At 35.7% G+C, this 122,609-nt stretch overlaps 6 protein-coding genes across 9 annotated transcripts; 2 read left to right on the forward strand and 4 right to left on the reverse strand.

Annotated features, from left to right (window-relative positions):
- Nucleotides 1–10,768: 10,768 nt before the first annotated feature.
- Nucleotides 10,769–26,856, reverse strand: LOC120636584 (sperm-associated antigen 17-like). Of its 2 annotated transcripts, XM_039908127.1 has the most exons (7): nt 22,497–26,856; nt 22,245–22,404; nt 21,577–21,755; nt 20,746–20,937; nt 19,636–19,760; nt 17,915–18,062; nt 10,769–11,014 (listed from the first exon to the last, which is right to left on the reverse strand). In XM_039908127.1, the coding sequence occupies exons 1-7, from the start codon at nt 26,825–26,827 to the stop codon at nt 10,867–10,869; spliced, it is 5,283 nt and encodes a 1,760-aa protein (XP_039764061.1). In that variant the 5' UTR covers nt 26,828–26,856; the 3' UTR covers nt 10,769–10,866. The 2 variants fall into 2 exon arrangements, with proteins under 2 accessions (XP_039764061.1, XP_039764062.1); XM_039908128.1 differs by lacking the exons at nt 10,769–11,014; nt 17,915–18,062; nt 19,636–19,760; nt 21,577–21,755 and having other exon boundaries at nt 20,783–20,937.
- Nucleotides 26,857–27,965: 1,109 nt separating this feature from the next.
- LOC120636628 (lysophospholipase-like protein 1) lies at nt 27,966–31,055 on the reverse strand. The gene is made up of 4 exons (XM_039908188.1): nt 30,812–31,055; nt 29,151–29,417; nt 28,506–28,646; nt 27,966–28,287 (listed from the first exon to the last, which is right to left on the reverse strand). Exons 1-4 carry the CDS (start codon nt 30,891–30,893, stop codon nt 28,091–28,093), a joined length of 687 nt encoding a protein of 228 aa, XP_039764122.1. The 5' UTR covers nt 30,894–31,055; the 3' UTR covers nt 27,966–28,090.
- A 2,507-nt stretch (nt 31,056–33,562) lies between these two features.
- LOC120636627 lies at nt 33,563–35,437 on the reverse strand. Its single transcript, XM_039908187.1, has one exon. The coding sequence runs from the start codon at nt 35,389–35,391 to the stop codon at nt 33,565–33,567; it is 1,827 nt and encodes a 608-aa protein (XP_039764121.1). The 5' UTR covers nt 35,392–35,437; the 3' UTR covers nt 33,563–33,564.
- Nucleotides 35,438–37,180: 1,743 nt separating this feature from the next.
- On the forward strand, nt 37,181–39,294 carry LOC120636469. Of its 3 annotated transcripts, none has more exons than XM_039907963.1 (3): nt 37,181–37,211; nt 38,178–38,394; nt 38,932–39,294. In XM_039907963.1, the coding sequence occupies exons 1-3, from the start codon at nt 37,209–37,211 to the stop codon at nt 39,168–39,170; spliced, it is 459 nt and encodes a 152-aa protein (XP_039763897.1). In that variant the 5' UTR covers nt 37,181–37,208; the 3' UTR covers nt 39,171–39,294. The 3 variants fall into 3 exon arrangements, with proteins under 3 accessions (XP_039763897.1, XP_039763898.1, XP_039763896.1); XM_039907964.1 differs by lacking the exon at nt 37,181–37,211 and adding an exon at nt 37,227–37,246 and having other exon boundaries at nt 38,227–38,394; XM_039907962.1 differs by lacking the exon at nt 37,181–37,211 and adding an exon at nt 37,648–37,688.
- A 2,924-nt stretch (nt 39,295–42,218) lies between these two features.
- On the reverse strand, nt 42,219–86,697 carry LOC120636031. Its single transcript, XM_039907276.1, has 13 exons — nt 86,539–86,697; nt 82,007–82,069; nt 73,871–74,703; nt 73,555–73,671; nt 73,422–73,483; nt 66,795–66,904; nt 61,503–61,628; nt 57,668–57,925; nt 55,462–55,571; nt 53,002–53,119; nt 50,853–50,956; nt 49,586–49,859; nt 42,219–48,481 (listed from the first exon to the last, which is right to left on the reverse strand). Exons 1-13 carry the CDS (start codon nt 86,587–86,589, stop codon nt 48,338–48,340), a joined length of 2,370 nt encoding a protein of 789 aa, XP_039763210.1. The 5' UTR covers nt 86,590–86,697; the 3' UTR covers nt 42,219–48,337.
- Nucleotides 86,698–94,101: 7,404 nt separating this feature from the next.
- LOC120636592 (circadian locomoter output cycles protein kaput) lies at nt 94,102–121,302 on the forward strand. The gene is made up of 14 exons (XM_039908138.1): nt 94,102–94,178; nt 94,346–94,411; nt 97,216–97,364; nt 98,127–98,308; nt 98,642–98,759; nt 102,193–102,288; nt 105,259–105,319; nt 105,594–105,832; nt 106,303–106,450; nt 106,957–107,134; nt 108,739–108,930; nt 110,099–110,263; nt 113,135–113,260; nt 119,020–121,302. Exons 2-14 carry the CDS (start codon nt 94,374–94,376, stop codon nt 121,300–121,302), a joined length of 3,975 nt encoding a protein of 1,324 aa, XP_039764072.1. The 5' UTR covers nt 94,102–94,178; nt 94,346–94,373.
- Nucleotides 121,303–122,609: the final 1,307 nt, after the last annotated feature.

Here is a 122,609-nt window from a genome sequence, read left to right on the forward strand (position 1 = left end):
GTAAGTTATAATAAAACTAAATTGTGTTTGTGTGTTTTATATAAATATAGAAACCAATTAGATATAAGTAGGTACGTACCTACCTAACTAATAAAAAATCTTATTTGAATAAACGTTATGCCCAGGCCCTTTATGGTTTATACGTAAGTCTGTACATAATTAGTAAATAAAACATTTAATACTGTTGTAAACTAAGTAGGAAGAATTAATAATACACATTGTTCTTAGTTTGTAAACAAATGTATTGACAGATGTTAAATTAGAGAGAGATAGATAAGTAACTACAATTAATTTGTGTATGAACAAAAAATTGTTAGGTTCTAAATTCTAATAAGAATTTAATCTGCTAAGCAGCTGTTAAGAATAGGAATATTTTAAATACAACAAAAAAATTGTGGATTTCAATGACTGCTTCATAAAATAAATATACAAAATATAATCTCAATATCGTTATTTTGAGGCTGACAGATTCGAGAGATATACTGAACGAAAGGTCCAACAATGCTCTTTTATAATTATGCATTCAAATCAGAAATTCTTTGACTGCACAGAAAAATTCAGTATAAGAGTAGCCGAGTTTGCCGAGCTAGCAGATACTCAGGGCGTATAAATACCAGTACCAAATGATGATCAATTTATATGGGTAGTTCTACTCACGGTGGAATTAAATTGGCACATTAAGTGACTCTCCATTTTTTGTAACTAATTTGTATAAAAAGTGTCCAGAGACCGAGAATTCACTACAATATGTCCAAAATTTAACGGGCCAGACAGAATTATGGTAAGTATCGATTTTATAGCGGTTTTTCTATTTTCGATGGACAGGGAAGTGGAAACATGTACAGGGTAGTGAAATTATACTGAAAGTTGCATATACAGTTACAATATTTTCCTGTTTATGTAATTATTCTCCTTCTCTTTTACTTCTTTGTTTCTTTAACGTCTTTTAATTGCTAATTTTCGCTTGAGCAATCTAGGTGACTGCGTTGCAAGTGGATTTTAAACTTGGAGTGCGCGAGGAGACTGAATGGATGGTGACTGCAAAACGCGTATGAATTCGTCACACTTACTTTACGCTGTATAAGCTTTCATAAACTCTTCAGAAGCCTTTTAAGAGCATATTCTTGTAGTGTTTAAATGATCTGGATCCTTCAATATACTTCCTAAATAAGAATTTTTTAGGGCCTGTCATTTCGTTAATTGATGGTTTTTATTACTCCCAAAGCTTTTCCCTTTAAATATTTTGTGTATCTTTTTCTTTGTAAACGGTTAATCTTATCGGAGCGTTATTTATTCTGGCATAGCGTTTTCTTTCATTTTTAAGTTAAAAATTAATTTCTAAAATTTCTTCCTTACATTGAGGGTTTTTCTTTAATTTAGTAATGACGAATTGAGTAAAAAAGGGTTTTCTTCAATACCAAACAAAGAATTGTATATCTTGTAGATCTAAATTACTCAAAATAACTTCAATCCAAAAACCTATAATATCGTGTATTGGATACACTAAAACTGTTGCACTAATTTATGTACCAAACATTACAAACCAGTGTAATCCAAAGACATGCAATAAAACTGTATCGAATTTGATTCCAAATATAAATAAAATAATAATTCTTTCTTTTTAAATTGTGCTGCATTTTTATGAACATAAATTAAATTTTCAAATATGTACTGACTATGCACCGTCGTTATATTAACTTCTTTGAATTTTTCCCTTTACGAATCTCTCGGGCCCAGTTTATGGTATATGCAATATCAGCAGCAATACTCCGTAATAAAATACCGAACGACATGATGTTGTAAAAGTAACGAAAGTACACAAGCTTAGCAGTTTATCTTTCATATGACGCATCTTTTGAATCGCATATACTACAGAGCTAAGTGTGTTAAATAACTTATTTATATCTGGACCTCATTGAAGTTTAACATCTTACAATAGCTTTTACTTATTTAACATTGGGTAATGTGAATTGAATACTCTTAGTTTTTTTTCCTGTTAAGAGCTAGATTATTAGGCACAAACCATTGTACTACTTCAGCAATACATTTATTTACATCGTCTAGATTTATTTCACGTTGTTTAATTTTGAAGTTCAGTGATGTATCAGCAAACAAAACTATAGCGTGATTGTCTTTAGCAATGTAAGGAAGATCATTAATATAAATGAGAAAAAGAAAAGGTCCTTTTCACAAATGATACTTTAGACCGCTTTCCGTTCACGTTAACTTTTTGAACTCTATCACTTATATAGGAAATCATTAAATTTAGATCTATACCCCGAATTCCGTAGTGGTGTAATTTTCTGATTAACTTCTCATGTTGAACGCAATCAAAAGCCTTGGACAAGTCACAGAAGACGCAAAGTGCTACACGTCACTTGGCTTCAAATGTATTAACTCCACACCGGCGGCGTTTGTTGGGCGACCCCATGTAACCCCATGACCAAATTGCTTAGAGTGCAATAAATTGTTCTTATTAAATTTGTTATCTAATTAATTTATAAAAATTAATTGAATTAATATTTTATACCTAAAATGATTCATAAACATATTTCTATTTTTTTTTAAATACATTGGTCTTGTGGCTAGTTTTGTAGAGAGTACCAATTGTACTTATTTTATTAGCTATTATTATCTGTATCGATAGATACTAATAATATAAAGGGGAAATATTTGTTTGTTTATTTGTAATCCGGTCCTTTCCTTATCTTATCGTTATCTATATCTTTTATAAAATCAAATAAGCTATATTAACGCACTTAAGGTCGTAAATAATTAAAAATTAGTGATTTTCAATTATCATTTTTATAGTGGATTTTCAGTCAAAAAATATTAATCCTTATAAAGAACTGATAGTTTATTATCAAGACGATCATAAGTAGATGAACTCTTTGCCTGCATGTCATTTGATCGCATAGGAGATATAAAAAATAATGTTACGTGAGGGGTCTAGTAGTGTAAGGCAAGGCCTTAAGTTATAGCGGATGAAACTGAGGGGGACAGCTAGGATTTATCTAAAAAGCGAAGTCCACAACTGGGGCCATTGTAGTTAAGCACGTTTATAAAAAATAAACAGGTCGCTAGGTAGGTAGATAACGGTAGTTTGCCTTTGTCCTTACCTCCGTGCTCCTCGTACAAGTTAAAAGTTATGATTATGACGCACGATATGCAAGCATTGACCATAGGTCAGGGCTCAGGGTCATTAGACCTTACGTCTGACGACACGACCAACGGTCATAACAAACTTGGAATTTCATTATTGTTAGAGGAAGGAAACAAACCTTACAAACGTTGGTAAGCTAACTTCTTATTGTACCTATGTTTAATTAAAAATATAAAATTATGATTGCTTTTTATTCGAGGTACTTAGATGTATAACAATAAAATAACTTTTAAAGCTACATATCTACATCAAATAGGTATAGATATCGACAAAATGAATAAATGTACAAACATTATTTTCCTACACAATAAGGTACGTAAGTGTAGGTATTCTTTAGTATTTTCATACTACATATATCTACTCATTATCATAATCATATCATATTTAATAATAATAATGATATATATTAATAAGATCATTTCTAACTGATCCAGACACAATTCAAAAGCTGGAATTGTATTCATATGCAGAATAATTCCAGTTTAAATAAACAACGTTGTACCCCAATTCAGGTAGGAAGGTAGGTATTCAAACATTACAAGGCGTACCGCGTAACATCCTAGTTCAATGACACGGTGACTGAACTGAATATCATCCCGGTGACCGAACTGCTGGCGCCATCTCTTATCATAACGAAAAAACATGATCAATTTACGAGTAAGCTACTCACGTGAAAACGTAGTCTGAGTTAGACAAATTTCCACACTGCAATTATAAACGTCACATGCACACACAATAATTTGAGACATTTGGTTATAAACAATCGGGAACGCGAATTGCGACAACACAATCCATAACAAGGGCCCGGTACGGACTGTTCGGGACTCTGGTATCGAGATTCACGATCCCTTTCGTGCCTAGGGCCTACTTACGGGCGGCTCCGACATTGGCCGCGGGGCGCACCAATCGCGTGGCTAGGCTCTCTCTGCCGCCACTGGCTCTGGTTAGCTGCGGAAAAAGCGGTGGGGAAAATCTACAAACGAATTCATTGTCCTTTGCTGGCTCTTCTCTCGCCATTCGTTTTACACACAAATTGGCATACGAGGCCACACCGCTCTATGTTGGGACACCAATCGGCTGCAACTACTTGGTGGCTAACGATGACATCTCGATACTATAACGAACTGATTTGTCATCTGACATACCTACCTATTAACGAGCACCGTCGTTAATTAAATAACTACCTATTCCCAAAATGGGATGAATAGGATAGCACATAAGTACCAACACAGAAAGCGATATTTGTATAAACAATTTAAACTTCTTGGGTATAGCCTACCATAATTAACAGGGGTTGAATTTTGAAATTATTAAATTAAATTATAATTAAACTTTAAAATACATTTAATATTGTTTTATGAACCATCGTTAACAATTTTGATAACTCTTGTACCATCATCATTAGGTATCATTAAAATTATTACAATTTAAAATAGAAACTATAGGTTCATGGCAACTAAAATAGGAAATAAACAATTTTGATTCGAAGTTATTTAAATTTCTTGTGAATACCGCACCAATTAACGTACTTCTATATCTTCTGCTATAGCGTTGCGTGGCTTCTGCGTTGATTGGACATAGCAAAATGAAATTCTCTATTCAATAATTCAAAAAGTTCCGTCTCGTAACGGTGTCTCGAGTCCAGAGATTTTATTATAAATATTTTTAGATGAGATAAAATCTCTGGACTCGAGCGCACTAAAAATTTCACTTCAAAATACTTAGTATAAAACCTAATAACAACCCGGGTATCTAAATAGCAATAAACTTCCCATAACAACAATTCCACTGCAATGGAAAACAACCGGAATCCATTGAAATATTCTTCCTGAAAGCACGCGGTTTCCTCTCTCGCATTTCTCTATGTTTTTAAAGCATCCCGTAGAAGTAGTTTGTTTGAAATATAATGAGATATTAATTTTGTGGAAACGGTATCGCTGTGTTTCCAGGCTACAAGGTTTCCTATGTCTGTCACAAGTAGGTATGCAAGCTATCTATCAAAAACGGACATCCAGTCACGCTTTTTCACAAAAGAAATTATCAATCGCAAATGACTGTCGGATCTTACTACGGTTTCACCTTACCTGATATTCTTTTGCTTCTCTATCTAACAAGTTATAACTAATAATCCAGAGAATCCAGAGATAAGAGCACCAAAAATAAGTAGTCGATAGCGCTGGGTAAGCAACATTACCTAAACAGCTAAAATCAATCAATAGAGGAGTGAACGAGAATTTGGCGTAACTACGAGTACGTCGGATGATAGTAGCTGAAATGACCGGATTTAGAAAAAATCGATTATTAAAATCCGGTCGGATATGACGGAATGGTCTTATATCGACAAAATCTTTCATAAATAATATAGTCCTAATGTTAAGCCAGAGTATCATTTGAAGTAGGGATATCAAATTATATTTTAATTCGTTCAATACTCTCCACATGATGTGCGAAAGTACAGATACACAAACGGACAAAAGTTAAATAAAAATCTGTCTTGGGTTGGTCGATGGTGACATCGAGATTTAAGCTGAATAAAATTTTCAAAAAATTGTAAATTTAGCCGTGTGGCGACGGCAGATCAGAATATAGTCGTCACCACCCGTCCACTACCTGTGGATGTCGTACGAGGCGAAGTCAAAGTCAAATATTTCTCTATCCATACTCGCATGTCATCAAAAGGCACATAGGCACTTTTGATGACATGCGAGTAAGGGAATATAACGGAGAACGGGCACCAGCGTTCTCAGTGCTACTACTACCATCTGCGATCACCAACACATCTGCCTAGCGTGCTGGTTATGGGCCAACCCTCCCATTGGGACTTGGGAGAGGCCTTTAGTCCAGCAGTGGATTGTTACAGACTATTGATGAGTAGGTAAATGTAGATAGGTTAGGAAACGTATCGATACGATTTTGTTATAATTTATAATTAAAGATAGATAATAATAATTTTTTAGACCAACATGCCATGACCATTACCTTGGTCTGACCTGTTGATGTTTTCCTAACCACATTAATTCTTTTGACATTCATTATTTATAGGAAAGTGGTTTCATTTAAAATTCAAATGATGCTATACCTACTAGTTATCAATTTTATACAAATTTACGCATTTATAAATAAATCTTAATTTATAAATAATCCTTAAAAATCATCACCTATTTTTTAATATTATTTAAATCTGTCATCTTATTTGGGGGATTTTTTTTTCTGGTATTACCGAGAAACGTCAGAATTCCACAGAATTAATCAACAGACTTTAATCTTTTAATACTTCAAAAAAAGTGGACTTTGAGAAAGCCTTCGATTTGGTGGAAACTTGGGCTGTGCTTAGGTCACTGCAGAGATGCCGAATCGACTGTCGACAAAAACGACATGCTACAGTTCGAATACTTACAAGACCAGACTACGAGGCCAATCCGTCTGCAGAGAGGAGTGCTTCACGGAGATCTTATTTCCCCGAAGCAAGAGAGCGAAGAAGGTTAAAGCTTCTTAAGCGTTCTTTCAGGTACATTTATACATACGCATAATTGCAACTGACGTTAAAGATTTTAAGAGAAACGACTAAACTGGCATCTTTTACAACCATCCCTACCTTGTAACCGTGTAAAGGGATGTTTGCAACATTACAACATTAAATAAAAATGATGTTTCTTTCTTCGACATATTTTTTCATAATGAGTATTTTAATATTTCTTGAATAAATAAAATAAATATAAAACATAAAATAATCAATACAAATTATTTAAAAATGAGGTTTCTATCAGACAAGGAATTTTGGAATACATGCCTCTTTTTGATACTGTAGCTGAAGCTATAGGCATTGCATCCACTTTTTATTGGATCTGATGTAAATAAGGGTTCCATACAAACTAAACAGAAACTATCTTCGTCTCTATCATTAGATATTGTAGTTTTTCTTCTTTCGTTTTTAGTTTTTGTAACAAAGCTGGTAGAGAAGTCAAAATCTAAACCGAGCTGAAAGTAACAACTTTCATCCCTACCAATAAAATTTACTGATTTCGCCTAAAGCCAATAGGTTAAAAATTCGTTCGAAGAATATATCGTTTCTAATGTCAAAACGAAATGACTAAGGGTAATGATATGTTCAGTGGCGTGCACTTCATTAATTCACAAAGTTCTGCCTACCCTAAAATTTATATGTAACTCGTACAGAAGGAGGATTTTTGCCCTTTTTATGCAATTGACCTGCTGAATTCATACTGGTAAGGAACCCGGTGCACGCCATGGATATGTTACTGCTGCTTGACAAGCAAGCTCCACCATCATAAAAATAAACACTGTTGAAAAAAATGGTCATGGTGGTATTTTTGCGGCACCGATTCATTACTCCAACAATTACCTAGTTGGAACAGCGTTGTGAGCGCATCTGAGGATAGGCGTTCAAAATGGAGGCGTTCGGTGATGCAGACATCAGTAGGTACAGAGCACATAACTTTTTCAATAACTTATTTGTTACGTCCATCCCGTGTCAATTAATAAGAAGTAAAGAAAGTAAAGTAGGTAAGTACAAAGTTGTTCGCAGAGGAAGTCGAAGGGAAATGCTAGTTGTAAAATAAAACTCATGACCTTTATTTGAATAGTACTTTTCTGTACCTATATTATAAATGCTTAGTGTGATGTTTTTTGTCTTTACCTTTTACCTACCTATTATCAATTGATACGTAGGTGCCTACCTACTTATTAGCAGACGAAGTTGTTAAGGTTTCACGACAATGAAATAATTATTTGCTTAATTGCGAATACACCCACCACCACTTTGGTAACCACTTTGAAAGCGGTTCTTGGTAGCAAATCGCAAATAATACCCAATTAGCAACCTACTCATGAGTAGGAAAATTGGCTCGTCGTCAGCAAGCTTTTCCAAATATGAATTAGCTATGCATAATTGGAAATCCGAAATTGTTGTTCGTAATTGTAATATGGGAAGTAACCAAGTACTTTCACTATAGGTAACCTTCATTTTAAATTGATGTACCTACTCCGTAGGGTAGAGTGGGAATAATTGTACCACTTTTCATTTGGGATTGTTAATGTAACAGTTGTGTTTTAATATTCAATGATAATTATGATGGTAACCTAAGTAGCAAGCTATTTATCTTCTATCTAAGAATAGAAACAATGACAAAACAAATTTAATAAGTAATACCTAAACAGATTGTGTAAGTTGGTAACGTCATTTCGACTACCGTGAAGTCAGTTGTAGGTACTTACCATAGATTTCATTGAATGAATCAATGGTTTTAAGTCTCTACTTAAAACCATTGATTCATTCAATGAAAATTCAATTTTGTATCACTCTTCTCGATTAGTCACACGCACAAGGCAACCGCAGCGGATCTGTCTACCTACTGTTGGAAGGTATCGATGTACTTAATTTCATCTCTGCGATTCAACCCTGCCTATGGCGTTTCAATTCTAAAGTGTGCCTACTAACAGTGGCAGAGCTTCCCAAGCTGGGCGCCGTCTTTAGACTGTGGAGGAGAATACCTATTTAGGTTCTCAAATACGCAATGATGGGAGTTGTGCTACGGAAATAAAGAGACGCATTGCAATGTAAAACGCGCGAAATATTACGGTATGAGCAACAACACGAAAAAACGTCTAGTCCGTGCTTATAGGTACGGAGTAGAAACATGGACCGTTAAGGCGAGAGAAAGACAAAGAATAGATGCGTTCGAGACGTGCTGGAGGCGAATGTTAAGGATTCTTTGGAGAGCTAAGCGCACAAACGTGTCTCATAATTATCATCATATCAACCTACTACAGGGCACGGGTCTTCTCCCACAATGGTGTCCTGAGTCGAAAGCCTACCTAACTGGGCTAACGTGTCTATCTTGACACAACTAAGGGTAAAAACTCCACTTTTCTTTATATGATACCAACGTCTGCTCTCTTATTTCGTACATACTGCGCGACGTGAGAATGAGAGTCTAGAAAACGTTAGGTATCATCACGGGAAACACCGAAGGCAAGAGACCGAGAGGCCGTTCACAAACATGATGGGCAGCCTAGCTCAAATATGACACTATTGCTAGGCTGGCCTCGGATAGGAGCCGGTGGAAGCAAGTGGACCGTACGGGGTTACAATTACACGAAGACCACGATCTTCAGTAATGAAGGCACTACTAAAGAGAGATTCGTGGATATCGTACACATCCTTAGCTACTCGCTTTAGCAGAGGTCTGGCGGAAAAGGGGTAGGTGTGTGGGAGTTCGATCCCAGGTCGAACCAATGAATAGTATACCCTATTGGGATTTTCTGCCAAGAAATTCTAAGTGCCAGCCTGGAGTTTGGAAATCTGCTTTCCCAACGGTCTATGAGAGTGATGGAATGAAGAGTAAGTTGTGTTTTCGCACTATATCTAGTATCGCCAGCGTGCCTTCTGGAACTAAGTAGTTTAAAGATTGACCTTGGCCGAGATCGCTCAGGGAAACCAAAATTCAAAATTCATTTATTTCAAGTAGGCCTAATATAAGCACTTTTGAAACGTCAAGTCTGTCTGTTTGTAGTGATTGTACCACCGGTAGTGATTCTAAAACCGTGTGTATAATAAATGATAATATGTTAAGATTATAATAATGATTTTAAGCTTCGCAAATATCGTATAGGTAGGTATCTAAGAGAAAGTTAAAGTATGGGATATAAACAATAAGTACTATATATATGGGTTATAATAATCCCTACTATTATTATAAATGTGAATGTAAGTTTGTTTGTTACGCTTTCACGCGAAAACTACTGAACCGATCCTCATGAAACTTTTTATATATATTCTTGGAGGTATTAGAAATAATATAGTACTCTTTTCATTGGAAAAAAAATTATGTAAGAAAAATTTTTGTGAAAAAAACTCAAAATCTCATAAATGACTATAGGTGTAGACTATGTAGCAGTACGCTGCCACCCAAAATTACGCGGGCGAAGCCGCAGGGCACATCTAGTTCTTACTATATATATATCTAAAGGTATATTTAGAGGTTAGCTCGATTAGACCTACATCGTACGTAGGTACGATCTACATCTTAACTAAATACATGGTAGAACTTTTTTGTACTAGGTATATTTGCTCTGTGCAGGAAGCACTTAAAAGCTTTTTCACCACCAAACAGGTTCATGCAAGAATTACAAAACCGGTTTTTATTAGCTTTGCCAGGCTGATACTCACCAGCTACTTATAACTGTCGGCATATTCTCAATTTACTTAGTAGGCACACGGTAGGCTGCTGTTAGGTTAAGTAATATATTTGGGCTAGTGGGTTTCCGCGCGACAACGTGTCGGTACGCTGAAACGCTTAGCGACACGTCTTTGTCGGTAGAGTGGTAACTAGCCACGGCCGATCCCTCCCACCATCACTACCATCTTAAATTTTCATATTGCCCGGCAAGTATCGAATCCGGGACCTCCTACTTAAATCCACAGCGCTAACCGGTATGCCTGGGAGGTCGTCAAAGGTAGGTAGTTATTACCAAAACAAAGATCTAAGACGACAATTAATTAATGTTAATGAATGATTCAAAAACAGTTCGTTTCTTCATCACTTTATTCAGCAATCCAGTTTTATTACAAAAAATTCAAAATAAACATATTTTAGTGTAAATTAGTTAAATAGATGGTTTGTATTTACCTACCTATCTAGATAGGTATGTCTAAAATAGATGACGTTGTGAAATTGGTCCGTCTAGTCTTCATCAGAACAAACGCACTTCATTTTCTTCTGCTCCACATTGGTCACAGCTTCATCCGCTGCTTTGTCGATCTCCCACCAGATTGCACCGCCAAGAAGATTTTGGAAGTAAGGCGGTACACTTCCCTCACGCAAGAGATATCTGCACCACAAATAATAATAAATAAATATACTACGACAATACACACATCGCCATCTAGCCCCAAAGTAAGCATAGCTTGTGTTATGGGTAATAAGATGACTGATGAATAATTATATGACTAATATGCATAAATACTTATAATATATAGACAAACACCCAGACACTGAAAAACATTCATGTTCATGACACAAACATTGTCCAGTTGTAGGAATCGAACCCGCGGCCTCGGCTCAGAAAGCAGGGTCGCTGCCTGCTGACATAAATGGTTATGGAATCGGATTATATTATGGAAAAGATCCTTCTATGCACCTAAATTAATTGTTACCTAGCTATCTACCTCTTCGATCAATACATTATAAATGGAACTTGGTATTTAAGCTGTAAGTCTTCGGTGTCCGAGGATAAGTAAGATCTCACCCAGGATATGCAGTGGCGTGCACTTCATACATGCACAAAAGCACTGCATACCCTAAAATTTTCATATAACTTGCAACGGAGGAGGATTTTTCCATTTTACTTCTTTATGCTTACCCTGGTGTAAATTCCTATGCACGCCACTGAGGATACACCAGCTTATTATGACAAGAGATGCCTGGCTTCGGCCGTGGCTAGTTACCACCCTACCAACAAAGACGTGCCGAAAAGCTATTAGAGTTCCGGTGCGATGTCGCGTAGAAACCGATTAGGGGTATAATATATCTGCTATATCCCTTATGGATTAGCCCGTAGCCATCTTGGTCTGCATCTTCACTTAAATAAATAAAAATAAAAATAAAATAAAAAATAAAAAAGCCTTTTAATTCTTGCTTACTACATACTGATAACATCAACAACACAAAATAAACAGAAAAAAAAAATAACAAGTGATTCAATTAATAATTGTTATCTGGTGTTATATAACTTCTAGCAGGAACCCCTCTCATGCGAGGGTAAAGGACTCCTCCAGAGATGACCACCGGTCTCTATCCTTGGCTATTTGCATCCAGTTTATGCCGGCAACTTTAACGATATCGTCAGACCATCTTGCATACGGTCTGCCTACCTTTCTATGGCCTGCAGGACCTGGCCATGACGTCAGCCTTAATGTCCAACGGTCGTCAACCATCCTAGCTATGTGGCCTGCCCATCGCAATTTTAATCTTTGGGAGTAATGAAGGGCATCTGTTACCATCGTCTTTTGTCGTATGTCATCATGGCGGATTTTTTGAATTCTTTTTATTTTCATCACACTTCTCTTCATACTCCTTTGACAAAATTTGATTTTATTTTTTATGCGATAGGTGTATTTCCAGGTTTGGCAAGCATAAGCGATTGACGGCAACAAACATGTATCCAAAACCTTTGATTTTACTTTTATTGGCATGCAGCTTTTTAAAACTTCTTTTAAGCTCCAGTATTTGTTCCAGCCGCCTTTAATTCTTCGGTCTACCGTCTACTTCTCAATCGTTACTCTGACTTTTAAAAGATATTTGCTTTCCTAGGTAGATATAGCTGTCAACATAATGTATAGGTTCACGTCCAAGGTAAATAGGGGACTCAAAAGAATTTGTCATGATTTTGGTTTTGCTGAGATTAAGTTCCAACCCAACGTCTCTACTTGCTAGTTGTAATGATTGTAGCATTAGATTGAGCTCTTTGCTGTTTTCTGAGAACAACACTATATCGTCAGCAAATCTCAGATGGCTGAGGTATTTACCATTTATATTTAGTCCTAACTTTTGCCAATTCAGTTTCCGAAACACCATTTCGAGTACCGCTATAAAAATTCTAGGAGAGCACGGGTCACCTTGTCTCGCGCCTCTTTTTATAGGTATGGGTGGCCCAGTTCGCTCCAGTTTTACTCTGCTAGTACAGTCTTTGTATAGATGCTTCAAAACATTGATGTATCTTCTCTCTACACCCTGTGATTGTAGAGCTTCCCATATCGACGAGTGACAGACGGTATCAAAAGCTTTTTTATAGTCTATAAAGACCATGTAGAGTGGTTTTCGGAATTCCTGGTACTTCTCTACTATCATCTCGACTAAGTGAATATGGTCCACAGTAGAAAAACCTTTTCTAAATCCGGCTTGTTCGATTGGTTGGTATTTTTCCAACCATTTGGTTGGAAAAATATCCTTTTCTCTAATATTGATGCAAAAACTTTGTAAAGAGAGGGAAGAAGACTTATTGGCCTGTGGTTGCTCATATTTTTAGGATCGCCTTTCTTGTATAGTAGAATAATGTTCGATTGCGACCATTGTTTAGGTGTAACGCCAGAGTTCATAACCATGTTAAATAACTGTGATAATGGTGTTGCAATGTGAAGACGACGACACCGATCTGATTATCTCGGTCGACAGCAACGCACACCACATCCTATGGGGAAGTAAAACAAACAACAAAAGAGGTGAGCAACTAGTTTCATACTTGCTAACCACTAACCTAAACATTCTTAACAAAGGTTCAGAACTGACTTTTGTTTCAAGTAGATACCAGACGATTATTGATCTTACTCTAGCGTCAAACAACATATCAGACCAAATAAAAAACTGGCACGTATGCGAAGAGCTCACACTCTCCGACCATAGGCGAATAAGCTTTGAACTGGATCTGATTAAACCGCAAGAAACTCCTGGGAGAAATCCGAGAAAAACAAACAGAGAGAAATACAAAACTCTGATAAAGGGAGACACAATGTACAACAACAAACCCGAAATAAAGGGAACGATGCAAATAGACCAAAATGTAGAACAAATAACGAAACACATAACAACATGCTACGAAAAAGCATGCCCACTAAGAATACAAAAAACAAAACATGCACCAAAACACAGTTGGTGGGGCCCCGACCTGGAGAGAAAAAGACAAAGGTTAAGGCACCTTTTCAACAGAGCAAAAAACACCAGGAAAGACGCAGATTGGGACAAGTTCAAAGAGGCTCAATCTCAATACAAAAAACTTGTGCAACAGAAAACTGTCAAATCCTGGCCACATTTCTGCACGAGCATAGAAAACTACGATAATGCAAACCGCATAAGGAAAATCCTGTCAAGGGACAACATCCGCACCATCGGATCTTTAAAGAAACAAGACGGGAACTACACTAAAAACGACAAAGAAGTGAGTGAGACACTTATCGAAACCCACTTCCCAGGCTGTAAGATTGTCGACAAACCAGTGTGGGAAGAAAACAACACGACACCAACAAAAGCAGACTGGGAAATAGCAAACAACATTGTGACATATGAAAGGGTCTGTTGGGCTATCGAATCCTTTCACCCTTTCAAATCTGCAGGTACAGATCACATTTTCCCCGCCCTCCTACAATGGGGCAAAGAACAACTCATACCATGGCTAGCAGAAATCTTTAGAGCATGCTTAGCACATAGATACATACCGCTAACATGGAGGGAGGTAAAAGTAGTATTCTTACCCAAACCAGGTAAAAGCGACTACACACAACCCAAATCATTCAGACCTATTAGCCTAACATCTTTTCTACTAAAAACCCTAGAAAGACTCGGAGATAGATATCTCCGGGACGGAACACTGAAGCACATACCTATAAACCAAAATCAACACGCTTACTGCACGGGCAAATCAACAGAAACAGCTCTGCACTCTGTTGTAAGCAAAATAGAACACGACCTGGAAAACAAACTCTCGACTCTCGGGGCTTTTATAGACATAGAAGGAGCTTTCGACAAAACAACATTCAAGAGCATAGACTTAGCTCTTGCGAGACATAAAGTACCGGACACACTAAGAGCTTGGATTAGAGCCCTACTAGAATTTAGGGTCATCCAACTAGACTTTAATGGAACAACCAAGGGTATTGTAGCTAAAGGGTGCCCACAAGGAGGGGTCCTTTCCCCCATCCTGTGGAACCTGGTAGTTGACGACCTAATAACAAAAATGAACAAAAACGGTTTCCTCACCATAGGATATGCCGATGACATCACTATCCTCATAAGTGGAAATCAAGAAAACACCCTGAATTCAATAATGCAAAACGCACTGAAACTGCTAGAACAGTGGTGCAGGGAAAATGAACTTACGGTTAACCCGAAAAAGACAGAACTCGTATTATTTACCAACAAAAGGAAGCCACAATTTCCAAAAACACCAACACTGTTTAAAACAAGCCTAAAACTATCAACCGAGGTAAAGTACCTCGGAGTAACGATGGACTCCAAACTAAACTGGAAGTCACATATAGATACAAAAATCCAAAAATCAACGATCATCCTCAGCCAATGCAAACGCATGGCAGGAAAAACCTGGGGGCTTAAACCATACATCATGAAATGGTTGTACTTAGCAGTCGTCAGGAGCTCACTAAACTACGCCTCACTGATATGGTGGCCGAGAACACTCCTTGCGACAACCCAGCTAGAACTACAAAAATTCCAACGTCAAGCGTGCCTAGCTATCACAGGCTGCATGAGCACAACACCAACAACTGCGCTGGAAGCTATATTATGCATACCACCACTACACCTACTCATTAAAGAGGAAGCCACACTTGCAGCCCTTAGACTGAGGGCTTACGGGCTGTGGAAGGATACAAACATAGGACATACAAGGATACTATCAAAAGAAATTAATAAATGCCCACAACTAGACTGGATATGTGACAAGACGCGGAAACACTATGTGCTAGACAGGCACTATAAAGTAGCCGCATCAACATAAGCAGTGACAGTCAAGCTGTACTAAAAGCCTTAACCAAACACACAACAACATCAAAACTCATACTTGACTGTCACAAGGCCCTACAAGCCCTATCAAAATCCAACAGAGTAACCCTAAAATGGATACGAGGTCACAACGGAAACAGAGGAAACGACGCAGCCGACGAATTAGCGCGTCAGGCAGCATCACTAAGGGTAGCTGGACCGGAACCCATCATACCTATACCCTTCACTGAATACAAAACATGGCTCCACAACCAGACGCAAACATCACACTCGGTGCTATGGTCTAAAACAAAAGAGTGCAAACACACGAAGGAGGCCATACCAGTTCTCAACCCACGACTAACAACAAAATTACTGCAACTGAATCGACCTAAACTAAGGACAGTTGTAGGTATGATAACAGGGCACTGCCCACTAAACAAACACCTTTCCATTTTAGGTATAACTGACAGCCCTCTCTGCAGAGCATGCATGGAGACGGAGGAAACACCGATACACGTAATGCTCCAATGCAACGGAGTAGCAGAACAACGCGCAGCACACCTTGGCTCCTCAGCAACACTCCATGAAGCACTCGGCGACCTGGGCGGCCTGCTAAGCTTTTGGAGCGAGCTCGGCTGGCTGGAGTGATCCAGCGGGGAGCCGCATCAGTGGCCATACGTACAACGGACGGTCCCAGACCAACCAAGTGCGGAAAAGGCCCAGGAACAGAAGAAGAAGAAGAAGAATGGTGTTGCAAGATAGTCACTCGCTGCTTTTAAAGCCTCGTTGGTAATATTGTCAGGGCCTGGACTCTTCTCTAATTTTAACTTTTCGAAAGTTTTAAACCTTCGAAAAATTGTTGCTTGTCCATGAAGTCGTTCAATCCATGTTTTGTGATCATTTAATTTTTTGAAAGCTTTTTTGAGGCTTCCCGTGGTATTTAAATGTTTTCACTTACCAGCAGGTAATATTGTACTGGCTAACTTGTAAAAAAAAAAGTTAATGACGAAGACTCCACGGGTTTGACACCACCGATTTCCTAAATCAGGACTGGTACTGGAAATTCTTGAACTACTTATTCACAGTACCTAACAATTATAGGAATTTGTAAATTTTACTCTTTTATTTTTGTTCGCTTTGAAAACTGTGTAATTTGTTATTAAAAGTTTAATAGCAAGCTACTGAAATAGTACCTAATAGGTAAAATTTAAGGGATAACTTAATCAACATTTCTTAAATATAGTTGCATGGATGGACGTAGGTCGAAATATCGACAAAACCTAAAATATTATAGTGGTATGTAGTAATGTACCCGTTGAACTATATTTAAGAAAAGAATACAGTCCCATAAATTGCTTTCTCACCATTGCGGATTGATTTACTCAAACCAATCGAATCAAATCAAATACACTTTATTGTACACCAAAGACAAAGCAATAAAAAACACTATAAAAAAAATAAAGAACATTATGTAGAACTCTGAGGCATGCAGGTTTCCGAACGATGTTTTCCTTAACCGTTGAAGCAAGTGGTAGTATAATTGCTTAACAAGCGTAGAAACCTTAGAAAGGTGAGAGGTGCGTGCTAGAATTCGAACTCGCCCCCGAAAAGTGCAGTCGAAGTCCTACCCACTGGGCTATCAGGTAATTATTTTACGGACCGCTAAATTGCCTGGTATAACGATTTTGTCGGTAGGGTGGTAATAAGCCTACGCTGCTCTGCCGGGGATCGAACCTGGAACCTCCCACTTTAACTAGTCGACCACAGCGCTGAATACTGCGCCAGAGACGCTTCAAAAAAGTTAAGCAGGAACCTTACCTTAAAGAAGAGAGTGACATTTTTTTCCTTCTAGACTAGGTAAGTATTTTGTACTGTAACTGCATGAAGTAAGTAGATTACATTATAAGCTGAACACTATCTACCTGTGTACTATCTAATAACCGTACATCTTAGTGACCTAATTAGCTACCTACGTATATGATGTAACACACCATTTTTGTTAATTCGACGCACTGCAATCGTAAGGTAGTCCGTAGTGCCTCCATTTATGTAAGTGGATAGATACAAAGGAAATAGGAAAAAATATATTTATAGTAGTGATAACAACGCACTCAGAATCTAAGTTCGTTTGTCGATAGTCAATACGGGTATAAAGATCTCAGCCTTTTTTCTAAGCTCTGGCAATTGCTAGAATAAACCTATATCGTTCCTTGAACCGAACTGTTCAGATACTAACTGGTAAAATTGTTCCTCCTTCAACTCTTCAGCACGTCGACGCCAGTATCGCTTCAAGTTGGGACTCATTTGCGAAGCTGACTCCACTGCTTTCATTGCATCCGTGTTATCATTTTCGAATGTTCTTATGTCAAAACGTGTTTCGGCTTCTAAGGAAAAAGCATAAAGCATTCTTCAAAACAGATCCAGACAGACATTAGGCAATCGTAGGTAGGCATCTTCTTTAATGGTTAAATACCTCGTAACTGTCCTAGGCGGTCGATATCTCAGAGATCAAAACCAGTTTTAAAAACGAATTAACTGGTAATACATACAAAACTCACATAAAAGTCAGTTTTAATTTGCATGTGTAACATACAAAACTAGTATAAAGACACCTACATCAAACATGCAGAATTTACATAAAATAGGTAGGTACACATTCAACTCGCATCCGTCACATAAAAAACAAGCATATATACATACCAAACTAGCATAAAGGAGCCTTTCAAATTACATGAAAAAAATATATATCTCGCATGAAAAACACTATACATACTTTCAAGCGAAACATACAAAGCTTGCCTAAAAGTTACTTTCCATTCTCACGATAGACCAGATCTTAAACAAAAGATACTTTCACATCACATGCCACAAACACATTACTCACATAAAATGCACTCTAACTTGTATGCGAGGCAAAAGATAACAAACTAACAATAAATACTCAAACTCTCACAAAGTACACTTTCAAATCACATGCGAGCGATACAAAACGCGCCTTAAAGACACTTGCACCTCACATGCGTGACGTACAAAACTTGCACTAAAGAAACCTGCATTTTAACTGCGTGATATACATATCACATGCGATACATGCAGTGTTCGTTTAAAGTACATTTTCAAATCATATGAAAGACATACAGAACTCGCATGAAAGACATTTTTAACTCACATGCGATACATACAGAACTCGCATAAAAGACACTTTGAAATCACATGGGAGACATACAAAACTAGCATAAAAGACTTGACATATGCTAGAAATACAAAACTCGCATAAAGGGCCCTATCAAATCACATGCGAAAGGTATAGAACTCGTGTAAAAGAGACTTTCATATCACATGCGAGCCATACAGAACTTGCAATAAAGACACTTGCATCTCACATGCTGGACATACCAAATTCGCATAAAACACACTTTTAAATCACATGCGAGACATACAGAACTCGTTAAAAAAAGCTAGTTTTTAATCGTATGCGAGCCTAAGTATATATTATCTAACATGATAGTAATTACCTAAATATAGTTACACAGTTTGTCCACTCGTACCTACAGCTAGTTTGCAGTAGGTATCTAAGTAGACCCACAGGCAAAGTACTGTGGAAACCATGTGAAATAAATCAATAGGTACCTACATTATTTATTTAATTGGTACCTCTCATTTTTTTTTTGCATACCTTACTAATATAATATAGATATTAGTCTTCTTAATGCTCATGGACGCGATGCAATGAAGTAGCATAAAAAGGGGTCGACAGTAATTTTATAGAAATCTCGAAGCCCTGACTGTGTTAGCCCTACCGGTCTACCTATAGTACGATCCTAGTATTTGAAAAAGAGGAAACCCGCCTATCAAAGCGCGCAAACCTTTTCAAAGGACGAGTTCATAATCACCTATTTACAAATTTACGTAGATACTACTTAATTATTTTTTGTACCTACAGTCATATAGATATACCTTCTTCGTCGCCTTCTCCTTCCACCGACACGTCTTCTGACATCGGACTCGCTCTTGTAGTAATGTTTGGCTTTGCCCTGGTCTGGACATCACTTACCAGGCGACTCTTCAGTTCTTCATATACCCTGTTTAATAGTTTACTTTGTGCGTAAGCTTGTATTAAGATAGTAGAGGTACCTACAAAGGTAAAGTGCGTTTCAAGGCGAACCTAAAAGCGTGCGACATAATAAATGAGATACGAGTAGTGTATCTATTATTAGTCTGGGACATTGTTTTTGCAAGACCAAGAATAAGAATAAATAAACCTATTTAGCGGGACCAAGGAGAAAATAGAGTTGGGAGTTATTAAGTTTTCAAGCATGGTTTATACAAAGCCAGACGCCATTTTAAAAGACAAGCGACTACTGGCCCGGCACTTGTTGGTAATACGAGGCCAATCATCACGACAAATTAACTTCACGGATGGCGTCAGCAAAGGTTAACGTCAAAAGTATACAACACCAAAAAGAAAAATCCAGGAATGACTAGCCTCGGGTAAACTACAAGTGCCGGGCCAACTAGACATGGCTAAACTCTAAAGCAATCAATTGTTGGACTTGTAACTTTAAGCACACCGAAACCAAATCTAAGACTAAATGATGAATACCAAAACTGAGTAGGTAGGTTGATGCAATCCTCCTAGGTGGTAATCCTCTTCAGTCAGACCAACCACCATGCTATATCAAAAGGCCCACTAATCCTGGGCCCTGATTTTCAGGACAGTCAGTCTACTGAAATTAATATTAGAGGTCAGGAAGAGCCCGTAGGTTGAAGTTAATCCCGATTTCGGGAGACTGGCCACCTCTGCAAGAGTCTCCTTTGTTTACAATCCAAAGAAGTTTAGTGCTCTTAGTAAGGCATGGAGATGCGCTTGAGCATGTCGGCGTTCAGGGCATGGTCAACCATTGCATCCAGCCCACGTTAGCAGTGATAAAAATTTCATGGTTGTAACGGAAACCTCACCATATCTACCATGAAACACGTTAAACCTGTAGAGATTTCAACATAGATAATAAGATAAGGGTTAGACGCATTTAGAAACTCGCAAGCAAAAAATGCTTGTCTTCTTACCTATGTGCAACCGCCTGTACTATCTCGTCTGTCCTCCTTTCGTCTTCAGTTCTTCGATCGTGAATTGGTATATGTAAAATACTGGCACAGTCAGACTCGATGAGATGACGGTAGCGAAGTATTGCATTCAAAAGTTCCTTACTACCTTTTAACTCTTCTCTTCGAGCCTCTGTCCATTGCTGTTCCAGTGTGCTATTGAAATTATTATTATTATTAATAGAAGTAAAGTGGAAAAAAAAACATCATCATCATTATCATCTACCCATTACGGGCCCACTACAGGGCGCTTATCTCCTCCCAGAATAAGGCGGGCTGTGATCCACCACGATAGCCAAGCGAGGATTGAAAGCCGAAAGACTATAAAGATCGATACTTCGGTTATAGCGAAGACAATTATGCGATATGATTATGCTAGCGTAAAAAGGTGAGTAAAAGACGAGTCACACCCAATCGTTGAAAATTTAACTCCGGCTTATGAAGGACTTTTTAATTAGTTTTTCAATAGGCACAAACTATGATATAGGAAATAACCCGACTAATTTAAACTCTCGAATTCTATCAGCATTTTTTTCTTAATAACTTATGGTGAGTTCACAGTGGGAAACGATTGGGTGTGATTCGTTGGAGATTTATGAACTAGTAACTGCCTCCGGCCGTCATTGTTTCTAGTTGCATTTGGAATTCTTTTCCTTAAGGTAAACTAAGGTTCCTGCTTATTTCCGTGTGACACTTAGGTACTTGGTTCAAATAATAATAACTCAGGTAGCTACCTACCCTACCTTGAGAGTAAATTAAATATTTATTAATCGAGAAATAGGAAAAGGAACGTACCGCAATACGAAAGCCCTTGGCTGTCTCTCTGGCAAGACGTTATCAGGTTTTGTTGGTTTTGGTTTAAAATATTTATAAGGACGCATCCAATGGTAAAAGCCTTTGCCAGAATCTTTCTTTAAATCCATATAAGTCAAGTACTTGGGTTTATTGGATAATTTAGAATCCATCAGCCATTTCTGCCGTAAATGGTAATTAATTATAAGGAGTTAGGCCCTCTTTATCAACGTTCTTATATTTATACACCCTCTATTCTATTATCAACCCACTGCACGGCAGAGGTAACCTCTCTCATAAGATAAAGGGTAGAGATCATAAACTCACCATGCCTATCATCACAAGTTAATGATAAAAGCCGGGACCGAAGGCTTAACGTGCTCTCTGAGACAAGGGATTGTGAACGACAATTTTATGTTTTTGAATTCATCAGAAATCTTAAACAGAAAAACCTAGCAGAGATCTCGTGATCCTGAGTTAAAAATGATTACTTGACCGTCGAGAAATTTTTATATTATTAAATGAAGTTAAGTTAAATATTAATCCTGACATTCAGTCATCAAACTTTAAAAGTTAGGAGTTCGTTTCCGCTGATCTATATTTAACTACCGTTATAAAAAATATAGATCCGCATGGTTGGTATAGCAAAGAAAAGGATTCACTTATGGTACCTCTGATTCATTGAGATGCACGGGACTAAGAATTGACCAAAGGGTGCGGTAGTCCCCGAATGTATCGTATTGATTTATGGAACACCATGGCTGCCAGCGACAGGCCTGCTTATATTGTTCTATGATTTCCCTATGTACTAATTCCGAACATGTTAGGTCCCTGAAATGAATATTTATTGAAATAGTTACCGATAAAATTAACCGTTCCAAAGATAGAGAAATACACAAAGAGATTATAAAATTTAAACTTACCTTGCCAGTATAAAAAATTTAAGCGATTTCGCCTGATACATTTGATTGCATTTACCGTGGGATGTTACAGCGCTCTCTACGCTATTTCCATTTTGGATTTGTTCCGTAGCATTGTTTACCTCTTCGGAAAAAAAAGACTTTTCACTGTGGGTAATATGATCAGAAAAAGTATCATTCATTATGTAAATGTTGCCTTCTTCATTAACTGTTATTTGATTGCAAAAAGAATCTCTCATTTTTAACCAATTTCTTTTTATTTGAGTTACACTACTTATTTCTTCAGGTTTTACTTTTACTTCACACGTCGTAAAAGACTTACAATCAGAGCAAGCTTCGTAACTGATATTTACGTTTTCTCCATTAAACTTTGCAGAAGTCCGACTGTCCAAGATAAATTCGTAATTATTGTCCTTATCGAATGACACACATGTGTTATTTGTTGATTCAATTGCTATTTTGTCTTTGGATTTGTCAATCGTAATTGTTGTGAAATTGGGATGTTCGATTGTGTAAGCAACATGAATAGAAATATAGCCATCAGTTCTTCGTTCCTCGTTTTCTATCTTTTCCAGCCTTAATTTACTGGACCCTAAACTAGTTTCACTATTACTGTTTGTACATGAAGACCTTTTTTGTGAAATAGATCCTTTTGATTTCAAAGCATCAACATCTCTATCGTAAGCAAACAAAGAAAAATATTCCAGTTCTAAATCGGTCCACTCAGGAAAAACTTCTTCCTCATCAATTATATAACGAGTCAGAATTCTAGTATTATCAGGGAATGTCACTATTTGTACTCCATCCTTGTTCAATAATACAGTAGTTCCGTCCATACGTTTGGAAAACACTTCCCCGAGACAATAATCTGTTGCAGTCTTAATCAGCAATTTCTCTTTATCCTTACTATCATTATTAATCCATTTTTGTCTTAAACCATTTGTTCCAATAGTCTCAAATTCTTCTATGACTAACTTATACTCTGTTGGCTTTAAATCAACTTCTCCTTCATCTTCACTTAAAGTGGTCTTAGATGATTTAGACGCAGTTTTATTAATTTTATCTTTTCCTTTGCCTTTTTCTTTTATTTTTTTACTTTTATCAGAACTAGCTGCACTAGAAATATCTTCTAAAACTTCATCGGAAGCCACTTCTTTTCTATACTTAGTTATATTAATACAAGAAGCATATGGTTGCAATATATTAATATCACCATTGTTTTTATAAATAATAACTTCCCCCTTTAAACTAACACATCTCATTTCTTCATCGAGGTGTGATGGAGGAGTAATATAATATTGCTTTATGTGACAAAAAATTGGTGAATTATCTTCATAAACACTCTCTGTTACAAGACCATTAGGCCAAGTAACATAAAGAGAATGATATGACTTGCTTTCAAATATTTGTGGTAATATGATACTTTCATCACGAGATGGTGACTTAGCAGAGTTTTCTTTATGCCTAACATATCCTGAAGAAGCTTGAGCTAGGGGAATAGGAATTTGGTATTTTTGCTTTTTAATGTATATAATAACTTGGTCTTCACTTGTGATTCTAAAAGACTCACAGGTATCAATTATTTCAGATGATATGAAGTCACCTATGGCTTTATGAAACCAAAACTCGTTTTGCCCATTACCTGGAACTATGTTTAAGCTTACATACTCTAAATTCATCGGTATTAATAAAGAATAAAAACTGCTTATTCGGGTACCATCCTTTGAAAAATAGCTACAATCTTTTCCAAAAACTTCAACTCTTCTGTCACATAAATTGTAACCAGAGAATACCTTTTTGGGCGGTTTAATAGTGTCCCCTGTTTGGGGATTAATTAACTTAGGAGTTACGTTGGCAGGTGATTTAGTTTTTTTGATGCTTTTGACATCTGAATCAGCTATAGAAGAGAACGACATCTTTTTTGACGAAATGTTCTTATATTCCGAATTTTCAGGACTGCTAATTGTGACCTTTGCAATCTCTTCATATTTTAAGGAACCTTCTAAAAGAAGATCCATTTGTACATTGGCTTCCTCTACACAAGCTTTATAGTTTAAATGACCTTTGAGATCCTTGTTTTCTGATTGCGACTTGATAATAAGGTTTTCATCGTAGATCTTTTCTTCGTCTTTAATCCAATCATAATGTTCTTCCAACACAAAGTCAAAGAAATCTTGTAAACATAAAGGTGTTGGAAGTTGACATCGCCATTCTTCTCTTGCTACGCCATCTTTATCGTGACTATTAAAGAACATCAATAAAAAACAATCTGTCACTTCACAGTACTTATAATCAACGCAATTAAATTTGTTGAAAGCATCATTAATTATTTGAAAAGCCCGTGTACCACTGAAATCCTCAAAATATTCAAAATCATCGATCATAACATGGCTGATTGGTTTTTCATTTACTATTTCAGCTGCCGACACCAATTCACTTATATCGGGACAATCAAAGAGAAATTTTATTCGGGAAACTTCATCTTCTTCATCTATCAAAGATTTATTATACGACTCCTCGCTTTTTACCATAGAGGGGAAAGAAGGAGATGTAGAACTTGCGCATTTATATGTAGACTTTGATAAAGGTTCCGCTAAAATGCTTCTTTTTAAATATGTTTTTTTAAATTCCGATATAGTTGATGGAACTAAGTGGTTCCTCTTTAATGAGCTTCTATTATTATAAATTTTTCGACAGGCCAAAATGTGAATTAATCGGTTTAATTCTGCGGTTTCAACATCGGTTCGATCGAAGCATGATAGAAGTACATTTACGTGAAAATTTATTTTTGCCTGAATTTCTTCTGAAGCTTTATTTCTGTTCATCCATAATTTATTTATAGGCATACCTAACAACATACTCCAGACAATGTTATCTAAATTTATATTACCGAGATGAAATGTGCTATGTTTACAAAGATCGCCGTAATTTATAACCTTAGGATTTTTTTGACTTTCATATTCATCTCCATAAGTTAAGCGGTAGTTTTTATTGCGCGAATCGATTTGACAAAGTTCTTTAATGAAATGTTTAACAAGAGTTTGGGATTGTAGTAACCTATCTTGCGCATTTGGGCTTGGAAAAGTATTATTCAAAGTGTTTGCTGTTGCCAATGAAGAGGTTCTGCTCTTTTCATTAATATGTTGACACTCCGTTACGGTTTGAAGAATACTGTCTAAAACTAAGTATGTCGATATTGATTCGAAAGGTACGCTATCGATATGTCTATCGTAAATACCTAAATAGCGATTACTTTTATGTTCTTCTGGTATGTTAATGATATCCATGTTTTCTAAGTAATGATTATGTTGCCGGCTTAGATCTTGAAGATCGTACATTAAGTAACAGAGTTCGTCGTATACTTTTTCGGGACTACCTGATAAATTATCATTATTCCAGTATGGAGGTGAAAACAGAACAAAAGCTGTGTTTTTAAATAAAGCTGTAGTATTTTCGTTCAGCCGCAGCAATTGCAAATCTTCCCAAAATTTATGAGACCTTTCCGCAAGTAGTTCAGTATGACTTTGTCCCCTTTTTGTAGCTCGGATCAAAGTTGAAGGCACTATGGTTGCTGAAGGATCGATCCGAATTTGAATAATAGCTGTTAAGGGTATTCCAATTTTTATGAGACATGCGGCTAAATTTGGTTCTACAAATCCCGTAACGGCAACATATAAATTGGGCCCCTCAGTTGGGTAATCATCTATGTATACTTTATCCCTCCATTCCTCACCCCTTATTCTAAGTAACGTACTATATTTTTTATTCGCATCTTCAGCTTGTAAAGAAAAAGCTTCTACTTCTCCTTTTTTTCCTTTTAGAGGCGGTAGCATAACTTCTGGAGGTTCATCAAATTTCAGATTAACTGTTCCCCTAACTTCTGCCCTATCTATCATCGTTGACGATTCTCTTTTCATTCCTTCTCTTACTTTTAATTTTTGTTGTTTAATGAAAAGATATTCTCCTTTCATTTTTATAATTAAATGCTTAATTATAAGTGCCAGTATTACTGGGGGAATATCCTTCTTTTCTTTAAGATAAGCTTGACCTTCTTCAAACACTCGTAGATTATCATCTTTTACTTTTTTTTCACCACCTAGCTGATTGACCATAAATATAGTTTCAGTTTTGCAAATATTTTTGATAACAAATCTTCGCTCTTCTGCAGCATAGGTTTCAAATTTTTCTAGATAAATACGATCCTGATCATTGCCAGCAGCTTCTATAAAAATTACCTTCACTGTCCAGTCTTCATCGTCTAAGCGTGCCTCCTCTATATTTACTCTCCAGGCGTTTTCATAATCCACAGTTTCCTTGCCTTTCTTAGGACCCATTAAAATCTTGTAATATACAATCTGTCGAAATAAAAACGTACCTACCTATTAACGTTCGTTTCTATAACTTTTGAATAATATTGAAAAACTGCATTAAAATATGGCATTATATGACAACATGACACAAATAAGAGTCTATGATTTTAGATTTTATGTTAAACTCTTTTATTAAGACTTGGTCTTTTATGTTTGATTAAGACTGAATATTGATAATTTGGTACTTGCAAGTCTATTAGTATGTGTTACCCGCAAACGGAAAGTATTTTCCATTTCATTTACGGCTTAGGTAATTCTGTGACTACTTTATGAAGAATTGTAGTACCTAGTATAAAAGATGCTATTTTATTTGTTTTTTTCTTACAGTAATTAGAAATTAAAACAAATAAAAGCAAGAATTCAATTGATATTTTGTAAATAAGTTAATTTCTATAAAACTTAATTTTTTTTGCCCATTTTCGTCCATATACCATAACCAATTCAGGTTGTATACCTCTATATATGCGGACTGCTTATACGGAGAGCGAATTATCTAATACCAAGTATTGATGCTAGTTATTTTTATTGACGTTAAAGTATCCATAGAGCACGCATTCATCCAGCCCAATAGTTAGAAGTTAAGATCCCTTTATTAGTTAAGTATTAAAGTTATTCTATTCTTTCTTGCCAGACTTCGTAGGTAAGACGCAGAGTTTATATTCTTTTCGAAATTAAGTCGACAGAGCACGTAAATATTATATTTCTTAATACAAATCTGTTTGTAATTGGATCATAATAGATACGATTACTATGCTTTGAGTATACGCCTTTTTAATATTACTCCTAAGGTATATTGACCTACCAATGCATAAGTTTAAAGAATATTACTATACGATTGATAAATTTCTTAAAATGTAAATAGTTGATGTTGAAAACGAGCAACTGCTGAGTTTCTAGCTGGCTTCTTCTCGGTAGAATCCGCCTTCCGAACCGGTGGTAGAGTCACTAAGAACATACAGACTTGACGTTTCAAAAGTGCTTATATAAGTAGGCCTACTTGAAATTAATTAATTGAAATTTGTTTTTTGCTAGGCCAGTTCTTGATGACTTAACGAAACACTAATAATAAAAGCTATGTAATGAAATACATGAATTATATGCATATAATTTATTCATTTATCCATATATATGACCCCATACCCCAATATTTTTAACAAAATTTGTGCTACCTACTTAAAATATTCAAGTATGTACAGAGCTAAAACCAATATTATTATCATTTTAAAATTAATGTACTTCTGGTAAGAGTCTTTCCACCCAATCTTTAATAATATTTAAGCCTTTCTTATTTAGAGAGTGTCCTAATCTGTCCATTATATGAAATTCTCCTTGAACTCCAAGTGCTTGCAATTCTTTAAACGTTGACTGGCCCCAAGACAAATCCACTAGATCGTCAATATCACCATGAATTTGAAGAAGTGGTACTGAAAACATTCCAAAAGTTTTTAATTTTAATTACAAAAGGGACTGAAATTCGGTAAATTACAGATCCAATGATAAAATTATACATGTTATAACCTGTTCAATCATACATTATCTACATTACTGAAGATTGTAATTAAATATTCAATAAAAATAGAAATGTCAGATTACAGTCCTTTGGTAATAAAAAAAAATATTATTAATAAAATCAATCCCTTACCGTTATTAGTAGATTTTTGAAGATCTTGATAAACTATAGAATTATCATTCAAAAATGAACTAAATGCAAACACTCCAGCCAGAGTTGGCTCCCATCTGTACGCTGTATGTAACGCCAGTGCACCACCCATTGAGAAACCACCTAAATACACAAAAAAAGTTGGGGCATGAGAAATAAGATCAGCTTAAATAACCATATCTCAATTTTTTTGGGTTTGGATCATGGAAGACATAAAATTGTTAAGTGTTCAAAATATCATGTTGAGTTCACAGTAAAGACAAGCTAACCTGTCTGGGATTAGGAAGTGTGGCATAGCTGATATCCACAGCTAGATTAATGATTTCTGTTTTGCATCCAATGATATTATTATTTTATGTGAGACATGCAATAAGCAAATAACAACTTACAACTTAGTTATTGGAAGAATAAGGAGTTCAATAGGAAAGTCGAGTTGAAAAATTGGGAAAATACAATGACTGATTTAATTGAATTCTGTAACTTTCATCTTTAGCTAGACTTAAATACTCAAGAAGTCTTTTGGTGAGAGCTTTACAAACCATGCAGTGGTATATGACTTATACAATTGCTAACCCAACATGGATGATGGCTATTTGGCTATTTGGAGAAGACAAGTATATTACATACCTACAATAATTCGAGTGTTTGGTATACCAGCATCATTTTCACTTTTAATAAGGCTTTTAACATCCATCTCAATTTTTTTTAAAGAGTCCAATGCTTCAGGAGCTCTTGGATCTATGTCTATACGGTCAAACCAAACATTACTCATGAGCCCTCCTGCTGGCGTGTAAGGCTGCAGTGGGGCTGTAGGATACAAGATCTTTATATGTGGAAAAGTAAAATTTTTTGTTAATAAATGTACCCATTCCTTCATGTGGTCACCAGCAGCTCCTGAAATGATATTTTTTTATAGGATTTAATTGATAGACCAATCTGATGACAAACAACACTTCGCAGGGCATGCAAAGAACACATCCAACAAAGAGCTGCTCTGCGTCAGTCAATCTGAGGCAGTGGCGTGCACAGAGTTTTTGACCAGGGTATGCATAAAGAAGGAAAATGGCATAAAATCGTGCCCCTTTATAAGTTCTACAAAAATGTTAGGGTAGGCAGTGCTTTTGTGCTTGTATGAAGTGCACGCTACTGATCTGAGGCATGTTAAGCCTCACGTGCCTGTTATTACACTGGCAACCACAACCTTCCGATCAGAATGCTGCTCGGTGGCAGAAGTAAGCATAGCTATAGTGTTCCCCCTGTCAAAAGCATACAGCTCTACTAATAAAACAATCAATATTTTTTTATTGTAAATATTGTATTGTTGGCATATAGGTTCTATCGTTTTTTTTATATTATCGTTAACATAATCTAAAATTCTACTGAACATATTTTTATTCTGAAAAATCCCAAAATTCAAGATGTACTGTAAGGACAGTCACTATATCTCCCAAACAAATAGCCTGCCTAATATTGTATTAAACTGAGCAAAGGAAAATGGCAAAGTTCAATCTTGCTATTTATGAACTGTTCAGACTGAAATAATTTATATCTTTTATTACTTTTCAAATTACATTCTGTGTAAACACTAAATTTTTAGGGTTCCAAAATAAAATTATTTATGGTACCATAGAAAAACTGTTCTAACGGCAATATTTGTGGAAATAATGTGAACTTATTGTCTAAAATATATATATTTACCTATCTCTAAAATATAGTTATTGCTCATTTTACTTATCTTAAACATGTTTTCACAGTTTAGACAACAAAATATATTATTGATATAAATAAAATGTAAAACTTATCAATTTTGAGTCACCTAATTATCCAATGTGTGATAAATGGGATTCTTGAATGTTCTCTTTTGCATGGTCAGACAAATAACTATGTTTATTTGGCTTTGATTTAATAATATTTAAACCTAACCTCAACAATAATATGAATATGCTTTTTTCTCCCTATTTTATTTGACTGACTTTTTTGTAAGTCTGGTTCACAGAAAAACTTTCGTTTTTCTGTGAATAAGTCATCTCAAGCTCATAAGTCTGGCTCCAGAACTTTGTGGGAGGTTTCTATCCTCCTTTTCCTAATTGTAAGCAATTACTTAATCAATCTGTAGACAGTAAGTCACAGTACTGATAACAAATCACTGCCCTTGAACTGCTCATCAGCGTAATCTTCGGATTATTCAAAGATTACTTTTTTTTCAATTAATAAATAATTGTTGAAAAGCCCTTGCTCCTGACGATTACAACAATATTTTATGATTTTTAATAATAGTTATTGTTTACCTGATCCATGAAAAAATATAACCGTGGCTGTATGTTTTGCGCCTGTGTTTTTTGTTAAATGCAGTGCACCTAATCGAGACATATTAATACAATTTTCTTTGCTGTTTATGTGATACTATTAGTAACAGAAAAATTCTAGATCACAATGAAGACTGAACTGAATTAAAATTTTATTTTTGTAAGAGTACATCAGGTATTTTTAAATTCTGTCTAATTTAGAATAATTAGAATTTTTAGAAAGAAATATATCTAATAATTATTAATAAAATAACCACAGAAAATAGCCGCCACACAATTTTACTCTATGGCTTAACCATGACGTAAACCCATCCCTACTAATATTATAAATGTCACTGTAAGTTTGTTTGCAACACTTTCACGCAAAAACTACTTAACCGATCCTCATAAAACTTTGTACACATATTCTTGGCAGTGTTAGAATTAATATAGGATACTTTTTATCCCGACATTAAGCTCGGTTCCTTTGGGAAAGGCGATGAGTGTTTGACGATTTTACACCATAACTCCGACAAATTATAACCGATTTAAATAATTATTTTTTTACTATAGAGTTTATAATATGTGTTTAATTTTGCCGAAACTGTGGTTGGAGATAGAGGACAAAACTCCTCAGCGGACAGCAGCCCTCATTTAAGGCTTAGCGATACTGAATTTTTTTTGACACCAATAGAATATTATTTATCTACGGAGTCATAAACTTATGTTATGGAGGGTAGAGTATGGAGGGTAGAGGTAAGGAGTTACGTTGTGTACTTACGTTGTACAAAATATTGTGGTAAATATAACCTTACTTCCTTGTATCTCCATACTTCCTTGTTTATTTTTCAAGCCTACTCTAACAATATTTATATTTGGCGCTTCTTTTAAGAGTTACCCTGATGCAAATGTGGCGCCATCCTAATTTAATACATTTTGACGACACTTTTTCAAATACACAGATGACTCTCCTTACCTCTACCCTCCATAGGGTAGAGGTAAGGAGAGTCATCTTATATGGGAGAAAAGTTGAAAAAGTGTCCAGTTGTTGCGCTAAATAACAGTTCAAAAATCCTCCACAATGGCGCTGGTGGATGCACAGGGTATGGTATGAATGTAGCAATCGTAGATGAATTGAAGTATGCCGAGTTAAAAAATTTAATGTCATTATCGACTAAAGTAGTTAATTATTGAGAATTTCAACAACTTACGTTGTACAAAATATTGTGGTAAATATAACCTTACTTCCTTGTATCTCCATACTTCCTTGTTTATTTTTCAAGCCTACTCTAACAATATTTATATTTGGCGCTTCTTTTAAGAGTTACCCTGATGCAAATGTGGCGCCATCCTAATTTAATACATTTTGACGACACTTTTTCATATACACAGATGAACCCTCCATAACTAATATATTTGTTCTGTATGTATTTGTATATACTTATTTTTAAAATTGACTCCTTTTCTTCTTTCATTAAGGGTTGTCTAGAGGAGATCGCTTAAAGCGATAAGACCGCCTTTGCGCATTTTTATTCTACTTATGTTTTCAATTTATATTATATTTATCCCTTAATTGTGTGCAATAAAGAATTTATCTATCTATCTAAATTTAATGCCACATCAAAAAACAAAATCAAACGCAGATGAAGCCGCGGGCAACAGCTAGTATGTACATAAACAAAAGGTAGGTACTAAGAATGGTATATAGAAAGGCATAAAGGTCCTCCACGGCTTTAAGAATTAGAAGTGAACCACCAAGAATAACCTGCACAACTCGCAATATTGAATTTAAGTAATAATATAGGTAAACAAAACCCTCACCAGAAACTGAGCCTCAGCACGAGCTTTTAACAAAAAAAGAAAAAGAAAGAAGATAATTTTCCGCAGGAATTTTCAGTATTTGATTTTCTGTGGTGTTTATTTTATATCTGATTTGTTTTTGTTTGAGTCTACCTCAGTCGAGTCGTGGACCCTTGGAGTAATATTGTTCTGTGCGTGGACCCATGAAATAGTACTCCGTTACCTAATGTTCTTAGCTAGCTTCCCAATTAAATAATTATCAAATATCTTGATAAAAAACGGATTTAATTTTAAAGTCTCATTTGAAAATTTTAACCCATAAGGTTAAAACTTCTGTTAATTTTGTAGATGAGAAAGCACAACAGTCTACCAACTGTATGAAAAGTTACTGGCAGACTGGTCTGACCCACTATAGTAGCTCCTCAATCTGAGGGCATTCTGTCTTACCAGTAAACATATGCAATGCTACCAATGCGACCGAAATTAAGCAGACCAGCATCCACCGTAGACAGATGTGAGATAACTACATTTTTTGAGTTTTATTCGGTGAGCTTACAAATAATAACATAATATTTTATTTGTTTGGTTTTATTTGTTTCAGATGAAGAAGTTGGTCTGGTATTTAGATTACATACGTTTGGGATCTGTCTTAAGCAACATATTTCAAATGCATCAATCTTTTATGATTGGCAGATTTTAGGTCTACTCTCGGCTCCAGTTAAGAATCTAGAAAACTAAAGCGTGCAAAGTTTTTACAGAAAAACCTTTTAAATACCTAACAAATCTTGGCCAGACCTGGGAATTGAGCCCAGGACCTCGCGATGCTTAGTTAAACATGTCAGCCGCTGTGTCAAATAGGAAGATAAAATATTTCATGCACAATTTTTGAATTCACATTGATTGATATATTTCACCTTTTATGATATATTTATAAAAAAACGAATCATAGCTGTATATTAGTATCGGGCTATTTGTTGTGACTTTAAAAAGCATCGCAACAATTTAGTTTCATGGCTGGTGATTGTGGGTGCAACTGACTTCGTAATAGAAGACTCCTTGTATTCAAAATTGTCAGGTACTTCTAATAGTGCGATGGATTTTTTTAACAATATAGCTTCTTGCGTGTCTACGCTTAATTTTTTATACTCTAAAGGTGGTGACCAATGATACTCATGTTTGTTAGCTAAATTATTTTTAAGCTTGTCGTTATGAGTGGCTAGTATGTTTTCTATTCCGCCATCAACTCTGTACGCATTTGGAGCGGGCGTTTGTAAAGCTCTGTCTGCAAATCGTGTAGTACGATACATTGGACCGCAATTTACTGCTGGGAGACATTTTGGTTTATCTAAACAATAATATGCTGGTCCTGGAGTTTTGTTCTTTCCATGTACAGGAATCCAATTAAACCAAGGTTGAAACCGCCCGTCTGAAGAGAAAAACGGACAATTATATTGTAATTGATGTGACCTCCTAATTTCAATTTTTGCTTGCGCCAAGTCTGCTTGACTAGGTTCGTGAAATTTTTTCAAAAGAGGTTTCCATCTGATCGTTTTTGATCTAAATCCCCATGTGGGTAGCTCCATCGTGATATATTTATCAGAACTATCTTTTCGTGTCCTTTCCCCTGATATTAGTTCAAAATTAGTTACACCATTATTAGGGATTTCTTTAAATCTTTTAGAAGTTGATCCAAATGGAGTCTTGATACAACGATTCGATTGTCTCAGTCTACTACTTGGGTCATAACTAGCAGGGCTCGGACCTTCTTCATGGCGAGGTTTAAACCTTTCTGCTTTAATTCCAAAAAATGCCGGGGTTGCAATCTTCGCATTACTGAATATTTGGGGAGGTTCAGCTATATCGAAGTCTCGTTTTATACTGTATTCAGCAGGACCAGGTATTACATCATATTTGCCGGTAGTGAATCTTTCTGCTTTCGGACCCAGCAATTTCAATTTAGTTCCTTTAGGTATATTTGGCGTATAATCTGCAGGTCCAGGTGTTCCCTCTAAAACATTACGCCGCTGCACTATTTCAATAAACCGATACTGTTTATAAGTTTTCCGCCTTGAAGCTCTTACTTTTTCAGCACAGAAAGCTTCAATAGTCGGTTGATTTTTAAAAGTGTAAGAAGCTGGCCCGGGCCTGTCTTCTAGCAGTTCTTGGTCTCTCTTTGATGTCCATTTACTCCATTTACATCCCTGGTAATAGCTAGTAGATTCAACAACCCTTGTGTCATAAAAAGGAGGTGATTGTTCCGTCACATTATTAAATATACGGATTTTAGTTCCATTAGGTGAAACTTTAAAACCATTATCCTTTTTTGAAGGAGCAGAAAGTCCTTCAACTAAAGTTGTTTTAGCTGTAAGACCCTTAAACAATTTTCTATGAACTTTGCCCTGACATATTGTTTCCTCTTGAGCTTCTTCAATAAAACATTCACATGGATTGTCAGTACCACATTGACAAAGAACCGCTTCTATATCCACGTTACTTAATGCTTCGTAAGGGAAACGAGGAACTTTGGACCTCAAACTAGTGCAGTTTGAACTTCTTGAAGGTTTGTCCGCATTGTGAAGAGCGTGTGTCCATATTTTAGCTTCAATACTAGAACAACGCGCATCTTTTGAAAGAAAGGGTACTTTATTTAGACGTAATAAAGGGGGACCAGTATATTGGTACGCTCCAGGACCTAAAAGGTTGTACGTATTGTTTTGCGGTGGAAATCTTTCGCTTAAGCTGAATGCCATTACTAAATTGTAACAGCCTTTGCTTTCTACCATAAACGCTTTTAAATTTTATAAAATTATCTCTAAAATTTATAAACAAAGAAAACCTTTTGACAATTTATAAAACTCATTCAGTATAATAAATACAAAGAAATCGTTGTTTATACCTAGACCTGAAACCTATACATGTATTCATTACATAGTAACTCCTTCCTTCCTCTTTTATTTATTAGATGTGCTCTAATCATTTTGAGGTAAAGTAAAGTGCTAAGAAGTATAAATATAATAAGAAGTAGAAATAGAAGCTTGAAAAATTCACTTTAAAAACTCATTTTAATATTCCACTTAATAAATAATTAAATTAAAAATAAATTAACATGTAAGGAGGGCTCAAATACAACCACGTGAGTTTTTGCCGTTTTTATAGATAATGGTATGGAATACTACGTCCGCGAATCCGACTCGCACTTTTTTGCTAGATGATTTTGCTAGGGTTGAGCAGATTTTTAAATAACATCTCAAAATCGTGGGTTTTTTGTGTAGGGATTATGCTCAAAAACATCTAAACGGTATGTAACCCACTGTAACACAGGCATTTGCATTCTAAAAAAAAGCAGATCTTGCGGGTATGTTTAATAAATTAAAGCTAATAAAAAAAGTTTTATATAGCGACAGGGTGAAATTGTGCAAAATCCTTGGATAAGTTGAACTAAAATAAATTAAATTAAACTTATCCGAGGTTAAGTTAAAAATCTTCACTATATTTATTTCATTAAAAGAAAAATTTAGAAATTCTCAAATTCACCTGCAGGGCTCGAACCTAGGAATTATAAGGCCACTGCGCCACTGCACACAAATACTGTAACTGTATTAGTTCCAGAGTAGTAAGGAGTAGACACTCTGGGACCATAGTTATATTGTCAATATGACACTGTAACTATAGTTAGTATATTATTAAGCGAAAGTTACACAGTCCATTACGAGCGCCTTAATTTGGATTTCAAGATTTATAAAAATTATAGTGTTACATTTACGTAATTCTTATTTTTTAACAATCACCTTTCTGGATCTTCAAAGTATACGTGACATTGGCGAAATACCACGTGCCGATTTGACAGACCTAAAAGCCAAAAAAGCAAAAGAAGAAAAAAAAGTGTAAGTTACAGAGTAGAAGAAGAAGAGCTTCTTGTTTTACAGAACAAATTATTATCACAAACAAACACAATATAGATAAGTATTTATGTTATAAATTATACTTTATGATATTTAAAGCTACATTTGTTAGATTAAATAGGTAATATATTCACATAGGTACAAAGAGTTGGTAATTTTATATTTGGTCCATCAATCTTGGGCCAACCCAATGAGAATACATAAACCTGAGTCCGTGGCCTAACAATGAACTCGGTGATGTGTATCTGTGGTACAGAATTATTCCTTCTTTGTATGGAGGGTAGAGGTAAGGAAAAAGTGTCCAGTGTATGCGCTAAATAACAGTTCAAAAATCCTCCACAATGGCGCTGGTGGATGCACAGTGTATGGTATGAATGTAGCAATCGTAGATGAATTGAAGAATGCCGAGTTAAAAAATTTAGTGTCATTATCGACTAAAGTAGTTAATTATTGAGAATTTCAACAACTTACGTTGTACAAAATATTGTGGTAAATATAACCTTACTTCCTTGTATCTCCTTACTTCCTTGTTTATTTTTCAAGCCTACTCTAACAATATTTATATTTGGCGCTTCTTTTAAGAGTGACCCTGATGCAAATGTGGCGCCATCCTAATTTAATACATTTTGACGACACTTTTTCATATACACAGATGACTCTCCTTACCTCTACCCTCCATACTTCTTTGGTCAACAGCAATGGTAAATATTATTTGAATTAATGTTTAACCTAATAGGTTAGTCAAAGTATTGTTTACATACATTCAATATCTTAATTTAAGTGCTATGTAATTAGGTTACTTTGGTCAGAGCCTCAGAAAAGATTTATATTTAAATTCAAAATATAGATTCCCTACCACGCCCATTTATTTTTCCTATTCTACTCAGAAACGGAATAAGTAAACGAAGGTTTATTTCAGTCTGTTTCTGAGCAGAATAATAGCTAATGGGGTATTTTTTAACGGTGTGTGTGTGCAGCGGTGTTTTTGGTTGGGGATAGTTATTGAATATTTTGACAAGACTAGAAGGCAAGGCAGTTACAATGTCCGACTACAGACCTTTGTATAGAACTAGCTGAGAGCTGGTATTAAAGATAAAAAAACTGGTACTCCTGTGCTCCACACAAGCACACATAAATTATTCATATTTTTATCCATCAGAATGGATGGAGACAAAATGGTAGTTCTAGTACTCTTGAGAGCAAGCACTATGCCATTGTCACCTAGCAGTTACTTTTTGTGGAAAATCTCACTTAATAAAAAAAAACTAAAAAAACTGTTGTTAATTATAGGAAATGCAAATATTAGGCCCTACTTTTTATTTTAGATTTTCTTTTTCACCACTTGCTTTTGAAACCAATTATAATAAGCTTAGCTTAGCATCCTGGATTGCATTATTTTTTCACCGGAGAATACAGGTCTTGATAACTATTTGGGAGATTAATTTAAAAAATCATTTTAATACCAAATTTTGTTCTCGACAAAACTTTACCATAGTAAGTTGTCCCAATAAGCGCTTAACATTATCTATCAAAACTACCTTAAAGCACAAATAGGCACAAATTAATTAGTACTTGCCCTCAAAGTAATTGTACAATACAATTCTATTACTGTTTAATATTCTGATGGATAAGAATGTCAGTAATTTATTTATTCGTCCTTTCTTCAGCAGGTGAAGCCAGAAATGACAGCAAATGAACCTCACTCTTCCTTTACAGGGAATGAGACCTACAAAACCATAAATCCATTTCTTACAATAGTTGGGGATTTCACTCTCTTCTACATAACCGTCTCAATCTGCTCTGTTATACTTGGCCTACTTATCATTCTTAATATTGTGTGCTGCTGCTCCAGCTACACTGACTATTGGCTTGATAGACATACAGGTATGGATATATTTTTATTAGCTAACACTAGGTTTAACTCTTGGGTAATGTGATCACATCTCTTACTGTTCAAGTGTCAACAGACATGGTTTGACTTTGAATGCAGCTGGTGTGCAGTCGGTTTGCAATTTCAGTGTAATTGTGCCAACTGCACAAAAAGTGCTCCAAATTACAATTTTGTAGCAGGTGTGCAGATTCAATAAGGACTTCTGCGTACCTACACACTAGTGTGACTCCTTAACATCCATGATAGGTTTCTATGCTACATCAAAACTGGAACAACTGAGCTCCCACAGTTGACAGAAAAATTGATTGTTTCATTATTAAGGGTAACATAACATGTATTTCATGAAATCTTTGTGGTTGCGTTAAAATAATCAGGTCTTATCAAACTCTTAATAAGAAAATATGAATCCAATTTGAGATCTGTACAAGTACTGATTTGAAGCTGTTAGACCTGGTCACCTGTTTCACTTATTGAGTTTCCCAAAAGTCTGCAGTTTTCAAAATTCAAAATAAAATCTTTTGTGGTTATAGATAACCGCTGGACTGTGTCTATATGGTCAGCAACTCCAAGCAAGAAGCCTCTCCTAAACTTCGCAGAACTTGAGAGTCAACAACAATACTTTGAGTACCCTGAAAATACCACACAGTACCACAAGGTCCATAACACAGAACTTAATACTTTTGTTTCAAGACTGCCTCTTGCACCAGACTCTGTTACTATTGAATCACTAAAATATCTTGAATTGCATAAGCAAGAGAGTGACATATAAGTTTTCTTCTATACAACATGGCCTTCCTCATGATGTACCTGGCCATAGCTATCCTCTCTCTATTTGTGTTGATGTTTGTAATACTGATAATTAAATTTGGTTTACGCTTGTATAAACTGAAACACACAACGCTTGAAGATCAGGAAATGTGGAACGAGATTTATGAACCAAAGGTCTCATATGCCTAATATGTTAGAAGCTTAGGTGTATCTTTACATTATTATAAATAGTTTTGGGTTTAGTTTAAGTTAGTTATTTTAGTTCTTCTTGTCATAGTGCTATGCAGAGGGTCTTTTTATTAATGGCCGATATTTATCCTTTGTTTATCATTATCTTTATCTATAAATAGTAGACAGATGAATGATGTGTAAGAGTGTAGTGAAGTAACAGAGGGAGTTCCCTGTATTTTTTTTAAGTATAACCAAAATCCATGGAAAGACATCCATTGTGGTCCATAATATATCCATATGCCACCTAATTCATATTCTGTATCTGGTAACAAAGTTCATCACAGGTAAATAAATCTAAACAGCACTTATGACTACTCACCCATTATTTTAAATTATTATATTGCTTTATTAATAGTTTCATTTTCTATTCCGTCCAATTTGTATAACTATTTATTTAGATAATTATAGGTAGTATTAGTTTTAACTATTTACACACTTAAGTTGGTGCATAACTTGATTGTACACAAACTCTTAACCTACCCACTTGACAGTTCCTAAATTAGTTGCTCCTAACTGAAATATCTAATACTTAGAGCTCCATGCAAAATTTAAAGTTTAGGACTTGTGTACAAACAAATTTTTACCCATTTTATTATATTTTGTATGATTTTGGAATGATTGTATACTGCTGTTGATCTTACATTGCCGCAAGAATTGCATGCAGCGCTATATACTATTTAAGACAACGACTTCTGCATCCAATGTAATTTGCAGTTTGTGGGCACCAACTCGTGCGGCAGTATGAGATTAAGGCACAGTCCACCTAGACATTTGTGAGGAATAGGTATGATCAGTATTATATAAGGGTAGCAAAAATATTTTAATGTTTGATAATTCCTAAATGTCTTCAGTTCTCTTCTTATTTTTAATGGGCAGGCATGCTCGGACTGATGGAGTAACCAGCACAAATGACATGTGTAAGATATGAACATGTTCTCAACTATCGGCCAATCTTTAATACCGAAATTGAGAACCTGTTCCTGAGGCCTAAGTAGCCTCAAACCTTGAATTGACGAGATTGATGCAGAAAGTCTTTGCTATATTCAAGGCTGTAGTTGGAAAGGGAAAAAAGATTGATATTACAGTTTTCATAAAGCTCTTGTTACACAACTGTTTCCTGAAATTAATACTACTTACAGTAGCATTTATCAAAATAATAATTGTTAAAGAATGAATAAACTACTACAAAAATATTTTTAATATAAAATTGTCATAAAATTACGTAGTGACAACGAGTTGTTTTTACATTAAGTTTAAGTACCAATAGGTTCACGGATTACACACACTCATAAGTGTAAATGAGAATGAAGTCAATAAAATTAGGGTTGTTTTTAAGTTCCTTAATAAGAAAATTGAAATATACGTTTGAAATTATTAGATATCAAATCTGTAAATGGATGGAACCTTATTGGCAACCTACCCCCATTCGAACTAGTCTTGTAGATGCTATATTTTATATGCACTTTGTAAGCAAAGCCGGCGTCTTAAGTTTCAAGTAAATACCTATGTATTGCACAAACCTTTGTAAAGAATATGCACAAATGTGTTAATTTTAACTTTATTTGGATACCTATAAATTGTAATACATCTTAATAATTAATCTTCTTATTCTATAGAATAAATGATTGATGTCATTTTAGTACATTTTACTTGGTACCTTGGGCTGCACAAAGTTTAATCAACCGGATCCGGCTACAGTGTTTAACAAATGTATCTCCGAACGTATCTGGATTATGCTTAATCTGTCTGTATGGAGCTATCAAACTGGTCATCCATATGAAAAAAGATAACGCTGATGTGACGCTACTTTATATGGTCTTGTAATCCAAAGAGATGAGAAGATCGTGCGTTAACTTGCAGTAATAAAGCGATTGACCAGTCCAGAGGTGGTTCTAAGTTTACTCTGAATTTTATTTGTATCTATAGGTATAACAAAACTGGAGATATCACCTAGGCGAAATAGCAATGGTTGAACTTTTATAAAAGTCTGTATCATCCAGTTACAGACTTTGACGTTCTTATCCTTCCTTTTCTTCCTATCTTTCTTCCGAGAGCATGCGAGCTGTTGGCCTGGGCTAATATAACTAAACGTTTACGTTGCCAAAACGCGCCACTTCGCGTTGTAGCAGCCCGGTGTAAAAACTTGTATCGCTTATCTGAGAACATTGAAGCACAATAATAAAACGTACATTAGATCAATGACGAAGAACCTAGCGTAATTATTATACGACCGTTTTCACTTCGAATACTTTACTACGAAAGCCAGTGCATCATCCGGGCACAGTGGTTCAGCAAACATATCTTTGAGGTTGGTATCACATCACATTTTAAAATTTGATTGGTGAAAACAGCATCTCGAAAGAGTAGGTAAGCGTGATTATGTTTATGAATACTAGTTTATTAAAACAAGCAGACTTGACGTAAGGATGCATAACTTTGCTTATGATTGCCATACCGCATATTTATAAACAAAATTCGAGATTACCTCGATGTGTGCCCTATTTTGTTTTGAGTAGTATACTATTAGTAAAAAAAGGCTTTCCGTTAACGGAAATTGTATGTTTTGATCCTAATATTATTTATTTATTCTTACAGTTTTGTCATTACAGGAAAAGTTATCCTAATGCGACAATGCATAACTATAATGTATATGATAAAATCCAAATCGCTATATTTGTGAGTTCACTCAAGAGCGCGACAAAATAAATCCGGCTTCTCAGCTATCACATAGGAGTATACATTGGATATAGATTAGGAAGCAACTAGCCGTAGTTGGTGATGATATGAATCGATCATCGACCGAATAAAAAACAGCAAGCTTCTATTACAATTTATTAATTCTAGAATCACTTGTGAGTGTTACAGAAACATTCTGAAAGAGTTGCATGTTAGCATTATTTTTATTGCCCAAGCTATATCAAAAAATATATAAAATTTTATAGTGATCACAGCAAACAATCAGTTCGTTTGAACTGATTTTATATGCGCTATGCTATAACTCTTATATTATTTTAAAACTACTTTTATCCTTATAATTATATATTTTTCATAAAGCTTGGACATACCTTGTACATTAAGAATTCTAAAATATGAATTACTTGTAGATTTATTACATAACAATATTTTACTTTAATTAATCGAGATCATTGAAAACTATTTAGAAACATTACAGATACTTAATGATTTTTACCGTATAGGGTATTACAAGGAGACATTCTAGGTGCGATCTGCCATCGCATCGCCAAAACTATCATCTAAAAAGTTATATTTAAAAAAATGGGCCCCGGCAAGTGTACACGCTTGCGGTTTTTGTTTTTTTTTTAAATAATGGAAATCTGAAACTAGGTTAATAATTAATATACTTCATAAATTTATCTTTATTAGTGCTTGACAAGTGGTCGTGATATTGACAGATTTTATATTGTAAATTTCAGCTGTCTGTTCTCCCTCTACGCTTAATCTATGCCAAACCTACTCCTCCGTTTGAGAAATATGCTTAAAAAGTAATGCAAACTATTCTCTTCACAATGATATATATACTATAATTATAGGGGCTTCGTAGAAGCAAATACACAATTACCTTTGGCTTAAAAGAAAAGACACAGCCAAATGTATTATTCAGATACCTATGACATTTTGTTTATTATTTTGTATATCAAAAGCCGAAAACTAGTAATATTATGTGAATTATTAAAAAGTTATTCTGTAAAAAATACATAATTATTGAAGTTAAAATCTTAGATTTACCATTTGATTTCAACTTTCGTAACAATATATTCTAAACTTCTATTGGGTAGGTATATTACTTATTATAAATTTAAAAAAAAGTCTACACAGAAACACACCTCTATTCTTATAAATTCGTTTTTACATTATTTTAATGAAATGTTGTCATCTAGTCTGCCAGTATCAATCAATAACCAAATTCATCGAGCTTGATTTTTGACGCGTTTATCGTAATATATATTTAATCTACTCCATATTCCTTCTTCAAAGATTACTATTTTTTCTCAGTAACAGGAGCTGAGACTGATGGATTCAAAATTATCTTTCTAACTTCCAAAGAAGGATCCATCCGTTCTATCCATCTACTCCATTAAACGATTTATTATTCACATAATATTGCTGAGTCATTTTAACGTTAAACATTTAGTTGCGACTATAATTCGTTTGAATAAATTTTAAAGTTAAAAAATTCGAGGGAATACAGCACTAAAAACCCCTTCTTGGAGATAATTCCACCGGCGCCCACAATTTCATCGAACCACTACTCTATCTGAGCTGTTTCTTCAACTCTCGCTGTCGTTTTAAGATCTGATGGCATTCTTATCATACAAATTACTTTTATATAACGAGTGAAGTGCTCGTACTTCTATTCTAAATGCTTTTCCGTTAAAGCTTTAGGCTCCTTGTCTCTCCTAGTAGTGCGATTTTGGTACAGATTACGTTAAGTACTAACAACTAAACTTACAGGTCGTAAATAGTGTATCTTTTTCTACACGGAACACAGTGGACACGTGTGACAGCGCAAATTTTAGACCTGTCAATTTAGTTGAGAGATTAGAGTACCGCAGTTGTTAGGTATTTGACTGCTTTCTTTATTGTTTCAAATTAACTATTTTTAGTAACATCCCTTGTGCTGGAGCCATATAGATTTTTAATTGAATATTATTTAATTCAACACTAGAACATAAAGTATAAATTTTCGATAAATCATTAAAGGAAATGATTTTGTTAGATATAAGAGCTCGTGATCACAAACGCTACTGATTGATTGACTCAGCCAGTCTTACAGTCAAAAGTACTTACACTCTTATAACGTCATAAGACTGTAAACAATGTGTATTGCTATAAAGCAGTTTATTCTTAGACGTAAGGATCATAATCGTGCGTGACAACATAGGGTCTCCCGGATTCAAACATTTTAGAACATTCCTCATATATCCAAAAATAGTTTTTAAACCCTTTTTGCTCCTAAAAATAGATTTGAACAAGCGCAGTTTACTATCAGTTTTTACATTTTTATAGGCTTGTGACGCCATTGCAGTCACGTGACTATATACTTATTGTTAGCTTTAAAATAAGAATAAAGTTCATTTGAAACGAAAAAAGCAGTCATATACCCAATTGGCCCGATTTTCAATCCTTCTTTCCTCTTTTTAAAGGTAAAACAATCCTTTCCCGTAGAATCCAACTTTTTTAAGGCGTATGCTTACCTCCACTTTTTTGTCCTATATGTCCTGTATGTAAGCATGTATATTTGTATGTATCTATCTATATGTAAATGTATAAGTGTATATTTTTTAATACCATGTAGGGTTCCGCAGCCAAACTAAAACCACTTATTAATTTGGTCATATTACAGTACATACAGCCATTTCGTTTTGAAACGTTTTCGTTTTTTGTAAAGGTAGATAATGACGCAAATTCTGTTGTACACGATTCTCTAAACAAAACTAAATAGACATGAATTTAAGTAGTTATGTCCCCTTTTCAATGCCCACCGTGGAAACGCACTATTTTTACAACTACGCAACTTACGCAACTGGAGTTTAGTTTAGAGTAAAAATAAAATCGGCTCCATTAATACCAATTTTGAAACGAAAACGGAGATTTTGTACACCTACGAAAAAGGCATGTAGATTTAATCTTCGCCTCGAATGATCCCTCATACCGATACGAGTCACAACAGTAAAAACAACTTGATTTTGTTCATTGTGATCTTAGTGCAAGTTCTTTTAAATGGTGTGGCCACGGAACCCTAACTTAGGTGCGTTCTGATACGTAATTGACCAGTTGTAAACATCATGGGTTTGTTAACTTATCGTGCCCGGTAGCTAAAATTGAAACTAATGACATCATATTGCATTGTCTTTGTATATTATATTTTTATAAATATGTTCCGTTCCTATTTTAATAATGTTTATTTCGGTCATTCTTTATAAAACTATCTATATATAATAAATAAAGCTGTAGTTTGTTTGTTTGCACCCGCTCTCTAGAACTTCCAATCGGATTATAAAAATCTTTTCCGCTTTTGATAATCAAATTTCTGAGGATGGTTATAATCTATTTAGAACCAAGTAACGACCCTTAGGTGTCGGGCGGGCGGGCGATGAAACTCGGTGGGTCGTTTTACAAGTTTTACGCTAACGAAGTCGCGGTCAACCGTTTGGTATATGAAAAGCTTTTTTCCGCTACTTCGTCCGTTTGGATCCGGTTTCGCGGGATTAAAAATAGCATATGTGACATTCTGGCTCTTTGACTATATTTTTGTAAAAATATCACGTTTATCTGTCGCTCCGTGGAAAACACTTCTGATAAAGCAAATATTAGTTTGAACTGTGAAGTAAAATCTTAATATATTTTACCTATTAAGGAACGAGGGCGACTGAAAACACTCGTATGCAGGGAAAATACCATGTAGTCTCATATTGCATCCTGACGCAATTTGGTGGAATCACCAATTTTTTTATTCTTCTACAAGTATGCCCTCGACTGCAATCTTACTTGGTAGTAAGTGATGATGCAGTCTAAGACGGTAGCAGGCTGACCTGTTAGGGGTTTCTACACGGCATCGTACCGGCAGGGCCACGACCGAAGCCTCCCACGAGACCAAAGAAAAATCAGAAATATAATTTTTCCAAATTTCTCCGGCCGGGAATCGAGCCAGGACCAGGCGCTAATGAGACCACAGAATCACGGAGGTCGCTAAAAAAACAATAGAAACTTAAGTTTGCTTATACTAACTACATATAATATTGCCGGCTAAGTAAAATTGTATTTTTGTTTGTCGGTTTATTCCAAAACAGTAATTACTTTTTAAATTATAAAAGCATTATTACCTGTAGTTTTTGTTGTGCATAACGCTAAAGAGAAAATAGTATGAATAAACTATTTACAATAATTAAAGTCGACATACCCTAGTGCCTAATAAAAAACGTTCTTACGTTCTTTTTTGTTCCAAGAAATTGTAAGTACTATAAATAATTTAAACCTACACACAATTTATTCCGTATATAATATTAAATTTAGTTTTACACGTTTACAATACATTTTTATTTTAATAATAGTGAACAGGATAACTTAGAAATTAGCAGCGAGGTATGAAACTAGAAAAGGTAAAAATTATGAAGATGATAAAATAAATCCGAAAATGGTGCCAATTCTGTTTTACCCAAATCATAAAACTAAATTGACAATCTACCTGTAATCTATTGTTATTGGTATTTAATTTTGATAATAATAAAATAGCTTAATAATAAATCTAAAGATTACCGATGGATTGTATAAAGAAAATGTGCTAGATATTTATGTACAACAAAATTGACAAGACCTGTGTGAATTGTATTTGAACATTAGATTCGTTCTTTAGTCTATAATGTATTTTGCCACGTTAGTTAACGCGATATACAACGGTCATCGATATGGCGTGAAAGCGATCGAATATGTGCAATGAGTATACGCTGTGTTTTTACTGTCAGCCCATTTAATCTTTCTGATGAATAATTTAAGTTCACTACACCAGTCACACATAAAATGACCGCGTTGGATTGAATTGATACGGCCGCCGCACCGCGCTACTGACACTCGATATAGGATGCTTTTTAACACCAAACAATTATTTTTTCTCATTTATAGAATGGGTAAATAAATATGTATGCAATTGGACAGAGTAACTCGGTCACTGTTGTATTGTAAAAAGTAACATTGTTAGTGAGTAAAGTTCTCACGACTATAGCCTTAGTAGCTATAGCTTATACTATAGCTTAGTACAATCGCTCGCAGTAGAAGAGTCGTTTACGAGTGTGGAATTACTTGACATCGGAGTAAAATGAATCTTATTTGTATTGAGTTAAAGATCAAATTTGCCAAGTACAGGATTAGCAAGTTTCATTACGTTTTCACTATTGACGAACAAGAAAATGCGCAAATAAGTAAAGCCTTATATAAGGAGATTCCTCGTCACACATCAACCGTTCACAAATAGTTATCACACGAGTAAAAAGGAGCAAGCCTTCCGCAGGCGTCGCGGGCTGGGCGTTTCAGGTTGCCATATCAGGCGGCCGATCGATTCTTTATATACTCTTTACACATATGATACGGTAAAACAATGGCGTTCATATTGAATTACAGATTTTCGTTAACGTCTATAGAATATTCGTTTTCATGAGACCTAACAATAAAAACGCGGATAACTGCAGTATTGCGATTAGTGGGAATACCCAATTTAAATCTAGTACATTGAGGAAAAACTATGTATGGTGAAAATTCTAGCTTACCTATGTATTATATCGATGAAATGCATAAGTGAATAACAACAATTGTGAAGTGATTTTTTTATCGCCGTAGAACAATTCGATCTTCAGTAACTCTTAAGCAATATTAAAAATAATCGAAGTTCACTAAGCGAGTGATAATAAATTAAAACACTGAAACTTCTGCATTCTGCTTCGATGCACCTGGAATCGAACCAGAGACCGTCCGAATTATAAAATCGAAGCGCTTACCACTGCGCCAGTCTCAAGTCGACTTATAAAGAATTATTGTTAAATTCCTATCCTGGATTCAAAAAAGGCGCATTACTTGAAAGAAGAGTAAAGTGACTCTACTATAGAGTTTCGACCGAGCGGAGACAAACAAAGCGATGACATTTTAACTTTCTTAAGTCATTGCTTAATTTTCGTCCTTCAGTGAAATGCTTAGAAATATAAATTATAAATACTTTATAAACATTTCAAGGTCCCCATCACTGCTGTAGATTGATGTTTTAACATAAAAAGAAGTAACCCGAAATCACTACTCTTTGCATTACAACATAATGCAAAGAGTAGTGAGTTTAGTTTAGTTTGTGGAATGTCAATTTAACAAAGCACAAAAATGGCTGTTTATTTCCTCGTTTGACTGATCGTTGTTAGTACATAATATAAATTAGACTCAGCTTTCTCTAGATAACCATTCCTCTGGATCCGCAAGCTCCTCTGTTGAAGAGAGGGATCCTAAGTCCAAATCCACAAGATCCAGAGTGCGTGAAACTGCCAACATACGCTTTAGGAGATTCCGCGTGGATAGAAACAGAAACTGTAAAAAAGAAACATATTGTTTACTAATCGGTTCCCCGTAATTTTTATTTTCAAACAATTTTAAAATATGAAAGTAATAATCTGTTTTTTTTTAAAGTAAATATACTGCGACATTACGCACAACGCCATCTAGCGCCTAAGAAAGCGTAGCTTGTGTTATGGGTACTAAGATATATTATATATATATTAATAAGGAAGAATGAGGAATATTTTTAAGAATAATATACATAAATACTTATAATATACAGATAAACACCCACACACTGAAAAAATGTTCATCAAACATATTCCAGTAGTAGGAATCGAACCCACAGCTTGGTGGACCGTAAGCCCCCTCATTCTGGAAGGAGACTGGTGCCCAAATGTGGTCCGCCGGTCATGGGTTGATAAGGGCGTATTTTCTAATTACATGATTTATTATTATTCTTATTTTGCTATATTCCGAGAATAGCAGGAGAATCTGTACGGTGTTATTTATAATTTCGCATCGCAATAATTGTCTTAACAATTATTCATTGGTAAATCAACATCTCCTGAAGATGCGACGGTTTCGGAGCAAAACGTGCGTATCAATGTATCCTACATTGCCGAAGATCTATTCGGTGTATAATAAGGATTGAAGAAATCATAAATTACACCATACAGATAAAGAAAAATACGCTTAATTTAATATTTAAAATAGTCTATCTTGTGAGAGATGAGAGTGGAGCCTGCTTCCAAACAGCCTTGTCGTTTAAATTTATCAATCGTATAGTAACTACTACGATTTATTAAATATGTTTTAACACTTTGTTTAAACGTATGCATTGGTAGGGCCAAAATTACCCTGGGAATCATATTTTAAAAGCATGTTCTCAATCCCACAAATTACTTCTGCGCCTTTCGCAAACGATATGCAGATGTCACTAACTTATGTCCATTTCTATTACAAAAATCTCCACTACTACTTTCATTTTTACTAAACATCACTATGTCCACTTAAAACAACAGCGCTTTGCCAGAAAGGTCGCATGTTGTCACACAGTACAAAGAGTCAGTGAGAAATAAATCGCAGATATTCATGTCGTATCACAATGGGCATAGAAAACAAAATGGTAGTTACCTTTATCTCCCGGTTAAGCGGCAAGATGGCGACAAGCCACCATAGCCAAATGGGTCCATCCGACGTTCTGCCCAACTCATCAGGGTTCATATCGAACGGCAGGTTGCCGAACGCGGTCTGAATCTCCTCGCGTACACCTTTCGTACGTAAATCCATATTTTGTAGCCAGTACGACGCTTTACTGTACACCTTGACCGCCAACCACGGCAGGTCTAGGTCTCCGAAACCCGTGAGTTGAATGTCGGTCAGCGACTGAATGCGAGCCATGTCACAACTGAAAACATTATGACATTTATAAATAAATCATAGTAATATCTATTGTTCCTTTATATCTAAGGAGTCAACAAAGAGAAATGATCACAGAATAAAGAACATACAGAAACCGTGTACTGAACTTATATTGAAGCATCAAAAACCACTCTCCACTTTAGTAGTGTTTCTCATACAGCAGTTGACAGTAATTATTTTACCCCCAATGTTCTAAACGTTTACTATAAAATGGGGAAAATGGTAAACGTTTGTGAGCTAGCAATATTCAACGGGTGTGGCTTGCGTAGTGTGCGGGGCGGTTTTCACTGTTTTTGGACAATGCACCGCATGCAACAATGGCTGCATGAGGGTTCTGTATGTTCTTAATTCTGTGGAAAGGATAAAATATCTTCTACCATAGTTTTATTAACTCTCAAATGATACATAAATAATACCACAGGCAGGGGACAAAAATCCCCTGACAAGGGATAAAATTAAGGTGATACCCTCCCAAAACACGGTCACAAGGAATAGGTTTTCCTATTTGAACAATATTTATAATTGCACGTATATTATTAGGATTTTATTTCCACTTGTGCGCCATTGCTTGGAGTGTTGATAGAGCTATGGGAGAAGATACAATTTTACCTTTCCCTGGGAGGAAAATGTCTTGCCCATGCTAGCCATGCAGGGACCCTCGTAGCTTTAGTTTTGAGCATACGAATGTAGTTATACTCATCGTATCCTACCATCTATTCCACTTTCCACTTTTTTAGCGGCTTCGCACGTTCAGGTTTACTTTAAAAGATCACTTTTAATGATAAGGCCGCCTTTGCACCCTAGCACTAAGTACTATTACTGTTTTCCTTGTGTTTTCCTATTGTGTTGTGTAGCAATATTTTTTTTTCTATTCTATTCTTCATCTTCATGGGCCGATTTGAGTAATGTTTTATATATAGACTTAGTTTTTTTTTTTTTTTTTAAAGTTTGTTTCTTAAAGTTGCGAATAACAATTTACCCGTCTTTCTCGTATCTCTCAAGGACCCTGAAGCGTGAAACTCCAATAGTAGACACGATGCAGCGGCTGTCTTCAAATACGACGCAGTCACGTATCTCCAGAACCTATAATCAACATCAGTCATTATCAACCCATTACTGACCCACTACATGAGAAGAGGCTCCACTCAGAATGATAAGGCCGTAATCCACCACGCTGGCCGAGTGCGGATTGGTAGCCTCCACACATGCAGGTTTCCTGACAACGTTTTCTTCCACAGTTAAAGCACTTGATATTTCGATTCCTTAAATTGCAAACATATATAGTTCCAAACCTGCCGTAGATCGAACTTGATCCTTGCCAATGGGAAGGGCTTTCACCGCTTACGTATATGTTATGTAAAATCCTATTGAAAATGCGAAAGTTTGTATCGATGGATGGATGGATGTTTGTTACTCTCTCACGCAAAAACTACTGAACCAATTAGACTGAATTTTGGAATGGAGATAGATTATACCCTGGATTAACGCATAGGCTGCTTTTTACCCGGGATAATGTATGGTTCTCACAGGATTTATGAAAAACCAAAAAATCGCGTACGAAGCCACAGGCAACAGCTGGTATATATAATTGGGTACTGTTTAACGCAGTAATTAACTCATGCCGCATATACGTGATTAACTTTATAGGTAAAGCGCGTAACCAAAATGGATGTCCAATTTTTTTTTACTAGAAAAAAGTGGTTTTATAAATTCAAAAACTAAAGATAACAGAACCATACACCAGATACTTTTACTGCTTGTTTTTGTATGGGATGGCATATCTAATACAATATTTTATTTTATTTTATTTTATTTTTATTTTTTCTTTAATTGGAAAACCAACAGTTGTAGATACTAACTAGTTAACAGATTGATTGACTTAAAACTAATAACAGGTTTCCACAGATAAGTCTTATATAAACAAGGGTACCTGATAGAACCCAGCAGAAACGCAGCAAACTAAAACAAAGTGTTAAGTTTACCTAGCATGCAACAGTTTATCTACTAATTTGCGACGTACACTATTCATATTACCATAAAATAGGTCAATTTCAGGGTCATTGTAAACAGAATTAAGAAGGCGAGAGACACGGATTAAAAAGTAATTAAATCTATTCTTAGTTTTAGTTAAGGGTACGTGCAGAATCTTTTTATGCCTAGGTAATCGCGAGGGTACAAATAAATCTAACTTAGTAAGTAATTCCGGACTATCTATTGACCCTCTAACAATGTTAAGTAAGAGACAAACGTCGGCAATGTTTCTACGTGTATGAAGGGGTACAAGGTGTAAATCCGAACATGATATTTCGTAGGAAGTTTTAGGAAGGTGAAATTTGTGCTTAAGGAATGTAATGAATTTCTTTTGAATACTTTCTAATTTATTGATATAAATGTGATACGCAGGATTCCATATTTGGCAAGCATACTCTAGTTGACTACGGACCAGTGAACAGTAGAGGATTTTGATGGTTTTCATTTTTTTGAATGGTTTACTAACACGTATAATAAAACTTAAAGCTTTAAATGCTTTGGTCACATTAGCATCTATATGATAATCAAAAATTAGTTTAGTGTCGAGGAGTACCCCGAGATCTCTTATAATATCAGTTCTGTTAAGGTTTTGATGTTTTAAAATGTAGTCATAGAGAAAAGGTTCCCTTTTCCTAGTAAAAGATATAGAGTTACACTTTAAGACATTAAGATCAAGTTTATTTTGAATGCAGTAATCATCTAATCTAAACAAGTCAGCTTGTAAAAGTTCCGCATCTTTAACATTATTGACTGTACGAAATACCTTCAAGTCATCAGCAAAAAGTAAAAATTTTGAATGTATAAAGCAGAGATCGATATCATGAATAAAAATAGTGAATAAAAAGGGTCCCAACAAGGACCCTTGGGGCACACCCGACGGTACTGCCATCCAATTTGATTTAAAACCATTTAACACAACTGTTTGAAGTCTGTTATTAATATAAGAAGAAAACCAGAAATATTGATCGAAGATCGCATAGTTTTGACAAACAACGGTTTGGAGCCGTTGGGATATTTTTTACCACGTCTCCCGCATCAGGCGAAGAAATTCATGTGCTGAAAAAGATGGTTGAATCTAAGTATATGATTGAACTCACCGTCCCATAGTTAGCGAAGGTGTAGGCGAGCATTCCGAACCGCCGCGATCCTGATTTCAGAACCCGCTGCACCATCAGACAGTAGCGCGGATCGAACACAAACAGCGGACACGGCATCCTGTTAGCAACAATACGTGTTTGTAAGCATTTCACTCGGTAATACCTTTACGTCAACATTTGCACGTTGCAACGTAAGAGTAAAATGGACCTGATGTTAGGCGTTATAGAGTCGCCAATTTTGTATCCCAATTTTTATCAAGAGAACTGTGCAGAGGAGATCGCACTTTAAAACAAGGAAGTTATGAACCAATTTACTCTGACGTTACAATGTTTCGATACTCATAAATGTTTTATAAACTCCTTTTTAAAGAAAAGTAGATTATGAGACTGCGGAATAGTTTATGAAATCACTATACCTATACGTACTCAGTAGGGTAATTTGTAAAACAATTTTTTTTTTTAATTTGAGCTATATTTTGTTCACAATGATTTAAATAAAATCAGAAAACTAATAGGTGCACTTATGGAGGTTACTGGAACTCCAAAGTTAGAAAGCATTTCATGTATTTTATTTGCAACATTGAAGATTTTTTTAAATGCGTATTCTTATACATACAAATGTCGTTAACACTTTGACTAACCTTATAATCTATACTAATAATAAAAAGAGGAAAGTTTTTGTTTGTTGTACCGAATAGGCTGCGAAAGTACTGGCCAGGTTTTAACATTTTATCTCCTACAGATAAGCTGTAATTGCAAATAAAATATTATTAAGTAAATCCGGCAACCTATCACACTTGTCTACCCCACTGTGTATACGCGCTGCATTTAAGCCTTTTTTTTATCTCATTAGCCAAGGCACAGAGTATTTTTTTTCGTAGCATTACTTTTAATAAGTTAACTACATAGTATGGAGGGTAGAGGTAAGGAGAGTCTAGAGATCTTATATGGGAGAAAATTTGAAAAAGTGTCCAGTTGTTGCGCTAAATAACAGTTCAATAATCCTCCACAATGGCGCTGGTGGATGCACAGGGTATGGTATGAATGTAGCAATCGTAGATGAATTGAAGTATGCCGAGTTAAAAAATTTAATGTCATTATCGACTAAAGTAGTTAATTATTGAGAATTTCAACAACTTACGTTGTACAAAATATTGTGGTAAATATAACCTTACTTCCTTGTATCTCCATACTTCCTTGTTTATTTTTCAAGCCTACTCTAACAATATTTATATTTGGCGCTTCTTTTAAGAGTTACCCTGATGCAAATGTGGCGCCATCCTAATTTAATACATTTTGACGACACTTTTTCATATACACAGATGACTCTCCTTACCTCTACCCTCCATACTACATAGGTTTTTATCAAACTGATTTAAAACTACCTCTTAAAACCGTCCGCCTTCGTTAAGGCAAAGATTCTTGACAAGGCAGCCAAATGACCAAGGGAATACAAAGACTACTCAATCTAGCGACAGCACTTTGAAGAAGATATAAAGCAAACCCGACCAGAAACAACCCCTATAAATTCGACCTTAATATGATATTTTAACTACTCCTTTAAATCCTCTATAAGAGATTACGAAACAGTAAGCTTATTGCCAACATTACAACACCCATTGTCATTATAACCATTATATCATCCAAATGGATGATATTATGTTTTACTGAATTAAATAATAACAGTCCTTTGTATTTTATTTTTGATACTTCTGCACAAAGGTTTCGCAACAGACAGCCATTCTTACTGCTCGTCGCTTGGTGCCTGTATGTAATTTCAAAAATGGAACATTGTCGTTCACGCACATTTTACTACCAAATCGACACACGCCCGAGAAAAAAGTAGGTTATTCGAATCCCCGTTATTTTGCTACGTTTTTTTTATTGTTTGATTCAAGTTTAGATATTTTAAACGCTGCAAAAAAAACATTACACGTGTCGAATGTACCTAGTTTCATAGAAATAAAATAGTGAATTGGTAAACAGATATTCCACCGACTACATTGGGACCCAGACCTTCCAGTTCCAACATCAAATAACATATTCAAGTGACTTTTAATAATTGCATTATACAAAATGTTAATTCCTACTTCAATAAATAATTATTTCTTTAATGCTTAGGTTACATGTTTATACTCAGTAATGGATGATATTAGATTACTAGGACTCGCTGTTTCACTGTTAGCAGCAAGCCAACAGTTCCAGAATATTTTATAGACGATTCATATTATAGGTGAAGATAAAATCTTGTATGCAACCGTTGATAATTAGGCATTAAAACACTCGCGTGATACTATTATCACACTCGGGGTAGCTTCATGTGATAAACCCACATTCGTGTTTTAATACCCCTTATTATGCGACAGTTGCATAAATAACTATCTAATAACTACGAGCTTCTTTTTCGAATGGATTTTGAATATTTCTTCGAATGTTTTCGAACATTACATTGAGACTTACCCAGGATAGGCCACATGACAAGTAACAACAGGCAGCTCATCTGTTTCGTCGGGCACAGTTAAAGCGTCGATAGAAGATAGAATGGAGTTGATGAATACAGTGTCACGAGTCTGGAATGGAAATATTAGGATTTAAAAAAAAAAAACATCGCTGACTTACAGTGGCGTGCATAGGGTTTTCGGTCAGGGTATGCATAAAAAAAATAGGTACTGAACATGCTATTTTGATGTTACTGTATAATTTTATTTGTGAGTAGGTACCTAACCTAACATTGTTTGTGATACCCATGTAGATCTTCTCATCATCTCCTATTTCCAATAGGTATAGTAAGCTCTGAGACGACCGACTAGCGAGTTTTTAAAATTGTCTGCCATTGCGGCAATTACAATAAATAATGTTTTTTAGTGTAAACAATAAACAAACATAGGTATTATTATAAATAAATAATGAAACAAAACATTGATCACTGCTATTCGCCTGTTTCTGTAAGTCAGTCAGAGCTCTTTTTACGTGCCGCTCCTTGTAGGTGCATTCCTTCCTTTACGAATAATCTCAATTAAACGTTAGTTAAGAATTAGCTCTAAACTTACCTACATTTTCCAAGCACACTGAACCATCAGATCACACGCCGAATAGGTATAAGAACTTTCTTACACTAAGAATATTCCTCACAATCATTTACAAACAGTACACTGTCACAAAGGTTAATGTTAACAATAATAATTGTAACTATTTACAAACAACCGTACAGCAAACAAAAAAAACAGTAATTAATTCTAATTCGGTGAATATAAGTTGTTATGACAGAAGGTAAAAGGTAAACAATAATGGCGCTGAGCGATCGCCAGCGATAATGAGAATATCATAGTCAAAATATGTCCGTAATATTTTCTTAGTACACAAATGCTATTAAAAGTTGTCATTTGAAGAATATTACTTCATCAGTTACCAATGGCACCTGGTATACGTTAATAATTTATTTAACATAATTCGGCAACTTTTAATTTGGTTATATTAATATACTTTTTGAACAAATTAGGTACTTATAAATTTCTAAAGACCTTGAAAAATTCATTGATAAATTTTTTAACTACAAAAAAGAATTATTGCCGTTTAAAACAATAACAAACAAAGCAAATTACTTGTGCTTATAAAAAACAAAGCATACATTTGGATTTCAAATTTCCGTAAGCAGTGCTTTTAAGATTTGCACACAAGCGAAACCCCTATACTGGAAACCTGGAAAACTCGCACACATAGAAAGAGCCAAATATTGTGTAAGCACGCACGCGATTATATCACTACACACCAGAACTTCCTTGTGTGCTGGTGCACACAAGTAACGACAGATGCATTCAATCGCCGTGCTTCTATGGAGACCGCGGCGGCGCGGCGCATTAATTCGAGCGACGAATAAACGATTTGCCCGGCAATGGATACTTAATCGTGAAAACCCCAGCTAATTTTATGAGATTTAAATTATATTTAAAGCGTTATTTTTTAATTAGGGATACTGTTTACAACTCTAAATTATTAAAATATAGTCGAAATATAACGCAGTTTGTCTATTTTAGTTCTAAACCATGACACGGGACTTGTCCATTGATTTACATAGAAGTGCGGCCGGTTTTAACTAGATGGCGCTTTTATAGTTTTCTATAAATTGTTTAATTTTTTTTCAATCTTTAAATTTTAACTCGTCCTTATGGTCTGAGAGGCCCTGAGGTCAGGGTATGCACTGCTTATTTGCATCTATGAGATGCACGCCACTGCTGACTTACTAATAGACACTCTTTGATGAAATATATATACTAGACTAGATAAGCTGTCAGTCAGCTCCTCACCGACGCATTGGGACCAATTTAGTATGTTTCAACCCAAAAAATCAAACTTTACATTCAGTATTTTTGAACACGCCAGGGTAGCGGACTCGTCAGATTTCTGACTGCGGACTGTAGCAAATTGAGCTATCAGAGATAGCATAATCCACCAGCCTTTTTTTTTTTCGTGGGAAAAACCTCATCGATACCACCGCACCACAGGAAGGCACAGTTGTCACGTCGGACTTGTACCGGCTAATACCCCACTTTGTTTCAACACTTCGCCTTGTGGCTGGACCTCGGGAACGCTAATCTAAAATGTTAACAACCAGTTTTGTGTTTTAATAAATTGGCGGCACTCTAGTGAGAGAACTGTATACACTCACCTCGGCAACATTGAAATTCTCCAACGAGCTGAGACACAGAGCACACTTCTTGTTGTAGAACAGGGAGCGTTCAATGCACTCCCGACAGTACGTATGGCCGCAGGGCGTCGACACAGGGCTCCGGTACGTATTGGTGCAGAGGACGCACTCCAAGTCCGAGGCGCTCAGCCAACTGCGGGCTGACTGCTCGTGCACAGAACGGCGGAGTTGACGCGATATACTACTCCTTGTAAGTTTGCCGCCCATAGCACTGATTGTCTGAAAGCCAATACATGCCATTTATCCTCATTATTAATCCATTACCGGCCGACTGCAGGGCACGGGTCTCCTCTCAAAATGATACGGGTGTAGTCCACCAAGCTGGCCAATAGGCGTGCTGACTAAATTTGAAAAACTGCCCTATGATGTTCGTACCAGTATGTAACAAAAATCCATATTATATCAAAAAAAAAAACAAACTTTTTTATAAGAAATAAAAAAAAAATATTAAGGCTTTCTTGATAAAAAAAATGGCAAATTATATTTTAAAAAATATATCCCGCTAAAACGCTCGCCGGGCGTCATGGCAAATTAAGAGTTTTTGTAAGTCCTTGATCCATAGCTTAAGATTATGGATTTAGGTAATAATAGTATTATATTAATAAGTAACAAGAAACTTAGCAAGTGATAGTTTCAAATCACAAAGTACTTGATATACGCAGAGATTATCGCAGCGGTATAAAATATGTTTGCGTCATAATTTTGAACTCGGCGTTTCGCCTGTCATGGCGGATAGCTTGATTTTGCAGTTTTATTAATTAAAAATAAATTCCAATCTCACATCGAATATAAATACAAATACGTTTTTCGTAATACATAGATCAACTAATACAACGGAAATTGTATTTTAGCGATTCTTTGTTACTGCCTTCATGCCCGTTGCGGATTAGTAGACTTCACACGGCCTTGAGAGCACCTGGAAAACAGGCAAGCCGGTTTTCCCGCGATGTTCTCCTTCACCATTCAAGCAAGAAATATTTAATTGGATGAATTATATAAAAAAACATTTACTCCGTTACAAGTTAGCCCTCGACTGCAATCTCACCTGGTAGTTAAGTGACGATGCAGTCTAAGTTGGTAATGGGCTAACCGGTTAGGGAGCATGGCAGTTATATCAAACCCACACCTCTGATCGTTTTCTAAGCTACATCGTTCCGGAAGTCTAAACCGATCGGCGGCACGTCTTTGTCGGTAGGGTGGTAACTAGCCACGGCCGAAGCCTCCCACCAATTCCCACATTTCTCTGCTACAACCAACCCGGAAACTCCCACTTAGAATGACTACCTACTAGGAACCTATGTAATATTGTAAACGCGATATTTTTTGTGTAGGTATAGTTTAATTTGTCGGATATTTGTAACGCGAGAACTACTAGTACCTACTACAGTAACATAAATGAATCCGTCCGTTTGTAAACAAATAACCATTAGTAATAAATATTATAAACATAATGATTAATGTGTTAACATTTCTTAATAGGTATGTGTAAGTATGAATTTTAAAAGAACTGATTCAGGCCTAGTTATACAAATGATTTGATTTCGTCAAAGCAAAGGTCACAATAAAGTCTTATATAACGTTGAATGTTTTATAAACCAAAGGGAAATTTCGTTTTCAGGAAGGTACAATGGGAAGCCTTTAAGAAACTTCTTTCCTTCTTTTAATGTTATAAAACTCCTTTCAGGTACAGAAATAATACGCCTGACTGTAGTTATACAAATTTTGTTTTACGAATAATGGGAACAAAGGACCAGCGCACACCGTCATCGTCAGGCCAGCGCATTTTTCCCTTTCCTAACAAAGCTAGAAATGCCCCTGGTAACAAAATAGCTCTGCAAAATATATAATATTTCTCAAACATGCTTGGCCATTTGAGCATTTTTTTGACAACCTTCTTCGAGATATATCAAAATAATACCCGTCTTGGTTAAGCGAAAAAATTAATTACATGGTAAACTCATATTAGTCTATCATATTAAATATAGAACTATCTTTTTCATCGAAGCATGGCAACAAAGGTAACTTATCAGAGGGTTTATTTAAATTTCGAAGTGGGTTGTCATCAGAAAGCCGTTTATTGAAGAAGAAAAAGAACAAATGAACTCTACCGGTTAAAGGAAGGGAAAAATTATTGTTGATCGTCTTTGATTATGTAAAACCAATTGTATTTAACAGAATAAGTTCAAGTGAAGATATGTCTGAGAAAAGTACGAGATTATTGGACTGAAGTGTGTGTCCCTTGTCTCGGCTCACTTGCAATGCGCGACAAGTAATGCACAAATTACAGTGTGCAAAGATCAACCCCGTGGCATCAAGGCACTTTGATACCACTTGGTTGAATTCTTTTAAACTTAAAAATCGATATCTTGGTACTACTGATTACGTATGCATTGACGTAGGGTACAGAAAATGCAGCACGTCCTTGGAAACACTCTTAATTTATTCATAACAATTGATTTAGTTCATTCGATTTCTTTTTACCTCCGGAGACGGAATATTCGCTTGCAGTTAGAGGTTGTATGTGTGTGTGGGTTTTGCGTTTATTGCTGCAATCTCACTTTATATATTTAACTACGTTACCATTTAACAAAGAGGTTAAAGCATAAAAAGGTAAAGGGAGGTAAATTTTATTTTTATACTCTATTATTGTTTCTAAATAAACCGCAAAACAAGTATTCAAAAAGAATAATAAATGAAAACCACATTTAATTTTCCCGGCATGTAATGCCAGAACTTTCTGCATCGGACAGGAACCCTGTTGGCCGCTTGAGTTGAGCGATTTACTACCTTACCTAACAACCTTCTTGTTTTATTTTACGTTCATCTCTCAAATTTATAGCGACATTATTGCGTCATTAAAAGATCTTTCAATAATTTCGGGACATTGCTCGATCGAGGGAAAATTCACATAAACCGAAACGAACGAGCGAGCGAAGTTGGCGAAAAAGCGGGCGCATTTAAGACAGCGCAGTGTCAGAGCAGCGATCGACTCTAATTGATTTAATTAATAATGTTCAAATATTGTGTTAAAATCAGCACTAGGTACGTTGGTATTGATTCCATCGTTTTGAGTATAACAAACAAAACATTTATTTAGTATAGACTATTTACCACGTGTATTTTTTTGAGTTAGATATACTAATATTATTGAATTAGCAACAGATATTTTCAGCTCATATTTGATGAACACACTCACCTCTGCACCCCGGAGGTCCCTGGGGCAGTGGTGAGCGCTATGAAGTATGTTTGAAGTGAGAATGTCCCAGGTTCGATACCCGGGAGTGGCAATTTGGTAATTTATAATTTTTGGATTTTCTCTGTTCTAAGTTGGTGGGAGTCATTGGCATTGGCCGAGCGACGAGGTGCATGGTTTAACTGCCATATCACCAAACATACACCAACCAAATTCGCCCATTCGTCATGTTAGACTTCAATATTACTTAAAAATAAAATAAATAAATATACTACGACAACACATACATCGCCACCTGACTCACTGATGAATATTTTTATGAATAATATACATAAAGACTTATAATACATAGATAATCACCCAAACACTGAAAATCAATCATGTTATTCACACAAAAATTTCCAGTTGTGGGAATCGAACCCACGGCCTCAGAAAGCAGGACCGCTGCGCACTGCGCCAGTCGGCCGTCATACCCTTACCACCAGGTAATATCGAGATCATAAGCTTACCTGTAGAGAATAAAAATATAAAATAAAAATGTTAGTATGCGACGCGATGTTTTTTGATTCGAAAACTGGTCATAATTTTTTTTTTAATAGTTACCTGTGCCAAAAGGACTCGGGCCAGACGTGCGAACGGTTCCGACGAGGCTGCGACTCTAGCGAAATGTGAAGCTGCTTCCAGGTACTGACCAGCGTCCATTAGGAGCCGTGCCCTGCGGTAGCGCGCCTGCACAGAAAAAAAACACGTGGTATTACATACGTATACAAAATAAGATAGCCACCTGTCAAAGAGCGAAAAAGAGAAGCACATAACTAAGCAGGCTCCACACAAGGAAATAATAAAGAAGACAAATTTTACTGACCCAACTAACTCTAAAACTAAAATGGAAATGTACTGGTCAGATCACAAGAATGGACTCATGAGACCACTATATGTCCTGGTCCAGTGGGAAAAAGTACACCAAAATCCGACTAGTTTCTGTGTCGACTAAATGACCATAGCTTAAAACCAATGGATAACATGCAATATAATAATAGAAGTGAATGGCAAAAATTGGGAGATGCCTAGGTATATCCAACGAGGGAGCGTCAAAATATCGACTAACCAATATAACAAGTACATACGTATTACGAAACTATGTTTTATAACTAACTATATATTATTGCGATTATCAGTTAAAGGATTATGATTATATATAAATATTGATTAAAAATAAGAAAATTACACACATGTAAATAAACCCCAAATTAATTTTACCTATGAACCTAAACCACGCTTAGTTAGTTAAAAATCTGTACTATTTAACTTTTATGAGGATCATTCGCAATACAATAGTAAATCATTCGCTATCATTACGGCAATAAGCAACTTTTAACCATCAATAGACGGTAGTCGGTTTAGGTTTACGTCTTATATCAACAAGAATTATTCAGTAAAAAATACGCGAATGACGTCAGCAGCAAATCGTTATGGGATACACTAAACGTTGCGTAAGGCTCTTACAGCAATGTGCGATTAATTTAAGAATAACCTATCAGCTCGACGAGAGCTCTACAGAAAGTTACATACACTATGACATAGTGTTGTCCGACGCCACCTGCCTATATAACATCGTATAGTCACTATGTGATGCGTGATGTCATATGGACAGGTCAAAGAGTCACGATGTCCAACAACACGACAGCCCTGTCGAAATATAAATCAAGGCCTACCATGTTGCAAAACAATCGTTGAACGAGTTTTTCATCTGAAAACTTGCAGTGCCCATCTATATCTAACAGGCTACACAAAGTAACTCATCTGAAGGGTAACTTAAGATTGTAGGGTCCGAACCGGTGGTAGAGTCACTACAAACAGTGTTAATGTTGTGTGAATTTTAATTTTGAATTTAAATTGACATGTCTTGAAATAGTTGTTTCTTTTTCAGATGATTAAGTTTGAAAAGGACCGCGCTACTTTAACACCTGCCGATTTAGTTAACCGTAATTTATTTTGTGAGCAACAAAATTTATTTGAATTTTGAGATATTCAGACGATGACCTGCAAAGAGAACATGTCACCGAATACATTGGTGGAGAAAAGAAATGGTTATTTTATTTTAAGAAGACCGTATCTTTAATTCTGGCGTTCCAAGATGAAAAGCTTGAAAGTTTTAATTTTTAAAAGTTGTTAAACACATTTAATAGAATTAATTTGCAAAAATTTAATCAGGTAATTAAGTCTACCTAAAATCGAAAACATGTTCTATAAGAGATCAAAGTTCGCGGTCTTCTGAAATACTATCCCATTAAGATTATTATACACGCGGAGGATTTTATCTTGGATTTTTCTTCCTTCAAGATGGATTTTAAGCCATCGTAGCTTTAGTAATAAGTTGACGAAAGTATATAACACCGTATCCTTATCGTAACTATTGATTTACAAAAAGTGTATCAACACCTCAAAAGAGAAATAACTCTTGTTTAAATAAAGTTTGACTCCGAACTACGACCGTAGGTATTTACTCTGTGACAGGTTATACAACATTGATACAACCGTAACATAACCGTAACAATCATACGTATTGACCGCCACTGTCGCTCTATTGGCTGTAATTGACAGTTTCAACAAGAATTCCGGCATTAATTTAACGATTGCGATAAACGCATTCGATCAAAAGTTACGTAAGCAATACAAGGGCTAAGCGATCAATGAATTACGGAAACATACAGCTCATCTGTTTACTGACATAAAACAATGCACCTTTTGTTTCAGGACGGCTTATTAAGAGTATCAGTGTCTCAATATGTTATTATGGCATAAGTTTCTACGCACATCTGTGTAATAAAATTATATTTCGGCCGTTGAAAAAATGCGTACCGTCGCTATAGCACGGACAATTTAACTTTGAAATGGGAAAATCTTAATGTGAAATATTTTTATTGTTTATTTACCCTTATATTAAATGATCCTGAATATTGTAATCATTGTTTAACTCCAATCTTTTTTTCTCACGTTAAGTTTAATATAAAAAAAAAAGAGAAGCTGGGCAGGCACTGAAAATTTCTAGACGTAAAACTCAATACCTTTCAATTGTAGAAACCCGGAAATCAAACCCAGAACCTAATGATCCGCTTTCAAACATGCTACCCAAAGAACTGAGAGCAGTTAATGCGTATGTACGATTTCTACGAAAAACTTAATTTCAATAGGTCCGTTCGTCTGAGCGGTGTGATGATAGCCACACTGGTAATGCTACCGAACTTATAAGACCATTATCTTTGCATCCTGGGATAAAAACTCAAAACAATGATTCCCTAAAACATGCCATAATAATAATATTATATACCTATTTCCTAAAATGAATACAGAAAGCAATTCTGAAGTGACAAATACAAACATTATTCGGAAAATAGCTTATCAATTCACATGATTATAAAATGTGCCAATAGGAATTTATATGTGTGCCACTTTTGCGAAACCAAAATGGAAGCTGAATCACTAACAGAGTTCGCCGAACTATCATTCATGCATAATTTTGCTCAGCCTGTAACATAAATACATAAAGACAAAGGCGAATTGCAACTAAAAATACAAATCAATACAAAAGAAGCTAGAAATGGAAAATTTTATTTTTGAGTTGACACTCGCAGCGTTTCATCGAATGCATTCGCTCAGCAATATGTTATAGTTAAGGAGCTGGTAGCACTATCAGTTTAATATGATTAGCTAGTTATTTGGGTTGATAGGCTTCATCGTCATCATTCTCAGCGTAATAGCGACCCAATGCTGAGCACAACACAGGCTTAGGTGAGAGGGATTTAGAGCTTGGACCGATCACCCCGCTCCAGTTTAGGTTGGCGGGCCTCTGGGCTGCTCTAGTTGGCGGGCTTTGACGTCCCACTGGATACAGGCCTCCTTTCTCTTAAGAAAAGAGGGTTCAAAGCATTGATCCACAAGAAGGCGGCTTGGCGGCTTCTTTAACGATTATAATCATGTTTGTGATACGAACAGGTACCGACGCGACGGCTTGTCGTGTATACCCAAAGCACAAGTTTAAATAATGACCATTTCCCAGCTATTTTGTTAGAAGAGAAAACTCAGGTTCTTGTGATGCGGGGTCGAACAAGTTACAATGAAAGGTGTACATTTTGATAGCCGCTATGAAGTAATTAAGTTGAACTCGCGGAAGTATTTGAGTGTACAACTAGAAAAGAGCTGATCATCTTCAAACGGTTGAACAGGAAATCAATCAAGCCGCGTGGCCGTACGCTAGCGAGCTATGACGTCAGAGGCACAGACGCTGCACTCAGCACACCCTATTATGTAGGGGTTAAAAATAACTATAGCGGTGATTAAATAAACTAAACTGCGTATAAAGTATAGTTAAGAGAGGCCATCAAAATTAACGGTCACATTATAAACTTTTTCAGAATCAATAAATTTTTTAGATAAAAACTAATAATTTCGCTTTAATGCAAGGACATATAATATTTCTGGCGCGTGGTTTTATTAATTTTGTTTATGATTCATTACGTCATTGTATTATATATGGAGGACCATCACCTCTTCCAGTGGTACAGACTTCAGTCGCCCTTTTCGGTGAACAGAGTTTGATCTCGGCAAGCACATCTAACTTTTAGGAGTTATGTGTCTTTCAAGTAATTAGAATCCTTTGAGTTATAGCTGAAGGAAAATCATCGTTAGGAAACCTAAATGCTTGTGAGTACTCCATAATGTTTTGGTAGGTTTGTAAAGTCTACCGATCAGCACTTTGACTACGGCCAGATCTGTGGACTAGGGCCGAGCACCTTCTCATTCTGAGTGGGGGAGCGTGCCTTGTAGTGGACCGGCAATAGGTTGGTAATGATGAAGAGACATTTTGAGTGGAATTTCGAATGCGGGCAAATTATTTAGGATAGTTTTCTTACAGAAATCATGTTTTTTCATTCTCCACGCTGTTGGAGGGATAGTTAATTGGGAATATCTTAGAGCTTAATATACTCTACCGACTCTTTAACTATTATTACTTGTAGCATTAATATGTATAACATTTCGCACAATGTAATGTAAAATTTGCAACGTAAACAATATAAGCGATTGCGCAAAACTTGATAATAATAGGTACATACATGCACATAAACACACACACACAGTCAACATATAGCATCATATTACAAGATAAAAGACACGTTTCACAGCTTAATCAAATGGTACATATAAACGTTGATTAAACTTTTTTTTATAAGTAAAGCTGATAATAAGTAGAAAGCATGCTTTTATCGGGTGTCCCACGATACACTATATTTCTGTTCGAAACCGCTGTTTCAGAACCCAATGGTTACGTTTCATATTAGAGCCATTTTAACTTGAGTGCTTTTTGTTGATACGAGGCTTACAGAGTATCAAAAAAGGACAGCCCGAGAGTTAAAATGATTAATTACGAATAATTTTATACAAGACTTTTTTTATTCTATCTACTACAATGAATCTTTCAAATATAATATAAAATTGTTTAGTGGATATGAATATTTTGCATGGACCACTTATTGATGTTAGGTGGAGTATATTCAAATTTTCTGTCCGATTACGATGTAGACATTATTGTTTGAAATCAATCAACCCTTTTAAATTGCAGAATTAATACGTCGCGAGAATAAGTCATTACTATTACATTAAAAAAGGTAGACCCTACAGTCTTCCGTAATAACAAAATATATATTCTGTTTGCAAGCTCATTGTGTGTGGACAGACCACGGAAAATACCAATACAGTAGTATAGGTATCTTCCTTTTGCTTTCTTTTCCTATGCCTTTGTTTATGAAGATTTACATTTCCATATTGCTGTCAAATTTTAAATTAGAATATTTCGATACCGACGCCGATAAAATATATAATGTATTACAATTTTACCTGTACTGTCATCGGCATACGAGGGCGCAAGTCGCAATGTGTTGAGGGATTCTCCAAAGACGCCAAGCGCATGGAACGGCTGTGCCGACTCTTTGACAAACTTCTCGCAGCTGTTGAGGAAAAAAGAAGCACATTCAATTACATTGAATATAAAGAATGGAGTTAAATATATTTATTTCAATTGACAGCTCTAAAAGTATAGTTGTTTTGGTATTAAGAAAATTCGTAGCTAAAAAGAAAAATAAGTCGCAGAGAGGAAGGATGTCAAGCCGTCGAAATCCTTGACCCCAAATGAATGTACTATTACAATTATTGTGCCTCAATAGTAGCCGATAATAAAACAAATAATGATATAAAAAGGAAACGATTACGTTTATAAGTAGTTTTGGTATTAAGAAAATTAGTAGTTAAAAAGAAAAATAAGTCGCAGAGAGGAAGGATGTCAAGCTGTCGGAATCCTTGACCGCAAATGAAGGTACTATTACTGTGTCTCAATAGTAGCCGATAATACAACGAAATAAAGATTTAAAAAGGAAACGATTACGTTAATAAACACTACACCATTTAAAGATGATTAGAATTTCCGTTGGAAAAACTGGCAACTAGGCAAGCTTGTATCGAACGCTCCAAACGTAAGTTTCGCTCGGTTACCGGAGTATTTTCATAATGATTTATTACAGAAAAAAACATGAATTGCTGATCGAGAATATGTTTCAAAAGGACTTCTTTTTTATTGTTTGGCTTGCTGACTATTAACTGTATATAATATTTTTTTTCATGAGAATTTTATATCGTTGTTCGACCACAAAGATAAAATTGTAATAGCATACTTGGACTCCCGGTTGTAATCATAAAATAATGGTACTAATTATGTTTTGTATCAATATCTAAGCTACAATTGTCAGTAAGAAAACTAGAACTATGTTCCCAGTAAAAAGTCTACTATGTTCACACTAGTCTTAGACCGTTTATGCTCGTTTTCACTGAACCTAGGAAACGCTTAAATTGAATAACAGGTCTTAGAAGACAACTAACGAAATATCGTTATTTAGGCGACATCTAAATTTACGACAGCGATTCGGCTGAGTGTAATGTTTGGGGTACTCGTAAACTGGCACTTGAAAAAATGTATAATATTCGATTTTTTTAATAGCCTTAAATCTATACGATATATGAAAAGATTATAATAAAACTCAAAATACCAGATCTTGTTATCTTATGAAATTTTCATAAGATAACAAGATGTGGTATTTTGAGCTTAATTTGCTATACTTCGCGTAAAGCAGGATAGTCTGTATGCTGTAATTTGTAATTTCTTAAATCTTTCTACTCCACTAGAAAATGCAGAGGATCATAGCTAAGGATGAATGAGAAGCGTAATATTTTAAGGTGAACAGGACCTTTTTGTCAGATTCGGACTTTGTTCGGACAGAGTAAATAGCAGGAGTTTTGTTTAAAACAAGTATGCACCTTTTACAATTTATTTTCTGTCTTAATTATCAAAACAAAACAAAACAAAGGACTGCTATTTTGTTAAGGATTCAATGCACCATCTAGGGCTTTAGTTTTAGTTAAGGCAAATCCAACGAGCCGGTGTTCGAGCACGTTGTGTTTAAGGAATGATATTGAATTTATCATGACACTCGGAACATTCAATCAACAAACACTATTCTACTGATACTATAGTTTTGATCATTGATCGCAGTCTGGGATGATATAAGGAAGCCAAATATAATTTAATTAGTGAGTGAGTATTTTTCGAATACTGAAAGAACATATGATGAGGGAAGTTTTACACGGTGACTTATTTTTCTTTGTAAAACAGTGATTAGTTAGCAAACAATGTTGTGCATTAGAAGCATGCCATATCGAGTGTTGGGCGATGCGGCGACGGTATCAATTCAATCAATTGCGGTCGTTTTATGCATCAGATACTATTCGAATACGTTTTTAATTTCATCAGCTGCTACCAAATTTCTAAATGCAGAAATTAATGTTAGATAATTTTTTATATGACTTTTGTAGTAAACTCCTATTATTTTAAACATTGCTTTGAGATCGGATAGACAAAATGGGCTGTCGATATTGGACGAAAAAAACTCACGTTGTAGGTATATCCTTGGAATTAAGGTCATTAAGTATTTATATTCGATGCAAAGCTATGGCTCAGACAGCTTTTGAGTAAGACCTTTTCATATGCAAACACTCTTTTAAAAGCTGAATTTTTAAATTTGAATTACAAGAAAAGAAATGATGTTTTGAAATAACGTTTTTGCGTACACACAATTGAGAGACCTAAAAATCAGATAAGCAAAAAGTGACCTTATCACTAAAATTGATCAGTTCGAGACTGCCTATACTATTATTCAGACTACCTATAAACCTCAGTGACAGGAAGTCGCAATAATATACATATTAGGTTACATAGACACACACTTTAACAATACTAGCAAATGATTAAATAAGGCAGTCAAATATACCAACTACTAATAATAAATAAATATACATACAAACATACCAATTTTGTATTGGCATATTTGTAACTAAAGGACAGTTCCCTGACCACCAGATATTTAGAGCGTCGTATTAAAGCAACATAATGGCCCACTGCTGGGTCGGTCCGGTATCCACCTTTCTACTAAAAAAATGGCAGGCGGTTCTTATTCAAAATATAACCAAGGCTGACTTAAAATGTTGTTGTAGCTGGTAAAAAGAAAACTTCTGAAAAATTATTTACTCGGGCTGGGATTGAATCCAAGACCTCGCGATCCACAGACAAGTAATGAGACCAACAAGGAAAAAACAGTAGTGGTTTCTAATGAAAAACCTCTGTTAATAAGTGAAGCCCAATCCGAGCTGCGACATTTAGTCCGCAAAGCTACATAATACCTACTCGATGTTACGTAATTTTGAATGAAGTCAGAGTTTGCGCGGTTACATAACGATATTAACCAAGCGAAGGACGCAAGCGATTAACGGGCGACGGCTAATACTAATGAAATTGAAACAAGAAAAATATGTGCAGAAATAATTAATTTGTCAATACTTTTACTTGCTAGTACAACGCAACGGGATTGCTTGGAAGATGAAATAAAGTTAGTTATAGCAGAAAACTAAACTAAAATTATATCCCCCTATTATATCCCCTCACAAGGGGTATAACTAACATGTCCACCTGCTCAAGCACGGGAACATGTAATAGGAGAAGTTTATCCCCGTTTATTATTGGGTACATATTTGGATATTATTACCACTTGCACGCCAGCGCTCTGAGAGCTGATAAAGCTGTGAGAAGAAAAATTCGTATCCTTACCCTGGGCAGATAATTAGACCATTAGCTGCCCATGCTAGCCGTGCTGGAGGAAAAAAAATCAAAAGTCTGTGGATCTCTTTTTATTGATTTAATTATCAAAATATATTATGCTCCAACGCCACAGATTTATTACTCAATGGAGTTTTTATTCTCAACCTTCAAAACTCCGTAATAAGTGGGAGTTTCGGGCGGATTTTATTTACGTTAAAAATCTTAGTACGAAATCATTTAATAATATTCATACATGCATTAATCTGAAACTAATCAGATACCTATATTAAAATGGTAAAAATAGGTGTAGGAAACGTAAAATAAAAGTAGGCTAACGTTCTATTGTTTGAAAGTTCATAGCAATTATAAAGTTCAAGTTTATGTATTATTCTGTATTATTCTGTATATAACAACAAATCTACCGTAACGTATACACAAGTAAAAATTAAAAAAAAGTTAAAGTTAAAAAAAAAATGCTAACTGGCAAGAACCTTGTCTTAACTTATGTTTAATGTACCAAGCAAAAATAATGTCAAAATCGATTCAATTAATTGGAAGAAAATAACCTATATTTAAATTCTTCTATACGAAATATACACGATCTACGGTCAATTAATACATGTTATATAATATTGTAAATACTGTTTTAAAGTAAAATATTAAAACTCTATTAAACAATAATAATTATGGAGAAAAAAAAATCCTACCACTAACATGGCCTTGACTCAGTAGTATTCGCTAGTCGCTTTTACCTTTACACACTTGAACTACATAACGGTACATTCAAGTTCGCCATCATCTAATAGACAACGACCGATGCGCGTAGAATATTATTGAGTCATAGATAAAGAAAAGTGTATAATTTATGTGTACATTTTAAGCATCGTTTTGGTTAAGCAACGATTAGCTTTGGCCTTTACCTCACTCCGTGCCTCGGAGAGCACGTTAAGACCGCCTCGTTAACGTCATTATCAGTAACGCCTGATAAAAACCATTACCTAAGATCAGTAGGCTAAGCTGTATAACCCTCTTTCATATAAAGGAGGCATGAGTCCAGCAGTTGGGCGATATAATAAATATACTTTGCAGGTAGTAATAAAGTTTTGGTTAATAGATTTGACTACTTATAAGAACTGACAAGATTAAAAAAGTAATCTCGTATGTGATAACTATTGAGCGGGAGAAATTGCGCGTATACGCTGGCAACACGTACGAACTCAAATTAATCGAATAATGGGGCATGTATCACGGTCTTTGCTGTTACACGGTTCGACGTCGCGATACTAGACTCGATTACGCAAGAGGAGTTTATTACAATTCTAGATGATGATGCTGTAATATTATACGAGCATTAACATTGAGTAAATATTCCTTGTATGGAAACGCTAGTTTTATTTTTACTATAATCTTGTTATATCTAACAGTAACTTATATTTTATAGGGCCCGATTGCTATCGTCACCACTCATCTAAACCACAACCTGAATACATAATTTAATAGTTTCTTAGGGTGTTCTTATTAAAGATTGTTCTAGGATTTAAGTATAATAAATTCGCTAACATGATAAAATAAATAATTACCAAAAATTTATTTTTAGGCTAATGCGAACTTTTGTATAGGTAAAAATGAAAAATATTGCAATTGAAAAAGGTATATATATTTAGACGTTATTATGCCTAAATTTCTATATGCAGCAAAATCCTACTACCTATTAAGATAGGTTATTTATTACCTTCAATATTCACACAATAACAAAAAACTTTTGTTCGCTACTTTTCACAACTTTAGATTAATATACGCGGTGACAACCACAACGCAAGCTGTATTTGAATTTAAGGTCACAAGGGGTCCCTGATTACAACAGCAAAAGCAAAAAGGTTATGGACCTAGATAATACTATAACAATAATTCACATGTGTATGTACTATGTACACGTGTAAATGTGATTCGAAATCATAACGATTTGTTAGGGTTGGCAATTTTATTTTTAACTGAATATAAATACACTTAATTTAAAATTATAATCTGATCTCTATACTGAGTAAAGATTAAAAGCTTATACAGTCCATTGCTGGACCAAAAGCCAAAGACCCCAAAGAGATGGTTTGCCCATTACCACCCCGCCGGACTTGGCGATAGCAGTAGACGGTGGTGACGGTGGCGATGGTAAACGTCCTCTACGCTGCAACCTGTTCTCCATATACAGCTACTCACCTCGTACGTCACTGGCGGGAAGAGGCGGGGTGGTTACAACTGTATTGTGCCGCTTCCGAACGGCAACCTAATCGAGCATTAGTGATAACTTTTATGATTGGTCTCCTAACCCATTTCGAACTAGCCTTTTATAATATTAGAAAATGAAATAGTCAAAATGACGAAATAAACGAGAGTGCCCCACATGGGCTTACGTACAGACCTACGAGGCTAACGTAACCTGCGACCCGGCGCTCTCCATTGCGTTGTCGACAATGTACTTATATAACCGCAATGTAACAAACAAATCGTCGATTTACATAATACTAGTTGGTTCACAATTATTATTGTTCACGCCCACGACTTATAAAACCTATTTAACATTATTATAATTTGCTAACTTCTTTGTCTCTACTCCCACTTATTTATTCTATACAAATAAATAAAATTTAATTATCTGTCAGTGGTTTCGAAATATTTACTTCTTATGACTTACTCTGCCGTTCTTAGTAACTTTTAAAATTTTTACACGACTGCCTGTTAGTCCGGGCTGGTCTTGTAGACCGATAAACCGGTTATGACAGGACCGAGGAAATTATGGGATCCAGGTTTCATTTAAGTCCAAAATGTGTGATGTAATGAGATTTTACTGCCACGAATGCTTAGTACCAGCCCTTACTTATATAATTGGCACCATGCTCCCCCTGTTTCGGAGAGCAGTTTAAGCTTTCAGTTCTGGTCATTATTACGAACACGTGTAATAACAATCGATACTGTCGACTAACCCGCATTGGAGCAGTTCGGTGGGTCCATGTTTTAAAAACTCTCTCTTCTTTGAGAGAACACGCCTGGACCCTTTTATATCGTATCATCATCATCATATCAACCCATTACAGGCCCAATACAGGGCAAGGGTCACCTCCCACAATGAGAAGGGGATAAGACCATTAATATTTGAATGACTTAAAACGCACATAACTTAGAAAAGTTAGAGGTGCGTGCTAGGATTCGAACTCGGCCCCCCGAAAGCGAAATTAAGTCCTACCCACTGAGCTATCACCGCTTCCTATTTCGTATAGATAACAATAATAAGTATAATAAAAGTAACATAATTGCAAATGTATGCTCACCTCCAAATAGTAGGCTTGTTTTATCACCGGGTGCCCTTATTGTCGATCCTGATTCAATTATTCTGTAGCAGAAATTAATAATTTAAAGTAAACTCTCAATTACAAAAGCAATTTAAATTGTATGTATCTGTACCTCGGTTTCTTGATATATCTCATCATTTTTTCGATTATCTCCTGTACTACCGTATTAACGAGCAAGGACTCTGGGGCATCTGCACTGCATGGGCAGGCACCATTGCTAACGATGCACCTGAAAACAAATATATAATTTATATGTAGGTCGGTTTAATCAAATGCGATCACGATCTTAGTGACCTGATCTTGACTCGGGAAGGCGTTGGTCGATTTAAAAAAAATACTAAATAAACTATAGCTTCGGTAAACTTAAGATTGCGCTTAAGGTTACCAAAGTGATTGTACTTTAAATAAATAAATTACTCAAACCGTACCTCATGCACCGCGTATGGCCACACTGTCCTGTGACGGGTAAATAGGGAACGTATCGGCAATCTAAACAGTGCAGTTCTGTGATATTAGGTGTCTTAAGGAAGCGTGATAGCTTGATCAGACTATTAGCTAGCCTTTGAGCGTCCGCCGTTGGTGTAGGAAACATATCAGGGACAATTCTTTGTTGCGGCGAAGAGATTGCTTCTTCAAAATTCAGTAATGGCGTCGAACTATTTTGTCTTTGGTATAAACCTATTTGTTTTATTTTCAATTCAAATGACTCCTTACAAGTGCTGTCTGCACTTATTAAAGGACTAAGTGGTGATTCGGGTTCGGATTCTATTAAAAATTCATTTGCAGTATCAGAATTATTCTCAATTTGGCTAACAGGGAAACTGGATTGATTATAAGATGGCCTTATCTGCAACCGCGGTGGAGACAAGGTTTCAAGTGAATAAGAATGATGCGCAGAATCAGTCGGAACCGAATGGTCACGTTCTGCATCGTTTGGCAAGGGGATATCATTTTCTGCTTCCTGTTGATTCTCTAATAAATATCCAGCGTTCTGAGGGCCACCACTTTTCGTTGTAACTCTGAAAGAGGACCCTTCTTGAGTTCTTACTCGTGAAACACTTTCCTGATTGAAGTTTTGTCTGTTGCATTGACTCAGAGGAGTGGGTAATGAATTAAAATTAGCCATTCTATATGGGTGTACTCTTTGACTTCCACGGCAAGTTCTTCTTCGGTGACTTCTTAGCCGTTGCGGTTGTACATCAGAGCTCATTCCGACTGGTATTCTACAAAATATTAGAGCCGCAGGCGGACTTGACAATATCTGAAAGAAAGATAAACTATTGCAAAATTTCATTTATGGTAGCAGGTTTACTTTGGAAGACAACGCTGTGACAGATAAAATAATTACAAATCCGTACGCGCCGTCACAAGTAACATAATAGTCTCCTATCCTACTGAGTATTGTGTTTTGTACGCGTTTAATGAGTAGGCAAACAACAATAAATTAAAGTGGAGTATTTCATAAAAATAAATAGCACCACGCAGAACAAAGTCAGATCAAAACTCTACAATGATTTGTTCACTTTTAAAATAATGACGATGATATTATTATCAACATTGATTCAAATACAACACATCTTCATGTTTGAGATGTCAAATGTTTGCGTCATAACTCAGAGGAATAATTATGGTAAACGCACACCACAGCAGCGCGCAGTGCGGCGCATCCGATTGCACTTAGTGTGAAACACTATTCGATCACATAATATTAGCACTAGATACAATATAATTTTACAAATCCGTCTATAAATGCCGGTCATATGCCGGATATAAAAAAAACATCCTAATAGATAACCTCTTCCTTTTTGAACGAAGGCGGTTAAAGAACGGTTAAAAAAGCAAATCAAAATCTCTTTAGTATACATATTATATAAATCATGACCAACGATATTGAACAAGTCAAGTTTTATTTTAGAACTAACTAAACAACCTTTAAGCAACCTTAATAGTTACACAAAGGCTGTTTCGGACTTTTGTTTAAAAATTATAAAGGGGAAAAACTCCGTTATGCATCATTTATGCGTAACTTTAGCAGTTTTCTGAAAGAAAACTGAAGCTTTAAAATTACCTTTCTTTAGTTAAAAGTTTTCTTTAGTCAAACGATATACTCGTAAAAACCTTTCTCCAATAACAGAAGGAAGTTGTAAATATTTTGCAGAAGTAATCAAAACTTCATTACCGAAGTTGGAACTTTATTAGCACTTTGTAATAAGAATCAAAAATATATATGTATATGCAACTTGAGTAATAATGGCGAGTTCAGCGTTTATTTATTTTAATATTAGCCTTTCCAGAGAAACAGCAGTACATTAACACATAAGAGTAAGATCGTGTATGTTTCCACATAAACCTATTAATTTTCCACAGCTCAGTTATACATATACGATAAATGTTATCGTATATATAACCACAAAACTCTTAAGATGGATTACAACTGACGGGATGGTAGTGAGTCCTAGGATCCTAAATTTAGTATTCTCCGTATGGTTCTTCATGTGGTCTACAATTGTTTATACTAAAATCACTAAGTATAGTGAAAGAAAGATTTTTGCGCTGTGAAGCGCGCGACGCGACGTCGCCTTTTACCAGTGTGAGTTATCTTTGTAGTGACGTATTTATGAGTCAGCTAACATTCGTTGAATACGAGTGCACACTTTGTAAATAAACATCTGAATGAGGGGCGAACTGCGGCCAAGAGCATCGACTCGTTTATAAATTTAGATAAGGTACATTACACACATAATATTGTACACTGACAATATCTGTATGTAATCAATTTTCATCAACAATAAATCTTTTGGGCGCACAATACAAGAGATTAACTTCAATCACGCTTTTAATTATAATACCCCGTATAACGTTCCACAAAGTCAAGTTCCTAGTGTCATCATAGACTTAATAACGCGCTAACTTGATGAACCCCATTTGACCCCAAGATGAGCCACGGAAAGCGACTAATTAAATCGTTCGCAATATACTCGTATGTAAGTTCAATTTCAATGTGACTACATGCAAGTTTCAATTAAAAGTTTACTAGATTTGTCAGTTCAAGTTATTCTAGTTAAACGCCTTTAATAAGACAGCCTTTCAAAGAGTAATTTTAAGGTATCTTTCTCTGGTTGCATTCAAACAATTTATATGGTACCTACTTCCATGTACCTACAATCGTCAAATTTGACATGAAGGTCATTTGACAAAAGTGAAGAGTAAAAAGGAAAATCAGAGTGTTTGTTTGTATTATTAAGGTAACATACCCAAAGTGTACCAACGTCACCCTATTACTAAGCTTCCCCTTTATCTCATGAACCGTAATAAGTAGGGAGTTTGGTTGTTTTTACCAGCTTTATCTTGATTACTGGTAACAGGTACGTATAAATTTCTTAAACTATATCGATTTTTATACGCGGGCGCAATATAACGAAGCATAGATCTAGGTTTGCACAAAAAAAGCCTAAAATAAAAGTTCATTTTAAAACACCTAAACTCGGAGTTCATAATACATTGCACGCCTCATAATTAGATCAGACGTCTGGCGTTGACATGGCGTGGACGTTTTGCCGTTGTATTCAAATATAATACAAAATAGCTGGAAATGAGTCACAATAACACATAAAATTGCTGGAGGCATTGAGTTTCACTTGAGTTTGAGTTTGTTTGGGTTTTACTGGAGGCTTTTTAATTTACTGGATATAATATCACAACATAATGTAGTGACATACAGAATCAATGAAAATATAATAATATACATTTTGAAAACGATCAGGTTAATGTCCCAGCTCTCGCATTGCAATAAATAGTCTGGAATCCTATCATGATCGGCATACAGGATCCACGCAATCAATAATTATGTCTATGGATTTGCATGGTAATTAATTGTGGGAGAGCAAGAGTATCTTCGTCATCTAAGGACCATAAAAACAGACTGAATGACTGCTGTAAACTTGTACGTGATAGTGTTTTTCAATATAAATAAATAAATACGTATTAGTTAAAAATATACACTCCCAAACGTGCCAAAATAGCTCCATGTTTTCGACCGCTATACCTACGTCTGAGTAAATTAATGGTACAATGCTAAAAACGCGCCAAAAATAGGTCCACGTTTTGGAAGGCTAGGGCAATGAATCTTTATGACATTGAAATCGTATTACTCGTACTCGCACCTTTGTACTAATATTGCTAGCGTGCGTCGCTTCATTTAAGTTAAATATATGGTTTTTATTAGCCGGTGTTATAGAACTTGTTTGTGAACCATGTTTTCAAGTCATACTTGACAGACATAAAATCAGTCAAAGATGTTGGAGATGGGGCCAATCGGCAGTGGCGTGCATAGAGGGTATGCACAGGGTATGCAGATGGTATAAAATGAAGAAAATCGCCAGTACGAGTTATAAATACTCAAGGGTAGGCTTTCTATAACTCTTACAATGCCTATCTTTAAGTTTTTATAAATCTTATATTATTGATTTTGTTCATTTTATTTCATCTGCATACCCGGTGTTTACCCTCTATGCACGCCACTGCCAATCGGGGCATTTTATTTATTGATTGTACTTGTATTTCTTGTATTGTTGTATAATGTATTAACTAAATAAAAGCGACCTAATAAAAGATTTACCAATTTTCGTATTGTCCGCAACCAAAACTGTAACGGTAGGTTTTAATATATTTTTAAACTATATTTTTCAATTAATAAAATGAAAAAGTAAGATATATAAAGAAATAATATATAAGCTTACTAGAGGTATAAATTTCTATGTAATCTAAGAGAGGTAAGCTAGCGCTTGGCAAGAAATACGCCACATTGATAGTGAAAATAGGCATTTAGGCGATATCATAGGTTCAGTGAAAACAGGCATAGGCTATAAAATTGAAACAATAGTTAACAAGCACTTCCACATGCTCACCCGTACCCCATACACTTGCGAATGTGATTGTCTTGTCGTCAGAGTAAGTTATAAATTATACATATGAAATATTACCGTAACTGGTCAACATTTTCTTTAAATCGAGTATAAATGATACATTTTATTTATGGTTTCCTAGAACTACGATTTCAAATTGATTTTATACAGAGCTAATTACCTTCATTTCTGCTATAAAGCATAGGTTAATTTGAGTATCGCTTTATCACATCAACCCTAATATTTGAATTACAGAAAACGCGCATAACTTAAATAAGTTAATCGTGCGTGCTGGGATTCGAGCTCGGCACCGCGAAGATGCTGCTAAGTCCTAAGCACTAGACTACACCGCTTAAATAAAATAAAATAAAAAATAATAAAGCCTTTTAATTCTTACTTACATTGCAATACATATTATGATTTTACGTGAAAACATAAAATATAAAGAAAATAATTAAAAAATAAACAGAAAAAATAAATAAATAAAAATTAAAAAGTAGTTCTTAATTGCATTAATAATTATTAATTGGTAAAATAATATTTCTTCTCGCAAGAACCGCTCTCATGCGAGGGTAAAGGGCTCCTAACACCGCTAACCATAACAATTACAAAAGATTTAAGCTTATGGCGTTTGTATTCGTACGTAACGTAACGTAAGTTTAACATCTTACTTTGTTTTATTTTCCCCTAAAATACGGACTTTCCTAGTGTAGGGGTGTGCAATCTGGTTTCCATTCCAATTTCAATAAAATCTTTTGAGTTATTATTTTTTTGTCTGTTTTTAATAGTCAAGTCGAGGGTCCAATTAGATGGTAAGCGGTCTTTGCTCTAAATCGTCTCTGAGGGCGAGTGCCCAGCAGTGGGACGTTAATAAGCTAAAACGAGTTAATAAGAGAACGTACAAGGTATACCTAAATTATAGTACGAAATTGAGAACTCGGGTTACGGTCCGGCACAAATAAACAAGACTTCTGGCGTCCTTAGTATTAAACCTAGCATTCGAAATCTGGGTACGGGATAGACAGTTGGATACGCGCGTCCTAATTATTATCTGAGAAATTCATTTTGTATTGATATATTACGTATTTTAACAAGTAGTATGTAGTAGGAAAGATCAAAGTCGCAAACCTATTAATTTAGAGAAAATTACGTTAGCGACAAGTGATGAGTCAACGAAAATTTCCATGCTCATTATATTGTTAAGCTAAACGGTGGAAATGTTCCAAAGCAATCCGATAAAAATGGCACTTGATGGTACATTGCCGTCGGTCAAGTTCAGTAGAACTTAGCTGCATGTTAAGGGATAAACACGCTTCGTTTGCTCTAGTAGTTGGCATACATGCATGTTGACAACAAATCACGATATCTTGGGTTTGATACTTCACGCCACCGCCGCTGGCGCTTTTTCACCTCTAAAACTAGGAAACCTTAGCGAAATAGCTATTCATATTCACAAATATACGCAGGGTATTGACGTAAGTTAAAAAATATATAAATGAGTTGTGAAAAATTCATGTTTTTCGCCATTGTGGGGGTTTTGTTAGGGACTATTTAGGACAGATTTTCATTAAACTAAGCTAAGGACACTCCCGACGACTTTTCAAACAGGAAAAAAAAAACACAAAAAATCACCAGACCGACCGTCGTTTTTGCTTCGGGGGTTAAAAATTTAAATTAGGAATGCAAATGACGTCATAAAGACACGTTTGAACGCGCCGATAAAATTGTGTCGCTTCCGATGCGGTCTAGGCACCAGGTGCGAATAATAATGGACCAAGCAAAAGAAGCGGCTCTGCGTCAGGTCTTACAAAGTGTGCAATGTATTCTGTCAGTTTGTGTGTCGTTGTCCTGCAAAGTTGATCGTTTAAAGAACTATTTTAAATTATCATAAACATGACCGTAGAGAATATGACCATGCTATGGTGGCAACTTAGAATAACCAAGTTTAAAGAAAATTTTAACGAAGTAGCTCTGATGCAAATATGTCATTAGAAATTTTTAGTGGAGAATTACTACCTCCAAAAGGGGATTACTTCATGAGATCTACTAAAGTGCCTTGCTTGTAACGGAAAAGGTACGGAACGGAAGTTCATTATTTGGATATTTCCACCCGTGCACCCAAAATGCATGCATTTTGTCCAGTCCCTGTGGAGAATATATCTCCAGTACGGCCAGCAAGCGCAGGAGACATTTTTCTCCCCGGGGAATTGACATAATTTTATCACCTAAAAACTTTATCGACTCTGCGAGCATTGCCGCACAAGTGGATATAAAATCCAAATACCTGACATAAGTGTAATAGTAGTAACAAGGGGCAAACTTTTCCTATTCACTGTTGCCGTGCTTTGGCAGACGGACAAGTTAATTTTATTCTTTGTTAGGGGATCCTGCATGCCTATGCTAGCCGTGCTCTCCGAGGTATCAGGGTGGAAACCTCCTATCGTATATTAGTTTAAACGCCGTGTTCGATGTGCGTTCAACATTATACCAACGTTTCAAGTTAATAAAACGATACGACGTACTTACAATTTACGAAGCGATACGTAATAGTGAACTTGGCCTAGTAAGCGGACCGGTTGCAAGGAGGTGAAATGGACGCAACATAATGCTAATTATACTATCACTGTACTGTGAAGCATGCACCGCTTCACGTTATGTTATTGATTTCATTCCCATGTTATTATTTATACCATTTATAATTACAAATTTATAGCTATGAAATTCAGTTTTTAATAAAATTATCTTATTTTTAACACGCTTTTATTAGCTTCACCTGTATGTATGTTTGTAACCGACTCCTTTGAGCTCGATTTTGTCCTACTTTGTACGATCAGATTTTATTCAAACTTTGTAGACATATCGAGGACCGATGACAATACACTAATCTGAGAAGATTATTCCAATTTTCAATGAAAAAAATAAGATTTTTAGTTTTTTCGAACTATTAATTACAATTACTACAGCGCCATCTAGACCCAAATGTAAAAAACCTATGGCGTTTCCAACAGATGGCGTTCGCGTACCTAACAATTTCCACAGAAAACATTAAGCTACTAGATGGTAGAGGGCGTTAGCTGTTACTTTTTGATGGGCTGTTTTAAATAAGTTATCACGGAATTGATAGTAGATTCGATCAAATAACAGTTTAAAATAAACATAAAATAAAATATTTTTTTTTTATTCACACTATTATTAATTTATATTTATTGAAATTTTTAACACTATTCTTAATTTAAATTTATTAAAATTTATTTTCTATTTTTTAGTTCAGTTTTCTATAAAAAGCGTGTTTTTTAGTTTTTTTTAAACTATTATTTATTTCCAGTATTCGTGCGCTGCGTAAACGTTTTTAATGTCACGCGAAAATTGTGTAGACGGAATTGTTCCCATTTAACGTTCTAAAAAACGCGACGTCATATACCTAACTATCTTATCTTTAATAATAACATATGCAGTATATTAATTTTTATTCAAATAAATACGTTAATCGTGATTTTGAAATACACCCGAACGAAGTCGCAGACCTCGCCACGGGGACCAGTTATGATATTAAAAAAACACATCTATATAGCTACTCAATCATCGTAATTATAAATATAACTTCATAAAACCTGATATTGATTTCTTTAATTTAACATAAAGACTATAATTTTGACTTACCCTATTTTCCGCAACGTCCTCAGAAAGAGCCGAAGAGACGGTTTCTTCTTCCGCTTGGACTGACTGTTAACAAAAGAAAGAATTACTATATATTTATATATTCACATATTTAAATAATACTAGCTTTAGTCCATTGTTTTAGCGTGATACGCGGCCATAACACAGACAGACAGACACGAATGAAAAAAATGCAGTTCTAGGTTCAATATAATTTCATAAATTTAAATAGTGTATGGCGATGAAGGGGTCAAGTTGTAACCGTAATTCTAAGTAGAAATACTTTATACTCCCATAGTAAAAGTAAATAAATATACGAACGAAAATACACACATCGCCATCTAGCCCTAAGCTAAGCGTAGTTTGTGCGTGTAACAGTATATGAATTGCGACGCGCCGACAAATGCGTTTTGATCATTATAAGTCTTTGAGTGTCCTACCTGATCCATAATATTTGAAAAAAGACAGATTAAGAAGAAAATCCGCGCTGATTTAGATTAGGCCAGTAAATATTCACATATCCTAAAATGTATCTAACATTTCCTTCCAAGCTTATTGATATACAGTGTAATGTACTCGTATGTGTTTGAATTCCTTTGTTTAAAAAAAACGATCGCTTCAAGTTTCCGTTAAGTTTGGGTAACAGATTATAAACAGCGAGAACATTATGAATCGGTGTTTTCAATCTATTTTGTGTCAAGAAATTATTCCTGTAAATAATGACGTATCTATGGACTGATGGAAGCGATGGTTTGCCTTATTTATGATTCAATATTCGCTAAATTTCAACATTTTAAAATTCATCACTCACTCTTCCTTGACACACATACATACAGTTACGGACTGACGTACGGATAGAACGATGTGACTACTTGTTAATACGGAACCCTAGTAAATAGTGACATAAATAATATCATTGCACGCATTCAAGTTGAAAAATCTATAAAAATCCACATGTTGAGCAATGTGGCCCAGAAGAACTCCTAGTTTTAAGTAAGAGACAATCGTGGTCTTATTGTGGTTCAAGTACAACCAACTGGATCTTCCTAAAACGCAATGTATACCCAAAAGAAATCCAAGAAAGAATATTAAAATACAGGATTTTTAACAAATAATCTTGGTTTGGAAAAACCGAAAGGACCATATAATATTAAAAACATAGTACACAATGTAAAAACAGTTACCTAATTAGCAAATTACAACAAGCTGTGAGCAGTCATGGTTTAGAAAGAGTAAAAAAACGAATGGGACAACTTTTCAAACATCCTACCGCGACCATTCCTGGCAGAAGTTTTTACGTATAGAATCCTACGACGTCGCCACCAGGATAAGAAAATAACCGCACACTTGGGTCATTGAAAAAACACGATGGATCATACACCAGGGACGATAAAGAGATAAGTGAAACACTAAAAGGGACGCACTTCCTAGGCTGCAAAATAGTAAATTGACCGGACTTGAACATCAAAGGAGAAAGACATCCCTGCGAAGAAGAGTGGTATCTCGCAAACAGAATTATTACACCCGAAAGACCCAATATGAACCCATTCAAAGCGGGAGGAAATTACAACATCTTTCCAGCGCTGGCTACTATCTTTAGGAACGCAGATACATACCACTGGTCTGGAGAAGTGAAAGTAATTTTCCTTCCAAAACCCGGAAAAAGTGACTATACCTAACTAACAAACTACTCAGCCTGGACAGAGGTAAACTCAGGGAGGCGGTTGGACTAATGACAGGGCATAGGGCAACCCTTTAAATTATCGGTGTCACCGACAGACCTTTTTGAAGATCATTTATGGATGCAGACGAATCACCAACGCACGCGATGCTGGAGTTCATGGCTGGATATTCGACGCACCACAAGCGACGTGCTTACTTGCGGAAACTGCCCAGACGAAAGAAAGAGAGGATGGTTTGGAGTACCTTCTAGTAATTGTAAGCGAGCTATTAAGAGGCATAGTTATATCTGGGTAACTTTCACAAATCCTAGTGCGTCTACAGTATGAAATTAATGTTAGTTAGGTTACCTGTGACTAAGATTAGTCTAACAACACTACACAGTACACACTAGCTAGCTTCGTACACATTAAGTCATAGTCTGGCTTTCCAGTGTGCATTGCTTTACACCGCGGCGGTTCTTACGCAAAATGAGGTAAGCGGGGGGCTTACATAATGCGACCTACTGGCACAGTGACTCTGTAAGTGCATGCGCTTGCACCGACTATAATCTATTTCTTCTAACGCCGATAACAAAGACAACGAAGTGAAATACTATATCTGATCGGATCAGGCCCGAATCACACTTGTAACACGCTCACCCAATGACGTGAAATTTAATCGTTTTTTTTTTGTATGACTCAATTATGTGTTGCTTCGGGTATTTATAAATTGTGGGATGGCATAGGGTGGCGTAATGTTGTGTCGCGTGGTGTCATATACGTAAATGTGTAGTTTTAAGAATATCTCGTTGATCTTGTTAGCATAACTTGGCCCTTGGCTGACCTAATAGTGTTTTAGGTATAAGAAATTGGCGTAAGCCACCCTCGTGACTTTAAGACTTTTCTCCTGGCTTCCGGTTATTATAATGTAAAAATGAATTGCGGACATGAAATTTCGAATAACATAGATATGCTGGCACCACTTTGTACAATGTTGAGACGAGAATGATTCCTAGTTCAAAAATGGAAAAATACTCTTAATATTTGATTGAGTAGATACTTACAGCGCATAAGCCATTGGTACCAATTCCGCCAGTCTTTTAGTAAGTGCCTACTGCCCTAATAAGTGACATAACGTATTGACGTAGGTCACGTCTCACACGAGAGCGCGCTATGGACCACGTCCATTTTCTTCATTCAATCTATCGGTGAACTATAGGGGCCTTTCAAATTTACATTGCATTACGTCGGAATGCAGTTTTTTGTCTGACATTTGATACCTATCAAAGCTGTCTGCGGGTTAAAAATGACAATAGGGTAAGTTCTTCAGTCCCATCCACCAAAATATTCATCATCAAAATAGTTGATCATCATGTCAACGGAATAACATCCGTAATTTGATTGCGTCTTGGTCATGCATGCACTCCTGCGTGTTCATCTGGCAAAACTCCAGAGGGATCACTCTTATCAGTAAGTGTGGTTTTAATGAGAGCTTAGACTGAGTTTCACATAACATTTTACATTCCCAACCTCATCTATCCTTTTTCCCCAAAAGTCTCCAGTTGTTGTCTCCAAATAGATATTTTTAATATTAAGGTAAATTTTCTGTATTCTAGCATATAGTACATTATAAATAATAAATAATAATAAATAAATATATTATGACCATACACACATCACTATCTAGCCACAAAGTAAGCGTAGCTTGTGCTAAGATGATTGATGAAGATTTTTATGAACAAGGTGCATAAAATCCTTATAGTATTGTATATAAACACACAGATACTGAAAAACACTCATGTTCACACAAACAATTCCCAATTGTGGGAATCCAACCCACAACCTTGGGACTCACAAAGCAGGGTTTCTGCCCACTTATGTTATATTTCTATTATGTGCCGTCTAAGTCTTAGTTTAATAACTATCAATGTAATTGTACTCAAAATACCTACATACAAAATATGACAAAAAATTTATTAATTTCTGTGCCTTTATGTAAGTCAGTTAGAAAAAAAACCGAATTAAATTAAGTTTTAAATAGATTAAAAATTTTATAATACATATTTACTTGACCCTTGCTTTTAAGTCAGGATCAGTTGTTGTTAAAGATAATCTAAGCATGTTTAAAAACCTTATAGTGGAATGGAGTTACTTATCCCTGGTCTTTGTCTAATATTTAATATTTATCCATATTGATTCTTAATTGTTATAAGCTGTAAGATAAGCTTAAAAATATATGAGGTTCAACATATTACTTATTGTTTTAATAAAGATAAACTAACATTTGCCTGCAATTTCTGATTTTCTGTTTGAAATATTTAGAAGTAGTTACAAGAAAGTTAGTAATTAATAAATTCATTTCATACAAATAACATTCACTTTATCTTTTTCCACTGTTGTCAGATTTTCTAAAAATATTTTACTTTAATTTTTAAAAAGCCAAATGGTATGTTTTAGTATTTTAGTTCAGTATGTTTCACTTTTAAATGAATATTTACATATTTTCTGTAATGGCTTTTGTAAATGATAAGTTTAGAGCTGACATGCCATTGAAATAATATTATCATTTTAACTTAAATACATATTCTCTTGCACTATATTGGTTTTTACGTTTTTATATTTAATTCATGGTCAAAACAGATTTTGCTCAGGCGAGCGAGATATGTAACTTATTAACGACTCCTTATATAATTGCTTACTTACGTAACAAAAGCAAGGTAAGGATATCAGTATTTTCATATTACAAGAAGTTACTGCCACAATAAAGTTACATAACAAAACTATCAGAAATATTATTACACCATTTAAAATGTTGCTGTTACCGGCTTTTCAGCTAAAATAGTATTATGAATTATTAGTTCACAAAGTGCTTACCTCATTTGAATAAGATGAAGACCCAGCATTTAGTGAGGGCGCCTGCCACATTATTTTTTTTCGGTTTAATTAAAAAGGCGCCAACGTAATATAAACACAAACTAAATATAAACTAAGAACGCGAACGCAATACTACTTTCCGCCACGTGCTGCGTTCAATTGAAATTTGAATCACAGAACATTGTAAGTCAGTAACCCCAGATATGATATGAATTTTTAATGACATTGACAGACGTGAAACGGGTTGCCAGGTAGTGATGCAGGAATTTCCCAAGTTCTCTAAAAGATAAAATAAGAGGTATTGTACACGACGTTGAATTTTGCTAGTGATGTGTGGCAGTCCTAAAACAGTGTATAATTTCTGTTATTTTTCTGTAGGGGTTAAAATCTAAACCGAATTTAAAAAACATTTCACTAATATCAAGTGACACTATAGTCTATAATCATCTAGAACAGGCATTTGTTTTTTTGGAATAATATTAATTAATGGAATAAATATTATAACTGATTTTTTTTTATTAACAGACATTGTTATTATACGGATGTAATAGGTAAGAAAATATGTTATAATGCCATTTGACTTAGCACAGGTTAGCTATAAACTTTTAATGAAATACCCCTTATTTTACTGAAATTTTACGTAAAATGTTCTTCGATAATAATGTGATTCTTCGAATTTATTCAAATTCGTGCAAAAAATACTCCAAATTAATTTATTTTAGCCTGCTTAGATTGCCATAAATTATCAAACTGACATTTCAAGAATGACACCTGCATTTCTTAGGTAGTTATATGCCTAAGTAAATATGCCGAGTCCATATTGACCATAGATTTTTTGAAAAAGCGCGGGAAACTTCGAATTTGGCGGACGTGGTTTTTAGATTTTAATTTTAAATTATTGAAAAAAGTGGATCAGATAAGGAATTCAGTGTTTAAGAGTATTTAGTAAATTGTTTCTAGATATTTATTTTATTGACGTGACAACGTCTTATAAATTAGTTTGCCGGGTGACACTTCAAGAAACTGCGTTACGCTCCGCTCCCGTTATGCGCTCACAATGAGAGCGAGTGAGAGGCACGCGTCCCTTCCACTCGGGCATGGTTAGCCCGCCTAAGAGCGAGAGAGACAGACATAAAAAGTGAAAGGCACGCGTCCCTTTGTAGTAAACGCTGTTTCATTGTACGCAAATGTATTGCAAGTTATTGTATGTATATTTGTATATAAATACGTATGTATGTGTAAAGGTAAAAATAAAATTTTGTTAATATGAAATTCAGTGCGAGATTCTTTGTATAAATTAATGTTTTAAATATAATTCTTTGTATAAATAAATGTTTTAAATTGTTACTATTATTTCATCCTTCTTCCTACTATACGAATGAATATTCACATTAAAATTATTTTACCACTCAAAGTCGTTGTCACGTAAAACTTTCGCCCGTATACCGACTTTACAGGCAACCAATTTTTTTATTTTGTGTTATTATTAGTGTATGTATTAATTATTGAGAGTTGGTAAGTTTTTTTTCTCTATATGGGGCTCGATCCCCCGGACGACCCCGGAGGATATAACCTCCTGTAGGATATAACATAGTCATTGATGATTCGTCAATGGACACTAAGGATGGCTTTGTTCTGCTTCACAACGTAAACGCACGAAACCGCGAAAAAGGTGTCGTCATTGCAACTGTAAAAAACGAAAGAGTAAGGATGGAAAATTGTATGCCCAAGCATGTCAGTGCGAAGACTCTTGACGGAAAAATTATTCCAATTGTTTTAGATGATATTGAAGATGAGAACAAAAATATGTTACCTCCTAAAAGCCATGCCCCACCGGTCAATACTGGTGCCAACATGACTCAACCCACTGCCTCGGGTCTCTCACAACCACTACCTAGAAAGTATGTTAGCACAGATTCCGGCCCTTTCACTGTCCACATACAAAGAATCACCTCATCCCCAAATGATCCAATTACTTTGCATCCAATACAGTTTGGCAAAGACTTGAAAAAATATAAAATAAATAATATTGTTAATGGCAGTTTAAAACGCATAGGCAGAAATAGATTGTCCATGGCTTTTTCCAATTATGAGGATGCCAACTTGTTTACAGAGAGCTCATTGATAGTGGGCCTCTCTTACAAAGTTTTCATTCCTAGCTTTACTGTTACAAGAGTGGGTATAGTGAAAGGTGTGCCCCAAGACTGGACGGAAGAAGATATCCAGGAAAATATCAATGTTCCTATAGGATGTGGTAAAATCATAAAGGTAAGACGTATTAAAAGAAAAAATGTTACTGATGGTACAGCTTTATTTTCAAATACAAACATGGTTGTATTGAAGTTTGATGGTAAAATTTTACCAAAAAGGGTTTACATGTGTTATACAGCACTCCCTGTTGAATTATATATTTTCCCAACCATCCAGTGCTACAATTGTTGCAAATTTGGCCACACTAAAATTCAATGCAGATCCAAGCCCCGTTGCTTTAAATGTGGGGATGAACACCCCTCAGACACTTGTGCCGTTGTCTCTGATAATGCTCGTTGTCTTTATTGCACAGGTCGCCTGGTCGACTAGTAAGTTGTGTCCAGAATTTTCTAGACAGCAGAAAATCAAAATTTCAATGGCCCAGAGCTGCATATCATATGCAGAGGCGGCTAAAGTCCATCCCCCTTCTACATCAAAGTCTTATGCTGATGTAGCTGCTACCTCTCCTCCACAATCTGAAAATGAAAATCATCCTTCATCAAACTTCAATTCATATGTACCATCAGCACCAAACAGTTCTCATAAAAAAAACTGTGTTTCAACGTCGTGTACCTCCAAAACAAACTGGAGGATATGACCATTCCATGCATCAATCAATTGACAGTGATTACAATAATCCTAATTCTCAGATGCCTGATGGTTATGTCTTAAAACAGAGATCATCAAATACAATCCCACAACAATCCATTGCAGAATTAATTTTGGAACTTATAAAATTACTCTCTAATTCTAGTTTAAATAACACTTCTATTACTATCTCTTCACCGTCCAACGTCGCAAATTCTTTATTGACAGCTCTAAACCAAATCTTTAATTATGGACCACAAAAATCTTCAGTGGAACTGTAGGAGTGCCATAAGCAAAAAAACTGATATTCTTTACTTGCTAAATAAATATAAGCCTATGGCTATGTGTCTCTCTGAGACATGGTTAAAACCAGAGTTCTCTTTCAGGATCTCTGGTTTTGTTACTGTGAGAAATGATAGGCTTGATGGATATGGTGGAGTGGCCATACTCATTGCCAAAGCTTTCTCCTATAAAATTTTTTCACTCCCTCCCCTCAGTGATGGCATTAATGCCATTGCTGTGATTGTAAATAAAATTTGTATTATTTCTGTTTATATTCCTCACCCTTTTTATTCCTTATATAATGAGTTTAGTCATTTACTTACTACTTTACCTAGCCCATTTTTAGTACTTGGGGATTTCAATTGTCAAAATCAGTCATGGGGTAGTACTAGTTCTAATTATTATGGTGAATTGATGGCAGATATTTTAGACTCTCAAAATATATGTATTTTGAACAATGGCACTCCAACTCGACATACTGGTCCTGGTGAATACCTTAGTGCTCCTGACCTATCTCTTTGCTCTCCAAGTATGGCCTCTCTGATATCCTGGAGTGTACTTGATCATTCTTATGGCAGTGATCACTTACCACTTGTTCTTACTTTACCTATCTCTTGCCCTCCTTCTAACCTACAATACAGTTCTAAATTAAAACATAAGCTGCCAGATGACTGGACTACATTTAAACATTATGTTGATTCAAAAATATCTAGCCTTCCTACGGTTAAAGGTGGTAATGAAACAATATGTGCAGATGCATTTAGTAAAATTCTTATTGATGCTGCTAACACTTTATTCCCACAACAAGGTAATAGACAAGGTAAAATTCCATTTCCCCCTTGGTGGGATCATGAATGCATAATTGCCATTAAGCAACGGAAAGAGGCTGAGAAAAAATATTGTTCCATGATGACTACGGATAATTTTGAAAATTATTCTCAAACAGTTTCTACAACTCGTAAGCTCCTCAAAAAGAAGAAATTTGAGGGTTGGAAACGATTTTGCGAGTCCATAAGTCCTGATATTTGTCCATTGGTAGTTTGGAGAAATATTAGAAGGTTTAAATCAGCTTTCTATGAATCTCCATCTGGTGCATTACCTATTGAGCTAGCCGACCAATTTATGGATAAGTTGGCTCCTCCATCAGTTCCTGACTTTAATAATGTCCAGTGTTGTACTTTTTCCTCTAAAGCTTGTAGTTTTACAGACCTCAATGCTCCCTTTTCTTTGTCTGAACTAGAAGGGGTTTTATCTTATGTAAAAGATTCATCCCCAGGCGAAGACGGCATTACTTACTCTTTCTTAATAAACAGCAGTGTCGCTTCCTTGAACTACTATTTGAGTATTATTAATGCCATTGTGTTGTCTGGTAATATTCCTTCTTCTTGGAAAACCCAAGCTATAATTCCCATATTAAAACCAAACAAACCAGCCTCTGATGTTTCTTCTTTTCGCCCAATAGCCCTATCCTCTGTTCTTGCTAAAATAGCTGAGCATCTTGTTAAAAACAGGTTAGAATTTTTCATTGAAAATAATAATATTTTGACAGCTAATCAGCTGGGATTCAGAAAAGGCCGTAGTACCACAGACAATATTAGTATTTTGGTTTCGGATATTCGGCTAGCTTTCTCGAGTAATGAGTCGGTTCTTGCGGCCTTTCTTGATATCAGCTCAGCGTATGATAATGTGCTGATCTCAGTTATGCATAGAAAACTTCATGACCTCCATGTACCACAATTATTAATTACATTTATTATCAATATGCTTTCTGAGAGGTGTATTAAATTAGACCTACATAACGGTACTCAACTTTCAAGGCTAGCATGGAGAGGTTTACCCCAGGGGTCCGTCCTCAGTCCATTACTGTATAATATTTATACATATGATTTAGAAAAATCATTAAACTCTGATGTAAATATTTTGCAATATGCTGATGATCTACTCTTATACAAGTTGGATAAGTGTATTGAAAATTCTAGTAACTGTTTAACTACAACTCTTAAAAAGCTAAATTACTGGTTAGATGTCCACGGACTGGAATTGTCTGTTAATAAAAGCACTGTTGTTCTATTTTCTAGACGGAGAATCTATCCCGATTTCAACGTCCTTTATAGGAATAATCCTATCCCTGTAAAGTCTGAAGCGAAATTCTTGGGCGTTATTTTAGACTCCAGACTTACTGGAGTTCCTCACTGTAACTATATTGTAGCTAAGTGTGAATAAAACTTAAATATGATCAGGTGTCTAACCGGTGTCTGGTGGGGTGCTCATTCTTTTTCCTTGCGTCTTATTTATAATGCCCTTATTCGTAGCTTATTAGATTACGCCACTTTTATTCTAGAGCCCTGTAGTGCCATTGCTCTTAGGAAATTAGATAGCGTGCAGGCAAAAGCGCTAAGGATCATCCTTGGTGCTATGAAATCTACTCCTATCAATGCTATGCAAATAGAGTGCGTTGAACCCCTTCTATGTTTAAGACGACAATTTCTAGCTGATAGGTATCTATTTAAAGCTATGCAATTTTCACAGCATCCTTTACGTGATAAACTTCAACTCCTCTTAGAATTTATAGATACTTGTTCGTACTGGTCCCATAAATCTGCCCCGTGTCTTATCAAAAGCTATCGAATGTTTTGCTCCATACAAGCGCCGATCTATAGTACATATTGCTATCCTACTTTTTATTCTAAATATAATGCATTAATAATCTCTCCGGATGTTAGAATTAATCCAGGTATTCCAAGAAACCAGTTGGAAGCTCCTCAATATGTAAACATATTAAAAGAAAATAAATTTTCTGATTTTCATTATATGTATAGTGATGCTTCTAAGCATTCACCGGATGGCCCGGTTGGAGTTGGAGTTTTTCATGTTCAATATAATATTGTCCAGAAAATAAAACTTCCACCGGAATCATCAGTATTTACTGGAGAATGCTTTGGTTTGTTAAAATCTGTTGAATATATTCTTCTTGCCAAACTTAAGGAATCTATCATATTTACCGACTCTATGAGTGCTCTGCAAGCTTTATCTAGATTTCCATTTAAGTCTGCCCAGATAAGCCATGTTATTTTAAAAATTAGAAACCTCCTGCTTACTTGTAATGAAAAAGGCTATACAGTGGTGTTTTCCTGGGTACCAGGTCACACTGGAATTTCTGGAAATGAACGTGCTGACCAGCTTGCCAATGAGACTATATCATGCGGAGATATTGCCGACTATTGTAACTATGCCTATGATTTATGTGCACTGCCAAAACATTCCCTTCAGGAATCTTGGAAAATGGCTTGGTCGATTTCTAGCCAGTCAAAGGGTAAATCTTTCGCTAGGATTCAAAACTCTATTCCGTCAAAGCCATGGTTCTCGGGTTTAAAGTTGAGCAGGAGAGTGACATGTATCTTGACGCGTATGCGTTTGGGCCACGTTTGTTCTCCTGTGCAACTGGCGAAATTTGGAATTGTGGATAGTGATTTGTGCGAATGTGGTGAGGTGGGTGACCTGAACCACATATTCTTATCATGCTCAAAATATAACCGGGATTCATTTTACCAGGGTCTTATTAAGTTAAACATCCCACTTCCTACTTCCGTTGACATCCTCTTGTCCATTAATGAACCTTGTATATATAAACTTTTATCCTCATTTATCCTATTGTATGATATTAAGTTGTAAATAAGTAGCTAGTTTAAGTATTCCATATTATTAAATTATAAAAACTTGACCACAGAATAAGCAATTGACTATGGTTCAATCGCTCAGCGCGCAGAACCAATAAACCAAAAAGAAGAAAAAAAATGTATAAATAAGAACAACACTTGACCACAGAATAAGCAATTGACTATGGTTCAATCGCTCAGCGCGCAGAACCAATAAACCAAAAATATGGAGGGTAGAGGTTAGGAGAGTCATCTGTGTATATGAAAAAGTGTCGTCAAAATGTATTAAATTAGGATGGCGCCACATTTGCATCAGGGTAACTCTTAAAAGAAGCGCCAAATATAAATATTGTTAGAGTAGGCTTGGAAAATAAACAAGGAAGTATGGAGATACAAGGAAGTAAGGTTATATTTACCACAATATTTTGTACAACGTAAGTTATTGAAATTCTCAATAATTAACTACTTTAGTCGATAATGACATTAAATTTTTTAACTCGGCATACTTCAATTCATCTACGATTGCTACATTCATAACATACCCTGTGCATCCACCAGCGCCATTGTGGAGGATTTTTGAACTGTTATTTAGCGCATACACTGGACACTTTTTCAATTTTTCTCCCATATAAGATGACTCTCCTTACCTCTACCCTCCATAACCAAAAAGAAGATATCGACCATAGATACGGATAATGGAATTATACTCTATGGATTTGACCAATTTATGGGATCTGATCTTTACTCTGTGTCCAATCACTTCATTATTAAATTCTGGGGGCGGCGGTTCTGTTGTCGGCTATCTTCACAAGGAATCTAATAAGAATTGTACCTAAAAAATTTATTTGTTTGCAATTTTTTGGAGTAAGTTTTTAACGCACTAAAATTTTCTTATTAAATATTAGTGATTTATCATACCAAGATTGATACAGCAAATTAGAAAAAATGGCGAGTTGCTTGGTTTCATAGTATTCCGTTAACGTCCGTACTTCATATGGTGTGAAGGTGTAGTTATCGATTACTTCTTCCAGAATCAAGAAAATCGTGGGTGGCCGTAACATGGGAGACGATGTAGACGAAAAGGACGACTGTAAAAGGTAGGTAAATTATTTTTATGGACAATTTACACATAAAGGATCCAACCCAACCTTTACGTCGATTTCGAGAAAACGAGACTTGTAAAAATTTGATTAAAGTAATTAAAATGCGAAGCATTTATATCAACACACCTTTCTGCCATGCCATGGAAAGGCTGCTACTCCATACTTATTAAATCTCTCTACGTCGTGTTCCTCATTGCTGAGGGTCGTGACCCCTTCCATCTACAACGGTGATTTTGTGCCATTTGACTCTGCTTTTAGCAACGTGTAAAGCAATATGCCCTTTGATGTCGAGAGCAGTTCCGATTTGATCCAACCAACGAATCGGGCTACGTCCGTGAGGTCTCTTTCTTTCCACTTTGTTTATATCTTTTCAAGATTGTCTTCAGGCAATGTGACCAAAGTACTCGAGAATCCTCTGATGACAGGTGGTTGATAGCCTTCTTGTAATTTTAAGCTGTCTCAATAGTGAACTGCAGCAGTCTCCTCCAGCACCCAATCTCAAAAGCATCTTTACGTTGTCTATCAGCTGCTTTAATGGTCCATGTCTCAGCAGCATACATAAATATAGGATAAATATGTGCGCGGACCAGATGCAGCATTGTCTTGATTGAGATATTCTTGTCTTTCCAAGTCCTATGTAGCTGCGTAGCTGCTGTACTTATTGAATAACAACATTAAATTATCATCAACATCATATCAACCCATTACCAACCCACTACAGGGCACCGGTCTTCACCCAAAGTGAGATGGGTTCTTTAAAAGTGCATGCTGGGATTCAAACTCGCCCACAAGAAAGTGAAGTCAAAGTCAATAATCATTAATGAAAAATTTAGGCCATCATCAGATTTTTTGCTCGTTGCATATTTAATTATGTCAAACAATGTTGAAGATTCAATATTAAATAAATTCAATATTAATATTAAAAAATTATTTTAGATAATATTTTTCGTCTGATTGCCACAGTAGTTAACCACCCTGCTTTCTGAGTCAAAGGCTGTGGGTTTGATTCCCACAGCTGTAAAATGCACACCCATTTTGAACAGGAATATTTTTCAGTGTCTGGGTATTTACCTATATATTATAGGTAATTATATATAGTTTTCATAAAAATATTCATCAGTCATTAGTACCCATAACACAAGCTACGCTTACTTTTGGCAAGATGGCAATTTATTTATTTATTTAATTAAAGTATAAGAGGGTCTTGGAATCAGTATTTGAATAACTTTTGGAGTCTGAGTTCAAAAAACAGCAGACACTCAACTTTCAATGTTAATTATGTGCATTTTAATCCTTAGCACTCATTACTAACACTAACACTAATAACTATTGTGAGGGAGCTCCTCTGTATATATAAATCGTCTTTAAGTAGTTGGATTGAAAAAAAATGAGATCAAAATTGGATACATAACAGTTCTAGTAAATAAAAAAAAAAAACCTTTACATTTTCAGTGTCTAGTTCACAACAACACAAGACACTAATAAAGTAACTTAAAACAAACTCAAGGCCCTTTTATTTTATAAAAAAATAATAAAATTACAATACAAAAAATAAACAATAGTTTTATAAAAAATAAATTAAATTAAATTAAAATAGCCTTTATTAACTGAATAATGAATTTTTGCTTATACACTACAGAGTAACTAAATCTATAATTACTTATTTAAAAAAAAATCATAAAACTTTGTAACACCAAGACACTAATTAAGTTACTTAAACCAAAGTCTTTTTTTTCTCTATAGTTTTATAAAAAATAAATAAAATAAAAGTTTGATATCAACTTTGAACTTATTACTTAGCATCTGGTAATTTGTTGTAAAAAGATGTATATTACAATTACCCTTAAATGAATTACTAGCCTAGTAAACTGCACGTCAAGGTTATTTTTACTTCTGATATTAATATTGTTACAGTCAACTTTCTTTTTAAAATTTGTTATATTTTTATGTACATAAATTAAATATTCAAATATATATTGATCATGCACCATCATAATTTGAGTTGCTTTAAATTTATCTGCTTTAAAACAATAAAATAAATAAGCTCATTATTTGTCTTTCATTATTTTCTTACTAGAAAAAAATCACATGGGTGACATTCAGCTTTTTTCACTTTCCTCTGGGTTTTTCAATCACAAATATTCAAGAATTAGAAAAATCAATATATAATATAAAAATATACTACTTACGTTCTTAGGTATACACTTCTGGGGGTGCTAGGCCCTCCCTAACAGCATGTTTATATACTCCTGTAGCCCAAGGTACGGTTACTATTCATGAGCTCTCTGGTGGCACAAGGAATAAGGCAAATGTGTGTAGTAGGGAACCATACAGTGGTGTGCCTGTTTGCACGTATGGTATGCACAGGGTATGTTCTAAGCGGGATGATAATATAAATTGAAAAAAAATCCTGTATGAGATATAAAAAACTTAAAGATATGCCTATCTTTAAGTCTTTTGAAATAGTTATGAAATCTCCAGATTTTCTCCATTTTATATCATCTGCATACCTTGTGCATGTCCTCTGTGCACGCCACTGGAACCATATTCCCCCACCAGTGATGATAAGGGTTAACACCTGTACCTCAGGTTGATGGACACAGGCCAGTACTTTGTAGGCTGTTTTAATGCATGTTCTGCAAAGTTTAGCTCTGTTAATAAGCGATGATTTACCACTTCCAATCAGGTGGGCTTTCTGTCACTGTCTTGGTCCGTCAAATATTACTCCCTAAAAAAACTCCCTTATAATGTGACACTTTTATTTTATTACATTATAGAATATATATTTGTTTTTTTAGGAAGACACGTAATCTTAGTGAGAAAAAACGACGAGACCAATTTAACTCGCTTGTGCATGAGTTGGGCTCAATGATAACAACGCATAATAGAAAAATGGACAAATCTTCTATTCTCAAATCTACTATAGCCTTCTTGAAGAATCACGAAGGTATCAATATTTTATACATCACTAAGGGTGTGATTATATTGTGTGGCTGTGTTATGCGTGGGCAATTAAATTAAGCAATTTATTGCTGCTGTAAGTCACAGGTATATCCTTAAGCTGTAAAACCATGCCACGACTCGCCGCCGTTTAATATAATCACAGTTTATTATAATATAGTTAAACTTCTAAATATTATAATATTTAATAAAGATTATCTCCCCTTGTCAGGAGATATAATCGTGGGATGTAATTTTTGGCTTGCTGGGCAACTGGCCTGATTTATATTTTTCTGAAGAATATCTACTTGAAATTTATTATATGTATGTAGGTAGATAGTGGAACATAGTCTTATTAAAGATAAAATATAGTTATAGTTTGAAAAGTGGCATAGTGTAATAAGTTGAGCAGTAACATAAATACATGTACTAAAATGAAACCTAATTGTACATTGAACACTCTAAATGATACTGAAGACTTGCAGTTAGATTTTTACCTTTCTAACTTCTAGTTACATATAATATAAACAAAAAGTCTTACTTACAAACTAAACCTTTAGTGCATTTTTCCTGTGAATTATGAAGGAATGTACTCTGACAAAGGGGACAGATTCCATCAAACACTCAACTGGTGTGTGTAATACACATGCTAAATAATTTTTTTTATGAATTTATACCAGACAAGTTTTTAAATATTTCTGATACACTATTGTTTTTACGAAATTGTTTTCACAACAATTGTTAATATTTATAAATATTTTATTTTTAGAAATAATCGCACAAGCAAGAGCATATGATGTGCAAGAAGATTGGAAGCCGGCTTTCTTATCAAATGAAGAGTTTATATATCTAGTTCTTGAGGCACTAGAGGGATTTGTTATTGTGTTTTCAGCAATTGGTCGCATCTATTATGTCTCTGAAACTGTTGCTTCAATATTAGGCCACAATCCGGTAACTATATTGACTGATATTTAGAAGCTATAGAGTTAGTATGTATGTCAAATCATAGGAACTACCAGTATAAAATGCATAATACAACCTATTTCATGAATAAAATTTACATGTACATGAAACAAACATAAAAACAATAACTATGAGTTTTTGTTAAACTGGATCACCCCTTTTGCAAGGTGCCTATTTATTTTAGTTTCATAACCACAACCATAAGTATACCTTACATTGTTATCAATAAAAATAATTATATGAAATTTAAGAAAAAGTTCAATAAATGCTTCAGGTAAATGAAGCTGTTTTTACTAAATTTTCTCTATCTCTTAATTTCAGAATGATGTTGTGGATAAAAGCATATATGATTTTGTATATGAGGAAGATCGGCCTAATCTCCATGGATTACTTCAAAACCCAGATATGTCAGTCCATGCACCACCAGGGGCTAATACAGGTATGTAAATAATTTTACGTGTTTCCTTTGGCTGTGTTCCATTGCTTTCGTTGTATTTATAAGTTTTTTAGGGCTTTTGGTAAATCTGTGAATTTTATTACAACATTTTAAATTGACCCTTTCCAATTGGAAAGCCTCCCGAACAAGCCGGTTTCCGAAAGAGCTTTAGACCGGCCACTTTGCTTAGCGTTTGTAGACTATGAGAAAGCCTTTGTTTCGGTGGAAACCTGGGCTGTGTTAAACTCTCAGCAGAGATGCCGCATTGACTACCGGTACATCCAGATGTTGAAGTGTTTGTACGAAAACGCCATAAATACAGTTCGTATACAGGCCCAGACTACGAGGCCGATCCAATTTCAGCGAGGAGTGCGACCTTAATAGGATGCTCAATGACCTTAGCAGAGTTTCTCAATAGGTGGACCTACGTATGAACATGAGCAAGACAAAAATTTTGTCTAACGCTCATGGTCCGCTCCACCCAGTGATAGTTGAAAACTCTGCACTCGAAATTGTAGAGGAGTACGTTTACCTAGGACATCCAATCGAGTTAGGTTCAATTTCGAGAAAGAGGTGAACCGCCGAATCCAACTTGGATGGGCAGCGTTCGGGAAACTTCGTGATATCTTTTCGTCCAAAGTCCCTCAATGCCTGAAGACCAAAGTCTTCGAACAGTCCGTGTTGCGAGTGATCACTTACGGATCTGAGACGCGTTCGATAACTAAGGCTCATAATACTCATAAGGCTCAGGGTCACTCAGCGGGCGTTGGAAAGAGCTATTTTAGGAGTATCTCAACTTGATCAAATCAGAAATGAGGATATCTGTAGAAGAACTAGAGTTACCGACATAGCTCAACAAGTTGCGAAGTTGAAGTGGCAATGGGCGGGGCACATAGCTCGGAGAACTGATGGACGTTGGGGTTCCAAGGTGTAAGAGTGGCAACCCCGGTCCTGTAAGCGCAGCGTTGTTCAAACGACATCAAACGTGTGAATTGTGGAGTTTGGAACGCCCTACAAAAGATCTATGTTCAGCAGTAGACGGTTGATTTGATGATGATGATGATTTTAATTGGTTTAATATTGCTCCATACGTAGCCTATGTACTGAAGGTGGAAATATATTTTTTTAAATTTACGAATATTTTATCACACCTGACTCGGTGACTCCTAACAAATTAAAAATCACATATTACAAAGTTATAAAATTCATTAACGTAAAGTAATATATTCTACCGATTATAATATATTTCAATCAGTCTTACTATAAGATTTGTTATTGCGTTGAATTTTTTTTAAAAATTTCGTTTATTACTTCAGTATTTGAGAACATTATAAATGTTTCCTCTTCTCCGCTATGAATTATTGATCGAGCTTTCTTTTAAAGAACAATACGGCGTAATGAAGAAAGCCTGCAAACTCACACAAATTTTGTACAAAACCCTTTTCGCAAACGGGCATTCTGAGTAACGTGACTTTTTAATTTTTGGCTTCACATTGGTCCTTTCGAACAATGACCAACTTTTTCCTAATTGCGAAAGACTTGTAAACTTATCGGTTTTTTATTGTTGTGTTATTTCTTTTGTTAGTATTTCTTAATGTTAGTTGCCTGCCTTGCCTCTTGTTAAAGTTTTGAAATTGAACGAAATTAAAGCTTGCTTTGCTGATTATTTTTTTCATATAACAGTTTTTGCGACTATAATTGCACTGTGACGGGGTTACTAGCTTGACTGTGCGCCCAAATGCATGGACTGATTTCAATGCGGTTGTTTTGTTAGAAGGAGTTGTCGTCGCGAATCTCCTTAGCTATGCTAGCCGATTGAGGATTATAAGCTTTTTCCGCAGCTGGCGTCAAATTAGTCAAACAATTGATAATTTTTATAAATTTCCCCTTTACAATTTGAAAGGATAATGGTCAAAATGTATGGGAATAAAACCAAGGCTCGGCGAAATGTTACTTATATTACTTATAAATGAGTAAGTAAATACTACATAGGGGGATATTGCTATTCGAATTTTGACTTGGGTCCGTATTCAATGTGCTAGTAAAAGGAGCATTAACAGTTACAGTTTCGTTTTAAAAATGTATACATATATCATGTGAACTCTAAAACCTTCTCTCTTATGAGACATGACTTATTGAGACTTTCTACATTACTGCATCAAAGTAGGACCAGAGTCTTAGTAGGACATTGATAGGCTGATCATGATGAAGTAATCTGAATGAAAATGTGATGAAATAAGATGTTAATAACTTGTAACCAGCCTTATTTTCTATGAAAGTTAGCCCTTGACTGCTATCTCGCCTGTTGGTAAGTGATGATACAGTCTAAGATGGTTGGCTAATCTGTTAGAGGTATGGTGGTTAGATTAAACCGTTCTTATGCGACGTCGTACCGAAACGCTAAATCCCTTAAAAGCATGTTTTTGTCGGTAGGGTGGTACATAGACAAGGAGGAAGCCTCCCACGCACTCTTATGTATTTCGTACTTTTCTGACAGCCTCTAAGATATAAACTTAAAATAAATATCTTATGTAACTACCGTTAAGTATAAATTACGGGCTTTGTACCTAAGGCCACCTGTTAGCAAAATATTTAATAATTTATCATTGACTCAATACTTTTTACAATGTTTTTAGTGATAAGTTGGAATGCATTGCAAACTTGATAGTTGTTATGTTTTATTATGTGCTGTTGTGATGCTGCTGTTTTTAATTTTCCTTTTGGTTTAATTTTCCTTTTACCCACAATGTTATATGTTATTTTTTAATTTTTGTGTGCATAGAAGTAGTTTTTGTTTTTGATTTCATTTTTTTTTTTATTTATTGTCTCTGTTTATACAAGTACTTCCATTTTATGTGATTAACCAACGAAAAAATATATTTTTCTAGGGAAATAATAATTACAAACTAAAATTAATATTTACAATAAATATAAGCCGTCTAACTGTTCACTTATGGGCATGGTACCCAAAATGCTGGCGTTATTTTGGTATTTTGATTTCATTGAATATAGGTTGAGGCAGAATCTAGAGAAAATTGTAAACTCTATATTTTATAACTTAGAGGCTGTGGTTTTTTTTATACAAGCTTTGGAATTTGTCTCAAATGAGTAATGAATAATGCGGAATCAAGATTATAATCTTCTTAGTATTTGACGCAAAATGGCGATTTTTTCAAATTTAATTGCATTATCAGGCTAATACTTAAGTTCATTCAGGGGAGAGGCACACCATATTGTCTAAAATACCCTGATTCATAGGATGTTAGTGATGATGACCAAGATCAAACCAAAGATCAAATTTAAAGGCTGAATTTTACCTAGCCTTACCTAAGTCTGCGGTCTAAATATAATTAATTCTAAAAGATCTTCTATGCTTATTTATTTAAGTTGGATGAACACGTACACTTTTGTAGATTATTGTGATTTTTGATTGTAGATAACGAGATAAGGTTCCACTGTCACCTGCGTAGGGGCAGGCTTGATTTCCGTGAAGAGGACTCATACGAACTTATTCAGTTTAGTGGCCATTTCAGTAAGTATCCTCGAATGCACTATCAATATGATATTGACGACGCTCTTAAAAATTCAATAATTCAAAATTTCTTTATTCATGTAAGCCTAACATAGGCACTTATGAAGCGTTCATACATATACGAGTATGTTTACATAATTGTAAGGGAATTGTGATAACTTCGTACGCCAACTTAAACCTAAAGCTACGAGGGTTCCAAACGCGCCCTGGTCCAAGAAGATCCCACAACAAACATAGGCGGGTAACTTTTTTTTCTGTTATCACCATCTCACAGTTTACTTATATTAAGCTATGAAGCTAGAGCAATTCGTACACAAGCTTCTTTATCGTTCAAGTAATCCTTAATATTATAATAGGATTTTTCTGTAAGCTTACGTTTTATACAAACTTTGAACTTATTGAGAGACATCTTAAAGATTTCATTTGGTAATTTGTTATAAAATAATATACAATTGCCTTTGAATGAATTAGCAATTTTGTGTAGCCTAGTAAACTGCACAACAAGTTTATTTTTGCTCCTAATATTAATATTGTTACTGTCCATTTTCTTTTTAAATTTTGTTACGATTGACATAAATTAAATTTTCACATATGAACTGACTATGCACCGTCATTATTTTAACTGCTTAGACTAGCTAGACGCTCTAATTCATCCTTACTAATATTATAAATGCGAAGTTTCTTTTTGGGTCCTCCCTTCAGGTCCTAACTTAGCAACCTATGAGCTTGATTTTTTGTCACAGAGTTAGTTGAAAGGACGGATAGTGATATCGTGGCTACTTTTTATCCCAGAAAAACAAACGGTTTTCACGGGATTTGTATAAAAACGTGATAAAAGCGGGCAAACAGATAGTTTAGTATAATTTACCGACTAGTTTAACTAAAAACTTCAGTTATATACTATTGAACGATAAACAATTCGTTGTTCTATCCCCCCAATTCCATAAGTTTTATAAAATATAGCCAATTTGTGATCTCCATAAAAAATAGTTCAAAAAAACAAAGACACGCTTGGTTTATAAAACTAAATTAATTTGTAACTTCAAGTTTAGCTTATTTGTAAAAGCGTGTTTTTTTAGTTTTTCTTAAATTATGTAGTACATATTTCTATTAGAGTAAAACATATAACCACAACGGTAACCTATTCACACTCAAATTTGTTAATATTAGAGAAATCGCCTAAAGATTAGGGTTGGAAATTAAATTTAACATCATTCCTGCCTTATCGATTTTAGATGAAATTATTTAAATCACCAAAAGTTTTATTTTGCAAATTGAAATATTGAATATTTTATCAAATTAGTGTAATCTATCGTCGATATATCTACAAACGAAATGGGACCGTTTGAAGAGGGTCATAATCACAAAATCAAGTCTCAAGGAGTCAGTTACAAATTCTGGTGAAGCTAATAAAAAGCGTGTAATAGAATACCGAAGTGGCGCAGTGGGCAGCGACCCTTCGTTCTGAGTCCAAGGTCGTGGGTTCGATTCCTACAACTGCAAAATGTTTGTGTGATGAACATGAATATTTTTCAGTGTCTGGGTGTTTATCTGCATATTATAAGTATTTATGTGTATTATATTCATGAGAAAATATTCATCAGCTATCACAGTACCCATAACACAAGCAACGCTTACTTTGGGGCTAGATGGCGATGTGTGTATTGTCGTAGAGTATAAAAAAAAAAACGAAGAAAATAGCATTGTAAAAGTTATCAAAGGCCTACACTACAATAAATTAACCATTGAAATCTTGGATATGCGTCTTAAAAAATTCAGTTTGTATTAAACGTAAGCTTATAGAAAAGTCCAAGTTCAAGCAATTCTTGTATAAAGATATGCTCGTCAAGGCTTCAACGATCTTCATGAAATTTTGTATACGGGGGGTTTCGAGGGCGATAAATCGATCTAGCTAGGATTCATTTATAGAAAATGTCATTTTATTTGTGTTTTCCGGTAATAACCGATTTGGTGCAGACGAAGTTGCACGGGTCAGCTAGTTATAGTATAAAGGACTACGTAATCGATAAAAAAGCTTGGCTGTGAATGACCAGGTTGCTCTTCTAATAATTTTAAATGTCAATGTGAGATGGTGATAAAAAAAACACCCGGCTAAGTTTGTTGCGGGCTTCTTCTTAAACCAGGATGCGTTTGGAACGCTCGTAGCTTTAGTAGTAGTTTTAACTTACGAATATGGTTATCGCCATCATCTCACTACCGTGGAATAGTCATGATATGTACGCATCAAAAGTGCCATCTATGGGCCTACTTGAATAACGATATTTTTGACTTTGACTTTGACTTTGACATACCCTATGCATACCCTCTATACACGCCACTGCCTACGCCTCAGGTTGGTAGCCACATAGCGGAACTTCTCACATGTGTTCCTTGGATACTCTTCGAAGTGTTGCTCTGTTAATAGACTACGGTTTCCATTTATTATCAGGTGGACTAGTTGCTTGGTTTATAAGTGATATCTAAAAAAATATATAAAAAACCAGGGTAACTACTGGTATTTATTTATTTATTGTAAATTATATTGTTTAAAACTCAGTTCTAAGTGTAGTTCAGAATTTTTTAGCCATCCTACTGGACGTTACACATCTTTGGACTATGTCTTTAATCAACTGAAAGAATAGGGTTATAGTATATCGTATAGATCATATTTTAGCAGTGGCGTGCATAGAGGGTATGCAGATGGTATAAAATGAAGAAAATCTCCAGTGCGAGTTATAAATACTTAAGGGTAGGCTTTTTATAACTCTTACAATGCCCATCCTTAAGTTTTTTTTTAACTCGTACCTATTGGATATTTTCTTCATTTTATATCATCTGCATACCCTGTGCATACCCTTTATGCACGCCACTGTAGTAGTGTATTTCAAAAATTGTTTTATTAAGATTAGATTTATAGTTTTAAAAACTACAAATAAAACGTTTCTCATGTTTTTTTTTGATTTTCAACAGGTACTGATATTGAACAGAGTGCCAACTGCGATATAACTTTTGAAGATGAAAATGAATCCAGGTAAATGATTCTCACTTTTGTCCGGCTATTTTTGTCGCGTAGTATATTTATTATTAAAAAATATTATTTTATATATTTAAGTGAATCGTTTTTTTTTTTGAGTTTGTTGAGAAAACAATAAGAACACAATATCGCGTCTTTATGGTCATTGTTTTTATTTATTTAAGCGCACTTATTTGTTTGTATTTTTAAAATATTCTTTACAAAAAACTCAATGAAAAGATTGTTTACTATATGAGATAAGTTACAAATAATGGATTGATTTTCATTACAGGCTCGTATACTTCTGCATTGCTAGGCTATGTACGCCTCAACTCGTCCGGGATGTTTCGCTTGCGGACCCCAATCGCAAAGAGTTCACTTCAAGGCACAGTTTGGAATGGAAGTTCCTTTTCCTAGACCACCGCGCTCCTCCGATTATTGGCTATCTACCGTTTGAAGTGCTGGGCACATCTGGTTATGATTACTATCATTTTGACGATCTGGAGAAAGTTGTCACCTGCCATGAAGCATGTGAGTGTGTCTTAAAAAATATTTTATTGTCTATGGGTATTTCAAGGCCAACTTTCAGTTCAACTGACATTTTGTATCTTACTCAAGCAATTTTGGATCTCATACTTATGCCCTTATTGTCTAACGATTAAGGCGAAGTCTGAAGAAATAAAAACTCTTAGGTGATAACTATTGGTGAGCGGTTGATGTTTGCCTACGAATCTCCTTAAATAAGGCGTTACTTATGTCGGCCTTGCCTTGTTCGTCGTTACTGAAAACGGGCATTACCCTTAAAATCAATAACAATGTGGACACCAAGTTTTATCATTATCCTTGTTTTAGTTGATCCTCTATTTCTCGATCCGATCTGATTTCTGAAGTCATTTTTATATCCATTCGCGAGTGTAAAAAGTCATAACTTTTCTATTAGGAAGTTAAAATTCTCATAAATGTACGGTTTATTTGTGTAACAAATAATTATGCGTTTTTAGTGATGCAAAAGGGAGAGCTAACCTCGTGCTACTACAGATTTCTAACCAAGGGACAGCAATGGATATGGCTTCAGTCACGATTCTATATAACCTACCATCAATGGCATTCCAAACCAGAGTTTGTTGTATGCACACATCGTGTTGTGAGGTAAGCTAGTTGTTACTAGCTCGCATTGATGTTGCTTCGTAGACGACAAATTTTCCATTTCTAAACACTTTGAAAAGTAATTATCGCACGTAACTGAAAAATGCAAGATAGGCTTAGTGTTTCCGCAGATTAGATCTATAATTTTTTATTTATCTAAATCTTATGCAAAAAATGACATGTTCCTATTCTTAGAAATAGCCTTTTTGAATACATTTATACTATACTGACTAATTGTCATTGTGCTATTTAAAGTAATATAATACATCCCATCATCTTGCCCAATGAATCAAATCTAATCGTTTGGTATAAAGTTAACAACATTTTATAACAGTGCCCTTTGACCATTGTTAGGAAAGTTAAACGAATGTTAGTGTGTAGTTCCCGCCGATATTACATTTGGTAGACTAGACTAAACTAGACTAACGACCTGTTTATTATTATTTGCTTGTCGCATTATATCTCATAATATGCGATAGGATTGTAAAACAGTTTGATAATTTTTACAGCTATGTTGACGTGGACACGCCTACAAAGGAAGAAAATATAGAGGAAGAAGAAGCAGTATCACCTGAGCCATGCCATAGTAGGGTAAAGGAGCAATCCCCAGTTTCCTCCGCCGCAGTGTCACCTGTATACATTTCTGAACCTGGTGAACCCTATGGGAGCTCTCAGTCTCCATCACGGGTAAACAATGGCTTTGTTTTGTTCAGATAATAAGAAGGAGTTGAATGCAGGTCTGTGTTCAGTTTACTTTCTACTAAGTTTAAAGTGTTACAAAAAACAACCAACAACCAACCACCAACCACACAAAATCTTCGATAAATACTTGTATAAAATAAAGTCGGCTTGCGGGACGGTCCAATCGGCACGTTCATAGCGTACTAGGTTGCTATGAACGTGCCGATCATAAAATTATACATCCGTACTTAATATTATAAATGTCAATGTAAGTTTGTTTGTTACGCTTTCACGCAAAAACTACTTAACCGATCCTCATGAAACTTTGTACACATATTCTTGGAAGTGTTAAAAGTAATATCGGATACTTTTTATCCCGACATTAAGCTCGGTTCCTTTGAGAGAGGGAAAGAAAGTGTTTGACCGATTTAAATAATTATTTTTGTACTGTAGAAGTTATAAAATGTGTTATATTTTGCCTAACCTTTGTGTAGATCTGATGAATGTGGTTGGAGATAGAGGACAGAATTCCACAGCAGACAGCAGAAAACCTCTCATTTAAGGCTTAGCGATACTGAATACTTTAAATTTTTTTAGAACTACAACTAATTTCAATGCCATATCAAAAAACAAAATCAAACGCGGACGAAATCTCGGGCAACAGCTAGTTTAATATAATATACTTTAAACAGAGCCTCATCTTACGTTACGGCGTATTCCCCTAATTTTAAAAATATGGTGTTTACACAGAAAATTACTGTTATATATACCATATATATAAAAGTATTTTATAAATACCATTAATATTAATTGCATATATTAAATTATGGCATTAATTATGCCAATATTCTAATGCCAATAATAGCCGGAACTTATCACACAGTTCATAATTAACGTGGCAATTATGAACTGTGTGATAAAGTTCCGGCTTATCCAGAAATGTATTCTAAATTATATATTATACCTACCTACCTCTAAAGCTATACTAATTGCTCATTGTACATATCCCTTCTAACTTGTTTTTACACTTCTATATATTAGTAAAATCATGTTGAAAAAGAGTTTTGATTTTATAAATTTAAAAAGCATATAAAAATTTTCGGAACCGACAGGATTTGAACCTGCGACTCTCGGGCAATCGCGGGCTGAGCGCCTTCACCAATTAAGATACGGCTCTCTTACCGTCGATGCCGAAATTAGTATATGCCTTTCACATCAGTCTTATAGCGACTGTAGCGTCATCTAGTAGGAAACGTTGCAGTTTCGATCTATTTTTTCAAATGTCCATATTACAATGAGACCCGTTTGAAACAAGAGATGACGCTTTTTTTTTTTTTTTATATTTTTACAATTTTTATTAGTGTTTTTACTTACACTTGGAGGAATTATCAATTTTATAAATTTAAAAAGCATATAAAAATTTTCGGAACCGACAGGATTTGAACCTGCGACTCTCGAGCAATCGCGGCCTGAGCGCTTTCACCAATTAAGCTACGGCTATCCTACCGTCGATGCCGAAATTAGTATATGTCTTCACATCAGTCTTATGAATTTTGATATTAATTATATTGCATACCCTATAAACAACCGCTTGGTCCTTTGTCAAACAGGCGCAGTCAGTGAAGTCGGCGGCAACATCGGCCGGCAGCACCAGTGCTACCGTCGCTACAATGGGCACTGCGAACACGACGGCTGGCACGTCGTCGTGGCTGCGGCCCTCGTACAGACCCTACGGAGGCGACTCCGAAACCGCGTCGGTTTCGGGCGACTCGCGATCGTCGCACCGACATGTTCCGCATGATGTAAGTTTTCTTTTTTTTTTATATATTCCACTACAAGTTAGCCCGACTGCAATCTCACCTGGTGGTAAGTGATGATGCACTGCGGGATTTGTAAAAACTCAAAATAAACGCGGGTGATAGCTGGTTATTAATGCTCACCCTGTTGTTTTGCCTGGTGGGAGGCTTTGGCTGTGGCTAGTTACCACCCTACCGACAAGGCGTGCCGTTAAGCGATTTTGTGTTCCGGTGCGATGCCGCTTAGGAACCGATTTGAGGTATGACTACCATACTCCCTAACAGATTAGCTCGCGACTATCTTAGACTGCATCGTCACTCACCACCAGGTGAGATTGCAGTCAAAGCCAAGTTAGCTTTTTGAAAGTGCTGATGTGGTCCAAGAGTAACGGGATATCCCTAATCGCTTTTACACGCATTTGAAAACATTATGGATAACTCTCAAGCATGCAGATTTCCGTACGATGTTTTCCTTCACCATTAAATCAAGTGATATTTTATTGGTGAAATCCCTACTAATATTATAAATGTGAATGTAAGTTTGTTTGTAAAGATTTTTCGCCAAAACTACTTAACCTATCTTCATGAAACTTTTTATACAAATTCTTGGAGGTATTATAATTAATGTAGTATACTTGTCATTGAAAAAAAAAATTACGAAAGATAAAAAAATGTTTGTGAAAAAATCTAAAAATCTCATATATGACTATAGGTGTAGGTGAAAAAATCTAAAAATTACGCGGGCGAAGCCGCAGTTCACATCTAGTCACATATAACTTTGAAAAGTAAGAGGTGTGTGCTGGATCCCTCGTGAGAGAGCGAACAGAGTTAGCAAATCTTATATAAAAGTGAAACTACGAAATATTTTTTGTACAGCCTCGAATCACTTGCATGACTTCCCAACAATAACATACTTTTTTTTTTAAATTTTGTACAACATTATTTATCGTACCATTGTTTGGTATAATAACTAATGAGTACTGTAACAGTTATTAGCGCAGACTTACTGCCAAACTTGAAAATGTTTAGTTGTTAAATCATGTAATTCATTATTAAAATTGATAAGAAAAAAATAGTGAAGCCGAAGCCCGAACCACTAGGCTCTCACTCTCTCTCTCTCTCTCACTGCTGTAATTTTGTGTGCTGTATTAAGACGAATACGATTTGCTTTCAGGCATCTGTCATCGTCCAAGAACCACCGATCGTGCCGCAGCAAAATATTGGTGCGCAATATTTGGAACCAGTTCCTTATGTGGGCGCGGTCGGTATGGCCAGCGTACTCCCGTTGCCTTTGCAACCTGTTCCGGTCATCGTTGCGCCCGGACAGGCTCAGTTACAGGTAGGTGCATTGTACGACGACGTACCCAGCTGACGGAATGCTTTTCAGAAACTGCGCTCATCAACTTGTGGCGTCTGTGTTAATAAGTTGGATGCCTCAAGTGCCTTTAATTACACGCCCTTCATATGCTAAGCATATGCCATTCAGACCGGAACACAGGCGGAAGAAATAAACAAAGCGGTAGCACATAAAAGCGTCTATCGTCATGCTTATTTCTGCCACGCTACTTACTTATTTGTTAAATACTTACATAAGAAAACTAACTTTCCTGTTAGTTAGGCGAAAAGCAAGTGATAAGAAAATAGCTGTACCAAAAATTTTGAAGAAAATTGCAATATTGAAATCTATACTACATGTTTTTTTTTTTCAACGCGCTAGTCTCTGGCACTACCTGTCGCATTCGAAATAATGCATTTGAATTTAACGTTATGGTTTCTAGGAGCCGAGAAAAACAAAACCACCGGTATCACATAGTGTTATTATAATATGGAAAACGTCACTGGAATGTTTTCAGAGTTAATTTATATTTTGCGTTTAAAAAAAAAGGTTATTACCTAAAAGCTTCCACGCAAAAAGCGAAATGATGGAGCAAGTGTTTTGTTTGTTATATTTAAAAAATAGCTATAACTAGTTTCAACTTCGACTATTCCTGGGTTTTATGTTAGCGATCGACCCGATAAAAGAGGGGTCCATATTTAAACTAAACAGTTTTTCGTTAATTAAAACCACTTGAATACACACATTACACATTGGATACACATATCTAATCGTTTATTCGGTAAGCACCTCGCCCATTTATAATGTGACCTAGAATATATAAACATCTGTCGTTGTTGCCATGGCAAAGGGACTTGTATAATTCTCTTATCTAAAATATTAAGGTTATCTTCATAATGTCGGGCTGAAGTAAACGACGAATTAGTAATCTGAGGTGATTTTTGTACGTGTATATGCGCTCATAAATCTAAGAGCCAACTTCAGCCCGGCCAAGCAAAGCGTTGTTCAACCTAAGGCAAATCCTGTGAAAAACGCTTCACGCCATTTATAAAATCCGCCAGCTTGCTTATCTCAATGTACGCAACGTTCTGTGCTTTCATTTCTGGTTCCTTAAACCGTCACAACAAGTAACAACTTCAAAAATATCTCTTACTTTAGAGTTAGTTTGACCACGTCCATATGAGGTAGGTGGCACAATCGTCATCAATTCAACCTATTGATGCCCACTGTTGGGAATATGTTCTTTGTAAGGATTTCCACACTCCATTATCTTTTACCGCTGGTGTCCAGCGATTTCCTGCGTCTTGCTTTATGTCGTCTGTCGACCTAGTGAGGGTCTACCTACATATTGCTTTCCAGTACGAGTTCGCCATCCAGCTCCTTGGGGCGCCAACCTCCATCAATTCTACATACCAAGAGTGGAGAGAGTGGCAAAGGCCGTCTCCGTAACTCTGGTTCTATGTATGTCCTCATTTTCTATATTCAACCGATTTTATAAAATTAGACCGATGGACGTCTACTACAAAGGCGGCGTACGGCTTTTGTAGGGAGATCCACAATCCTCGGTTCTGGGCCGCTTGTTTCCAGAAACTCAGCGATTCGCTTGATGTTGTCTGTCCACCTCGTTCGGGGCCAACCTAAGCTGCATTTACCGGTGCGGGGTCGCCATTCTAGCGCCTTAGGCCCCAACGTCCATCGCTTCTCTGAGCTATGCGGCCCGCCCATGACCACTTCAGCTTTGCGACTCAGTAATCGGCATAGTTTTTTTTGATCTTTAGAGACTAATGATTTTGGATAAAAATACTTCACGAAAATTCCCGAACGCTGCTTATCTGAATTAATTTGATGGCTTATCTCTTTCTTAAAATGGGGATCCACAGTGCCAATATATCCCGAATAAATATATAATAAATGAACCGGCTTAACCATAGACTTGAATTCTAAGATACACATGGGCTATGATCTGTCAAATTTCTTATTTTTTAATCGTATAGAAGTCGATATCAATAATTCCAATCAAACACACAAAATAAACAATGTTGTTTTGAATTTGACATGGCCGCAGCTCTTGTGGCGCCCTCTCACAACAGTTTTGCCTGTGGATCCCCATTCGACCGATGTGTTTCATTATTAATTCTTAAAGCTATTAAATGTTAAGGTTATCTTCATAATATCTTATTGCATGGTAATAATAACGTAGGAAATGCATGTTTATAAAAATTCATACAAATATTTTTATATTATATTTCGTCTACTGTTTTTTCATAAATTTTAGATGTAATTCATTTAATTAGTTAGTTTTTTTATAAACATTATTAAAAGATATAAGCAGCTTGGCATTCTTATTACCGTTACACGGTTACATAGATTGGGGTTTAGTTGAGAATCAGCGCTGAAGGCTTCTTTGCTTGGTAGGGACACGAAGCTGGGCTGACCATTAGCTAGTTTGTGCCTTCCCACATTATATAAAGTGCTCCAGTAATGAAAACGCCGGGGTGGCACCTATGGCTTAAGTGCTGGAACATGTAAGTGGATGTACTCCACAGATCCGCGCGGTATTCGCCTCAGTTTGAAGCAAGGCTTCAACAATAACCTATAACAATCCACTGGCTATAGGCACCCCCCAACCGGAGGTGCTATAGTATAGGAGAGTTGTATGACAGCGACAGAGATGGTGGAATGTTTGAACTAGCTTAGTCGTCGCCCGCGGGAAGTGGAGGGTTGGCAACAGACAGCTGTCTGGCATTACACGGCACAAGCAAAAGCTTTAGGTTATGCGAATTGCATTAGGTAAAATAGTGTATCGAGGTATCTACAAAGACTGCGGGATCTGTGGGCCATATAGTACAATATGATGAGAGCTAGTGACCGTAGCAGGTGCAGATGCAGCACACTCACCGCGAGCTACAGCACTTGATAGCGCGCCAGCAAGAGGAGCTGCGTCAGGTCAAGGAACAACTGATGCTGGCACGCCTTGGCATCTTCCAGCCCGTCATTAGTGTAAGTAGCCCTTTTACTTTTTATTGTTTGCACTTTGACATTCTTTTATGAACACCATTGAATGTATAATTGAATGAGTGAATGAATTATAGAACGATATAATCGAAATGAATGGATGAGTGAAGATATTAATTAATGAACGATAGAATGAATGGCCTGTACCTTATTAACCCAACTTGAATCGTCCTATTGCATCTATGTTAGTTGGAATATTCTAGTATGGAGTCATGCTACTATCCTATTTTTTTCTTTCTTAAATAGCGCCTAAACCTTTATAAATATTTATTCATTATTCCAATTCAATTTAAAAATTAATTTATTTCAAGTTGGTCTGCATTATAAGCACTTTTAGAACTTCAAGTAAGTCACTTTTAGTGGCTACAAATTATTAAAACAAATTCTTCAACAGTGTCAGGTTTAAGATGTTTTTAAAATTTTACTTGTACTGTTGATGGACAACAGATCAACCGTCAAAGACCATCTATATGGTATTTTCAGGGTTTTTTGATTATATTTAGTTATAATTTTGCTACCTACCTTACTATATGCTTTTGAAATAACTACACTTTAATTAATGTATACCAATGGTTAAGAGCCAATTATAAGGTTTAATTTTAGATTTAAATAAATTCACTTATATAAATTTGGCGCCACCAGTATAGTTTTGAAAGCCTTTAGTTACTATGGAAACATGACTTTAGAAGGTTTTTCTTGAATAATATTCGTTTATTGATTTATTCCATTTTAAATCATAAAGTCTGCTTAGTAGTATTTAGTAATTTATAATTGTTCATTAAATAAGTATTTGTGATAATGCATGCAATTTTCAAATAAAATGTCTGTCTGTGCTGGTTATAACCAACAGGCTAAAACTTAGTCAGCCATTTTATTTGATTAATTTTATAAATAAGAATAATATGTCCCAAGTCCTTTTGCCTTTACATTATATAAGGAATATGTGTCTTCAGGAAATTTGTTTTTTCCATATACGTAAATAATATATATGTTAACAAAACTGCAATTTGCATACCATAATAAAAATCCAATTAAATTGGACATGTGAACTTAATGGAAATGTGAACTTTGTCGTTTTTAAACAAATGACTTAATGTCATAAAGTCATTTGTTTAATAAAAATTGAAAATATTTGACGACGAGTGGACCACGATTATTTGCCCTCTCCTCATCCACTATTTTCCCAGTATGCAAAACTGAACTTAATAATGGAAGTTGTTATAAAAACTGACGGACTGGAAAATTGTTGACGAAGAGTGGGCTACGATTTGCCCATTCGTCGCGTACAGCGCTCTCAATGACGGGTTGTCATCTCGTTTATGACCCGTTGCCGACTCGTCCATACCACGTTGTTGAATGCGGTTGTTGATTTGGATAGAAGTTATAGTCGATGGCGAGATGTGGACTTGTCGAAGAAGTGTCCACTTGTTGATGACTCGTGGTTGACTAGTGGACGTCGGGCCGATTCTATAGTTGATGAATAGTTGACGTTAAATTTTGAATTGCGGTTTAACCAGCGTTGAAACGGCGTTGGTACGATTAAGTCGATTAATGAGGAAGTCCTTTAAACTAACTGACCGTATTGCGTTTGCTGTAGTGTATAATACACATTAAGTGAAAGAATGTGCTACGCCAATAAGTAAATTGATCAATTTAAAATGTTATAGTATAGTTTAAAATAGTCTACTATTTTAAAAAAGAGATTTTTAACTAAAAATTTTTTTTTTCGTGTTTCGTTTATGTGCAGTGTAACTAACTAACTCGTTAAACTTAAAAAAAAAAATTAAGACAGTTCATTGTGGAGTATAAAAGGGTGGGTATATTCTCTTCGCTACAGCTGCGTTCCTGATGCTTTTGACGAACGGTTCTGGATTACAAAACAGGAAGTATTAGTTTTTTTGGCAACTCTTAATATCCCTTAGCCTGGTACTCTTTGGTTTCTGATAAAATACTACTATCACTATTATATAATTAAAAGCCAATCCTAGAACACTGTTACGTTAGACTGCATACCACACGTCAATATTAAAATGTCGAAATAATTACCTACATGAAGTATATTTTTTTGTGGTGAACCTTTACATTCAACAGACTAGAACTGTTTAGTTCCAGCCAAACCTGGAACACTCGTATTCGAGACTGCATATCATATGTTAATATTTTAATATAGTCAAAATTACACAACAGGAACTATAATTTTTTTTACAACACTTAATATCTCATAGCCTGAAACTGTTTCGTTTTTGAAAGAACATTAACTACACTATAACATAATTAAAAGCCAAGCCTAGAACACTCGTACTTGAGGCTGCTTGCCACATGTCCACTCGTCTTATTTTAATTTTAATATAAAAATATCGGAAGAATTACTTTATGTATGTAATTCTTGTTAATTTGATAGTGTAGGTAGTGTTCTTTCAAAAACGAAACAGTTCCAGGCTATGAGAATTTAAGGCTTGTCAAAAAAAATATACCTCCAATTATGTAATTCTTCCATATTAAAATATTGATATAAGGTATGCAGTTTCGAATTAGATTTTTGTAGGCTTGGTGTGTAGGTTTGTTATAGTGCTAGTAGTGTTCTGGCGGATGTAAAGGGTTCAAAAAAATATTTTTAAATTGTATCAGTAATTCTGTCGATATTAAAATAATGACATATAATATGCAGTCTCCAATAACGTTCTTGGCTTGGTTTTTAATTATATTATAGTGTAAGTAGTGTTCTATGAGAAACTAAAGAGTTCTAGGCTGTGGGATATTAAGGGTTGCCAAGAAAACTATAATTCCTCTTCTGTAATTTTTTCGAAATTTAAGTGTCATATAACATGTAGTCTAGAATAAGGGTGGCCTTGGTTTTGGGTTATGTTTTAGTCTTAATCAAGCTCTTTCAGAAACCAGAGAGTTCTCACCCCTTAAATATGTAGGATTTACAAAAATATTTTTTTTTTGTATCATTTTGTGTAATTATTTTGGAAACTAACTTTTCATCTTCGTTGTGGTGACTCTGAAACTTGATTTTTATAATAATACTAGCCGTTTCCCGCCCGCTTTTCTGGGCGAATTGAAAAAGAAAATAAATTACATTTTATGTTTCATTTTTTTTTTTTTTTTTATTTGTTTATTTTTTTCATATTTTTATTATTCTCCTTTTTTTTTATTTTTGTCTGAACATAAATAGGCCCCGCGGATAGAACTGTAAGCATCGATATTGTTTAGACTTACTCAAATTCCAAATTCATCGATTTAGCCTGTATCTTTCATCCAGGTGATTTTTCTCACTAATATTCATTGTAACTTTCAATGTGAATTCATTATAACATTTCCGTGCCTTTCTTCCAAAAATTAATAATAATTGACATGAAGAAAAAAATTTGAAATGAGCATTGAAAGTTTAAGTTAAAGTCATTGCAAGTCTCATATGTGAAGTTGAAATCTGTCTAGGTTCAAGTGCGCCGAATTTTCTGTTAACTAAAATTTTCTCCGTGACATCAATTTTTTATAGAAAATTAATTGTGCATGTTTTTTATGAATTCTATTGGAATAAGAAACTAAATTTCTTTTCCACATCTCATGTGCTTGGAAAATGCATTCATTTTAATCTGTTACATTTCCGCGATCCCGCAATAAAAGAATTCGTCGGTTATGTAGTCTGCAAAAGTAAAATGAATGTAAAATTCTTAGTCCGTTGATTGGATAGCTACATGTAAAGTTAAGTTTTCGAAACCTCTCAATGACTTTTTCTCCGCTGCCAAAAAGACGATTGTTGTAAGGAAATACACGAATATCCCTACATACACGAAGATCCCCACCAAATTTGGAGTCTGTAGAAGTTACAGGTTAGAAATAAAAATTTTAGATTTTAACACCCACCCCCGCAATTCCTGTCGGAAGTAGACTTTATTGAAATCCATTTTGAGATGTTCTTTATGTGAATAATAAAAGATTCCTACCATATTTAGAATTTTTAGAAGCTATATTTCGAAATTGAAATTTTTTATTGTTAACACCCACCCCCGCGAACCTTATTGGAGGTGATTCATTGTAAAATCCGCTCGAAGATCATTTTTATATTACATATAGAACACTCTCACTAAATTTGGAGTCTATAGGAGCTATCGCTCGGAAATTGAAAATTTTCATTGTTAACGCCCCCGCAATCTTCTTTCGGGTGGGATATCGTAAAATTTGTTCATAAATCATTTTTACATCACGTATAGAAAATTCCTACAAAATTTGGAGCTTGTAGGAGCTTTAGCTGGAGAATTAAAAATATTAATTGTTAATACCCACCCCCGCAACCCCCTGTGGGGTGAGCTATCGTAAAATTCGTTCATAGCCTATTTCTACACCTCTTACAGACGATTTCTACCAAATTTGAAGTCTATAGAAGCTTTAGTTTAAAAACGGGAATTGTTCATTGTTAACGCCCCCGCAATCCCCTTTGGGGAATGAATTTCTTAAAATCTATTCATAGCTGACCTCTACATAGCAAAAGTAATATTTCTACCAAGTTTCACGTTTCTAAGTCTTATGGTTCCCGAGATTTCGTGGTGAGTGACTATATAGATGGGAATTCTTCGATTTTCATCGAAATTTTTAACTTTTTATCGGGCTTTTTTAAAATTTTCTTACATACAAAACTTTCTCCTGACAATTCTGAAGATAAAAAAAAGCCCAATTGGTCCAGCCGTTCTCCACTACCGTGAGTAGATTCTTAGCTGAATGTAAAAAACCATAATCCGTTTAATACACTCTGTTGAAATCCATGAAAACAAAAGAATCAAGAGAAAATGCTTATCTTTTGTTTTTATTAGCGGGATAAATGTTCATAAAAGTAAAACAGCATTAAAAAAATGAAGGAATGTTGGAATTCAAAAAATAGATAGCCATAAACCATCTAGGAAAAATTTCGCATCGAATGGTGGTAGTTTCATGTCGATACGATCAGTGGTTTAGGCGTGATTGAGCCTCAAACGAAGACCATTTTCATTATATATATATAGAAGATAAAAGATTATGAACTCATAATTCTCTACATACAATTATTTGGGTCAATTTGTAAAAATCTCTTGTTTTTATTTTTCTGGTCGCACTCCTGTGAAACGGCTTAACCAATTTTGAGTTTTTTTTGTTTTTCTGCTGATTTCAGTTTTGTTACATATTTGTAGTTGGCATAAATAAATACCTATACTACCTTTGGACCCGGTAGGTAGAACTGCAGTTGGTATGTTACAAAAAATTTATTTAGTTAACACCTTATAGTCCACGGTTGCTGACATGGTCTAAAACCATATACGGTGAAATACAACATTTTTTAGTTATTTCATATCGTCTGCTGTAATAGTTGCATAATTAAATTGTAATTTAGCTTGCACTATTGGCTCCTTTAAAAAGAGGAAAGAGAACGTAAGAGGAGAACGTAATCTAAAAATGAGATTTACTCATGGTAATTTGTTATTACTTTTCTTGTTATCTTGACATAGCCTTCTTGTAACAGGTCTGTATAAACTATGAAAAAATAGTTTTCTTACTAAAAATAAATCTTGATACTATCTTTATTAAATCATTCTTTAGTTTTTGATAATAATTATTCTTTAGCAGTAAAGCGCTCTACAATATTTTTATAGTAAATTCGACGCCACTATATCGTCCACTCATTCACAACCTATTAAAAACATTCTCAACTAATTTAATCGTAATAGTAGCAACGCTATTTATTAATTGACTGATTGTGTCATTTGCAGGTTCAGGATCCGTACGGGCATGCTGAGGAAATACTTCATGTTCCTCACATTCCAGCACAAATTGTCTACGAAGGCGCGCAGGCTGGTTTTCCGCCACAACAGCTGCAACAGCCGCAGCCGCACCAGCTGATCCAGCCGCAGCCGCACCTGTTGCAGTCGCACCAGGCTCAACAGCACCTGACACAGCCGCATGTGCAGCCGATACAGATGCACCAGACACCAGCAACATACAACTCCTCCCAGCAGCACACCTCCCAGCAGCCCTCCTCCCAGCGACACACCTCCCAGCAGCTCCACATCCAGCAGCACACTTCTCAGCAACACACTTCGCAGCAGCTCTCCCCCGAGCAGCTCGACTCCCAACAGCAACCCTCCCACCAGCACCACACCCAGCAGCACAACACCCAACAGCTCTCCTCCCCGCAGCACCCCTCCCCGCAGCACCCCTCACAGCAGCACACCTCCCAGCAGGTTTCCTCCCAGCAGCACCACTCTCAACAGCGGGCCTCCCAACAGCTCGGCTCCCCACAGCACCTCTCCCAGCAATTTTCCGCCCTTCAGCACTCCTCCCAGCAGCATATCTCTCAACAGCTACCCTCCCAACAGCTCTCCTTCCAGCAAAACACCTCCCAGCAGCTTGCCTCCGAGCAGCACCACTCCCAGCAGCGCCATTCCCAGCAGCGCCATTCCCAGCAGCACCAATCCCAGCAGCACCACTCTCAGCAGCACCACTCCCGGCAGCACCACTCCCAGCAGTTTGGCTCCTCCCATCACCATTCCCACCAGTATACCTCCCAGCAGCACACCTCCCAGCAGCACTCCTCCCGGCAGCTCACATCTCAGCAGCACGGCTCCCAGCAGCACACATCCCAGCAGTACACCTCCCAGCAGCACACCTCCCAGCAGCACTCCTCCCGGCAGCTCACATCTCAGCAGCACGGCTCCCAGCAGCACACATCCCAGCAGTACCCCTCCCAGCAGCACACCTCCCAGCAGCACACCTCCCAGCAGCACACCTCCAAGCAGCTCCCCGCCCATCAGCAGATCTCCCAGCAACTCCCCTACCAGCAGCACACCTCCCAACAGCATACTTCGCAGCAGCTGCCCTCCCAGCAGCTTAACTTCCAGCAGCACACTTCCCAACAGCGCATCTCCCAACAGCTGCCTATCCAGCAGCACAGCGCCCAACAGCACCACTCCCCGCAGCGCCTCTCCCCGCAAAGCCACTCCCCGCAGCGCCACTCCCCGCAGCGCCGCTCCCCGCAGCGCCTCTCCCCGCAGCGCCTCTCCCCGCAGCGCCTCTCCCCGCAAAGTCTCTCCCCGCCGCACCTGTCCCCGCCGCACCCCTCCCAGCAGCACACCTCCCAGCAACACCACTCCCAGCAGTTGCACTCCCAGCAGCTGCACTCCCAGCAGCTGCACTCCCAGCAGCTCCTCTCTCCGCCGCACCTCTCCCCGCCGCACCTCTCCCCGCCGAACCTCTCTCCGCCGAACCTTTCCCCGCCGCACCCCTCCCAGCAGCTCTCCACTCATCAGCACACCTCCCATCAGCATTCCTCCCAGCAACACAACTCCCAGCAGCTGCTCTCCCAGAAGCACACCTCCCAGCAGCTCCTTAACCAGCAGCACTCCTCCCAGCAGATCCCCTCCCAGCAGCACACCTCCCAGCGACACACTTCTCAGTTGCATACCTCCCAGCAGCACACGTCCCAGCAACACCAGTCGCTGTCAAATCCCTCACAGAAGCACACCTCGCATTCGCATGCCTCTCAGCAGCACCCATCTCAGATGCATCATTCTCAACTGCACCGCTCCCAGCAGCACCCCTCCCAGTCACATTCCTCGCAGATGCATACCTCTCAGCATTTCCCCTCGCAGTCACATTCTGCGCAGCAACAACACTCGCAGCAACAACACTCGCAGCAACAACACTCGCAGCAACAACACTCGCAGCAACAACACTCGCAGCAACAACACTCGCAGCAACAACACTCGCAGCAACAACACTCGCAGCAACAACACTCGCAGCAACAACACTCGCAGCAACAACACTCGCTGCAACAACACTCACAGCAACAACACTCGCAGCAACAACACTCGCAGCAACAACACTCGCAGCAACAGCACTCGCAGCAACAGCATTCGCAGCAACAACATTCGCAGCAACAACACTCGCAGCAACAACACTCGCAACAACACCCCTCGCAGTTGCATCCCTCTCAGTTACATCCCATGCAGCAGCACCTCTCCCAGCAACATGCCTCGCAGCCGCGTCAGCACTAGAGGCACCATGAAAATCAAGCTTAGTCCTATGCTAACGCATCTCATTCCCAACGGTAAAACTCTTGCTAACCTTGAAAAAATTAACAAGTAGCTCAGCAAGTTTGACCCTCAGACATGGGTCCTGCCCTCGTAATTAATACTAGTTATAATCAGTAATATTGGAAAACTACAATTCATTTATTTTCCGCGGGAAAATTTTAAACGGGATTACCATGAAAAGTTTCTACGAAAAATGCCAGCTGGTATTAATATCCAAAAAATTTACTAGGAAGCCCGTTGCATCTCTAATACCAAAGGCCAGTCTAATACAATATATGGCCATTGGCTGAAATTACCCAAAGCTTTGAGTGCGAATGATCGTACTTCGGATCTCATTAAAATAACTTACTTTTATGCACAAATGTATGAAATAATTTATTAAGGATAAGTCAGTCTAATTCTCTTTACTTATTACAATATTTCTCTTTACTTCTAGATAAAACTTTTTGAGCCATAGTATTTGTGTAATGAGCATATATATACATGTAAGTACAGTTATATGCTTCTCGTAATAATTTTAAGTTCTTGTCGACACTACGTCGAATAAATGTTTTGGATCTAAATGTTGATATTTATTTTATATTCAATAATATCCGTATTTGAAATCATGTTTCATCAAGTTTCAAGTTTGTGTAAACGTTTGAACCTTGTAATGTTTACAAGGTTTTTTTCGACTAAACAGATTTGTTCTTTTTTTTCAATTTAGTACATATATATGCATTTTTGGTAGTTATTGAATTATTAAAAACATATTTCGGAATTTTTTAATATTTGAACTTGTGTGATTTACGTAAATTTTTTGTAGACTAAATTAGCAAAAAAAAAAAAAACTGTCTATTACTAAAAATATTAAAGTTTGTGTAAACATTTGAACTCGGTAACGTTTAATCGACTGAACAGATTTGTTCCTTTTTTTCAATTTAATACATAGATATGCATTTTTTTTTGTATTTATTGAATAAAAAAAAAAGATATTTCGGAATGTTTTTATATTTGAACTTGTGTGATTTACGTAGATTTGTGGTAGACTAAATTAGCAAAAAAAAAATTGAGAGGTTTACTATAAATATTAAAGTTTGTGTAAATGTTTGAACTTGGTAACGTTTAAACGTCTCAACCGGTTTTTTTCCAAGTCAGTACATAGATCGGCATTTGTCGTTATTGAATTTGAAAAAAAACGCATTTTGGAAAATTTTAATATTTGAACTCGTGTGATTTACGTAGATTTGTGGTAGACTAAATTAGCAAAAAAAAAAATTGAGTGGTTT

The sequence above is a fragment of the Pararge aegeria genome, chromosome Z (genome assembly GCF_905163445.1).
Source record: "Pararge aegeria chromosome Z, ilParAegt1.1, whole genome shotgun sequence".
Taxonomy (NCBI): domain Eukaryota; kingdom Metazoa; phylum Arthropoda; class Insecta; order Lepidoptera; family Nymphalidae; genus Pararge; species Pararge aegeria.

Coding starts and splice junctions, on each gene's coding strand:
- LOC120636584 (XM_039908127.1), bottom strand. CDS start 26,827: ATGGGTCCTAAGAAAGGCAAGGAAACTGTGGATTATGAAAACGCCTGG. Junction 22,405..22,496: donor AAATTTTTTATACTGGCAAG/GTAAGTTTAAAT, acceptor TATTCATTTCAG/GGACCTAACATGTTCGGAAT. Junction 19,761..20,745: donor GTACAGGCGGTTGCACATAG/GTAAGAAGACAA, acceptor ACTATTAAACAG/GGTATATGAAGAACTGAAGA.
- LOC120636628 (XM_039908188.1), bottom strand. CDS start 30,893: ATGTCTCGATTAGGTGCACTGCATTTAACAAAAAACACAGGCGCAAAA. Junction 29,418..30,811: donor TATATTTTTTCATGGATCAG/GTAAACAATAAC, acceptor ATATCATTTCAG/GAGCTGCTGGTGACCACATG. Junction 28,647..29,150: donor AAACACTCGAATTATTGTAG/GTATGTAATATA, acceptor TTGTGTATTTAG/GTGGTTTCTCAATGGGTGGT.
- LOC120636627 (XM_039908187.1), bottom strand. CDS start 35,391: ATGGTAGAAAGCAAAGGCTGTTACAATTTAGTAATGGCATTCAGCTTA.
- LOC120636469 (XM_039907962.1), top strand. Junction 38,395..38,931: donor TTGGCTTGATAGACATACAG/GTATGGATATAT, acceptor TTGTGGTTATAG/ATAACCGCTGGACTGTGTCT.
- LOC120636031 (XM_039907276.1), bottom strand. CDS start 86,589: ATGTGGCAGGCGCCCTCACTAAATGCTGGGTCTTCATCTTATTCAAAT. Junction 57,926..61,502: donor CCCGAGTCCTTTTGGCACAG/GTAACTATTAAA, acceptor ATTGGCTTTCAG/ACAATCAGTGCTATGGGCGG. Junction 55,572..57,667: donor AGAATTTCAATGTTGCCGAG/GTGAGTGTATAC, acceptor TTTCCATTCCAG/ACTCGTGACACTGTATTCAT.
- LOC120636592 (XM_039908138.1), top strand. CDS start 94,374: ATGGGAGACGATGTAGACGAAAAGGACGACTGTAAAAG. Junction 110,264..113,134: donor CCGGACAGGCTCAGTTACAG/GTAGGTGCATTG, acceptor TAGTGACCGTAG/CAGGTGCAGATGCAGCACAC. Junction 113,261..119,019: donor TCTTCCAGCCCGTCATTAGT/GTAAGTAGCCCT, acceptor TGTCATTTGCAG/GTTCAGGATCCGTACGGGCA.